General features: G+C 44.4%; 1 protein-coding gene across 3 annotated transcripts; it reads left to right on the top strand.

Annotated features, from left to right (window-relative positions):
* The first annotated feature begins 4,398 nt into the window (after positions 1-4,398).
* Positions 4,399-112,569, top strand: LOC139228723 (DNA-binding protein RFX2-like). 3 transcript variants are annotated; one of them, XM_070860012.1, is made up of 18 exons: positions 4,399-4,485; positions 34,826-34,950; positions 42,267-42,344; positions 42,748-42,836; positions 63,162-63,438; positions 75,055-75,129; positions 78,031-78,212; positions 79,637-79,756; positions 83,923-84,047; positions 84,601-84,719; positions 89,795-89,907; positions 90,806-90,957; positions 93,336-93,433; positions 95,644-95,793; positions 100,826-101,034; positions 104,717-104,870; positions 106,656-106,698; positions 107,147-112,569. In XM_070860012.1, exons 2-18 carry the CDS (start codon positions 34,834-34,836, stop codon positions 107,290-107,292), a joined length of 2,247 nt encoding a protein of 748 aa, XP_070716113.1. In that variant the 5' UTR covers positions 4,399-4,485; positions 34,826-34,833; the 3' UTR covers positions 107,293-112,569. The 3 variants fall into 3 exon arrangements, with proteins under 3 accessions (XP_070716113.1, XP_070716111.1, XP_070716112.1); XM_070860010.1 differs by having other exon boundaries at positions 78,031-78,218; XM_070860011.1 differs by lacking the exon at positions 4,399-4,485 and adding an exon at positions 5,138-5,315 and having other exon boundaries at positions 78,031-78,218.
* Positions 112,570-113,600: the final 1,031 nt, after the last annotated feature.

Below are 113,600 nucleotides of genomic sequence, written 5' to 3'. Positions count from 1 at the left end.
CTTACTCAGATATGATTTACCTTTAACAAATCCATGCTGGCTGTCCTATATTCTTCAAATGAAAATTCATTTTGTCCTTGATAATGATCTCTGGTAGTTTTCTCACCACTTACGTCAGACTGCCTGGCCTGCAGATACCGGGTTTATCCCGCTCCCATTTCTTGAATATGGTTGTACATTTGCAATCCTCTGGGACCACTCCCATATCCAAGGAGGATTGATAGATTGAAAGATTATCTCCACCCTTGCTTCCCTCAGCAACCTAGGATGCATTCCATCTGGGCCGGGTGACTTGTTAACTTTGCGAGATGCCAACCTGCTTAGCACCTCCTTTCTATCTAAGTTTATCCGATCCAATATCTCTACTCACTTCTGTAACATTAACATCATCCACTTTTTTTGTGAAGACAGATGCAAAGTACTCATTCAGTACCTCATTCATCCCCTCTGCCTCCACAAAAAAATTCCTTCTTTGTCCCCAATCAGTCCTACTATTCCTTGAACTATTTATTACTTTTTATATGTTTATAAAATATTCTTGGGTGCGCTTTTATGTACCGCTAATATTTTCTCATATTCTCTCTTTGCCTTTATATTTTCCCGTGGACTCTCTATCTGTATTCTGCACCTGACATTTGTCATCAACCTCCTTTTTGTTTCATTTTAACCTCTATTTCCTTTGTTATCCAAGGGGCTCCTCTTTATGAGAATCTGCTTGGTTTGTACCAGAATTATATCCGCCTTGATGGCCGGCCATTGCTCATTTTCATCACCAATCTTTGTTTCCAGTCCATCTGTGTTACATTGCTTCTTAAATCACTGAAATTGTCTCTCTTGCAGTTGGGCATTTTCACCGTTGCTTTTCCTTTGACCCTTTCCGTAAATCGAAGAGCAAGTTATTACTTAAATGAAGAAAGATTGCAAAGTGCTGCAGTACAGCGGGACCTGGGGGTCCTTGTGCATGAAACACAAAAGTCTTGCTATAGCTATACAGGTTATTGGTGAGGCCACACCTGGAATACTGCATGCAGTTTTGGTTTCCATATATAAGAAAGGAAATACTTGCTTTGGAGGCAATTCAGAGAAGATTCACTAGGTTGATTCCAGAGATGATGGAATTGACTTAAGTGGAAAGGTTGAATAGGTTGGGCCGCTACTCATTGGAATTCAGAAGAATGAGAGGTGATCTTATTGAAACATATGTGGGGGTTTGACAAGGTGGATGCAGAGAGGATGTTTCCATTGATAGGGAAGACTAGAACTAGAGGACATAATCTTATAATAAGGGGCCGCCCATTTAAAACTGAGATGAGGAGAAATTTCTTCTCCCGGAGGGTTGTAAATCTGTGGAATTTGTTGCTTCAGAGAGCTGTGGAAGTTGGGACATTGAATACATTTAAGACCGAGCATGGATAGTTTCTTAAACGATAAGGGAATAAGGGGTTATGGGGAACGGGCAGGGAAGTGGAGCTGAGTGCACGATCAGATCAGCCAAGATCATATTAAATGGCGGAGCAGGCTCGAGGGGCAGTATTTCTCCTACTCAACATTGAACAAAATGTTGAATCATTGTGGGTGGAGATTAGAGATAGTAAGGGGAAAAAGTCACTGGTCGGCGTAGTTTATAGGCCCCCAAATAATAACTTCATGGTGGGGCGGGCAATAATCAAGGGAATAATGGAGGCATGTGAAAAAGGAACGACAGTAGTCATGGGGGATTTTAACCTACATATCGATTGGTCAAATCAAATCACAGTGGGTAGCCTGGAGGAGGAATTCATAGAATGCATACGGGACTGTTTCTTAGAACAGTATGTAACAGAGCCTACAAGGGAGCAAGCCATCTTAGATCTGGTCCTGTGTAATGAGACAGGAAAAATAAACGATCTCCTCGTAAAAGATCCTCTCGGAATGAGTGATCACAATATGGTTGCATTTGTAATACAGATTGAGGATGAGGTAGTTGTGTCAGAAACGAGGGTACTATGCTTAAACAAAGGGGACTACAGTGGGATGAGGGCAGAGTTGGCTAAAGTAGACTGGAAACAAGGACTAAACGGTGGCACAATTGAGGAACAGTGGAGGACTTTTAAGGAGCTCTTTCATAGTGCGCAAAAAAAATATATTCCAGTGAAAAAGAAGGGCGGCAAGAGAAGTGATAACCAGCCGTGGATAACCAAGGAAATAAAGGAGAGTATCAAATTAAAAACCAATGCGTATAAGGTGGCCAAGGTTAGTGGGAAACTAGAAGATTGGGAAAATTTTAAACGACAGCAAAGAATGACTAAGAAAGCAATAAAGAAAGGAAAGATAGATTACGAAAGTAAACTGGCGCAAAACATAAAAACAGATAGTAAAAGCTTTTACCGATATATAAAACGGAAGAGAGTGACTAAAGTAAATGTTGGTCCCTTAGAAGATGAGAAGGGAGATTTAATAATGGGAAATGTGGAAATGGCTGAGACCTTAAACAATTATTTTGCTTCCGTCTTCACAGTGGAAGACACAAAAACAATGTCAAAATTTGCAGGCCACAGGAGGACCTTGAGACAATCACTATCACTAGGGGAGTAGTGCTGGACAGGCTAATGGGACTGAAGGTAGACAAGTCCCCTGGTCCTGATGAAATTAAAAGAGATGGCTGAAGTTATAGCAGATGCATTCGTTATAATCTACCAAAATTCTCTGGACTCTGGGGAGGTACCAGCGGATTGGAGAGCAGCTAATGTAACGCCTCTGTTTAAAAAAGGGGGCAGGCAAAAGGCAGGTAACTATAGGCCGGTTAGTTTAACATCTGTAGTGAGGAAAATGCTTGAAACTATCATTAAGGAAGAAATAGCGGGACACCTGGATAGGAATAGTGCAATCAAGCAGACGCAGCATGGATTCATGAAAGGGAAATCATGTTTAACTAACTTACTGGAATTCTTTGAGGATATAACGAGCATGGTGGATAGAGGTGTACCGATGGATGTTGTGTATTTAGATTTCCAAAAGGCATTCGATAAGGTGCCACACAAAAGGTTACTACAGAAGATAAAGGTACGCGGAGTCAGAGGAAATGTATTAGCATGGATAGAGAATTGGCTGGCTAACAGAAAGCAGAGAGTCGGGATAAATGGGTCCTTTTCCGGTTGGAAATCAGTGGTTAGTGGTGTGCCACAGGGATCAGTGCTGGGACCACAACTAATTACAATATACATAGATGACCTAGAAGAGGGGACAGAGTGTAGTGCAACAAAATTTGCAGATGACACTAAGATTAGTGGGAAAGCGGGTTGTGTAGAGGACTCAGAGAGACTGCAAGGAGATTTGGATAGGTTAAGCAAATGGGCTAAGGTTTGGCAGATGGAATACAATGTCGGAAAGTGTGAGGTCATCCACCTTGGGAAAAAAAACAGTAAAAGGGAATATTATTTGAATGGAGAGAAATTACAACATGCTGTGGTGCAAAGGGACCTGGGGGTCCTTGTGCATGAACTCTTTTAGGAGCAAACAAAAACATTAAACCGTGCCCCCCGATCTGGAATCTGTGGAATTCTCTGCCCAAGGAAGCAGTTGAGGCTAGCTCATTGAATGTTTTCAAGTCAAAGATAGATAGATTTTTAAACAATAAGGGAATTAAGGGTTACGGGGAGAGGGCGGGTAAGTGGAGCTGAGTCCACGACCAGATCAGCCATGATCTTGTTGAATGGCGGGGCAGGCTCGAGGGGCTAGATGGCCTACTCCTGTTACGAATTCTTATGTTCTTATGTACTCCTGCTCCTATTTCTTATGTTAACTATTTAAAAGCTAATTATATGATCACTATTACCCAGATGTGCTCTTTCACTGAAACACACTCCACTTGAACGTCTTCATTCCCAGCACCAGACCCAACACTGTATCCTTCCTGGCTGGGCTAGAAACACACGGATTCAGATGGACAATACATGCCAGCCTTGCCAGCGACACCCATAACCTGAGAATGAACTCAAAACAGGTAAGGATTTACAATGGGAAAAAGCTGACAGTGAAGGTGTGGTAACAGGAAGGTGCAGGCAGTGTGAGGTGTTTGCTGTGTTGATAAACAGATGTAAACAGTTGCAGTTCTGAAGTTGCCCTCCAACCTCCTCACCAGCCCACACAGGAAAGCCTAATATAGACAAAGCCTGAGTGACAACAATAACGCGCAATCGGAATGCGTTGCTAGGACAGTGACGTTTTCATGCGGCCAATCAACGCGCAGGGCACGGCGTCCCAGTTACAGGAAGCTGTGTGACGTTAGTTTGATTGACGGCTCGTGCAGCCAAAGAGAGGCCGGCAACCGCGCGCGACGCACGGCGCACAGCCAACGGGGGGAGGCGTCGGTGCGCGAGGGGCGGGGTCGCCGGGCAGCCGATGACGCGGGTAGCGATCGGTAGCAACAGTTGCCTTGAGAATAAACGCCATAGTCACGGTAGCCGTGGAGACTGTTACCCACCAACAGCTCGGGCCCGCAGCAAGGTGAGCACCGCTTCCCAGTGACAGCGAGGCCCAGGCTTCCCTTCCCGCCCGCTGTGTGAGGGGCTCGGGTCGCGGCGGGCTGTCCGTCTCCCTGTCCCCCACCCCCAGGGGGGCCATGTGCGGCCCGGCGCTCTGTTTACCGCGACCGCCGCAAAATGGCGGCCTGAGCTGGGGAGGGTTGGTCGGGCGGGCCCGCTGGGGCCTCGGTGCTGGGCCTCAGGCCCCGGGCCCTCTCCACAGCTCTCCCTGTCCGCCCGCTGCTCGTATATCGTTGCCCGGCCGGAGGGCGGCTTGTGGTGTAACCGAGCGAAGCCGGGCCCGCAGACCCTGCGAGCGTCTCCCCGGGGCTCCATGAGAGAGAGAGCGGCCGGCTGCTGCAGCCAGAGCCCGAGCACACCGAGCCCGGCCCGGCCTGATCAGGGAGAGCAGGCGGCTGGCGTGCAATGGGTCCTCCGTGTGTGTGTGGTTTCCAGGCGGGTCTCCCTCTCCCAATGCTCCACCTGCCCTCGGTGTATTGTATCCCTCACACCGGATAATAGAAGATGTGTGTGAGCAAGGTGGGCTGGTGTCTGCTGTCTGTGCAAGTGGCATTTGCAGCCATTGAAGTTCCTGGGGATGTCCAGACCGACTGATTGTGGGCTAACGCCATATCTCTGCTCGGTAATTCTGCAATATGATTCCAACCTTAGGCTGCTTGCCCCATCAAGTGCAATATGAGGAAGTGGTTTAAATAAGCCCCGAGGTAATCTACAGACTGACTAATTGTTCTGAGGTTTCTCCTAGATTGGCTTTGTTACCTCAACAGCCTGACCAAGTTACCTCAGATAATGGTGTGTTCCTCGCTTTGTTTTTATTTGGGTAATTGTTTAGTCGTGATTTGTTTATGCTTTATACAAAATCCAACAGGTGCTGCAAAAACTTTTATATAAAACTAGTGGATCTGCTGGGGCATTCTCAAGTTATGTCACAGGGTGCAGTGTTTTATGAGGAGAGGAATATTATGCAATTGTAAACAGAAAATCAGCTGCTATATTTAGAGATTTTGGGAATAAACGGCATGCTTGACAATGATTGCTTAAAAATGGTATATTGAAAGGTATTTATTTAGAGCAGTGACATTCCTTGGTTACCAGGCAATGTTTCTCCCTCTTGATGCTGCGTGCCCGTGCTGCACTGGACCTTGTTCTGTCGGTAGGCTCAGTGCTGCTGTGGGCTGTTGGAGTGAGAGAGAATATGTGGGTATGCAGCTGCTAATGGTGTTGAGGTGAGTGTTAGGGGGATGAGGAGGGAAGAATGAAGTTTAAGGATAGTTTGTGATTTTTAAATGTGAAACATTTATTATGGTCTTTAGTGGGATGGCTGAGGGTCAAGTGGCTCTGAAATGGTTTACAGTTGAATAGAATTGGATACTTTTCAGAGGTGGTCTGAAATTTGTGATGTGGATCTGGAATCCGCTTGGTTGAATGGACAGGCAGAAGGGATGGTGGATTTGAGGATCACATTTGTTGGAATTCATGAATGGGATTGGTTGTGGCAAGGCCGCTCATTTTTGTGGAGTTATGGGATCGTGTCATGCAAAGCCCAAAATGCCAGTAAAAATCCTATTATGCCATGTAATAACAATGGAGTTGGCTTGGTCAGTTTCAGAACGGTTGCTATGGTTAAAAGGACGATAGTCTCTGGTTCTGTAATCTGATTGGTGAAAGGTTTCTATGATGCAATATTTTCAAATGGAAGATCTCTATCCTCGTGCAAATGAGAAAACACAAAAGCTCAATGCCAGATGAAAGAGTAGGAAGAATAATAGTTTTTGGCTGTGACATTTTATCATCAGTTACTTGATGAGCTTGCTTGCATTTCATTGCGAAACAACATACCTAAAGCCGTTCATTATCTAGTTAAATTGAACTCTGGCATTCCTCAGTACCAGCTCTGAAATTTTGTGAATTATTTTGTTTTGTATCAATGTTTATCAGGTTCTGGTATAATCAAGCAGGGCTGGTGACAATGAACTCAGTCTCTCAGCTGCTGTTAACTCTGGTACCTGGTTAGTACACGTCTAGTGTCCTAATACTTCAATATCGTTACCTGAGGAGCTCTTTCTGCATTACATGCACCAGAAAATGTTGTACCAAAAATACCTGGATACTTAAAAACCTGCTTTTTTTCGAGTGTTTTTTCGAATGCTCAGAGCAGTGAGTGAAGCCACTGGCTGTATCCAGTGGTAGCCTTTGGTGGGGCTTACCTGACTGAGAACTGCAGTAGTGGGAACAGCCTGCATTCTCTTCTGCTTAGCCTAAAAGTCAAAAGATGGGATTAATACAGGTGTTCAATGTGAAAATCTGTGCATGAAGCATCTTGTCTGTCAAAGTCTAAACTTTGGTGCTTAATAGTGATGAGAAAATGTGTAGATCTTTTCAAATTGCAAGAAAGAAATGATAGCTGAATGTCATGAGTGAATGCATGTGCCTGCTGCTGAACAGCCAACATTGGTATTAAAGGAAGTTAAGAGCCCATAAACCCTCTAATGTGGAAGCATGCTGGTGCACTGGGCGACCAGTCACTCAAGTCTCCCTGGGGTCTGAGTACAATCGTCTGTTCAATGCTGATGACTGGGTTCACACAAAGAGTCCTGGCACATGTGAGCAGCCAGTTTTTTTTAACCTTTTGATTTAATCATTTCAAGCTGAAACGATTCATATGCATCCCAAACATACATTCATATTCCATTAATGTACCTTAGTTGTCGACTCCCGGGTACAGAGAGGCATTTCCAATTGCCACCCAGGATATCAACTCAGAATGCCAGAAATAATTATAATCTGAACTCCCAATTGTCAAAATATGCAACAATTTGAAATTCCACCCAAATTTTCAAATGTAAAATTTAAGTTTGAGATTGACTAGTTGTGTACAAAATTTTCTTTTGAAGTATTCTTGGATATCGAGTCTTGCCAGCTATTAAAATGATTCTAAACTTAACCTGAGGTAACCGGGGAACTTGAGGCTTGATTGTTGGAAGCGAGTGTGCCTCCTGAATCTTGTCCTTTTATTGGGGTAAATGTTTAAATCATGTAAATGTTGTTTTAAACGGTTATCTCAATTAGATGTTTGCTTTTATTCTTGGCTTGTTTGGAAACCTCCCCAAGTTTCTACAATGTTCTTTTTCACTTTACCTCACATTTCTGTGGTATGGACGGTGGGCAGAGATGGAATCACAGAGTAAGGGGTGGGAGGCATTGGGGCTTTGGAGCAGTGGGGAGGTAAGGACATGTCAACAAAATCTGGGCACAAGGGTGCGTCCTCTTTTTCCTCCCCCCAATGGCTGTGCCCATGATTACTGGAGGTTTGTGCCCTGACCACCTTGGGCGTGACTCTTGTTCCCCCTCACCCCTTCCCCAGCTGGGACACTGCAGGCCTTGTCCTCACTGGTTGCAGCTCCGATTGGGACACTGGAACCTATACCGTTGGCACAGTACAGGAATAAATAAGTCTGCTTGTTTGTTTTAATTTACATTGATCGCCATCATTGGGATTCCATCAATGACAATCTGTCAGCTAAAAATGAGATGGTGACAGTGTGGGTTTGACACTGGCCTCTCCTGAATGGGGAATTAGAGTTGAATTCAACCCAGACTGGTGAGATAATAGTCTCTTCACTTTGCTGGTTGGGTCTCACGTGAAATCAATTTAGCACCAACCTGGTGAATCTACGCTGTATGCTCTCTCCGGCTTTAATGTCCAATCTGGACCAAATACTACAGACAATACTCCAACTGTGGCCTTAATATTGTTTGTACAGATTACTTTAGTCTTGGGCTCTAAGCCCCTTTTTATAAAATTTAAAATGTAATTTATTTTTTATGTCTTCACCTAGCTGCACTCATATTTGAAGGAATGATGTCTTTGAAACCCTAGGTATTCCAATTTCTCAGTATCTGTTGACTGAGTATATATTCCCATTCCATAGTTTTTCCTCCCAAGAACAAAAGTGGACCGGCCCTTGGGGTCCACCACTTTCAACCCCCCCCCCCCCCCTCTCTCATCCAAGCAACCATCCCTTTACTGTAACTTTCTGTCTGCCATGCCGCTGCACTCTTCCACCATATGGCTGAACCTTTCTCACAAGCCACTTGTACAACACCTTTTTTGAATGCCTTCTAAAAATTCTCATACACTGCATCGACTGAATTCCATTTATTTATCCAAAAATAAATAGAAATGTTATACAACTTGTGTGTCTCTCAAATTTGTTTGAACTGGACAAGTGTATTCTCAGGTCAGGTTCTGGTGATTATTCCTCTGTGCACATCCAGTCCTGTGACGTTTCATTTTAACACCCATTAATTTTTTATTTTTGTAATTTAAATGATTTTTCGTGGAGCGAGGTTGGCATTCCTCTGTGTAATTTTGTCCCAAGGAAGAGTTGGGGTCAAGCAATGCCCCTCCATATTGTTTTGTGTTGCAAGTTCTGCATGGACTCATTTGCTGTTAGAGTTTGCATTTACACTAATCTGATTGTAGAAGATGTTATAACTACTGTTATGTTGCGTGGTTAAATTGGGATCAATGTACTGCTATTTTAATTCATTATTAAACTCCTGTGGTTATTGTTTGAAGCTAGCCTTGACTGTCTTGGCTAAGTCCAAATCTATCCTCTTGAGTCTGTTCCATGTGCTATGTCCATGCATACACTGATTTGCGTAAGCAGTCATTTTTGGGTTTAGTATAGACTGAATGAGGCTTGCACAGACAGTCGAGCAATAACAAGTGCTGACAACTCTGCACAGGCTCTAAATGTAAGCGTGAGCCGAACAAATCTTTGCCTTGCAAACAATGTGGAGACACCGGTATTGTTAGTAATTTTTTTACATATGTAATCTCTGGCACGGTGTGTCAACGTGGCACATAAAAATGTGAATAACTTAGGGCAAATTTTGTGCGGTATTGTTTTTAGGGGTTTGCGACTTGCAAGCCAAAAAATTTCAGAATACAACTGGTCCCAGTATATGAACTGTAAGCAAGGCAGCTGTAATGTTTGTCAGGATAGCTTGTTGCTATGGATAATTGTATTATCATAATGGCTCGCCCTTAAAGCTAAGGACCACTGTGCTTGATCAGAATGTACTTTTATATATCGCCTGGCTTTAAAAGTTACTGTTTTCAAGGTAGATAAATAGCCTGTGGGGAGGAGAAAGAATTAAAAGACCCCAGCTGCCTAATTATATTTTCATTTGAATTGGAATATATTTTCTAACACAATGGAAACCACTTGTTGGGGGAGGGGAGGAGGTACTATTTCAGTGTACAGTTGCGTTCACCTTTTAATATTACAGTGCAAAGCCGTATTTTTTAGGACCTGACTTCTGCTAATGAACTGGAAGTAGTTCCGCATGCACAGTCTGTTTTTTTTTGGTTGTTAGCTTTGGTACTCACGGGGCCTCGGGAAAACTGAGCGGGGCTGAAATGTCGGGAACACTGAGCGGGGCCTGGGGGAACATGTCAGTAACACGGAGTGAGGCGTGGGGGAACATGTCGGGAACACTGAGCGGGGCCCAGGGAAACATGTCGGGAACACTGAGCGGGTCATCGGGTCTCATGGGCACTGTGGGGGGAAAAAAAAGCAGAAACATAATTGAAATTTCCAGATTAATGCGCAGAACGCTTCTGCGCAGCTTCCGGCCATTGGAATCGGCTTCTGGTTCGTTGGCAGCAGTCACTCTACTTTTTAGTTATGGACCCAATTCACGTCCGGACCATGGGTCAAGCAGGACTGCATCATTGCCCCAACCCTCTTCTCAATCTTCCTCGCTGCTGTGCTGCACCTCAGTCAACAAGCTCCCCGCTGGAGTGGAACTAAACTACAGAACCAGTGGGAACCTGTTCAGCTTTCGCTGTCTCCAGGCCAGGCCCAAGACCATTCCAATCTCTGTCGTTGAGCTACAGTGCGCGGACGACGCCTGCACCTGCGCACAGAGTGACTGAACTCCAGGACATAGTCGACATATTTACTGAGGCGTATGAAAGCATAGGCCTTACGCTAAACATCCGTAAGACAAAGATCCTCCACCAACCTGTCCTCGCTGCACAACACTGACCCACAGTTATCAAAATCCACGCACGGCCCTGGACAACGAGGACCATTTCCCATACCTCGGGAGTCTCTTATCAACAAGAGCAGGTCATTGACGACGAGATTCAACACCGCTTCCAGTGCAGCCTTCGGCCGCCTGAGGAAAAGTGTTTGAAGACCAGGCCCTCAAAACTGCCGCCAAGCTCATGATCTACAGGGCTATAGTAATACCCGCCCTTCTATATGACTCAGAGACATGGACCATGTACAGTAGATACCAAGTCGCTGGAGAAATACCACCAACGATGTCTCCGCAAGATCCTACAAATCCCCTGAGAGGACAGATGCACCAACATTAGTGTCCTCAATCAGGCAACATCCCCAGTATCGAAGCACTGACCACACCTGATCAGCTCTGCTGGGCAGGCCACATTGTCTGCATGCCAGACACGAGATTCCCAAAGCAAGCGCTCTATTCGGAACTCCTTCATGGTAACCGAGCCAAAGGTGGGCAGAGGAAATGTTCCAAGGACACCCTCAAAGCCTCCCTGATAAAGTGCAAAATCCCCACCGACATCTGGCCAAAGACCATCCTAAGTGGAGGAAGCGCATCCAGGAGGGTGCTGAGCACCTCGAGTCTCATCGTCGAGAGCATGCAGAAATCTTCAAGCGCAGGCAGCGGAAGGAACGTGCGGCAAACCAGCCCCACTCGCCCTTTCCCTCAACGACTGTCTGTCCCACCTGTGATGGGGACTGTGGTTCTCGTATTGGTATGCTCAGCCACCTGAGAACTCATGTTAAGAGTGCAGGCAAGTCTTCCTCGATTCCGAGGGACTGCCTATGATGATAATGCTGGGGAGCGGAGTAAGTTCAGGTCGATGAGGACAAAGGGTTGTGGATGTGCAGAACTTATTGTAGCATAAGATACAGGCCGTTAAACAGGCATCTGGGATCCTTGGGTTTATAAAGAGGCGTAGAGTACAAAAGCAAGGAAGTTATGATGAGCCTTAAAATAACACTAGTTTGGTCTCAACTGGAGTATTGTGTCCAATTCTGGGCCCCACAATTTAGGAAGGATGTGAAGGGCTTGGAAAGGGTGCATAAAAGATTTACAAGAATTGGTTCCAGTGATGAGGGACTTCAGTTACTTGGAGAGACTGGAGAAGCTGGGGTTGTTCTCCATAGAGCAGAGAAGGTTAAGAAGAGATTTGATAGAGGCGTTCAAAATGATGAGGGGTCTAGACAGAGTAGATGGAGAGAAATTATTCCCATTGGCGGAAGGGTCGAGAGCCAGCAGAGATGAGTTTAAGGTGATTGGCAGAAGAACCAAAGGCGACATGAGGAAAAACTTTTTCACACACCCTTTTTTGGAAATCTTGTCTAAAGGGTGGCGGAAGCAGATTCAGTAGTAATTTTCAAAAGTGAATTGGATAACGACTGAAGGGGAAAATTTTGCAGGGCTATAGTGAATTAGCAGTGTAGTGGCAAAAGAGCTGGCTGCGGCATGATGAGCCAAATGGCGGCCTCCTGTGCTGTATCATTCAACGATTCTATAAAGTTGTAGAAATTGAGCCTTGAAGTGAAGAAGACATGGATGAGGGTTCCAGCAGTGATGTGTCATAGAGGAGTGTAGCAGGCCCTGTTCCATAGGTGGCATTGCAGATGTACCAGATAGGAGGTCTGCGGTTCCTCTGTGTCAAATAGAACATCGGTTGCTCACTTGCGATTTCAGACTGAGCAAGTAGCTGGGGAAGAAATGTGGTTCGTGAGGGTTTCCGGGGGAAGGAAATTTAGTGCCCGAGGAAAGGATAAGGTGGTTGCGTTGATCAAGGAGAGTAACTGGTGAGGGGATCAAGGAACCAGGTAGCAGATCGTGCGGCCTATGAATTTGGTGAGGCCATTATGTATCGTGACTTCTTTGTGGGGGGGGCTAAATGATAGATTTTGTCATCTCCGAAACTGGGGCCATGACCAGGGCTTATCGAGGTTAGGATAGAAGGCAGGGGGAGATAGCTTGTGGTTGAGAGAAGTTTGGGATTTTATTTTTGACAGTTTCTCTGGATGTGATTCTGGTAAGGCTGCATTTATTTACCAACCCTGCGATGGTTATGGTGGGTCTTCTCCTTGAACTGTTGCAGCCCTGGTTGTGATGGCATTCCCACAGTTGTATTGGGTAGGGTGTTTCAGGATTCTGACCCAGAGGCGATGAAGGAATAGGATACGTTCCAGCTAGGATGGTATGTGACTTGAAGGTGATGTTATTCCAGTGATGATACTGCTCTTGTCCTCCTTGATGGGAGGCCGTGAGGCTGGGAGATGCTGTCAGTGGGGGAGAGGGTGAATTTTGAAATCGGGCAATGACTATTTGTCCTGAATGGTGTTGTGGATAGACTCATCCAGGTGATTATTTGAGCCTTGTAGATTGCAAAGAGGCTTTGAAGTCTCTTGGGCTGACACCCATTGCATTGCGTAACCCCACTCTTGTAGCTATTGGTCCAACTAAGCTCCTGGTTAGTGTTGACCCCCACGATTTTAGATGGCAGAGGGGCTCTGGTATGGCAGTGCTATTAAAGATCAAAGGCCTCGTCTGGTTTGAGATGGTTATTACCTAACACTTGTGCAGCAAGAATGTTACCTGCCAATCAACCCAACTCTGGGTGTTGCCCAGGTCCTGCTGTAGGCTGGCATTGAGTGCTTCATCATTGGAGGGGTTGTGACCAGAGCTGATCCCTGTGGAATCATCAAACAGCCCCACGCTTGATCTTTATGATGGCGGAAAGGTCATTGATGAAGCAACTGATGATTGGAGGATGCTGCCTTGAGGAACTCCTGTAGCATGCCCTATGGATGCATTGATTGGCCTTTGATAACCATGTTGGGTATGACTCCAGATTTTCCCAGTGACCCTGATTGACTTTAGATTTGTTGGCCTCCTTGGCACTCGTACTCTCTCCATTGTTGCCATGATGCTGAAAGCAGCTGCTCATGCATTCAGCTTTACCTGGATCAAAGTTGAGATGAGGTTCAATTTGAATCTCAACTGAGTATCTGCGAGCAGGGAATTGGTGAAGTCGCTTGATGGCATTATTGATTACTGCCTTAACGCTGCTGCTGATTGGGAGGAGACTGACAGGGCAGTAATTGGCTTGGTTAGATTTGTCCTGCATTAGGATGGGACATACCTGGACAATTTTCAACCACATCTGGTAGATGCCAGTGTTGTAGTGGAATAATCTGGCTAGGAGCCAGCTCATTCTGGTCTAAGTCTTCAGCACAGCATTGGACCCATAGCCTTCACTCTATCCAGTGTACTCAACCCCTTGGGCCATATAGATATGTGAAAAGAAAAAGATTAGTGAAGACAAACGTAGGTACCTTGCACTCAGATTCAGGTGAATTTATAATGGGGAACAAAGAAATGGCAGACCAGTTGAACAAATACTTTTGTTCTGTCTTCACGAAGGAAGACACAAATAACCTTCCGGAAGTACGAGGGGACCGAGAGTCTAGTGAAAAGGAGGAACTGAAGGCTATCCTTATTAGGTGGGAAATTGATGGGATTGAAGGCCGATAAATCCCTGGGGCCTGATAGTCTGCATCCCAGAGTACTTAAGGAAGTGGCCCTAGAAATAGTGGATGCATTGGTGATCATTTTCCAACAGTCTATCGACTCTGGATCAATTCCTATGGACTGGAGGGTAGCTAATATAACACCACTTTTTTAAGAAAGGAGGGAGAGAAGAAATGGGTAATTATAGACCGGTTAGCCTGACATCAGTAGTGGGGAAAATGTTGGAATCAATTATTAAAGATGAAATAACAGCGCATTTGGAAAGTAGTGACAGGATCGGTCCAAGTCAGCATGGATTTATGAAAGGGATATCATGCTTGACAAATCTTCTGGAATTTTTTGAGGCTGTAACTAGTAGAGTGGACAAGGGAGAACCAGTGGATGTGGTGTATTTGGACTTTCAAAAGGCTTTTGACAAGGTCCCACATAAAAGATTGGTGTGCAAAATCAAAACACATGGTATTGGGGGGTAATGTACTGACGTGGATAGAGAACTGGTTGGCAGACAGGAAGCAGAGCGTCTGGATAAACTGGTCCTTTTCAGAATGGCAGGCAGTGACTAGTGGGGTGCATCAGGGCTCAGTGCTGGGACCCCAGCTATTTACAATATACATTAATGATTTGGATGAAGGAATTGAGTGTAATGTCTCCAAGTTTGCAGATGACACTAAACTGGGTGGTGGTGTGAGCTGTGAGGAGGATGCTAAGAGGCTGCAGGATGACTTGGACAGGTTAGCTGAGTGGACAAATGCATGGCAGATGCAGTATAATGTGGATAAATGTGAGATTATCCACTTTGGGGGCAAAAACACAAAGGGAGAATATTATCTGAATGGCGGCAGATTAGGAAAAGGGGAGGTGCAACGAGATCTGGGTGTCATGGTACATCAGTCATTGAAAGTTGACATGGTACAACAGGTGGTGAAGAAAGCAAATGGTATGTTGGTCTTCGTAGCTAGGGGTTTTGAGTATAGGAGCAGGGAGGTCTTACTGCAGTTGTACAGGGCCTTAGTGAGGCCCCACCTGGAATATTGTGTTCAGTTTTGGTCTCCTAATCTGAGAGAGGACGTTCTTGCTATTGAGGGAGTGCAGCGAAGGTTCACCAGACTGATTCCAGGGATGGCTGGACTGTCATATGAGAGACTGGATCAACTGGGCCTTTATTCACTGGAGTTCAGAAGGATGAGAGGGGATCTCATAGAAACGTATAAGATTCTGGCGGTACTGGACAGGTTAGATGCGGGAAGAATGTTCCTGATGTTGGGGAAGTCCAGAACCAGGGGACATAGTCTAAGGATAAGGGGTAAGCCATTTCGGACTGAGATGAGGAGGAACTTCTTCACTGAGTTGTTAACCTGTGGAATTCCCAACCGCAGAGAGTTGTTGATGCCAGTTCATTGGATATATTCAAGAGGGAGTTAGATATGGCCCTTACAAAAGGGATCAAGGGGTATGGAGAGAAAGCAGGAAAGAGGTACTGAGGTGAATGATCAGCCATGATCTTATTGAATGGTGGTGCAGACTCGAAGAGCCGAATGGCCTACTCCTGCACCTATTTTCTATGTTTCTTAATGTCATGTGAAGTCCACCAAATTGGTGAGACATTGGTATCGTGATCTTAGGAATGTTGGAAGTCGTGTTCAAGCCTACAGCCCTCTATGGTTGCAACGGTAGCACTTGTGTCCTGGGAACAATGAAGGGTATCGGGCTGTCTGGGGTGGAGGTGGGGTGGGGATCAGGGCCATCAGAGATGGAGGCAATGCCATCCTGATATAGGACTTTGCAGGGCATCCTTAGTTATGGCTTTAGATCTCTTGGTCTCAATTTGACAAATCAGTGTGTTCAACCTGCAGCCTTGGGGTCACATGCAGCCCCCAAAACTTAGCAATCGGGTCCTAGAAGCCCAGGCAACGCCATTCCTTTTGCACTTGTATTTGTTGCCTTATTCTATTCGAATCAAGTAGGGAAGGGTTGTTCTTGGCACCGTTGCGTCTTTGGTGGATAAATTCGAGGTCAGAGCGGCGAGAGCAAGTTACTGTCAGCAGTATGAGATACATGCCAGTTAATGGGAACCTTGATTTAAACTTTATATAGGTGGTTCCTGAGGCTCCATGGTGCACAGCTCACGGACAGAAGCTTGGATATTTCTGGTGCAAATCACTGATATATAATGCCTTGTGCTGCACAGGAGAGTGATCACGCATGATTTGATACCAAGCCAAAGAAGGAGAATTTGGATAGGTGATTTGCTTGGTTGAAGAAGTAGGTTGAAGGAGCATCTTGATGCATGGAAGAGAATTGAACGGGAGAAAGGTTTAGGGTGGGAATTCCAGAGTTTAGGGTCCTGATGCTTAAAAGGCATGGCCGCCAATGATTGGGTGAAGGAAGTGGGGGTGGGTGTGAGAAGGAAGGTATCTGCTTTGGCACAGTGGGTAGCACCCTTGCCTCCGAGTCAGAAGTTTGTGGGTTCAAGCCCCCCTCCAGTATTTGAACCCATAATCTAGACTGAGGGAATTAACCAAGATCCATCTACCCGTGTGCTTATTGCTTGTGATGATTCCCACAAAACAGCAGTGACCATACTTCAGAACATGTCATTGACTGTGATGTGCTTTGGGAGGTCCTGAAGATGTGAAAGGTGCTACATAAATGCAAACAGTTGTCGAAAATATCAGTGCTTCACACACTGAGTCATTTTTTGGAGTGTTATGAATATAATTTCCTCACAACTAAGGCTCCCAATGCTGCCTGAATAATGTAAAAATACCACAAGCTAACAAGTATATGAAAATGAATGCAGCAGTGCCTACACTCCACACTATCAATCATGTGAGTGGGGGGTGGGGGGGAAGAAAGAGAACTATAACGTGCAAATGTTTGCAAAAAACATAATTGTTTAACATTTGGTTTATGTCAAATGGGCGACACGGCAGCCAATGTGCATTCAGGCCTAAATTGCAGTACCCCGTACTGCAAACGAAATCACGGTAAACCTTATTTGTGCCCCCAAATCCTGCTCTACTGAAGCTGGATCTCCTCTCCCTGGCTGACTTCCAGCTTACTCAGAATGGCTGCGCACGCGGAACTTCAGTGTACTATCTGGTCTGTGCTTGAGCCCCTATGAAAGACTTGTAAGGTCCCTCACGAGTGACAGTCCTGCTGTGTTGCCATCTTGACTAATAATAAAGTTGTATTTATGTACTTTGATCTAAATCGATGATGGAATGATGTATGATTTTCAGTGTGTGCTTTACTTGCCTGCTGTGGTTCTGTACACTTGCTGCCCACCACTGTTGTGTTAGAAAACCACCATTGTGTAGAAAGACCAGGTTCCCAAAATCCTTGCCCTGCTTTTGTTTTTGTGCGATGGTAGTCTGGAGTAACATGGGAAGCCATCATAACTCGCTGAGACCTGCACTGCTGGTGAATGCTGTATTTGGTATTGTGGTATGAGCTCTGCAGCTGGTGAGGGATCCTTTGTTGTGTCTTCTCAATGGGGGCAAGAGTATAGACTGACCCATTTGCATTTTAAATGCCAGAAAATTGTGCAAAAGAACTGCTGATTCAAATAACTAAATTGTCATTGATAACTTCAAGGCAATAAATACTGCCAACCAGACCAACAAGAGAGATTCTTTTGGGTTTTAAGTGTGAGCTTGGTCATTCACTGATATACACGGGCTATAATGCATCTCCACAGAACAAAAATGAGGTCATTTAGAAACCATATGCATAAGATATCCTTGTGCTGTGATCCACAGCAGATGTAGATGACTATATTGTGTGTAAGCTTTTTGCTGTGGGTCTGACTGGGCGTTTGCTGGTTATTTTGCCGGCTAATATATCTGTTACCGTATAAATTCTGACTGGAGGATACCACTGACTTCTTTGTACCTAAACATGATTCCAAGCTATATCCTGCAGCAAGCTTTCCCCACTCTGGTCCCACTGGTTACTGCATGTAATGAACAGAGAAACAAAGAACAGTTTCTCCTTCGATAAATGTCTTGCTGGTCCTCGAAGGCTTTGAATGTAGAGTAATCTGGTGATTGGAATCAATACCTTTTATGCCAAGGTCAATATATAAATGTGACGTTTCTTTTTAGTTGTACTGAAGTGATTTGTCTCTCTCTACATGCCTCCCCTGCCTCATTTAATGACAGTCCCAAGCAGTGTAAAAAGTTGCTCTACTGCAGAATATGCGTTGCATGTTCCGACTTGTTTCTGAAGAGCTTCTGTGGGTTACCGCCCAGATCATTCCCGATAATTTAACATGCAGCTTAATGCGACTAGCTTTTGTGATGCAAGAGTGAAATGAAATTTCTGCTCCTTCACAACTCTGCATGGGGCCTGCAACCTGCCCCATAACATTCCACCCATTCAATGTTCGTCTCTGAACGGGAAGGTGATTATCACTTTCTCTTTCTTTGCCCTCCTGTTTAGCAGTTTTTCTCTTTTTTTAAAATCTTAATCTGATTAATCCTCGCCATGAGCTGGCCAAGTTGACCACTTAATCTTTCAGTTATTGACAGTAAGGACAATAACATATTTTAAAATGTAGTTACTAACACAAACACCATTTGTCACTCCAGCCCAGCGTTCAGCGGCCGTGTGCTCAGTTACACACGTGGGCCGTACTTCCTGGGCTCTGTCTCTCTTGTATGGAGACTGATGCCACGCACCAAGATGCCGAAATTTCAAATAAACCAATCTCATTGTAGCACGCAGGTGACGTGAACATTTTTGATCCCGACACTACGCTGTTTTCTTTGAGCAGTATGGATCACACTGCATTTTTTTATGGTTAATTTTATTTCAAGCTATCAAAGGTTCTCACTGGTTGAGAATATGCAGCAAACCTATCCCTCCATGTTAGTATCGCATGCAAGCCTTTTTATTTAGCTAATTATCCAGATCCATTATGGTTGCTTAAATTGTTCCCTTCTGCATGCGTAACTGCTAGTGGAAATCTGCAAAGAGGCTTCTTGTAAAATTTGCTCTAAAAAATTAATTTTACATTGGTGTCTTTTTTGTGTTCATCTGTGTGTGTGTTTTTTTACTCCCTGGCATAGATCTGCAGTTTAATGCTGTAGTCTGGTGTTCAGCGCAGGCTCAGTTTATTTAAAGTTGAACTGCTCTGAGTGGAAGCCTTTCAGGGTCCTGACCTTGCAGTTTATTTACACCCTGGAGCAGGCTGCCTATCCCCAGTAGCTGCCCCTGATTGCTGCAAGAAATGATGCTGTGAAATAAGAACCCCAATGGCAGGGATTCATAATCTGTTGAATTCTAACTCTTCTTTCTCTGAAGGTCCAATAAAATGGAGGGTGATATTTCTTTTGAAGAAGCGCTGTAAATGTATTCATGACACATTGCTTGATCTTGTTCCTAATTTCCATCTCTTCCACTCCAGCTATCATCAGGGGGATTCAACCATGGGGTCATCACTATTCTGTCCCCCCACAATAACTGCAGACACCTATGCACGCGAGCACGTACTTTCCAGCAGGGATGATTGGATAGTGATCGGGAACTGGAAAGCAGTTTGGCCCTCTCTAACTCAGGAACACCGATTTACATACGATATGTATAGGATCAGTTATATTTGCAGAGAAATGCAGTAATTTCAAGTTGTGTTTAGGGTTTACCCTATTTATAACCCTCCAGGGTAGCCGCAGCCATTAATCTGACCATCGAGGTACCAGCGCACTAGGCCAACACGCATGGATGTTGTAGCTTTCTTGCTGCCACTACTCTGCCTAATAATCCCTCTGTTAAAGTATCAGACTCGCACGTTGATATTTTAACATGTCGCACATTCATGCGATAACTGGCTATTGTGTTTTTTAAATTACCATATTTAAGTATCTGTCCAAATAATACTGTATAAAATAGCATTCATCACCATTTTCAGCATGAATGCTTGTAAGCTGCTTTGAAAATATTTTATGGCTGCCCTTGCCAAATTTTCCCAAGCTTCAAGCTGTTGGCACTTCTGTAGTGTGGGGATTGACATTGCAGTCAGGACATTGTTCTAACAAAGTGGATTTCAAAATCATTAACTCCCCCACCACCCCACACACCACTACCCTACTGGAGCACTGAAACAGTTCGTGGTTGCCAGGTTATACAATATGTTCGCACTTTAAACAAATCTGTTGGTAAAGTACAAGTTCTAAGCAAGTCTCAACAAATGGGTCATTGTTAAGTTGCCTGCCCCCTCATGGGTTTTTTTGTCTACTATCTTTTAAATTTCACTGCAAGAAATATAAAGAAAACACATGGGTCAAACTGATTGGAGCCCAGCTTTCTTATATTGACCAGTGTGCTGCATGAGACTTTCACATCTGAATTATGGGGATGAGTTTTAAAGTTCTATGCTTAAATTTTTTTGTAGGTAAATTGGAAGCTTTTTGCTGTTCCATTAAATGGTGCAGGTAAAGAATGAAGAAATCCCATGTATATTTGGCATAACCGGCGAAATACTAATGGGTATTTAGTTAATGAGTAGAGGCAGGATTTGGGTGATAGCATTGTTTGGTTTTCAGAGTATTCAGTGAGTTGCCTGGCAACTTGCTCCTAGAAACGGGAGTGGACTAGGTCTCCCATAGCAACTGCTGTGAATTAGCAAACAATGTGAGCCAGCACAAACATAGCCAGCCACTTTGGCTTGATTTTAATTGAACATCTGTATGTGTTTTTCTCTGATTAAATAGTGTTTGTTACACATGTCAGTGGATATGTGAAGGTAACCCCATTAGAATATGTGGCAAGGTACAGGTTTATAACCGTTCATCAACCAATAAAGATGCCCCCCGCCCCCCCCCGCAAGCCAAACCTTAGCTCTTAGTAAAGCAAAATTGCATATTCTACAGGGTCAAGGCTGGTTCTTGCTGGATCAAAATCAAAGTATTAAACATCTAAAGTACCAGCTATATTATAAAACTGACATTGCTTTGTCCCAGATAACGAGAGGACATTTCCTTCTATCTTATACTTTATTCCAAATCTGGCAGTGATCCCCAACAAAGCCAGCTTTGCACATCTCTCTCTCTCCCCTCATTATAATAACCACTCTGCTCACTGGATTTAACCGCATAATGCAATGCAAAGGAGAAATTGGGCTTGGACAGGAATGGGTATGTTGTAGCTGGAGGTGGGGGCATATTATTGTTGCAACCCCGTTGTACAATTGGGGACCACCGCTGTTTTTTTTAAAAAGCTATTTTTCACTCTTGGCTGATGTCAAAATATTGCTCGTTTCTAACATCGTGGATGTGACCATACACTAAAGACTGACCATGCTTCACCTGCCGGCTTAGTCGGTAATAGTGCTTCCCAGTTTTGTCTAGATCAGGAAGTCCCAGGTTTAATGGCCAGGCTGTGCTGAGTGAGCGGAGGGTAATAGTGGAGGTGCTCCGATTGCTCTCTGCGCTCCCTGACACAGCAGGAAATGGGAATGGACAGATTGGTTGACGTTTAGCGCTCTTGGGTCACTACCCAGTGACTTGTCCTGGAAGTGTACGCGTGCAACCATTGGGTGAGGACAGAATTGGGCTCCGCTATGGTGGCCTTCACAGCTGAATACCCAACTGAAACTCACTGTCTCGGTACATGTGAAGAATTGCCACTCTGGAAGGTGAAGGACACCAATGGATTCCGACCCGTTGACAGTAAACCCCTCTACAAGCCGAGGCAAGGAAACTGGCTGGCAAAAACAATTCAATAACTGATGGGATGTTAAACTGGTGACCTGACAACTGATCTTTGAACTCTGACTTAATCCATGAAAATACCTAATGTAAAGATGAAGACCATGGGATTTTGTCAGCGATCGCTGGCCAGTCCTTGCTGGCTGTTGAGTGGAAGGTACCTGCAGACAGCAGGGAGTAACAGTTACTAATATGTAATTTGCTAGTAAAGTAACTCTGCAAACTTCAAATGTGGCAGTTCCTGCTAGATCATTGCTGATTACTGAGGAATAAACTGGAGTTGTCCCTTGATCTTGTGGTATACCATCAAGGGTGCTACCCAGCGCCGAGCCTGCAGCCAACATCTCACCGTAGGTAACTAGGCCCATACAGCAGTGCCTGGTCTCCAGTTGCCTTGGACCCGCTTGCCACTGGATCAAGATCTTGCTCAGCTAAGCCCGTGTGGTAGCCGGTGTGCAACGACCACCCCACATTAAAAGAACTCACACACAGGCATCTTCCACTCCTCTAACATGAAGTTCGGGACCTGGAACGTCAGGACTGTGATTCTCATATTGGACTGTACAGCCACCTAAGAACTCCTGTTAAGAGTGGAAGCAAGGCTTCCTCGATTCCGAGGGATTGCCTATGATGATGATGACATCCCTCCCTTCCCCCCACTCCACCCATCATTCCCAGAGCAAGCTGTTAAAACTCCAAATGTATTCAGCAGATCTTATAAAAATGACTGTCCATTTTGTAAATGTTCATTAATCGATTAATTCTCCTCCTGTCTGTCACAAGATCACTTCACTGGATTTCGACTGATGAGTTTGGTGACTGACCAGATTTCAAACTCTGCCTCCGCATTGAGCAGGTATTCATCTTTACAGCTTGAATTTATTTCAGGCTGTCCCCTCTCAGCCCTATTGTGGGGAGGCTCCCACAGAACCCATATAACTGGTCCTGAAACTGGCAGGTCTTGTTTTCAGTGCTTTCGGTATGCTTCATAGCCCAACCTTCTGGGCAACTTGTGTCTCTGACTATTTCTGCATGTCCCAATAAAGTAGTTAGCCAATGAAAAGAAAGGGAAAGAGACTCTTTCTGGCTGGAGGGGGCAGAGGGCTGTGATGCTGGCAGATTTCTGCACAGCAGACCATCCATAGCAGTTAGCCAGGGCATCGACAGCTGCTTGTATATTTACATTGCAGTCTGTATTACTGTTGCAAGGATGCAGATCAATTTACGTGGCACAAGTTTAAAAAAAAAAAAATTTGTTCTGGGATGTGGGCGTCGCTGGCAATGTTAGCATTTATTACCCATCCCTAATTGCCCTTGAGAAGGTGGTGGTGAGCTGCTGTCTTGAACCGCTGCAGTCCATGTGGTGAAGGTGCTCCCACAGTGCTGTTAGGGAGGGAATTCCAGGATGTTGACCCAGCGACAATGAAGGAACGGCGATATATTTCCAAGTCAGGATGGTGTGTGATGTGGAGGGGAACATGGAGGTGGTGGTGTTCCCATGCACCAGCTGCCCTTGTCCTTCTAGGTGGTGGAGGTTGCGGCTTTGGGAGGTGCTACCGAAGAAACTTTGGCGAGTTGCTGCAGTGCATCTTGTAGATGGTACACACTGCAGCCACGGTGCGCCGGTGGTGGAGGGAGTGAATGTTGAAGGTGGTGGATGGGGTGCCAATTAAGCAGGCTGCTTTGTCCTGGATGGTGTCGAGCTTCTTGAGTGTTGTTGGAGCTGCACTCGTCCAAGCAAGTGGAGAGTATTCCATCGCACTCCTGACTTGTGCCTTGTAGATAGTGGAAAGACTTTGGGAAATCAGGAGGTGAGACACTCGTCGCATAATACCAGCCCCTGACCTGCCACAATATAATACGTTTCTGGTCAATGGTGACCCCCAGGATGTTGATGGTGGGGGATTTGCCGATGGTAATGCCATTGAATGTCAAGGAGAGGTGGTTGGACCCTTGCTTGTTGGAGATGGTCATTGCCTGGCACTTGTGTGGCATGAATGTTACTTGCTACTTATCAGCCCAATGTCATGCTGCTTGTGGGCATAGACTGTTCATTTTCTGAGGAGTTGCGAATGGAACTGAACACTGCAATCATCAGCGAACATCCCCACTTCTGACCTTGTGATGGAGGGATGGTCAGTGATGAAGCAGCTGAAGATGGTTGGGCCTAGGGCACTGCCCTGAGGAACTCTTGCAGCGATATCCTGGGGCTGTGATGATTGACGTCCACCAACCACAACCATCTTGCTTTGTGCTAGGTATGATTCCAGTCAGTGTAGAGTTTACCCCCTGATTTCCATTGACTTCAATTTAGCTCGGGCTCCTTGATGTCAAGGGCAGTCACACTCTCCTCTGCTCTGGAATTCAGCTCTTTTGTCCATGTTTGGACCAAGGCTGTAATGAGGTCTGGAGCCGAGTGGTCCTGGCGGAATCCAAATTGAACATCAGGTCATCGTCATAGGCAGTCCCTCGGAATTGAGCAAGATATAAAAGGGGTCAGAGGGTCTAGTAAGAAGTCGGGAAATTGATGGGATTGAAGGCCGATAAATCCCCAGGGCCTGATGGACTGCATCCCAGAGTACTTAAGGAGGTGGCCTTGGAAATAGCGAATGCATTGACAATCATTTTCCAACAGTCCATAGACTCTGGATCAGTTCCTATCGAGTGGAGGGTAGCCAATGTAACCCCACTTTTTAAAAAAGGAGGGAGAGAAAACAGGGAATTTATAGACCGGTCAGCCTGACATCAGTAGTGGGTAAAATGATGGAATCAATTATTAAGGATGTCATAGCAGCGCATTTGGAAAGAGGTGACATGATAGGCCCAAGTCAGCATGGATTTGTGAAAGGGAAATCATGCTTGACAAATTTTCTGGAATTTTTTGAGGATGTTTCCAGTAGAGTGGACAAGGGAGAACCAGTTGATGTGGTATATTTGGACTTTCAGAAGGCTTTCGACAAGGTCCCACAAGAGATTAATGTGCAAAGTTAAAGCACATGGGATTGGGGGTAGTGTGCTGACGTGGATTGAGAACTGGTTGTCAGACAGGAAGCAAAGAGTAGGAGTAAATGGGTACTTTTCAGAATGGCAGGCAGTGACTAGTGGGGTACCGCAAGGTTCTGTGCTGGGGTCCCAGCTGTTTACATTGTACATTAATGATTTGGACGAGGGGATTAAATGTAGTATCTCCAAATTTGCGGATGACACTAAGTTGGGTGGCAGTGTGAGCTGCGAGGAGGATGCAATGAGGCTGCAGAGTGACTTGGTTCGGTGAGTGGGCAAATGCATGGCAGATGAAGTATAATGTGGATAAATGTGAGGTTATCCACTTTAGTGGTAAAAACAGAGAGACAGACTATTATCTGAATGGTGACAGATTAGGAAAAGGGAAGGTGCAACGAGACCTGGGTGTCATGGTACATCAGTCATTGAAGGTTGGCATGCAGGTACAGCAGGCGGTTAAGGAAGCAAATGGCATGTTGGCCTTCATAGCGAGGGGATTTGAGTACAGGGGCAGGGAGGTGTTGCTACAGTTGTACAGGGCCTTGGTGAGGCCACACCTGGAGTATTGTGTACAATTTTGGTCTCCTAACTTGAGGAAGGACATTCTTGCTATTGAGGGAGTGCAGCGAAGGTTCACCAGACTGATTTCCGGGATGGCGGGACTGACATATCAAGAAAGACTGGATCAACTGGGCTTGTATTCACTGGAGTTCAGAAGAATGAGAGGGGACCTCATCGAAACGTTTAAAATTCTGACGGGTTTAGACAGGTTAGATGCAGGAAGAATGTTCCCAATGTTGGGGAAGTCCAGAACCAGGGGTCACAGTCTAAGGATAAGGGGTAAGCCATTTAGGACTGAGATGAGGAGAAACTTCTTCACCCAGAGAGTGGTGAACCTGTGGAATTCTCTGCCACAGAAAGTTGTTGAGGCCAATTCACTAAATATATTCAAAAAGGAGTTAGATGTAGTCCTTATTACCAGGGGGATCAAGGGGTATGGTGAGAAAGCAGGAATGGGGTACTGAGGTTGCATGTTCAGCCATGAACTCATTGAATGGCGGTGCAGGCTCGAAGGGCCGAATGGCCGACTCCTGCACCTATTTTCTATGTTTCTAAGACTTGCTTCCACTCCTAAAGTGAGTCCTTTGATGGCTGAACAGTCCAATACAAGAGCCACAGACCCTGTCACAGGTGGGACAGACATTCGTCGTGGGAAGGGTGGGTGGGACTGATTTGTTGCACGCTCCTTCTGCCTGCGCCTGACCCTCTTCGCTCGCGCCGTTGAGATTCGAAGAGCTCATCGCCCTCCCGGATGCACTTTCTCCACCTCGGGCGGTCTTCGGCCAGGGACTCCCAGGTGTCAGTGGTGATGTCGCACTTCACCAGCGAAGGCTTTGAGGGTGTCCTTGTAATGCTTCCGCTGCCCACCTTTGGCTCGTTTGCCGTGAAGGAGCTCCACATAAAGCAATTGCTTAAGGAGTCTCGTGTCTGGCATGCGAACAATGTTGCCTGCCCAGCGAAGTTGATAGTGTGGTCAATGCTTCAATGCTGGGGATGTTAGCCTGGTCGAGGACACTGATGTTGGTGCGACTGTCCTCCCAGGGGATTTGCAAGATCTTGCGGAGACATTGTTGGTGATATATCCAGCGACTTGAGGTGTCTTCTGTACATCGTCCATGCCTCTGATCCATACAGGAGGGCGGATATTACTACAGCCCTGTAGACCATGAGCTTGGTGGTAGGTTTGAGGACCTGGTCTTCGAACACTCTTCCTCAGGCAGCCAAAGGCTGCACTGGTGCACAGGAGGCATCAATGTCTGCCTTTATTGATAAGAGGCTCCCGAGGTATGGGAAGTGGTCCACTTCGAGGGCTGCGCTGTGAATCTTGATGTTGGGGGGGCAGTGCTGTGTGGCGAGGACAGACTGGTGGAGGACCTTTGCATTACGGATGTTAAGCGTAAGGCCCATGCTTTCATATGCCTCAGTGAATACATTGACTACATTCTGGAGTACAGCCTCAGAAGTGAGCAGACGCAGGCGTCATCCGCGTATTGCAGCTCAACGACAGAGGTTTGGGTGATCTTGGAGCTGACGACTGCTGGACGGACCATTGCCTAATCTGATCCATCATCGATATAAACATAGCCCCAAAGCAGAGGGGACAGCAGAAGCAGTGCCACAAAAAAGTTAATGCTGGGGCACTTAAAGACCCAGCTAAGAGAGCCCTATACAGCCAGCGCCTCACAGCTAATCTGGCGTGCTTGATGACCCCGAGGTGCTGAATGCCCACAGCGCTTGGTCTGCCATCCAGATCTCCATAACCAGTGCCTGTGAAGAGGCACTTGGTTATTCGATCAGAAAACACCAGGACTGGTTTGATGAAAATGATCAGGAGATCCAAGAACGAATAGATCATAAGCGCAGAGCATTTCTGAGCCTCAAGCAACAACCCAACTCGAGCTGCAAAGCAGCGTTACAGACTGCTCAAGGCTGAGGTCCAACAAAAAACCCGGGACCTAAAGAACAGGTGGTGGATGGAGAAAGCACAGGAGATACAACAACTGGCTTACAGCCACGATAAGCGAGGATTCTTCACTGCAGTCAAGGTCACCTAAGGTCCAAACTCCCAAGGCCCCACCCCACTACTGGCCAAGAACGGGAAACACTCATCAAGGACACAGAGGCTGTCGGGGCCCACTGGAAGGAGCACTTTGAAGATCTCCTCAATCGAGACTCTACCTTTGAACATCGGCTAAGTGCCTCTTGATAGCACTGTCGACGGCACCTTCCATCACTGCTGTTGATTGAGAGTAGACGATGGGGCGGTAATTGGCCGGATTAGATTTGTTCTGTTTGTGGACAGGACATACCTGGGCAATTTTCCACATTGTCGTGTCGATGCCAGTCTTGTAGCTGTACTGGAACAGCTTGGCTAGAGGCGCGGTTAGTTCTGAAGAAAAAGTCTTCAGCACTACAGCCGGGATGTTGTCGGGGCCCATAATCCCTGCTGTATCCAGTGCGCTCAGCTGTTTCTTGATATCACATGGAGTGAATCGAATTAGCTGAATTCTGACATGTGATGGTGGGGACCTCAGGAGGAGGCATTTCTGATTGAAGATGGTTGCAAACGCTTCAGCCTTGTCTTTTGCACTTGCATGTTGGGCTTGGCCATCATTGAAGATTCATGGAACCTCCTCCCGTTAGTTGTATAATTGTCCACCACCATTCATGACTGGATGTGGCAGAACTACAGAGCTTTGAACTGATCCGTTGGTTTTGGGATCGCTTAGCTCTGTTACTAGCGTGCTGCTTCTGCTGTTTAGCATACATGTAGTGCTGCGTTCCAGCTTCCCCAGGTTGGCACCTCAATTTTAAGTACGCCTGGTGCTGCTCCTGGCATGCTCTTCTGCACCACTCATTGAACCAGGCTTGAAATTCCTCCTGTAGTGCCAAAAGGGACCAGTCATATTCTCCAGAGGTGATTAGATAGGAAATGTAAGTTTCCATCGGGCTTCCTTTTGATCCTATGGCTCTGTTCAACAGTTCTGTCAGCAGCAACCTGGGCTACTTCCATTGCATTGCAAGGTAAGCAAGGCAGCTCTGCTATCTTCCATACTGACCAAAAGAGGTGGGGTTGCTGTCAGTGACTTTGGTTGTGTTATATACTCTTGCTTGTTTTGCAGAATAAACATGAACAGGTGATCTTTTCCCAGATCTCCCCACAGAAAGACCCATGAGGCCTGTACAAGCAGCCAGAGTTAACTAGCCGTCTTTTGGCATCACCTGCAATGCTCCTTAGGTCGTACAGTCCTTGCCAAGCTACAGAAAAAAAGACTTGCATTTATATAGCGCATTTCGCAACCATCGGTTGTCCTAAGTGCTTTACAGCCAATGAAGTACTTTTGCAGTGTAGTCACTGTTGAATTGTGAGAAACAAGGCAGCCAATTTGTGCACAGCAAGCTCCCACAAACAGCAATGCGATAATGACCAGATCATCTGTTTTAGTGATGTTGATTGAGGGATAAATATTGGCCAGGACACCGGGGAGAACTCCCCTTGCTCTCCTTCAAAATAGTGCCATGAAATCTTTTACGTCCACCTGAGAGGGCAAACAGTGGCTTGGTTTAACATCTCATCTGAAAGACAGTGCAGCACTCTGCCAGGACTGCACTGGGAGTGTCAGCCTAGATTTTTGTGCTCAAGTTTCTGGAGTGGGATTTGAACCCACAATCTTCTGACACATTGGTAAATATATTGTACCTAAAACACTCAACTGCATCCGAAAGCAGCACAGTGCAGAAGCTTGTGTTTGTGTTTTCCTATTCTGCTGCTGTGGGGAGAATATGGGTTCAAGCCTTCATGCTTATTAATTGCCCTCCAAGTGTCAGCTCATAATCCATGCCAAGCTGACTGAGCAATATTTCAACGCATGTTTCAGCACTAGTGTTGCGCAAGAAAAACCTGCTTGTTTCACTGGGATTGAAAGTTGTCAATATGACCCAGATATTTGGAAGACACAGCTGGAGGCCTTTGGAACCGAAGGAATTAGTTGGAAAGAGAACGGAAGGCCAATAGAAACCGCTTTCTCTCTTGTTGGTTGTACACAGACTTGAGGCAGGGCATTTTTAGAAGATGAGCCGATAGTTTCTGAAGGGGGAGTTACATTCAATTTCTGTGAAGTACAAAATATGTAACACAAGCTGTTAAATGCAACTTTCAGAAACTGATTTTTTTCTCAAAGGAGCTTTCTGGAGAATTCTATCTCTTTCCTGCATGAAGGTGAATTTTCTTCAGGACTAGTAATCATTTGTTTTTGAGACGAGAATACTTTCCAGTGTGAGAGCATTTAACTGAATTTATTGAGCATTGCTGTCACTGCAATAGTGGGATTGGGAGAGTTTGGAACTCGTTTAATTTGTATACAAATAGAAGTTCATCGCTTCTACCCCACTGAGATACCCCTATATAGATTTTACTGCTGTGGTGTGTGATGCAGATGATAGTTTGTGAGAGTCACCGTGCCTGGTTATGTTCTGCAATTTGTCTGTTTACTCACACACACGGTTGAGTTCCCTTTGTTACTGTGGAATGACTGGCAAGGACCCACCCCACTTGCGAGTGCAGTCAACATCCGTGGCGAAATTTGAGGAGTGACATTGATAATATGAATATAATCGGTTTCTGTCTCCTGACTGGAATCAATCTGTTGTGTGCATGTAGGAACACTGATCTCTCTTTTTAATTCTGGAAATCAGGTTTTTAAGGACTCCATACCTTGTATTGGACTGGAGCACACAAATATCTGTTGACACTATTGTAGTGCTGAGAGAAAAGACTGAGGGGTGACCCATTCGAGGTGTCTTCTTTCGGATGAGACATTAAACCAAGTCTCTGCGCTCATGTGAAAGTAAAAGATCCCATGGCAGTATTTGAAGACGAACAGGGGAGTTAGCCCCGGTGTCCAGGGCAATATTTATCCCTCAATCAACATAACATAAACAGATTATCTGGTCATTATCCCATTGCTGTTTGTGGGAGCTTGCTGTGTGCAAATTGGCTGTCGTGTTTCCCACATTACAACAGTGACTATACGTCAAAGGTATTTTATTGGCTGTAAAGTGCTTTGGGATATCCTGAGGTGAAAGGCGCTATAGAAATGCAAATCTTTATATTCTGCAATCACTTACATTTTTTTACATTTCTAGTTGAAAAAATTAAACCTGATGACCGGCTCAAAGCTCAACATAGGCTGGACAAGACTGGTGATCACTTGACTCATTTGTTTGACGTTTTTCTACTATCTTAACGGATGGTACTGATTGAAGTCACCGGTTAGCAAGGCCATAAAAAAAAGCAAACCAAGCACACAACTGATTGATTCCAGTCTGGAGGCAGCAACCTATTGCAAAGTAGGGAAGTTATGGTAAACCTGTATCGAACCTTGGTTAGACCACACTGCGTACAATTCTGGTCGCCATATTATAAAAAGGGTATAGAGGCACTGGAGAGAGAGGGTGCAGAGAAGATTTACAAGGATGATACCAGAAATGCGTGGGTATATATATATCGGGGAAGGATGAACAGGCTGGGTCTCTTTTCTTTTTGGGGGGGCGGGGGGAGGGAGGGGAAAGAAGGCTGAGGGGTGACCTAATAGAGGTTTTTAAAATGATGAAAGGTTTTGATAGAGTGGATACAGAGAGAATGTGTCCACTTGTGGGGAAGAGCATAACTAGAGGCCATCAATATAAGATAGTCACCAAGAAATCCAATCGGGAATTCAGAAGAAACTTCTTTACCCAGAGAGTAGTGAGAATGTGGAACTCGCTGCCACAGGGAGTGGTTGAAGCGAATAGTATCGATGCAATTAAGGGGAGGCTAGACAATTGTACGAGGGAGAAGGGAATAGAGGGTTATGCTGATAGATTTAGATGAGGAAAGACGGAAGGAGGCTCGAGTGGAGCATAGACGCCGGCATGGACTGGTTGGGCCGAATGGCCTGTTTCTGTGCCGTATATCCTATGCAAGTCCATTTCGGGTTGGAAATTGGTGGTTAGTGGTGTGCCACAGGGATCGGTGCTGGGACCACAACTGTTTACAATATACATAGATGACCTGGAAGAGGGGACAGAGTGTAGGGTAACAAAATTTGCAGATGACACAAAGATTAGTGGGAAAGCGGGTTGTGTAGAGGACAGAGAGAGGCTGCAAAGAGATTTGGATAGGTTAAGCGAATGGGCTAAGGTTTGGCAGATGGAATACAATGTCGGAAAGTGTGAGGTCGTCCACTTTGGGGAGAAAAAAAAACAGTAAAAGGGAATATTATTTGAATGGGGAGAAATTACAACATGCTGAGGTGCAGAGGGACCTGGGGGTCCTTGTGCATGAAACTCTTTTAGGAGTAAACCAAAAAACATTAAACCGTGCCCCCCGATCTGGGGGAAACACCAACATTTACAAGGCCCTTTTTAAAAAAAAATTTTGTTTTTTTTGTGGGCACAGAATCAAATTTTTTTCCAAGTGCCCCCTATAAAAGGGGAGGGGGACACTAAAAGCACCGGCAATTAAAGCAAATTAACTTAAAAAAACATAAAATCAAATTAAAATTTGGTTGCCGGGCGTGATGATGCACTCCAGTCCCTCCGGTGCCCACCTCTCGCGGAAGGCCGCGAGCGTACCGGTGGACACTGACGTGTGCATGAAACTCTTTTAGGAGTAAACAAAAAAACATTAAACCGTGCCCCCCGATCTGGGGGAAACACTAACATTTACAATGCCCTTTTTAAAAAAATTTTTGTGGTATTTTTTGGGGGGTTTTTTTGGGCACAAAAAACATATTTTTCTCCAAGTGCCCCCTATAAAAGGGGAGGGGGGGGGGAATGGGGTCCTTGTGCATGAATCCCAAAAAGTTAGTTTGCAGGTGCAGCAGGTAATCAGGAAGGCGAATGGAATGTTGGCCTTCATTGCGAGAGGGATGGAGTACAAAAGCAGGGAGGTCCTGCTGCAACTGTACAGGGTATTGGTGAGGCCACACCTGAAGTACTGCGTGCAGTTTTGGTCACCTTACTTAAGGAAGGATATACTGGCTTTGGAGGGGGTACAGAGACGATTCACTAGGCTGATTCCGGAGATGAGGGGGTTACCTTATGATAGATTGAGTAGACTGGGTCTTTACGCGTTGGAGTTCAGAAGGATGAGAGGTGATCTTGTAGAAACATTTAAAATCATGAAAGGGATAGACAAGATAGAGGCAGAGAGGTTGTTTCCACTGTTCGGGGAGACTAGAACTAGGGGGCACAGCCTCAAAATACGGGGGAGCCAATTTAAAACCGAGTTGAGAAGGAATTTCTTCTCCCAGAGGGTTGTGAATCTGTGGAATTCTCTGCCCAAGGAAGCAGTTGAGGCTAGCTCATTGAATGTATTCAAGTCACATATAGATAGATTTTTAACCAATAAGGGAATTAAGGGTTACGGGGAGAGGGCGGGTAAGTGGAGCTGAGTCCACGGCCAGATCAGCCATGATCTTATTGAATGGCGGGGCAGGCTCGAGGAGCTAGATGGCCTACTCCTGTTCCTAATTCTTGTGTTATGTTATACAAGTAGTTTTGTTTTAATATTTTGAATGTCTGTAACCCTTCCAGGCCAAGTTATTTTTCACTTTGAAAGTAGAATTACAACAGGCACCAAAATGAAGTGTTGAAAGTCCAAACTTTGTGGGGAAAACCCCATGATCCTCCCAGGATATCAATCTCCTCCCTTCAGAACTCTCCCCTTTCAGTTATTGCACAGCTCACTATAGCCTCACTGTACTTTTATGTACTTGCCACTTTTATATACTTCGGATTTTTCCACTGCAATAAAACTGAATAATCTGACGAAGAGTCATCAACCTGAAACGTTAACTCTGTTTCTCTCCATTGATGCTGCCTGGCCCGCTGAGATTTGTAGCATTTTCTGTATTTATTTCCGATTCCAGCATCCGCAGTATTTTGCTTTTGAACAAACTAGTAGCCCTGCTGCTTGTCATCTTTTAGTGCTGGGCCATTGTCATGAGGCCTATATTTCAGGCTGTCTGGTTCTAGTATTAAGACGATAATTGAAGGCCCAGCCTGCACTTGAAGGGAGGTAAATTTAAAACTAATCTGGGGAAACAATATTTCAGTGCACGAATGGTCAATCTATAGAGATGGTGGAAACAGTTATTATTAATGCATTCAAATGTAAATGAGAGATTTCTGACGGAAAATAACATTTTGGGATCCAGTATCTGAGCAACGTGAGACATGCCGTGTGGTGAGTGCAGCGAGCTCGGGGGGGGAACTGAGGACCTGTGGTTCCCAAAGCGCTCCCCCACCGGGGGTCTCCTCACCGTGTCTGGGTCTGCTGTAGATTCATCGATAGAGATTGATCGCTGTGATTGGTCAACAGCTCCTATATCGTATCATGTGACTACTGGGGTGGGAGAAGGCGAACTACATGAACCGTGGTCTTTTTCTCATCTAGCAATTCCTGTGTTTCTGGGGCCATCTTAGCTGATTTTCTAGTTTGGAGTGTACAGCTAATGGATGGAATGGCTTATAGCTTTTACAGTGCTGGAAAGAGTTGCAGAATGTCATACTCTGTACAAAAGTCACCTCAAACATGGCGTTAGATATGCAGGCATTTCAAAGATGAGTTGGTGAATCTGGCGTGGCTCCAGAATCAAAGGGAAAATAGAATATGACTGACCTTGGAATTTTGTGGATCTTTTAAATGCAATCCAAGTGAAGATGAATGTTTAGCGTTCCATAATGTAAACATCCACATCTATTCATTGGATTTTTAATAAGATGTTTCTTTCTTGCAGTTTTGACACAGGCTGCTAGCCTTGGCTTAGTGAGTAGCACTTGCTTCTAAGTCAGGAGGTTGACTGTTCAAGCCCTTCTCCAAAGAATTGAGCACAAAATCTAGGCTGATACTCTAGTGCAGTACTGAGGGAGTGTTTTTCAGATCCTGTGGCACTGTTTCGAGTAAGAGCAGGGGAGTTTTCCCCGGTGTCCTGGCCAAAATTTATCCTTCAACCAACATCACTGAAACCGATTATCTGGTCATTATCTCATTGCTGTTTGTGGAACCTTGCTGTGTGCAAATCGGCTGTTACAAGTCACATTACAACAGTGATTACACTTCAAAATGTCTTCCCTGGCTGTGAAGCACTTTAGGACATCCTGAGGTCATGAAAGACACTGTATAAATGCAATTCCTTTTATTTTGAAGCTTTGCAACTTTGCTGGTATTACCTGAATCATAGAAATCAAAGTTGAAATCATGATGAGCTGCAATCTCTGATCTGTATTTAATATTATTGTGTAGTATTAGTCCCTGATGTCCTGTAGCTGGCCACAGATCTTACCAGTTGTCTGTGTCACTGCTGCATGTCTAGTCTGTTTCAACATCTCCAGGATTTCTCTGGTTAATGACTCGTTTGTCTTTTTCTGTTTTGATAGAAACTAGCATGCAGAGTTCAGAGGGTGTGCCCGACTCGGCATCGACCGTGACCCTGCGGACATCCGCTGCTGGTCCACCATCCGTGCAGGCTGCAGTGGTACAGCAAGTGCCAGCGCCACAACAGGTGTGTATCCAGAGCACTGACATCCGATGGGCCAATATCTGTTTCATTGTCTTTCAACTCTTTCTACGCTATCTGCCTTCCTGCAGAGTCCTGCAATGTGGTTAAATCTAAACTGTTTATGCCTCTTCTAAGCCAGAGCCTGTGCACCCTGTTTCTAGTGTTTGAAGCAATGTTGCACATTTTATTGGCTTCAATTTATCTACTGTTTTAAGAATCTTGACTACTTCAGTACAATCTTCCCTGAACTTTCTTCACTCAAACAATCTGAGTCTGTTCAATCTCTTCACAGAGCTTAGGCATCCAAGCCATCAGTGTGGTTGTACTTTCCCATACTGGTTCCAATGGCAGTAAGGCAATCTGAATTATACGCCGTACTCATGACCTTGCATTTGTCCACCTTCAATGCCATTTACCACCATCCGACCAACTTCCCAAACTGTTCCTATTCCTTTTCTATTTGGCTTGCCTGTTCCCTATTGTTTGAAACTGCCCTCTAATTTAGTGTTATCTGCTAATACACAGCTTTGTTTCTCACCCAACTCAAACAGCAATGACCCCAGTAATAATCCTTGTGGCACCTCAATAGTGATCACTAGTTGATGCAACTCCAGTCACAGTTGATCTTTGCTTTCTCTGGTCAACTAGTGTTCAGTCCCCTCTGAGGCTTGCCTCTATCCCATGTCTTTCTAACTTGTGGACTCGTTGCTTGTGTGGCATGGCAACAGAAGCGTGGCTGAAACTTAAATACACCACATCCATAGGATTCGCTTGCAGGAAGTTTGTTGCCGAAAGCATCCTTCCCATAAATCAATGCTGACCCTCTCTCGCCATTCCATACATGTCTGGAGTGTTTCATTGTCCTCGCTTTCAGGACGCTTTCTAATACTTGACTCCGGTCTGAGGTTAGGCTCATTACTTGCCTATAACTGTTTGCTCAGACTCTATACTCATTATTTTTGTAGATTGGTTTTATGCTAGTCACTGTCCAATCCTTGAGCAATCCTTCAGTTTCTAGCAATTCCCTGTAGATTGAGGCAAGGGAATGCCAGATTTCACAGGCCATTTCTTTGAGTACCCCTGTACGAAGTCTGTCTAGGATTGGTGCCTTGTCTTACTCCAACTTCCTCAGCCTATCCATGGAGGCCTTGTCTGAAACTTCCTTTTTTTTTTTCTTCACTGTGCTTCCTGGGATTTCAACTTCATGATGGGAAGACTGCCCATGGTCTCCTTCAACACAGAAAAGAAGAAATCATTTAGTATATTTGCTATCTCTTGGTCATTTGATGTCAGATTTAGGATTTTTCAATGGCCTTGCTATGTCTCTCCCCACCTGTTTGCTGTGAATTGCTATTAGAAATAAACTCCTATATCTATGCACTTGTCACTTTCTCCCCCACACATTTTAACTTTTTTTTTCATTTTTAATTTTTATGTCTGCATTTATAATGGTAATGCCTGTGGAAACTCATCACTCTACAATCTGGCCACTGGGTTCTCTCAAATCTTTCAGCATGCTTTCTGAAATTTTGAATGTGCCATTTTTTTCTCAATAATTGAAATTTCTAATAACTAAAATAAGAGTTTAACCAAAAATAATACATTTTTAAAATTACATATTTAACAAAGCCATGATGGTTTAGTTTTGTCTCCATGCCTTCATTTAAAGCTTTCACTTGAAGGGTCTTGGTGTTTCCCCCGAACCTGGGCTTGGGTTGAGTGTTTGCCCAGAGCTGTGACACTGAGCTGCATTTGGATTGTGCAGCCCGAGCACGAGCTTAATGCCACAGCTTCCAGCAGCATCATTGTCGGCTGTACTTGAGTATTCTTGAGCAATGAACTGTTAAATTAAAAAGCCATTCAAAATGATTTGATAAACTAGAAGACAAACTTCAAAAGCTTGACTGAGGGAAAATTCATTTGATTTTTTTTTCTAAAATATGAACTGTGTCAGTCGTTTTTTCTCTGTTTTGATTGCATGCCTGTTATAGCCTCTGTTTAATGTTGCTTTGTGTATATTTTGTCTACGCACTACTCTGCATTAAATTTCATCTGCCATGTGTCTTCCCATTTCACCAGTCTATGTCCTCCTGAAGTCTGCTACTATCCTCACTGTTTACTGTGTTTCCAAGTTTTGTCATCACAAAACTTTAAAACTTTTCCCCCCCATACCTAAATCCAGGTTATTAATATATATATAAAAAAGAGCAGTGGTCCCAGTACTGATCCCTGGGGGACACCACTGTATCCAGTCTAAAAAAACAACTGTTCACCACGACTCTTGGCCCATGTTGTATCCATGCTGCCACTGCCCTTTCAAATTTTGCTAACCAGTCTATTGTGTGGTATTTTATCCAAAGTCCAATTAATGGTGCAGTTGGGGGTTGTGGTTATTTTCCAGTGCTAGCTCATGAATTATGAGATTTGTTTAATGACCTCTGGGTTTCTGCTACTATGCTACAGTACTCATTTCTCCTGGTTATTGCTTAATATTGCATTCAATATCACTGCCCTGGGTGGATTCCTTGACTAATTGTTCCTGTAACACTCTAATTGTGTGTTCACTCCAATTGTATCTGTTACAGATTTTCCAATCTATCCCTGGTAAATTGAAGTTCCTCAAGTGGTGGTACTACACTGCTGCTCTTGTCTCGTTTCTGTGCCCGATTCCTGCCTCTCTCGTTGCCCTCTGCCTCCACTTTTACTTCCATAACAGCCTCTTGTGTTGGCCCCTGACCTCGGCTCTTTGTGTTACCCAGTAAAAGCCATTCATCTGTGAATTCTTCACGCTCATCAAGTTCACTCTTCACACTCAAGTTCACTCTTCTCTTCAGCTCCGTGGCTAACAATAGTCTTGACTGAAGTGCTCGTCTCTGGTTTACTATATAACTACATATAATATACTTGAGGCACTAGTTTCATTTATCTTCTATGTCCTTGTGTCGTTTAGGCACCAATCTCAACTGTATTTACAGACGTTGCACAAATATAAAATATCTTTGCTTTAAAATGTTCTGCTTCTGTCTGAACTATTAAAGGAAAGAGTTTTAGTCAAGCTGCTTAATGCAGATTATAGTGTATGACTTTTCAGAGGACCCCGCTTGGTGGAAGGTACGAAGGGTGACTTATATTCAAATGTGACTTACAGATTCCCATCACAAAGCTTCACCAAAAGTGGGCAAAATATACAGCAGTCCATGTTTGTTCGACATATATTTGCTGGTCTTTTTACGCGGGGGGGGGGCAGGCCAAGTCTGTTTTTACAGCAGGTTCTACATTGCAGTTGATATGCCAGATGACATTTACAAAGATTAATACAGATTACTTTATTACTGTAGGCGGTTATTAAGGAGGAATCTGTTGTGAATTACCCAGGAAACGCTGTTCGATATAGGTTAGAAAGGAATGAGTTAAGAGCTGATTAGAAGGCTTCAGTATTAAAAAATGAAAGGTATTTATTTGTTTACTGTAGTGTTCTATACAGTGGGATATCAACAACTGAACTGTACAGCATGCATTCTGCTTGATGCATTATTGCTCACTATTTGCAAATAGAAATTTCTGTTTCACAAAAATAAAATGATTGGGCGACCTTCATATGATGGTGACTGAGAATTCATTGTGGCGCATTAACATAGCAATAAAACTCGAGTTTTAACTAATTTCTGAATGTTCTCATGGAACGTTGTACAACAACACATTCTCAGGCCTGTGAAATTCATAAGAATCCCCTTATCTTGGAATGAGTCTGTGTTGTGTCCCAGAGACTAAGTGAAGCCATTTCCACTGGTGTATCAATAACGCTACTGATTAGATGACTTGTAGGGCTGAATGTGTATGGTCATTTAGTACACTCCAAGAGGTGGACGGAATCTGTATGCTTTATACTCTATGGGCTAGAAATTCATTTTTGGCAATATTGTTTTTTTTCCTGTTAATTTATGGAAAAAATACCACTAAAACCATTGCCATTTTTTAAGGAGGTAAAATTGGCCAAAAATGCACCCAACTGTAAAACTCGGCGTTGCATGAGGATTTGTGGTGAAAACCACGGTCCTCGCCAACTTTAGTGAGGCTGATTACCGCCAAAAAGCCAGGCCCTGGGAAGGGAGAAAACACACACAAAAAATTTGCAAAAATACAAAAAAATAACATCAGAAACTATTCACTATACACTTAACTAATGAATCGCTGAAAAAGAATTTAAAAAATAAATAAATAAAAACTTCAACTTGCCTTTTTTTTTGTAGGTCTTCATACCTACTGCTGTTTCTGGGGCTTCAACGCAGGCTTTTCTCTAGCGATATTTTTACACCCTGATTATGGGTTCGTCGAACGGCCAATTTTAAGCGGTCGCATTTTTTTTGGCGTTGCACATCGTCGATCCGCTTTTCGGCGATATTTCAAAACCGCCATTTGTTAACTTTGGCCAATTTAGGCAAGTACCTTTTACCAGCCAAAAGGACGAAATATCGCTGAAAAAAAAACATGCGCAAGGCTGGTCAATTTTTCCCCCTGTATCTTTTTTTGTCTGTTGGGTTTCGGGTAATGTGAATCTGAAAAGGGTGTATCCTCCAGTGTCATCTAACCTTTTTAAAAAATGGAATCTCATTTCTGATCATCCAGTAATAACTTCAGCACTCTTGTGTTAAATGCATGTTGAAGTTTCATTGTATAAATTACTGTGAGACTGCGTTTACAATATTGCGTACAATTTGGGAACGCTTTCTCTTACTTGAGTAGATGTAGAAAATAGTGCCGAGGATAATTCTAGGACATGGGACTCTGAATTTTGCAGAAAAACTTGCTGAGAGGGAGAGGAGGCGAAGGAGAAATGATTGAGGTGGGACATGATTTGAATCTTTGAAATGTTGAGTGTGAGGAATAATATAGATGCAAGCAGGCTTTCTGACTTGGACAGTGAGTGCAGAACCAGTGTGTCTCCTTGATGAGTCAGTGGGTAAATGCACCGTGTGGTGTAGCACTGAGCCATTCGGCCAGGTTTGGTCCTCGGTCGGATTAAGTCAGAGCAACAGTGGGAGGACACTATAGTTGGCCTCTGAGTCCTCCTTGACCTCCATCCAGTGAACCTTGTTTGAACCTGCGAGTGCCATGAGGACAGGATTGGGCTTTACTGTGTTGCCCTCTCTGGAATAGCCTGCTGACAAAACACTGTCCGGATTCACATGTGAGAAACAGCCACTTGTGGAAGGTATGAGGAGGCTGCTAATGCTCATGGAACAGTTTCCCAGTATGAGACACTGTCTAGAGGGGAGGAACAGAGAATTGTTGAGCTTTTTTCAAAGAAATAAACTGGATGGTGTAAGGTCATAAGGGTACAGTAGTGTAGTGATACTGGACTAGTGATCCAGCTGGCTGTTTGAGAATTTGAATTCTGGTATTTAAAAAGCTGGTATCAGTAAAAGTGACCATAAAGCTGTTGGATTGTTGTGAAACCTCAACTGGTTCACTGATTTCCTTTAGTGAAGGAAACCTATCAATCTTACCTGGTGTGATCTCTCTGACTCCAGTTCTGCACAAACATGGTTGGCTCTTAACTACCCTCGGAAGTGGCCTAGCAAGCCACCCAAGGCACCTCTGAATGGGCAATAAATGCTGGCCCTGCCAGCAATGTTCACATCCTGGATTTTTAAAAACTGAGCATCAGTTGAGATTAGAAGAATTTTTCTCTATACAGTATATGGAACAGTGTGCCAGTAGAAATAGTTGTTTTAACTTCTTTTGAAATGGTGGATAAATATCTGGGCATGGGATTGAATGTTGTTTGGATAAGTGAAGACTGGTAACGATGCTCCATGGCACATGGCACATGGTATTTGTATGTTGCTGTGGGGGAAAGTGTGGTTGGCTTTGAGATGTGGGGGCAGGTTGTATGTTGGGAGTTTCACTTGGCTACCTTTGGCAGTGAGGGAATCCACGATCGACTACATTGTGCATGATATGTGAAAAGAGCAGGTACGCTGGACCAATTGGTCTTGTGTAATGTAGGTCAGATACAGCAGAGTATGGAAGCATAGTGGGTATGTTACTGGACTAATGATCTGGAGTCATGAGTTCAAATCCCACCATAGCAGCTCGGGTATTTAAATTCAGTTAATTAAATAAACCTGGAATAAAAAGCTGGTATTGGTAATGGTGACCATAAAACGACAGGATTGTCTTTTTGAAAAAAAACATCCAGTGATGTCCTTTAGGGAAGGAAATCTGAAATAAAAATAAAGACATACCTTTTATGAGCACCGGTCTTCTCAAAGCGCTTTACAGCCAATGAAGTACTTGGAGTCTAGTCACTGTTGGAATGTGGGATGTCTGCCTTTCTTACCCGGTTTGGCCTGTGACTCCAGACCCACAGCAACGTGGTTGGCTCTTAACTGCCTTATGAAATGGTCTGGCAAGCCACTCTATTGTATTCAAGGCGGCAGCTCACCACCACCTTCTCGAGAGCAATTTGGGATGGGCAATAAATGCCGGTGGCGACCATGTGAATGGATAAAAACACCCATTGTTGTGCCGAGATGCAATTCCCACTGTAACAGGGTAACGTTTCCATATCCCAAACTGCTGGTCCTTCAATTCTCAACTGCAGTTCTTGATTTGGTGGCAGTTGTGCTGAATTTGAGCCGGCTTATCCCATAGGCCCATGTCCGGTGGTAACACATGGCTCCCAATCTCATAACTGTCCCAGGCCAGCATCTGAGCGAGACTGGACAAATGGACTCTGCATTCACCAATTAAATTCAGACACCAGCGCTGATACTATGCAATGGGATCTTGCAGTATAAGGGCTTAATGCATTGATCTGAAATTCCCCCAGTGGAGGCATTAATTCAGTTAAATAAACCTCAACTGCAACATCAGAGAGAGAACGTTCAGGTGGGTTCATGAAGCCTTTCCATGCCACTATCCCAAGGCATGGTTTCAGAACTGGGTTCATTGTTTAAAATACATCTGTGAAGGTGGCAGATTATACAGCCAATTAATCAAAAGCACTATTCTGTAGTGAACATGAGTTTGTACCCTTGATTCCTTGTATGTTAGCGCTAAGGGATTGCCAAGTTAAGCTAGGCCTGTTCCTGGAAGCAATGGGGAAATCGGGGGTGAGGTGACCCATTATCAAAGGCCTAGAATGAGGTGGTTGTCCCACCCTCTGGACTGAGAATCATGATTGGTACAGGGCAGATTGGGGGAAAAACAGCCTTTAAACTTGCACCAATGAATAAAATGAAAAGTTTAGCCTTGCATCCTCCACACATTATTTAAGGAGACAGTAGCTTACCTTTACTCTTTGTTGCCCACAGCGGCTGGTGGTCCAGGCAACGGGCTCTGCTCAGAAAGGAGGCCAGGTACAGCAGCTTCAGGTTCAGAGAGTACAGCAGGTAAGAAAGGGCAATCATCCTGAAGGAGGCAGCAGTGTGACCAACCCACAACCTTCATACTACTTTCATTTAATGGTTCCTTTCCATGACTTACTTAGAGGTGTAAGACTGTGTCTACGGTTTAATGATTTCCACCTCCACTTTGCTCCCCTCTCCCAGTGCCATGACTCATGGAGGGAAGGGATGGTTTCATGGTTATCAGATGCCCTCTGGCACTTTGTCCAAGATACCCATTTTCAGGTGTGCCCTGGATGGCTCCTTGGGAATTATATGAAAAGGATGGAAAAAGGGCTGGAAAGCAGCTTGACTTGAAGATGGCCTTGGGATCATGTAAAATACTGAGCACTGCAAGGTTCTAGTCAAGGCATGATTAATATGTTCTGTATTTCTGTATTTGTTTTAGGTTCAACAGGTGCAGTCGGTCCAACATGTTTATCCATCACAAGTTCAGTATGTGGAGGGAGGGGATGCAGTCTATGCCAATGGGACTATGTAAGTGACCAAAGTTTAATCAACCCTTTTCTGCTGTCATTTCTGTTCATCTTGGCGGCTTTATCTTTTTAATCTCAGTTCTCTGCCATTTCTCCATATCCCTTAATACCCTAACTTCCCAAAGAAGTTTCTAACTCTGTTTTAAACATCTGTTGCATCTGGAGTAGTGTGTTTGACGATATCTCAACTCTTGAGATATTTCTCCAGGATTTGATCTCAACTGTCTTCAGGTCAAATTCGAAGACTGTCTCCTGTATTTGGAGAGTACAGAACAAGGAAAGAGTTGTTCCTGTTGGTTTCCTTCAGTAGTTTAAGTGTTGCAATCAGATCATCTCCAGGGAATAGAGCCCACATTTGATCATAACTTAGTTCCTTTATCCTCTATCATCTAAGCAGGAGCACCACCGCCCCCACATTCCCCTCCAAATCTCTCACCATCCTGACTTGGAAAAATATCGCTGATCCTTCATGGTAGCTGGGTCAAAATCCTGGAACTCTCTCCCTAACAGCACTGTGGGAGCACCTTCACCTCATGGACTGCAGCAGGTCAAGAAGACAGCTTGCTGCCACCTTCTCAAGGGCAATTAGGGATGGACAATAAATGCTGGCCTTGCTAGTGACACCCACATCCCAGGAATGAGTGAAAAATGTTTTTTTTTTAAATCCTGGTGAATTGTCACTGGACTTGTCGAAGGGCAGCTTATTTTTCCTAAGTGGGATGCCCAAAACTGAACACTGTATTCAAGGTGAGGTTTAACCTGGGCTCTGTATAATTGTAGTGGTGGTGAACCTTTTAATGTCACCTGAACCACAGGAATAGTCAGACTGGACTGGTGGTGGGTTGATGAACAGAAGGTGGAACCATCAGCCTGATGGGTCATGGCTGGGGTTAAAAATTGACTTATTAGAACGGAATCTTAAAATGAAAATGATCGAGGTAATCGAGAACAACCAGTAAAACTTATCGAGCTTATTGATTCATCAGATTCCAGAATCAATCTCGTTCCAAAGCCATGTAACTAAAAGACAATTTGATTCAAGAACCATTTCTGTATTGTGGCTTCTGATTAGTCCCTGCATTGATTTTCTGTCACCACCTACCCGAATGCGGTGCAGCCTCCGATTTCTCACCCACAATAGTTTGTGCTGCTCAATATAAAGATGTGGATTGTCCACTTCTGTGCTAGCCAGCCTGCCATTTGCTGCCTTTCATTCATTTTAATATGGTCAAAATCACAGGCGAGTGAGAGCAGAAGTGGAAAATCCTAGTCCAATGTTATCACCGAATAAGTACACACTTTGAACAATTCAGGAGAAAAAATCGCTCATTGCAATACCTGTTTAACTTTTTAGGTCCTTTTAACCACTTTTTCACTTGCATGTTGCAGACTACCCAGGTAGATGAACCCAATATCCACGTGCCGTAATGTACAAGCAAAATATCATAGCGTGTTCAGAACAATGAATCGATAACTTTATTTCTGCTGTAAGCTAGTGACTCTATCCTGTGCTTCTATAGGAGCTTCCTAGTCTTCGAAAGGCAGCAGAATAACACTACACTAGATATTGTTACACATTTTGGGCCTGCAAGTCTAATTATTCTTTTGGATTTAGCGTTACCAGGCACTCCCATAAGTGGACCCCATGTCCCTTAAAATCAGGACTTTACCTTTACTGTCGAATATCTAATCCAACAATACTGTTCTATATTACCCAGTCCAATATCGATCAACAGTTACACAAACCAACCCAACCACCTAGGGGACACAGTACGCTGAGTGAGCTAGTCAGGTTTTTCCTGCTAAAGTGATCAAGTCAGAGTCCGACACAGTAATCTGTACATTTATACTGCTTTAATAAGGCATCCATAAGATTAAGCATTGGAGACTAAAATAAGTACTTTGATACATATATTAATTGAGTCAGTCATCATCGACAGAATAGAAATTTAAGTGCATCACCATATCTCAACATTAGCTGGGCTCTGCTTTAAATAATTACTCGGTGTGTCCAAGATTGGCAAGATTGTTTTATGGTTACATTAATTTTTTGAAGAGTTAAGCGAGAATAGACAAGAACAATGTAACATCTAGATTTCCAACTGACCTTCGATAAGGTACTCCTTAATAGACTAATGAATAAGGTCAGAGAATGCGGAGTCATGACAAGTAGCAGAATGGATAACTAGCCTGCTGCAAGACTGGTAAAGGGTAGCTATTCAGAGTGGCAGAAGGTAGAAAGTGAGGTCCTACAAGGATCAGTCTTGGGACCACTATTGTTCACAATTTAGACTTTGGAATCAAAAACACAATTTTTAAATTTGCAGACGACATCAAATTGTGGGGATAATCAATACTGAGGAGGGCTGCAACAAATTACAAAAAGACATTAATGCGCTTGCAGAATGGCCATTATAATTGGCAAATGAATTTCAATACCAATAAGTGTGAGGCATTACATTTTGTTAAGAAAAATGAGGAGGTCTTGTATTATTTGGAAAATAAGAATCTAAATGGGTGAGAGGAACAAAAGATCTGAGTATAAATACTCAAATCATTAAAAGTTGAGGTGCAAATCAATAAGGCCATAACGAGAGCAAACTAAGCACTAGGTTTTATTTCTAAAGGGATAGAATCGAAAAGTAGAGAAGTTATGCTAAACTTGTATTAAACCTTGATTAGATAATACTTGGAGTACTGTGTGCAGTTCTGGTCACCATATTATAAAAAGGATATAGAGGCACTGGAGAGTTGGCAAAAATGATTTACAAGATTGATACCAGAACTGTAAAGTTATATCCATCAGAAAAGGATGAGTAGGCTGGGTTTCTTGAAGGCTGAGCTGTGACCTAATAGAGGTCTTTACAATTATGAGAGGTTTTGATAGAGTGGATATAGAGAGAATGTTTCCACTTGTGGGGAAGAGCACCACTAGAGGCCATCGATATAAGATAGTCACCAAGAAATCAAATGGAACTTAGAAGAAACTTCTTTACCCAGATGATGGTGAGAATGTGTAGCTCACTACCACGGAGTGCTTGGTTGAGGTGAATAGTATCGATGCATTTAAGGGGAAGCTAGATAAACATCTGCTGGGGTGGGGGTGGTGGAGGGAGGGAATAGACGGTTATGCTGAGTTAGATGAGGAGGCTTGAGTGGGGGGCACAAACGCAAGCATGGCATGGTTGGGTTGAATGGCCTGTTTCTGTGCCGTATATACTATTCCACCATGTCTGTCCAGGACCATTTGTGGTAAAATTAGGCAGTTATGCTTCTTGCTGGAACACTTGGATTCACCAGGGTTAATCTCTGTCTGTAGACCGAGTCATCCTTCCCTGTTAGTTTGTCTGCACCTCGCCCTGGTTTATCCAACCTTTGCATGTACATTAGCTCTTCTATTGTACTATCACTTTCTAGCTTTCTGTTCTCAGAGTCTTAACCTACACAAGAGTGTGATACATTTCAAAATGTTTGCTGCTGTCTTTCTTAAACTTTCTTAACCTTATAACTTCTTTCTACTTTTGACTTATTTTCAACACTCTAACCTTTTTTGGTTTATTCCCAAAACATTCTTGCCAAAAGCACAATTCTTTAAAACCCTTTCTCCCACCTGCTTGTTAACCTTCAGGGCTGCTGACCGAGGGCCGTGCGGCTCTTTGTCGGCCGGCACGGACACGATGGGCCAAAATGGCCTCCTTCTGCGCTGTAAATTTCTGTTTCTATGTGACCAACTAAGGTTTTTCATTTTACCACGAGAATTCCCTTTTAGGTGTCAGTCACGATAAATATGCCAGGCTATTGTGGGATGATGCTCAACTCCCTTCCAACCAGCATGAGTCTGGTCTTCCAGGAACAACAACAAAGATTTCTGATCTATCACGGCAATAGCACATTATTCTGTGGCAGTCACTTACTGGAAATAGCTGCCAATTATTAGCTTTTTGTGTGTTTGTGCCTTTTGCTGTGAGTGTTCTGAAATTCTCAGAATTCTACTTTTGAAATGGAATCAGCACAATGAGACAGTTAACGTACACATTAGCATGTGGCTTCCAGCAAGCAGCAATCCTATTCGAGAGGAGTCATTAGCTGGCCAGTGACCAAAATTGTATAAAGAAATAATTTTATTTGCAACAAGATCGCCAACCCATCCTTGTAAGAGATGTAACCCTCGGTACACATGCTCCATTGGCTGATTTCACCAAACCTGACAATCCCCTAAGGCTAAGTAGAGGGGTTTGAGAGTATGGAGAGGGGAGTTGCGGGATCTACGTGTGGCGAGGTTGGAAGTCTGAGGGCGAACTTGACATTCAGCAAGGTTTGGCAGGAGTCTTGGAGCATTGGGGGTTGGTGGGATTAGACGGTATTGAAAGCGGCAGTGTCTCCTTCCCTCTGGGGGAAGGACGGTCGGGAGAATGGGACTGAACTAGCATTGGCCTCTTTTGGACCACAAGGCCCCAACCCTTCCAGATGCCAGTTGCCACCAGTTTTCCCCATTGTTAGCTGGTTCTTATCCTTGTGTTCTTGCCTTCTGCCACTTGAGTGTAAAGTTTCTGCTAGTTAAATTTAATGGACCGAACGTTAAGGGATGAGGATGTGTGATATCTTGTGACCATCAGGAGTGAGTGGAAAATTTAATGTTTTCTGTTTTATATATTCTTTAATAAACACATTTCCATAAATATACACATTAACTCAAACACTCAAGTTAATTGTTTATGTAGGTTTTTATATTAAAATAGCTTAACCTTATAGTTTAGGTGAATTTTTAACTGAATATTGTCAACCAATGAGTGATTTAAATATCCATTCCTGAGATACAGCCTCTTGTGAACCATGGATAGATCTTCATTTGGCAAGACATGGATTAATCAAGGACCGTCAGCATGAATTGTTAAAGAAACGTCGTGTCTAACTAACTTGATTGCATTTTTTGAGGAGGTAACCAGGAGGGTCGATGAAGGCAGTGTGTATGATGTAATTTATATGGATTTTAGCAAAGCTTTTGATAAGGTCCCACATGGCAGACTGGTCACGAAAGTAAAAGCCCATGGGATCCAGGGCAAAGTGGCAAGTTGGATCCAAAATTGGCTCTGGCAGAAAGCAAAGGGTAATGGTTGATGGTTGTTTTTGTGACTGGAAGGCTGTTTCCAGTGGGGTTCTGCAGGGCTCAGTGCTGGGTCCCTTGCTTTTTGTGGTATATATCAATGACTTGGACTTGAATGGTGGGGGTATGATTAAGAAGTTTGCAGATAACACTAAAATCAGCCGTGTGATTGATAATGAAGAAGAAAGCTGTAGACTGCAGGAAGATATCAATGTACTGGTCAGGTGGGCAGAACAGTGGAAAATGAAATTCAATCCGGAGAAGTGTGAGGTAAGGCATTTGGGGAGGGCTTACAAGGCAAGGGAATACACATTAAATGGTATGACACTGAAAAGTGTCGAGGAACAAAGGGACCTTGGCGTGCATGTCCACAGATCCCTGAAGGTAGCAGGCCAGGTAGATAAGGTGGTTAAGTAGGCATATGGAATACTTGCCTTTATTAGTCGAGGCATAGAATACAAGAGCAGGGATGTTATGCTTGAACTGTATAAAACACTGGTTAGGCTACAGTTGGAGTACTGTGTGCAGTTCTGGTCACTACATTACAGGAAAGGTGTGATTGCACTAGAAAGGGTGCAGAGGAGATTTACAAGAACGTTGCCTGGACTGGAGAATTTTGACTCAGGAAGGATTGGAGATGCTGGGTCTGTTTTCTTTGAAACAGAGGAGGCTGAGGGGAGACCTGATTAAGGTGTATAAAGTTATGAAGGGCCTGGATAGGAAGGACCTGTTTCCCTTGAGAGGGGTCAACAACCAGGGGGCATTGATTTAAAGTAACTGGGGGGAGATATGAGAGAAATTTCTTCACCCAGAGGGTGGTGGGGGTCTGGAGCTCACTGCCTGAAAGGAGGTAGAGGCAGAAACCCTCACCACATTTAAAAAATACTTGGATGTGCACTTAAAGTGCCGTAACCTACAGGGCTACGGACCAAGGGCTGAAAAGTAGGATTAGGCCGGATAGCACTTGGTCGGCCAGCGTGGACACGATGGGCTGAAATGGCCTCCTTCCATGCTGTAAATTTCTGATTCTATGGCTCATTGAGTAGCACCTCCTGCGTCAACAGCTTTCTTTCCTTCCTTTTCTTTCTTTCCTTTTCATTTGTTGTTTTTTGGAAAAACTTTAATCCTCACAGAATGATGAGATGCAACCTTCTACCTTTTAACTGCTATGGATATCCAGATTGTATGTTGAGAAATTCTGGAAAAGCATGCATTCAAAATACATGTGATTTAAAGTGCTCTCACCTGTTGGCTAAAAACATCTAGGCTGTTGAGACAAGCTAGAACTTCAAGAACAACATTTTAATGAAGACACTAAAAGACACACAAGACAATTTAATGGATGTTTAATTGTGGTAGTATTATAAAATAGGCCATTTTAAATTGTTAAACATTTTATTAGAACACATTTTGAAATGAGAAATTTCAGTGAAGGAGGGTGAAAATTGTGGATCAAAAATATTCAGATGAACGTTGACAAATCTATACTACAACTCCCCTTGGTGGCTGGAGCATGCAACTAACACGTGAGTGGGGAAATCCTACTAAACATTATAGTGTCAGGTATCATCAGATTTGTATACAATCAGTATTAAAGAGCGTTTGACATTGTTGATGGGAGTTTTGAATGAAAAGATGATGTGGCATGCTGTGTTTAATATAGACAGAGTTGAACCGTCACACAGGCTGGGGCAAAAAAGGTGGTTAGCAAAACCATGCCTGGTGCAATTGATGTGGCAGGGACAAAATTGATTCAGTGGGCAAGCACTCCAAACCCCTGGTTGATGCTGAAATTGAGGCATTGCTGCAGGAGTTGTGTTGTGTGAGGAATGCACAGGAGGCTTCCCAGAGGAAAGAATTGCTGGCTCATCATTATAGGTGGTCCCTCGAAGCGAGGATGACGTCAAAAAGGGATGAGTTCACAGGTGTTTCAATGAAGGACCTAATATTCCAGATCTGGAACTACATCCTGAAGGGTGGAAGATGCCTGTGTGTGGATTTCTTTTTTAAATGGGGGGTGGCTGTTGCACACCAGCCACCACACGGGCTCGACAGAGCTAGGTCTTGGTCCAGTGGCAAGGGTTAACTAAGATGACTCGAGACCAGCTCTGCTGCACAGACCGAGCACGCACACCTATAGCCGTGTGGGCTAGCCTGTGCTGCCCCTGGGCCCTCGCCTCTTCTGGGCCCCAGATTCTCAACACTGCGCTTTCATTAACGGCAAGAGCTGGGGAACAGATGTGGGAAAAGATGGTGCACAGCTCGATGAAGCTGCCAAAGCAAGTGTCACATTTCGAGATCTTTCAGTTACGTATGTTTAAAAATAAAGTGGGTTTACACGGGTTGAAAATTCTTTTGACACATGCGGAGACTAAGGGGAACTTACTTGTTCGTGACATGGAGAGAGTCAAATGACTGTTCCAGATTCATGAAGTCATGATAGTTCCATTAATTGTGAGAATTGTAGGAGGTGGTAACTAGGGAGCCGCACCTGAGGGAGGGAGTGGGTGGGGGGTGCACAGGAGATGATTTTCTTGACTGGCCAACTTGACGGAAAACCAGTCAGTCCATTTAGGCCGAGAAGCACAATGCATTCATCTTAACCTCAGAACTGCTCAGAGCACAGCTGCCGAGGGGGGAAAAACTGTGGGGTATTGTGGTATGGTTTGTTGTATTTCTTGTGTGTGAAAGAAAATTAAGTGAAGTAAGATTGATTTAATTGTGTCTGCTCAATCCGTCCACTCGATCTCTGAATAATAAAGCAGCTTAATGTTTCGTATCTGGCCTCGTCTAACTGAAGTGTTTTCAGCCCTCTACTGAAAGATTGGAGAACCACATGTGAGAAAGACACTATATCCAGTTCAAAAGGGAATCTTCCTGTTCCATCTCTGGGTAACGCTATCCTATAATTAGCGGGCAGCACAAGGGCTGCAAAAACCAGAGTGATCAGTGCTGAACCCGAGAATATCGACAGCAGACCTGAGTTTTGTAACGGCAAACCTCAGTAGCTGTTCCAGTTACTAGATAAATGGCCCATGTATCCATGTCACAAAATAGGCTGGCAGGCATTGTACACTTACTGCTGGTCCATATCAAGCCCTCTTGCATCTTTCTAGCTCCTGCATTACTGATTATGCATACCCTTAGGGCACACATTACAGCAGCAACTTGCAATTGAAAAGCCTTCACACATGAAAGGAGTTTAATACATCTAGCCTCAGGAAGCATGGCTATTTAATATTCAGCATCTCAGTCACTGCAGGTGCTTCTTCAATCTCCAGCACGACTAGCCTACTACTTTGCTTGCATAACAAGATGGCACCTAATACAAGGTAACGGATCCGAACTGGGGGAGGGCTTAGAAATGACCAGCCTTTGACTGTCTTGGAGGAGGTCACTCTGGATATTGTTGCCTAAGAGCATTGAGAAGGTAAAAGAAAGTAAAGCCATGGACTTTCTCCCATCTTTGGACTAGTACCATCTGTTTCTCGTATTGTGGCCGCCTTGCTCATTCCCTTATGGGCAACTAAACAACTCCCGTTGAACCCTTTGCATCTTGCAATAAGCACTCTGTTGTAGGGTACTGCTTGGGAACAATACATCAGTCACTTTTCTATCATTGTTAACATGAAATAGCAGCCTGCTGGCATTGCTCGTGGGCCAGGACAAGACCGCACCTATCCTCCTCTCGGCAACCTGTGAAAGTACCAGCACTGTGGCTCACATCCCAAGAATGCTGCGAGTGAGCTTGAAGTTCCAGCACCAGGTGACCACGGTGCACAGACGAGGAAAGGCAAGAACCAGATGGCCAATGGCTTCCCATAGATTCTTCAGTGCAGCGAGATGGTGGTGTAAAGGAGCAGCTATGCCATGTCCCTGTTGCTCTTCAGTGGGGAAATAAATGGAACTGCTACTCTTCACATGCTGCTCACCCTGGGTCCCTGCACCTTACACCCAGGTGCCTTGTGCTACCAGGAAAGTTGTTTTTGAGAGAACTTCTATTCATGTATGGAATGGTTGAAGAGCACTGGGAGATATTTCATAACTCAACAAAAATATATCCCAATGAGAAGGGAAGACTGTAAGAGAAGGGATAACCATCTGTGGCTATGTAAGGAAATAAGGGAGGGTATCTAATTGAAAACATAGACATACAATGTGGCCAAGACTAGTGGGAGGACAGAGGATTGGGAAATTTTTAAAAGCCAGCAGAGAACGACTAAAAAAATGATAGAGAGGGAAGCTAGATTATGAAAGTAAACTCGCACAAAATAGAAAAACAGATAGTAAGAGTTTCTACAGGTACATAAAAAGGAAAAGAGTGGCTAAAGTAAATGTTGGTCCCCTGGAGGATGAGGCTGGGGAATTAATAATGGAGAACAGGGAAATGGCAGAGATGTTTCATAGTAGAAGACACTAAAAACATCCCAATAGTGGATAATTAAGGGGCTATAGATAGGGAGGAACTTAATATAATCACTATCACCAATGAAGTAGTACGAGATAAAATAATGGGAATAAAAGCAGACAGGTCCCCTGGACCTGATACCTTACATCCTAGGGTCTTAAGAGAAGTGGCTGCAGAGATAGTGGATGTATTGGTTGTAATCTACCAAAATTCCCTGGATTCTGGGGCAGTCCCAGCAGATTGGAAAACTGCAAATGTAATGCCCCTGTTTTTTTTTTAAATGAGGCAGACAAAAAGCAGGAAACTATAGACCAGTTAGCCTAACATCTGTCATTGGGAAAATGCTGGAGTCCATTATTAAGGAAGCAGTAGCGGGACATTTGGTAAAGCATGATTCAATGAAGCAGAGTCACCATGGTTTTATGAAAGGGAAATCGGGTTTGGCAAATTTGCTGGAGTTCTTTGAGGCTGTAACGAGCAGGGTGAATAAAGGGGAATCAGTAGATGTGGTGTATTTGGATTTCCAGAAGGCACAAAAGGTTACTGCACAAGATGAAAGCTCAAGGTTGGGGGTAATATATTAGCTTGGATTGGCTAACTAACAGAAAACAGAGAGTCGGGATAAATGGGTCATTTTCCGGTTGGCAAACAGTGACTAGTGGGGTGCCGCAGGGATTGGTGCTGGGTGCTCAACTATTTACAATCTGTATTAATGACTTGGATGAAGGGACTGAGTGTAATGTAGCCAAGTTTTCTGAAGATACAAAGATGGGAGGAAAAGCAATGTGTGAGGAGGACACAAAAAACCTGCAAAAGGACATAGACAGGCTAAGTGAATGGGCAAAAATTTGGCAGATGGAGTATAATGTGGGAAAATGTGAGGTTATCCACTTTGGCAGAAATAATAGAGAAGCAAATTATAATTTAAATGGACACAAATTGCAAAGTACTGCAGTACAGAGGAACCCGGGGGTCCTTGTGCATGAAACACAAAAAGTTAGTATGCAGGTACAGCAAGAAATCAGGAAGGCAAATGGAATGTTGGCCTTTATTGCCAGGGGGATAGAGTATAAAAGCAGAGAAGTCCTGCTACAACTGTACAGGGTATTGGTGAGGCCACACCTGGAGTACTGTGTACAGTATTGATCTCCATATATAAGGATGGATATACTTGCATTTGTGGCTGTTCAGAGAAGGTTCACTAGGTTGATTCTAGAGATGAGGAGGTTGACTTATGAGGATAGGTTGAGTAGGTTGGGTCTATACTCATTGGAGTTCAGAAGAATGAGAGGTGAAATTATTGAAACATATAATGAGGGGGCTTGACAAGGTGGATGCAGAGGATATTTCCACTTATAGGGGAAACTAAAACTAGGGGACATAGTCTTAGAATAAGGGGCTGCCCATTTAAAACTGAGATGAGGAGGAATTTCTTCTCAGAGTTGTAAATCTATGGAATTCTCTGCCCCAGAGAGCTGTGGAGGCTGGGTCATTGATTATATTTAAGGCGGAGATAGACAGATTTTTGAGCGATAAGGGAGTAAAGGGTTATGGGGAGTGGACAGGGAAGTGGAGCTGAGTCCTTGATCAGATCAGCCATGATCTTATTGAATGGCGGAGCAGGCTCGAGAGGCCAAATGGCCTACTCCTGTTCCTATTTCTTATGTTTCCCCCCTCTCTTTTTTAACCTGGTCCTTTTCTGACGTCCTGTAAGTCGATTACAGTGTACTTTCTGTTGACTTCCAGGAAGTAATGGACTATATTTTTCCTAGACATTTGAAACACAAAAATGCAGCCGGATGGGAAACTGCAGACACAAGTAATCTGCTGTGAACTACATCCAAGGCCGGCTCCCTTCATTCTCCAATTTCTCGCTGCACTGGTGACCGATCCAGCTGATTACTTCCCCTGTGGTGTGTGAAAAGCAAGGCCATTTGTATCTTGCCTGCCTATAATGCAGGTTTTCCTGGGCTCGGCTTGGCCTTGCTGCAGGTTGCACAGCAGGCACCTCGCTGATCAGCACCAGCCTTGCAGACAGCGTGCTCGGGAAACTATTCACAATGGAGTTCTTCGTCAGGCAATGATTGGTTTGAAGAAATATTATGTGGCAACTGTGGAGTGTAAATTAAATTAACCCTCTTTGCTTCAATATACCATCTGTAATGTAATAAAATGAGTAAAATTGAAAAATGGTATGTGAACATTTTTATGGCCATTGTCATGGGGAAGTGTCTGCAGGTAGTTGTGTTCCTGGTATCACGGCTGTAATGTGGTTTCCAGTGTTCTGCTTGAACTGTAACAGCAGAAGTTGGAGATTTCCACATGCAGTTGCAGGCTCCTGCCACTAAGTGGTGCTGCACTAACTATTCCCCAACAAAACTTCCAAATGCTTTCTGAAAAAAGGTTTAATTATTTTTTCCCTCAGTAACTAAAATTTCTCATGTCCAAAATAAGGATTTAAATGGGGAAAAAGCAGCGGGGGTGAGACTAATAATAATGCTCTTTCAAAGAGCCGACAGAGGCACGATGGGATGAATGGCCTCCTTCTGTGCTCTTACGAAACCGAATAAAAAGACATGTTTCACAGTAATGTGATTAAGTTTATTCATTAAGTTGTCTTGTGTCTTTTTATGCTTTTTATTTTTAACTTACTACTTCAAAGCCTCTGCCTCTCCCAAAAGCGTAGACTTGGATATTTTGCTGAGTGCTGGAATGCTGTTAGCTGAAGTTCGATCACGTAATGTGAGCATGTACAGTGTACTCCATTTGCTCGCATGTGTCAGTATCATTCAGTAACTGAACCGAAGGGATTTTTTCCTTCGCCCCAAACAGTTTCTGTTCAGTAGTTTATCAACTAGTTGAAGGAAAGCTAGAGTCTAATTTCAAACTTTTTTCTGATTATATTCTATTAAAGCTGTGATGGAACAACAAGAAAACACAGACTACTCTTGTATCAACTTCAGAAAGTGCATTAAGCGGAGAAAGACTGTTTTTTCCTCCTCATTTGTTAAATTAAAAAATAGTTGAATATTTTTGAGGCAAATGGCCTTTATGGAAAATATAATTCTAATTACTAATAATTACCAGAGAGACACACGGGGCTCGACTTCCTTTTGTTTTAGAGATAACTAACAAACTTCCAACTATGTTCTATGTACTCGCCATCCTTTTAGTAAGCGAGATTTCCTGCATTTCCCATTTTGTTTTCTTGTCCTAAATTTGTAAATATGACCCCCCCTGTGCTAAGTTTAAACTCTGCTCATATACCCCCTCAATCTTTTCAAGAGAGATGTCGCCCAGTGTAGTCGCTCTTTGCTCACGTCATTCCCCCTAATTCTAGATCAACTGTGTAGCCCTTCTCTGTACTCTCTCCAATAACTGTGTGTCCTTTTAAAATCAGGGAGGCCAAAACTGCGCACACAACTCTGTCTCGCCAGGGCCAAATATAGAATCCAAATTATCTCTTTTTGGATTTTATGTTATACTCTTGCTAAATATCCCACATTCTGTTTGTTTTGCTAGCAGTCGAGGACCATTGCGTGACGGGTTTAGCCGCCTGGGACCATTGAGTGACGGGTTTAGCCGCCTGGGACCATTGCGTGACGGGTTTAGCAGCCTGGGACCATTGCGTGACGGGTTTAGCAGCCTGGGACCATTGCGTGACGGGTTTAGCAGCCTGGGACCATTGCGTGACGGGTTTCGCAGCCTGGGACCATTGCGTGACGGGTTTAGCTGCCTGGGACCATTGCGTGACGGGTTTAGCCGCCTGGGACCATTGCGTGACGGGTTTCGCAGCCTGGGACCATTGCGTGACGGGTTTAGCTGCCTGGGACCATTGCGTGACAGGTTTAGCCGCCTGGGACCATTGCGTGACGGGTTTAGCCGCCTGGGACCATTGCGTGACGGGTTTAGCAGCCTGGCTCCATTGCGTGACGGGTTTCGCAGCCTGGGACCATTGCGAAGGCAGGCGTTTAGCAACCTAGGAGCATCATGCTGATAGTTTTAGCCGCCTCGGACCATTGCATGATGGTTTTACTATGTGGGCAGTGGTCCTTCCAGTTATGTGTGTATCCTGTTCATGACATTATGGCTTTTCAAAAAAAATCTAGAGAGAAAAGTTAAGGCCATAGAGTAGTGTAGCGATTTGGGTAAAGATGAGCCTATTGTGACAGGAAGGGTCAGAGTGTTTAATGGTATCGCAACTTTAATCCTGCAGACTTCTAGATTTTATAAAATTACTTTTTCAGGTATTCACATTTTGGCTGCTGCTTTTCTCAGTTTTTTTAAAAAGGGAAACGCCTGTGCATAGCCAGCACAGCATCATCTTCTGACAGGGGACATAAGAACATAAGAAATTGGAGCAGAAGTAGGCCATACAACCCTTCGAGCCTACTGTCTTGAATAAGATCATGGCTGTCCCTTGACCTCAACTTCATCTTCTCCCATATCCCTTGATTCCCTTAATGCCCAAAAATCTATTACCTTGAATATACTCAATGACTGAGCATCCACAGCCTCTGGGATAGAGAATTCCAAAGATTCACAACCCTCTACGTGAAGAAATTTCTCCTCATCTCAGTCCTAAGTGGCCAACCCTTTATCCTATGACTATGATCCCTAGTTCTAGACTCTTCATCCAATGGAAACAGCCTCTCGGCATCTACACTGTCAAGTCCTCTCTGTATCTTTTATGTTTCAATGAGATTACCTCTCTAAACTCCAGACAGTATAGGCCTATTCTACTTAATCTCTCCTCATAGAACAACCCTTTCGTCACAGGAATTGATCTCGTGAACCTTTGTTGTACGCCCTTCTCCGCCCCCCCCCCCCCCCCCCCCTCCCGCTAAGGAAAGTATATCCTTTCTCAGATAAGGAGACCAAAACTGTACACAGTATTCCAGGTGTGGTTTTACCATAGCCCTGTACAATTGCAGCAAGGCTTCCTTACTCATGTACTCCAATCCCCTTGGAATAAAGGCTAACATACCATTTGCCTTCCAAATCTACCTTCACCAACTCCTCCTTCATTCCTATTTAATTGGCTTATTTAAGTTTAATACTCTAGTTTTGTGTTTAAGTGCGTCACTGTCGAAGTCAATGTGAAATTCTATCATATAATCACTCTTCTCCAGAGGATCTTTTGCTATGAGATTACTAATTAACCCTGTCTCATTACGCAAGGCAAGATCTAAAATGGCCTCTTCCCTGGTTGGTTCATCAATGTATTGTTCTAGAAAACTCTCTCTAATGCATGCCATGTACTCGTCCTCTATACTATCTTTGTCAATTTGATTTGTCCAGTGTATATGAAGATTAAAGTTGCCTATAATTATTGCATTACATTTGTTACAAGCTCCTCTTATTTCTTCATTAATTCTCTTGTCGAACAGTGTAACTATTGTTTGGGAGGCCTATAAATTATTCCCACCAGTGTTTCTCCCCTCCCCCCGTTATTTCTTGTGGCTACCCATATTGATTCTACCTCCTGTTCTTCTTCTGAGCCAAGATCTTTCCTCACTTCTGTCCTTATGCGCCACTTTTTCAATTTCATCTGTCTTTTCAAAACATCAAGTGCTCTGGAAAATTTAGATCCAGCCTTGGTCACCTTGCAACCACATCTCTGTAATGGCTATTGAATCAAATCCCTTTATCTCTATTTGTGCCATTCATTTGTGTCTCTTAAGAATGCTTCGTGCATTCAGATATGGTGCATTCAATTTTACTATTTTCCCTGCTTTCACTTTATTCATTGCACTATTACCATTAAACACTCTGACCCTTCCTGTCACACTCCGCTTAATCTTTACCCAAATTGCTACACTGCTATGGCCTTGACTTTGCTCTTTAGGGTTATAAGTTTCCCCTCACCTGAACCCATCCCTCACCTCTGCTTTTTTTAAAGTTTAAAGCCCACCCTACAGTCCTTAATTCCCCAGTACTGGTGCCAGTGCCACATGAAACCCCTATTTCTCACACCACTCCGAGCCACACATTCAACTCTCTAATCTGTTTGACCCTATGCCAGTTTGCGCGATTGGCTCAAATAGTAATCCAGAGATTATTACCTTTTGAGGTTCTGTATATTAATTTGGACCTAGCTGCTCAAACTCCCTCAGCAGAACCTCCTTCCAACTTCTACCTATATCATTGGTTCCTACGTGGACCACGACAACAGGATCCTTCCCCTCCCACTCCAAGTTCTTCTCCAGCCATGAGGCGATGTCCTTAAACCTGGCACCTGGCAGGCAACACAGCCTTTGGAACTCCTGGTCGCGGCTGCAGAGAACAGTATCTAGCCCTCTCACTATACTGTGCCTTACCATTCAATGTTCCCTATAATTTTTTTTTTGGGGGGGGGGGGCGCGGCGGTTGGTGGTGTGCGGCCCCTTTAATGTGCTGCATGGCCCATTCTAAATATCGCGCATGTGTGTTTTTCTATTTACAAGCCGGCTGTGCGGGACTCCTGGAGTGCTGTGTGGCCACGGAACCTAAAGGGAACATTGCTACCACTGCTACATTCCTTTTCACCCCCCCACACTTTAATGGCCTCTTCCACCACGGTGCAGTGGTCAGTTTGTTCATCCAGACAGGCAGCAAGAACTTCATAACTGTGCAACATCCACTGCTTTCTCACCAGTAATACATGCTCCTCCCACCCCTGAGCTCGCCTAACCCAAAGCAATAACCCAAAGCACTCTGCTGAGAAGGATCCCTTTCATTTAATCAATCTCAGGGTCTGATTTGGTGTGAGCCCCCAGTCCATTATTGAATATGAATTGATAGTAAATTGGAACACGCTACAGGGAGCCTGGGTGTGGGGGGTTGAGAAAAGATGGACAGATGGAATTTGTGGGGGAAGAGGGAGAAAGAAAGGTGAAGCAACGAACATAAGAAATAGGAGCAGGAGTCGGCCATACAGCCCCTCGAGCCTGCTCCGCCATTTAATACGATCATGGCTGATCTGATCATGGACTCTGGTCCACTTCCCTGCCCGCTCCCCATAACCACTTATTCCCTTATCGGTTAAGAAACTATCTTTCTCTGTTTTAAATTTATTCAATGACCCAGCTTTCACAGCTCTCTGAGGCAGCGAATTCCATAGATTTACAACCCTCAGAGAAGAAATTCCTCCTCATCTCAGTTTTAAATGGGTGGCCTCTTAGTCTAAGATTATGCCCCCTAGTTCTAGTCTCCCCCATCAGTGGAAACATCCTCTCTGCATCCACCTTGTCAAGCCCCCTCATAACCTTATACGTTTCAATAAGATCACCTCTCATTCTTCTGAATTCCAATGAGTAGAGGCCCAACCTTCTCAACCTTTCCTCATAAGTCAACCCCCTCATCTCCGGAATCAATCTAGTGAACCTTCTCTGAATTGCCTCCAAAGCAAGTATATCCTTTCTTAAATATGGAAACCAAAATGTGTGCAGTATTCCAGGTGTGGCCTCACCAATATCCTGCAAAACTATAGCAAGACTTCCCTGCTTTTATACTCCATCCCCTTTGCAATAAAGGCCAAGATTCCATTGACCTTCCTGATCACTTGCTGTACTGCATACCAACCTTTTGTGCACCAGGACCCCCAGGTCCCGCTGTACTGCAGCACTTTGCAATTTTTCTCCATTTAAATAATAACTTGCTCTTTGATTTTTTTTTTTTGCCAAACTTTCCAACCTCACACTTTCCAACATTATACTCCATCTACCAAATTTTTGCCCACTCACTTAGCCTGTCTATGTTCTTTTGCAGGTTTTTTGTGTCCTCCCATCTTTGTATCGTCAGCAAACTTGGTTACGTTAAACTCGGTCCCTTCATCCAAGTCGTTAATATAGATTGTAAATAGTTGGGTCCAGCACTGATCCCTGTGGCACCCCACTAGTTACTGATTGCCAACCTGAGAATGAACCATTTATCCCTACGCACTGTTTTCTGTTAGTTAGCCAATCCTCTATCTGCTAATATATTACCCCCAACCCCATGAACTTTTATCTTGTGCAGTAACCTTTTATGTGGCACCTTGTCAAATGCCTTCTGGAAGTCCAAATACACCACATCTACTGGTTCCCCTTTATCCACCCTGTTCGTTACATCCTCAAAGAATTCTAGCAAATTTGTCAAACATGACTTGCCCTTCATAAATCCATGCTGACTCTGCCTGACTGAATTATGCTTTTCCAAATGTCCTGCTACTGCTTCTTTAATAATGGACTCCAGCATTTTTCCAACCACAGATGTTAGGCTAACTGGTCTATAGTTTCCTGCTTTTTGTCTGCCTCCTTTTTTAAATTTGCAGTTTTCCAATCTGCTGGGACCTCCCCAGAATCCAGGGAATTTTGGTAAATTACAACCAATGCATCCACTATCCCTGCCACTACTTTTCTTGACCCTAGGATGAAAGCCATCAGGTCCAGGGGATGTATCTGCTTTTAGTCTCATTATCTTACTGAATACCACCTCTTTAGTGATTGTGATTGTGTTAAGTTCCTCCCCCACCCATATAGCCCCTTGACTATCCACTGTTGGGATATTTTTAGTGTCCTCTACCATAAAGACTGATACAAAATATTTGTTCAGAGTTTCTGCCATCTCCATGTTCCCCATCACTAATTCCCCGGTCTCATCCTCTAAGGGACCAACATTTACTTTATCCACTCTTTTCTCCTTTTTTATATACCTGTATAAACTCTTGCTATTTGTTTTTATATTTCATGCTCGTTTACTTTCATAATCTATCTTCCCTTTCTTAATAATTTTTTTAGTCATTCTTTGCTGTCTTTTAAAAGCTTCCCAATCTTCTGTCCTCCCACTAGTTTTGGCCACTTTGTATGCCCTTGTTTTTAATTGGATACCATCCTTTATTTCTTCAGTTAGCCACGGATGGCTGTTTTCTCTTACACCCTTTCCTCCTCAGTGGAATATATTTTTCTTGAGAGTTGTGAAAAATCTCCTTCAATGTACGCCTCTGTTCATCAACCGTCCTACACTTTAATCTATTTTCCTTGTCCACTTTAGCCAACTCTACTCTCATACCTTTGTAGTCTCCTTTATTTAAGGTTCGTATGCTGGTTTGGGATCCAACTTTCTCACCCCCCATCTGAATTTGAAATTCAACCATGCTATGATCATTCATTCCAAGGAGATCCTTTACTAGGTGATTGTTTGTTTATTAATCTAGTCTCATTACACAGGACCAGATCTAAGATAGCCTGCTCCCTGATTGGTTCTAGGTGGGAGGCAGGGCCTATGGTAATGTGGACCATCGACTTTAACATCGACGGTAGATTCTTTTGGGTGGGTCGATGGGAGAGGGGTTTGAGATTCACTTGCATGTTTCTATCAAGTGAATGTGAAACAAAACTATTTAATCTATAAAATACAGCAGCATTTTAGAAAATAAAATAAAAAATGGAACTTTGCAGTGCTGTACCTTCCATATCAAAAATTTGGAGAAAGTTACTGTGATCTCAGTTTAGAAAAAAGGCATCTAGTCAATAGGTGGTTATTATGTTAAAAGAAAGTTGTTTTCCTCAAAGACTGTAAACAACAAGCGATTTGTTAGCTTGTCTTGTTAATGAATAAATGCCTCACACCATTATGTTGGGAAGTTGCTAGTCCCATACAGTTGTTGGGCTTTTCCTTTCCATCTATAAGCAGAGGGAAATAAAGAAACAGAAACACAGAGAGCCAGGTCCAGCTAAGACTGGAAAGGTTAGTCAGATTTATTTTTGAAACGGGAAGTGGCGAGGGAAAGCTTCTGCCAGGTTAGGAGGGAGAAATTGAAGAAGTAGATGTGCAAACGATATTATCCACTTCGTATGTAGAGGTGGGTTCATTGCTTCCCCCTGGGTTATTGAATATACCTGGAATATTGTGTACAGTTTTGGTCTCCGAATCTGAGGAAGGACATTCTTGCTATTGAGGGAGTGCAGCGAAGGTTCACCAGACTGATGCCTGGGATGACAGGACTGACATATAAAGAAAGACTGGATCGACTGGGCTTATATTCAATGGAATTTAGAAGAATGAAAGGGGATCTCATAGAAACATATAAAATTCTGACAGGATTGGACAGGTTAGATGCAGGAAGAATGTTCCCGATGTTTGGGAAGTCCAGAACCGGGGACACAGTCTAAGGATAAGGGGTAAGCCATTTAGGACCAAGATGAGGAGAAACTTCTTCACTCAGAATTGTGAGCATTGTGTGGAATTCTCTGCCACAGAAAGTTGTTGAGGCCAGTTCGTTAGATATATTCAAAAGGGAGTTAGATTTAGCCCTTACAGCTAAAGGGATCAAGGGGTATGGAGAGAAAGCAGGAATGGGGTACTGAAGTACATGATCAGCCATGATCATGAATGGTGGTGCAGGCTCTAAGGGCTGAATGGCCTACTCCTGCACCTATTTTCTATGTTACACTATTGTACAGATAGAGATTGGGCAGTACAGGCACACCCTAAACACAAGATGCTCAGACTGTATGGGGAGTGACCGCACCACTGTACATGAGAATGTCGAAGCCAAGACCCTATAACTTGTATTGCCACCCAATAAAGTATCCATATCAGTGTTTTAAACATCACTACATGCAGTACATGTTTGAAAGGTTAGAAAAGACATATCCTTTCCTCTCCTCAAAGAATGTGATGTATTCTTGTGGACTGTTTTGTATAGCTCCTAACAGGTATCTACTGTAAAATATCATTCATTGCTTTCCAGTAATACTGATTAAGTACATATCCCAGGGCCGTTACTCCTCTTTTCCCTGCTTCTCTCACGATAGATTTTTTAATTGCATTTGTTTTCTGTTGTTTTCTAGACGTGCAGCATACTCTTACCCAGAAACACAACTCTATGCACAGAATCCTGGAGCCTCGTACTTCGAGTCACCGGGAAATGCAGTCCAAGTGACCACAGTCGTGTCCTCACCCACTGTGGTGCCATCTCACAGTATGGTGGGAACTGTTGGCATTGCAATGGAGGTGGGAGGCGGTCAGATCATCTCTAGCAGCGGTGGAACGTATCTCATCCATGGAGGGACGATGGACAATTCGAGACATCCACTCTCTCACGCCACACGCCCGTCACCTGGAACCGTGAGGAAATTAGTTTTGTTCAAGTGATGTAACTCCCTGTTTCATTCGCTGCCCTCGTCCCAGTTTAGCCAGGAGAGTGGGACAAGGAGATGGTTGAGCCTCCCACCACAGTGCTGATTGAGGCCACACACTCCATTAGAATTGTGGGTGGCCAGATGGCTGTCCAATGTTGCGGGCAAGTTGCATGTTGCTCAGTTCTGTGAATTAGTGACCCATTCACTGAGCTGCTGCTAGCTCACTTGCAGTAGATCTGCACACGGAGGTGATTGCTAATTAATCTGTACTTTCCTTTCGAAGCCTTTGTCCAGAGGACAACAAACCAAAGCAGGGATGTCTGAGCCCACAGGGCAACACCTCTCTGGTGTTTTGCTCTGAGCTCGTGTTTTCTTCCACTAAATATCTAAGCAATACTACAAAATAACAAGAAATAAAAACAGCAAATGCTGGAAACACTCAGCATGTCAAGCAGCATCTGTGGAGAGAGAAACTGAAACCGAGTTAATGTTTCAGGTCAATCACCCTTCGTTGTTACTGAAAAAAGTTAGAGATATAACAGGTTTTAAGTAAGTGTGAGGGGAGGGAAGAACAAAAGGGAAGGTCTGTGATGGGGTGGAAGGCAGGAGAGAATAAATGACAAAAGGGATGATCTTTTCTGTCTCAATCTTTTCTGCCTTCCACCCTATCACAGACCTTCCCTTTTGTTCTTCCCTCCCCTACCCCATTTCCCTGCCCCCACACTTGCTTAAAACCTGTTACATCTCTAACTTTTTCCAGTTCTAACAAAGAGTCATCAACCTGAAACATTATCTTTGTTTCTCTCTCCACAGATGCTGCCTGACAAGTATTTCCAGCATTATCTGTTTTTGTCATGGAATCTTAGTGTTAGCTAGAATGAATTTGAAATCTATTAAATACATAGGTAGTAACTGGGGCAATCTACTAACCACAGCTTCTGATTGTAAATCTCAGGTAGCCGAATTTAGTAACCGAAAGGTGTGCTATTCAGGAATAAATCAGTCAAGGATAACTGGACAGCCTTCAAAATGATTATGCAGGACGAGTAAATTTCTAGGTGCAGCAAAGGCAAAGTAAATAAAATTTCTGAGCTGTCCCCCTTAGTCCTGTTCCTCATTGAGTCTGTGCGCCTGTGGACACAGCGATTTCCCCCTAGTCCTGTTCCCCATTGGGTCTATGCACCGGTGGACACAGCGATTTTCCCCCCCCCCCAGTCCCGTTCCCCATTGGGTCTATGTGCCAGTGGACACAGCGATTTCCCCCTAGTCCCGTTCCCCACTGGGTCTATGTGCTGGTGGACACAGCGATTTCCCCCTTAGTCCCGTTCCCCATTGGGTCTATGTGCTGGTGGACACAGCGATTTCCCCCTTAGTCCCGTTCCCCATTGGGTCTATGTGCTGGTGGACACAGCGATTTTCCCCTCCCCTAGTCCCTTTTCCCATTGGGTCGGTGTGCCGGTGGACAGCGATTTCCCCCTTAGTCCCATTCCCCATTGGGTCAGTGCGCCGCTGGACACAGCGATCTCCTTAGTCCCATTCCCCTGCTGTTTTCCTGTGCCCCTTTTAATTTTCTGATTTTCAAACAGACCTCATCGACTTCTTTTGAGAAGGTGGCAATCCAAGTGGACAGTAGAAAGCCCTATGACACTGTACCTCGGCATCCAAAAGTAATTGGATAAAATTCCACACTAAAGGCTCTTCGTAAAACTGTGGGGATTCCAGGAAACCCTGGGAATGGAAAGGAAAATGGCTGAAGGATAGAAAACAATAGCGGGGGGTGGAGGTGGTGTCAGAGGGTGAATGGGGCCGCACAAAGCTCCCACTACTGTTGAACCCACTACTGTTTCTGATTAACATCAATAACTTGGTACTCAAAAACTCAGTGCAAAGTGATCAAACGTCCTGTGATGCAAATTTGGAGGGACAGTGAGTGGAATTGGAGGAGGTAGCGGAGAAAGTATCGACGAGTTGGATAAAACATGCATTGGGCTAAACAATGGCAGATGGAATTTAATCCAGGCAAGTGTGAAGTATTTCACACAGGAAGGGAAACTGAACCGATCCACGTATTGTATCCAGTTCTGGTCAGTGAGAAAGAAAGGAGACTTTCGAGTGTTGGAGGCATTGCTGAGAAAAGGAATGATGCTGAACTCTAGTGTCAGAAGATTAAAGGAAATACTGGAGTCTAAAAACAAAACATCTGAGAGTTTTATAAGATAGTTAATGGGAACAGAAAAGTCAAGTACTGAAAATTACTTCAAATTAAATTGTGACGAGGACAGGTTCAAAATGGCAAAAGGTAAATTTAGGATTGATATGAGCAAGATCTTATCACAGTGATCAAAACATGGAATAGACTCCCAGATAGAGAAATGGAGGCAAAAACCCTGAATACTTTAAACAATGAGATGCTGAAATGGAATTATAGGGTCTTTCTGGATGGCTCGAATAGTCTTCCTTATCCATAATTATATTGTGAACATTTAATCCAACTCCCTTATAAAGGTTATTATGGATTCTACTTCCGCTACTGCTTTTCCGTTTGAATATACTATTTCCTAACAACCCTCTGTAAAAATACACATTTCTGATAATCTTTCATTTTGTTCTTTTGGTGATGATCTTAAATGGGGGTCCTTTAATTACCAATTCACCCACCACAGGAAAGGATTGTTTCCCGATGGACTTTATGTTCAACCGCTCAGAATTTTGAACACCTATTAGATTTCCCCTTAACCTTCTCCTGTTCTAAAGAAAAAAAGTCCTGGTATCTCCAGTCTCTCCTAATAATTGAAGCCCCTCATCCCTGTCATCATCTTAGTCAATCTGCTCTGTATCCTCTCCATGACCTCGACATCTGTCCTAAAGTAAAGTGCCCAAAACCTTGGCCCAGAATTTCCTAGAACTTGTACTGTAGCATGCGCCATTTAGTGCCCAATCTTCCCATTATCAACTTACTCCAAACTTTCCTGGAAAAGTGCCTACGTTACAGTGAGCATGATGGCAAATCGGGGACATCTGAAGTGGCGCAGCCAATGACTTACCCCATCTGAATCAATTAGGATCAGTGTTGGCATGACCTGAGACAAAGGACTTTGAATTTCAAAACCTTGCACTCCCCTGAACTTGATCCCTTGCACAATGTTGAGTTATGGACTCAGCTGCTGTGTTCCGTTTATAGGAACATTCACCAATACAGATTATTTTTTTACCCATTTAAAAATGGTTAAACTCAACACTAATGCCAGGGACAACACTTTATATCCTTCCAGTCTGAAAACCATGCGTTGGCCACCCATTGGTTTTCCTACTCTTTCACTCATTTCTCATTCATGCTGCCACATTCCCTTAGTACCATGTCCCAGAATTTTACCAACAAGCTTCCTATACACCACCATATCAAATTCCTTTTGCAAATCCCTATGTACAACATCTTTCTACCTGCCCTACCGGCAACCGATTCCGATAGTCAGAGTCCAAGGAACAGATAAGCCAAAAGGTGACGACGATGGAGCGGTTGATGAAGAAGGGCCCCGCTTATCCAACTCTCCAATTTAGGGAGAAAGAAATCTGGGAAAATTCCTCTCCGACCCACCCAGGCGATTGAAACTAATTCAGGAGATCACCCTGGCTGTATTCGATTCCCTGCGATACTTACCATTATAGCTGCACCGGCCAACAAGAGGTTATCGACTCTAATCCCAATTACCAGCTCTAGGTCCGCAACCCTGCAGGTTACTGCACTTTAAGTGTCCACCCAATTAACCAGAAGGCATATTCTCCTGCATGGAATGTGAGACCAAGTTTTCTACTCTGAGGCCTCAGCCAGCACGAGCGGCATGAATATCCTGCCCTGAGGAAGAATGAGAGCACTCATTCCCCAGAAGAAACTCGGAGGATGAGACAACCTCCTTATGGAACTGGAAATTCAGTTCCATGGCTACCGCGATATTAACAAGTGACTCGGTAGCATTCTGAAATCTTAAACAAATAAACAGATTTCAGTTAAACGTCGTGCCCTACTGAAAGCGGCCGCCAAAGCGGCAACAACGGCCCCGAGTAAACCAACAACGGTAGGTAACGATCCCGGGCCCTCGGCCATGGAGGCTATTGCCGACACCGATCAATCTGTTGTACAACCTGTCTGGCAGAAACGGGTACTGCGCCCACTGGGGAGCATCCCAAGGCACAGGTAACTTGATGCCCAGCTTATAAAAGCTGAGGAAATGCTTCGTGAAAGGAAAGCCCCAGAAAGTAAGGCCCCGTGCCTTGGTTTAATCGAAAGAATCACTGAGTCGGTGCTTGAAAAATCTACGCCCCGGAAGACCACAAGGACAAAAACGTGTAATGTGAAAAAGCACGGAGGGGGGGAACAGCCTATAACTCTAGCGCCAAAAATAGACGTGCTGCCAAGAAGGCTGTGTATAAGAGGGTGCAGACACTGTACTAGATAGGCCGGAAAAGACTGCGTGACAAATCATGGGGGCACCAGCCAGTACAATTGTCCTCTGTGCAACGAGGAGCTTGAAAAATGCTTCGTTGAGAAGCCTTAGCCTAACAACAAGGCGAACATCAACAAATTCACAGTATACACTGGCCGTAAAAATTACGGTGGTCTCATGAGCACCATCGAGATAAAGGTGATCGAAGACTCATTCATGGGCATCAACGAGACAACCGCAGCTGGGCCAGACGGCATGAAAATCAATAACATCACCGATATACTGAGACCCGTTCTCCCGCGACACTATAGCTCAGGACAGCAGCTTTACCGGTAACACTGAAGAAAAGCTGTCCAGTGCTCATTCCAAATGCCGAACTCCAAGAACATAGACCACTGGCGGCCAATTACTATTGGGCCAATATTAGTCCGACTACCCCGGCAGAAGGGCTTTATAGCCGTCTCCCCTGGATGCAATGAAAATATTGCCAAACATTATTGAGAGAAAAGAACAACAAGAAGGAACTGCCCGTTGCCTTTGCTGATCTGGCAAAAGCATTCGATTCAGTCGGGCACAAAATGATCATTGGGGAGACAAAATCTAGAAGTCAAGACACTGTCACTATGCACTTCATACCCAATAAACCTATTAACAATCAGTGACCCCCACACACTGCCTCACCTATGGGGCGGTGGAGGCGGAAAGAGTAAAGTCAGGAACTTGTTGGGGGAGAAGGTAATGAATCCGTCAGGAACTTAGGGTGGGGGGGGGCAAAAACTTGGGCTGGGATGGGGCATGAACATGGGCTGCGATGGGGCAGGAACTTATGGCGGGTGGGGGGGTCTTGACCTGTGAGAGTGAGCTCTCTCCTGTCTCGAGTCGGCAGTCAGAATGGCTCGAATTACACTTTGCAAAGTCACTGATTGCATAGGCAGGGTGGATCTAATTGCACATTCCAAAGAAACTGCTGGGTGTGACTTATCCTCCAAGGGGACCAATCAGCAATCAGGTCATGTGATCAAGGGGACCCAATCTCAGCATTTTGCTGTTGCAAATAAGTGTGTCCATATATTACTGTCTTATCCTTACCGAGGCATCTCAAAACACCCTAACCAAGCTAGATCAACTGATCAAAAAGGCGACGAAGGAGATATTACACCTTCCTGCAGATGTCACTGACGGAATCCTGTACTCTGCTAATACAGATGGTGGCCTGGGCCTTCCCAAGTTGGAAGTCCAAACTCCATCTGTGGTCATCAGGAAACTCGGCTCTCGAGATGTCCGATGAGGTAATTAAGTCATCTTTCCAATTCTATGTAGAAAGCACCGTCGGTACTGTGTCAAAACTTTGGAACTGAAAAGCCCTTAAGGAGGTGAAGGAGTTCTTGAGAGCAAAGCAATGTAGCATCACAGAAGGTAGTGACTTACACCTCGTACCTGAAAAAACAACGGCCACACGCGATGCATGCGTCCATCCTCCTAGTGCGAGAATAAAGCCTAGGAACTGGTACACGAGCTGGAGAAAATGGGAGTTCGTGAGGTGGACAAACCTCCATTGCCAGGGTTTCGGTATAAGGTATTACCAGAGTGACATGACGTCTAATTTATGGACTAACTCCTTTCATGGGATGTAACAGTCAGGGTTCATCAAAGGTCGGTTATTAAGGTGCAACCTTGATCCAACCAGGCGCACCCTATCCTACGGCCGAGCCAATATGATTAAAACCTGCAGAAGATGTAATGGAGCAAATGAGACCGTGGCACACATCTCTGGAAGGTGCCTCACTGTTAACACCAGAATTAAGCGCCTCAATAAGATATTAGAAAATCTGAAAGATCTAGTTTCCAAATGGGAATGGACGACATACACGGAACCCAGAATCATTCCATTGGATGGAACATTATGGAAACCGGACATAATATTCAAGAAGGAGTCTGAGGTTGCAGTTGTAGCCGTCACGGTGAGATGGGAGGATAGCAGCATGGTGCTCGAGCAAGCGTGGGAGAAGGAGTGTGAAGTATGGCCACCTAACTCTGCAAATCATCGACATAATCAAAGGCACCTTGGTCAAATGCTTCGGCTTCATTGTCAGAGGCAAGTGGCTTGAAAGAAACAACTCATTCATGAAGTTTTGAAAATTGAGAGGTTCAAGACATCCAGGCTTACAATAGCACTCACATTGGAAAAACTCCCAATTGTTAGTGATACGTAATCGGGTACAATGCCTACACCTGCACTTACTGAGTCATCAGATTTCAAGCATTGACAGCATGGGTAATAACGCCTTACCGACAGAGCGGCTCCCCAATTCGAATCCTGGGAAGAGCCGAACGCCAAACTATAAAATCCGCTCCTCTGAAACCATTCCCCTGCATGCAGCAGGCCCTGCCCAACCAACTCCCCCTACCCATGCCCTGGCACTAGCTGGATTTACAATGTGGTCGAGCCTCGTAAATACTCGCTTAATGGACCAATGGTCCAGAGTATTCTTGTATCTAGTTGCAATTTGCTCTCTCCAGTAAATTATCTCTTACTTTTTATCTTCAGTTTTATACTGAATCCAGTGACAATGTTTCAGTTTCCTAGATGTTGCCGTGTCCTTCCATTACTTACTGGCCCCATGTCACTTCCTGAAACTCAATCTAGCACTACCCCCTTCCTTGTTGGACTAAAAATATACTGATCTCGGAAGCAGTTCTGGACATATTGTAGAGACCCCCATCCCTTCTGTACCTGACATTACTTTTACCCCAACTAATTTAAAAGGGGGACAAAAGAATCACCAAGCTTGTAGGGAGAAACACGAGTGGCCATTGGGCCAATTACACGCTGAGAAAGAAGCATCCCAAATATTTTAAGATGCTATTAGCAAAGTGTAAAGTACCACAGCCAATCAATATTCAAAGGTTCGAGTGCTGTAATTGCAAGAGGGTTGTGAGGGAGCTGAACACAAGATAAGTTGATATTCTGAATGACTTCTTGGACTATTTTTATAATAGGGAGGGCACTGGCAATACACAGCAAAATTGGCATAAGCCTAATAAATTTCCTGGAACAGATGACATACCCCAGCAACAGAGACTAGATAGGAGATTTGAAGACCACTGACAGGCATTTGAGGGAGTAAATAAACACTGCGGATATCCTGACTGGAAAGAGGCCAATGGAGCTCCCATATTCAAGAGGGGCAGAGGAGCTATACCTGACAACTACAGGCCCATTAAGCTGACTTCAATAATAGGTAAATTAATGAATAGCAGAGCAGCTTTGAAAACCATCTAATAAAGGACAGCCAACATGGCTTTTAACATAGAAACATAGAAAATAGGTGCAGGAGCAGGCCATTCAGCCCTTCTAGCCTGCACCGCCATTCAATGAGTTCATGGCTGAACATGAAACTTCAGTACCCCCTTCCTGCTTTCACGCCATACCCCTTGATCCCCCGAGTAGTAAGGACTTCATCTAACTCCCTTTTGAATATATTTAGTGAATTGGCCTCAACTACTTCCTGTGGTAGAGAATTCCACAGGTTCACCACTCTCTGGGTGAAGAAGTTTCTCCTTATCTCGGTCCTAAATGGCTTACCCCTTATCCTTAGACTGTGACCCCTGGTTCTGGACTTCCCCAACATTGGGAACATTCTTCCTGCATCCAACCTGTCCAAACCCATCAGAATTTAAAACGTTTCTATGAGGTCCCCTCTCACTCTTCTGAACTCCAGTAAATACAAGCCCAGTTGATCCAGTCTTTCTTGATAGGTCAGTCCCACCATCCCGGGAATCAGTCTGGTGAATCTTCGCTGCACTCCCTCAATAGCAAGTATGTCCTTCCTCAGGTTAGGAGACCAAAACTGTACACAATACTCCAGGTGTGGCCTCACCAAGGCCCTGTACAACTGTAGCAACACCTCCCTGCCCCTGTACTCAAATCCCCTCGCTATGAAGGCCAACATGCCATTTGCTTTCTTAACCGCCTGCTGTACCTGCATGCCAACCTTCAATGACTGATGTACCATGACACCCAGGTCTCGTTGCACCTCCCCTTTTCCTAATCTGTCACCATTCAGATAATAGTCTGTCTCTCTGTTTTTACCACCAAAGTGGATAACCTCACATTTATCCACATTATACTTCATCTGCCACGCATTTGCCCACTCACCTAACCTATCCAAGTCACTCTGCAGCCTCATAGCATCCTCCTCGCAGCTCACACTGCCACCCAACTTAGTGTCATCCGCAAATTTGGAGATACTACATTTAATCCCCTCGTCTAAATCATTAATGTACAATGTAAACAGCGGGAACCCCAGCACAGAACCCTGCGGTACCCCACTAGTCACTGCCTGCCATTCCGAAAAGTACCCATTTACTCCTACTCTTTGCTTCCTGTCTGACAACCAGTTCTCAATCCACGTCAGCACACTACCCCCAATCCCATGTGCTTTAACTTTGCACATTAATCTCCTGTGTGGGACCTTGTCGAAAGCCTTCTGAAAGTCCAAATATACCACATCAACTGGTACTCCTTTGTCCACTTTATTGGAAACATCCTCAAAAAATTCCAGAAGATTTGTCAAGCATGATCTCCCTTTCACAAATCCATGCTGACTTGGACCTATCATGTCACCATTTTCCAAATGCGCTGCTATGACATCCCTAATAATTGATTCCATCATTTTACCCACTACTGAGGTCAGGCTGACCGGTCTATAATTCCCTGCTTTCTCTCTCCCTCCTTTTTTAAAAAGTGGGGTTACATTGGCTACCCTCCACTCGATAGGAACTGATCCAGAGTCAATGGAATGTTGGAAAATGACTGTCAATGCATCCGCTATTTCCAAGGCCACCTCCTTAAGTACTCTGGGATGCAGTCCATCAGGCCCTGGGGATTTATCGGCCTTCAATCCCATCAATTTCCCCAACACAATTTCCCGACTAATAAAGATTTCCCTCAGTTCCTCCTCCTTACTAGACCTTCTGACCCCTTTTATATCTGGAAGGTTGTTGGTGTCCTCCTTAGTGAATACCGAACCAAAATACTTGTTCAATTGGTCTGCCATTTCTTTGTTCCCCGTTATGACTTCCCCTGATTCTGACTGCAGGGGACCTACGTTTGTCTTTACTAACCTTTTTCTCTTTACATACCTATAGAAACTTTTGCAATCCGCCTTAATGTTCCCTGCAAGCTTCTTCTCGTACTCCATTTTCCCTGCCCTAATCAAACCCTTTGTCCTCCTCTGCTGAGTTCTAAATTTCTCCCAGTCCCCAGGTTCGCTGCTATTTCTGGCCAATTTGTATGCCATTTCCTTGGCTTTAATACTATCCCTGATTTCCCTAGATAGCCACGGTTGAGCCACCTTCCCTTTTTTATTTTTACGCCAGACAGGAATGTACAATTGTTGTAATTCATCCATGCGGTCTCTAAATGTCTGCCATTGCCCATCCACAGTCAACCCCTTAAGTATCATTAGCCAATCTATCTTAGCCAATTCATGCCTCATACCTTCAAAGTTACCCTTCTTTAAGTTCTGGACCATGGTCTCTGAATTAACTGTTTCATTCTCCATCCTAATGCAGAATTCCACCATATTATGGTCACTCTTCCCCAAGAGACCTCGCACAATGAGATTGCTAATTAATCCTCTCTCATTACACAACACCCAGTCTAAGATGGCCTCCCCCCTAGTTGGTTCCTCGACATATTGGTCTAGAAAACCATCCCTTATGCATTCCAGGAAATCCTCCTCCACCGTATTGCTTCCAGCCTGACTAACCTCATAGATAATCTCATAGATGACATCCTAGATTGATGATGTGAAGCCAAATAAAGTATCGACATCCTAAAGGCCTTTGATAGAGTAACGTACAAGAAACTCTCTCTAAACAAAGTGAGTAATGCAGGTAACACACGGATGCAGATTAGGATTTGGCCAAGTGGAAGGAAGCAGAAGGTCGTTGTCAAAGGAGCTAAACCATAGAGGAGACAGATTGCGAGGTGCTGGCCTCCTGGGACCCCTCCTCTTTCTGGTCTACATTACTGATGTATAATCCATCTCATTGAAAGGTTGATAAATACAGAGATGACAACAGTCTAGAGTGCACTGTTGCCTTGAAGTTGTTATACAGAATGTACAGCACAGAAACAGGCCATTTGGCCCAACTGATCCAAGGCCAAAACCATAGAAAATAAAAGAGAGAGCGCTCCATTGAGGTTACACCTGGGATTTTAATGGCAACTGAAGTTAAATATGGGCAATGTTAAGGTGCTGTATGTTTGGAAGTAAAAATAAGAGACACATGTACTTCATGGATGAAATAGAATTTGCTAAGGGGGAAATTGGAGGAGACCCGTGGTGTTAACAAACTCATCACTTATCACTCGCTATGTCATGACACTTAAGAGATGACAATAAACAAAGAAACCAGATGCTGCCGGTGTCTTCAACATTTATGGATTAGCGATCTTGTGCTAAAATCTGTATAAATTTGGTCTAAACCTCTTGTGCACGTGCCAATGTTACCATTCACTATTTGCATTTCCTAGTGTTAGTTTGGCTTAGTTAATCACGGTTTGTGAGAGTGCAAAAATTGTTGGCTCAAGCCCCAAAGGAGGATGTGACCACATAAAGGAGGCTGACACTGATGGTGCTGTCCTTTAACATCCACCTGCACCAGCCAACAGTGCCTCAGTTTAAAGATCCTGTGCTACTACTCAGATCAGGGAGTTATCCCGATGTGTTATTTGGTTGTGATCACATCCTTCCGTGGAGAGTGCAGCATGTGGAGAGTGCAAGGTAGTGTCCCCTCCATACAGTGTCAGTTTGGTTATAGAGCTACATGTTCAGAAACCTGTATATAGGTTACCTGCTTCACACACAAGTAGGAATGCTGCAGGAAACCGCCGGTTAGACAGTGCGGGTAAATCTCAAGAAAAACAAATTGGCAATCCATTTAATTCCTGTTTAATTTTAATACACCTTTATACAATGTCAATATTTTGTTTTATATTTTGATTTTGCAACATAAAAGTTATGCTAATTCTGACTTTTGGATAGTTGAGTAAGTGTAATTGATCTGTCAGCCATGATGATAACTAAAACGGCTGCTTTCCTTGTTAATCTGGTGCAGTTTAATCTCTGATGTGTGATTTGCTCCAATAGATTGAAATGGCAATCGAAAACCTGCAGAAATCTGAAGGGATCACGGCTCATAAAAGTACTCTGTTAAACAGCCATGTGAGTATCTGTACTTACTGAAGTTTTACTGTATCCCATCCAGTGAATCTTCAGAATTATGCTCCTCTTAGAAATTTCTACATTGAAATATTACACTGAGAATGATTGCAGTGAAATGCAGGGAAAAGTCTGTCGACCAAACGGGATCAGTTATAATAATAGTCTTCACTTCTAAATACAGATCATGTCCTCCTGCTCAGTTCATTTAGTGTGACTTTCCCCTGGTTTCCTTACTGGTCCATAATTGTTATTGGCCATCCAATGTTCAAACTGAAGAGCAGAATGGCCAGTATTTGTTGCTCACAAAAGCATTGTCACCTACTCAGCAACAGGTCAGGCTGGAGGTCCTAGAAATGACTAACTCCCTGCACTTGCAATGGTGATATTGGCCAGGGATTCGGCGTCTCCCGTTACAAGTTGTGTTTATGTAGGTAGCAAGTTGGACTCTGCTGCAATGCCCCTCATTCCTGCCTTGTTATCCCCAGCACGAAATCAACACCTTCAGAAGAGGGGTGGAAACATTTGGAAGGGTGAGGGGTGATAATTTAAAATGCATATATTTTTGATTCCCAGATACTCTGTGTCGGTGATTAGAGCGTGGGCAGATACAACAGGAGCGGCGAGGGACTGTGGAGGGATGTGATCGGGGCCCAGGAGAGGCGTGAGTTCGGGGCCAGGGGCAGCACGGGCCAGCCCACACTGCGATATATGTGCGCACTAGGTCCGTGCAGCAGAGCAGGTCTCCAGACGTCTTAGGTAATCCTTGCCACTCGACCAAGACCTCGCTCTGTCAAGCCCGCGTGGTGGCTGGTGTGCAACGGCCAGCACACGTTTTTAAAAAAAAAAAATCCACGCACAGGCATCTTCCACCCTTCAGGATGTAGTTTGGGTCCTTCATTCAAACTCCTGTGAACTCATCCTTTTTTGGCGTGGAAGCAAGTCATCCTCGTTTCGAGGGACTGCCTATGACCTGACTGAGTGTGGGTTGGGTTAATGTGCCTTAAACCCTTTTCTGGGTTGTCCCCTTTTTCTCTGAATTGATCTCTTCGCCTTAGGGTACTAGGGAACATCCTGGCACTGTTCAATGCTAAAGCAATCACTTAAGCAAAAAGCTCCTCACTTAAGCATGGCCCACACTGAAAAGTCAGCACTAAAGAAGCCAGGTCCCCATAGCATGTTGGTGTATGTGACCAGACAGCGATCAGTGTTGGGCGGAATACTGCCTCAGGACATTGGTGTGATTCTGTTTGGAGCAGCACCTTCAGAGACTTCTGGTTCTTGCTTGGGTACTACATATTTCAATGGGAATACGCATTGCAGGCTGGTAAGCGATTCTCTCTTGGTTTTGCAAGGCTACTTTGTCACCAGGAAACTCTGTGCTCCTTTCTGCATTGCCTTCAACTCAAACAGGGTACCCACCCAGCATGGAAGGCATGGGCATGACCACCCCTCCTGGTGAGGAGCAAATGGTTCTCCCTTGGAGCTTTGATGCCCTCCAACCTATATAAGATTTGATTGCTCTCTTAGATGCCATTGGCCCAGGTATTCAACTCACTCAACTCTCCCCGTGGAAGCCATAACTTGGATGAATCATCGTGTAGTGAGCACTTGGGAATCGGATGCTCTCTGCACATTTTTAATTCCACACTGATCGACAGAAGTACCGACTTCTAAAGGCACTGAACCAGATTGCTCAGAATCTCCCACAGCTCCTAGCTTTTTGACCTTTTGGGATTTATCCTGCACACCTATCTAACCCCCAGTAGGCCGCAGGCCAGAGGGTTTGGAAGGAGCTGCAAAAGCAGGTCACAGTTATATTAATGAGACACCTCTGTTCTGGCATGTCATCATTCCTCTGTTCCATGCTCACGTTTGAAGTGTTGAATCAATATGGGAGGCAGCCCAGTCAGGATAAAGATCCCCATGCTGCCTAATCATGAGTGCAGGCAGATGGTCTCCTGCAGTAGATGAATGTTAATGCCAGGTGTGGCACAGGTAAGGATAGTGAAACACTGCACTGGGTTTTCACTGGCTGTCCCAGCTTTACACTCTGTTGATGATCTAGCCAAACACGAGCATCATCTACTCCCTTGTCCAAATGTTTATTATTTAATGTTTAGCAGAGTCAAGGGTTGTTACAGAAGTTGCAATCTGTAGAAGAAAGAGTGCCTGTCTTGCAGGGTGGTCTTCATTCTTTAAAGAGCATCCTTCAAATACAGTTCCCATGCAACGAACCCCTCAGTTGATAGAGAGGCACATATCAATGTTGTGATTAAAGATAACAACGCAGAAGATACATTTAAGGGGAGGCTAGACAAACATATGAGGGAAAAGGGAATAGAGGGTTATGCTGATAGATTTAGATAAGGAAATAGGGGAGGAGGCTCGAGTGGAGCATAAACGTCGGCATGGACTGGTTGGGCCGAATAGCCTGTTTCTGTGCCATAAATCCTATGTAATCCCTTTAAAGGGAGGCTGTCCCTAGATCCAAATTTTTCCCGGAATGTTATAGACATTGGATTACTCCAACAGTGTCTGGTGGATGCTCCTTAAAGGGCTGAAGACTGCAAAAGGTAGGTAATCTTTATTTTCTCATGCAACACTCGAGAAAATATCTGAATATAATAGTGTGTACTTTACTTCACTTGTTCCCACATGGTTTGGACTAGGAACAGCTTGGTGAAGGTGGCCATTGGGGACAATGCTTGTGAACGCCCTTCCACTCACACTTGTTTTCAGTGTTTATTATTTAATTCTTAGCATAATCGCCGTAATGATTCTGTACTTTGTGGTCTTGCATGTTAACTTAATGAGCTGATAAGTAACCCAAGTGTGTTGGAGTTGGTTTAGTCTAACTGTATACAGTATGGATGGGTGATGTACTGTCTCTATTCAACGCAGCTTCAGTGGCTCCTCGATAACTACGAGACTGCCGAGGGGGTCAGTCTACCCCGGAGCTCCCTCTACAACCATTACCTGCGGCACTGCCAAGAACAGAAGCTCGACCCCGTCAATGCAGCTTCTTTCGGCAAACTGATTCGTTCTGTCTTCATGGGGCTGAGGACTAGAAGACTGGGAACAAGGTCAGGGTAAAAAAAAAATTAAACAATTAAACAATTGCACATCCACATAAATGCATGTCAGAAATACAGTCTTGTTTTAACTTGGCCTCCAGTGAACCTTTGCCCAAGGCGGCATGGTTCCGATCAAGGTTGTTTTAACTATTCTCCTGGAGCTAATAAATAGCCAGTTGCTACAATGATTGTGAATTATACAGATGATTTTATTTCCCATTGAACTCTTGCATTATGAACATCAGCCTTGAAAGCTGAAACAATGCAGTGCTCTGGTACTTCACTGAACTTAAAGACCTAGGGGACAAAATTGCCCTCCTCCTTAAGACTTGTTACCACCGCAAATCGGCGGCCACGCTGCGGAGTGGAGTGGCCCCCAACTTTTCGTGGAATGGACGCTGCTAGCCCAATTGCCCTTCCGAGGTTTCCCGGCGGTGCCCCGATTTCCCCCCCCCCCCCCCCCCCCCCACCGCTCCGCTGCTGCCGATCCGACATAAGTGCGCCATCACCGTGCGCACTGCCAATCTACCCCCCACGGTGACATTCCCCTCTGAAAATCCGCCGGTGCCAAAACCCGTTTTTCCCCGGTGGTCCAGTGAGGCTGTAGCCTTCTGCAACGGCGGTGCGGCTTCCCTGCCATGTTTTTTTCTTTGGCGGCCGACTGCCATGTCAGCCCGACAGTTATGCCCCCAGGTTCGGCCGGGCCGCCAACAGGCAGTCTGGCACCTTACTCTTGGCTGGCCCGGCTGAAACCCTCCCTGCTGGCCCAGTGGGCTGAAGTTTTTAAATCGCGGAGGCTCTCCCCTTTAAGTGAAGGGGAGAGCTGTGGTGACGCAGTGCGGTGATGACGTCATCGTGGTGGTCACTCCGCTCCGCACCGCCCCCAGCTTCCGAACCCTCGGGTGTTGCCACCACCGTGTATCCGCCCCTCAAGGGTCGTCATCGCCCCCATTAAGAGTGACTTCCGGATCAAAGTAAAAAAAAAAACAACAGAGCAGAATTTCGCTCAAGAGGCGACCTCAACCACAGCTGCAGGAAAAACCATTGGAACGGGGTGCATGCGCCCCGTTTCGGGTGGGGGGGCAATTTCTACCCCCTAAAGTTACCAATTATACCACTGCAGGGCAAGCCTAGTAATGTGTCTGGCTGAAATTCTGGGCATGAAGATCAAACAGCTGTTTAATTGGGAGTGTTGCAGTACTTGTTTCCCGTGAACCTATTCCATCTCTTTTCTATCTCCTTGATATAAACCAAGTATTTTGATTGTGATGACCTATTTGAAAAGTATTTCTAAGATGAAATTTTTTTTAAAATATGTGCATTTTTCACTTGTTTCACAAACAATCAGTAGAATTATTTTAGTTGCTCTTGGTGGTAGTCACTGTTTATTCCTTCAGCTATCTTTAGGTTCATATCATTTTCCTGTGTTGCAGGGGAAATTCCAAGTATCACTATTACGGGATTCGTCTAAAGCCAGATTCACCTCTGAACCGTTTACAGGAGGACATGCAGTACATGGCAATGCGGCAACAACCAGTACATCAGAAACAAAGGTACAATCCCAGTGCCCATCCTACCTAACTCGCACCCAGGGGTCACAGTGACCCCGACTCCCAGCGAAGGCACAATCCCAGTGCCCCTCTACCCAACCCTCACCCAGGGGCCACAGTGACCCAGGGACCCTGACCGCCAGCCAAGATACAATCCCAGAGTTCAACTACTGTCACCCACTACCCAACCCTCACCCAGGAACCCTAGCCCTCAGCTGCATGGACTACATGTAAGCAGCTCGACTATTAACATCATGCTGCGGGATGGAGTCAAGGACACTCGTGTCGAAGGCAGAGTCTCGGTTAAGGAGATATTCGAAGTGTTCCTTCCAGCAGGCCCTGCCTGCCTCGGTGTCCTTAATGAATTGTACATTCCTGTCTGGCGTAAAAATAAAAAAGGGAAGGTGGCTCAACCGTGGCTATCAAGGGAAATCAGGGATAGTATTAAAGCCAAGGAAGTGGCATACAAATTGGCCAGAAATAGCAGCGAACCCGGGGACTGGGAGAAATTTAGAACTCAGCAGAGGAGGACAAAGGGTTTGATTAGGGCAGGGAAAATGGAGTACGAGAAGAAGCTTGCAGGGAACATTAAGACGGATTGCAAAAGTTTCTATAGATATGTAAAGAGAAAAAGGTTAGTAAAGACTAACGTAGGTCCCCTGCAGTCAGAATCAGGGGAAGTCATAACGGGGAACAAAGAAATGGCGGACCAATTGAACAAGTACTTTGGTTCGGTATTCACTAAGGAGGACACAAACAACCTTCCGGATATAAAAGGGGTCAGAGGGTCTAGTAAGGAGGAGGAACTGAGGGAAATCCTTATTAGTCGGGAAATTGTGTTGGAGAAATTGATGGGATTGAAGGCCGATAAATCCCCAGGGCCTGATGGACTGCAGCCCAGAGTACTTAAGGAGGTGGCTTTGGAAATAGCGGATGCATTGACAATCATTTTCCAACATTCCATTGACTCTGGATCAGTTCCTATGGAGTGGTGGGTAGCCAATGTAACCCCATTTTTTAAAAAAGGAGGGAGAGAGAAAACATGGAATTATAGACCGGTCAGCCTGACATCGGTAGTGGGTAAAATGATGGAATCAATTATTAAGGATGTCATAGCAGTGCATTTGGAAAGAGGTGACATGATAGGTCCAAGTCAACATGGATTTGTGAAAGGGAAATCATGCTTGACAAATCTTCTGGAATTTTTTGAGGATGTTTCCAGTAGAGTGGACAAGGGAGAACCAGTTGATATGGTATATTTAACTTTCAGAAGGCTTTCGACAAGGTCCCACACGAGATTAATGTGCAAAGTTAAAGCACATGGGATTGGGGGTAGTGTGCTGACATGGATTGAGAACTGGTTGTCAGACAGGTAGCAAAGAGTAGGAGTAAATGGGGACTTTTCAGAATGGCAGGCAGTGACTAGTGGGGTACTGCAAGGTTCTGTGCTGGGGCCCCAGCTGTTTACACTGTACATTAATGATTTAGATGAGGGGATTAAATGTAGTATCTCCAAATTTGCGGATGACACTAAGTTGGGTGGCAGTGTGAGCTGCGAGGAGGATGCTATGAGGCTGCAGAGTGACTTGGATAGGTTAGGTGAGTGGGCAAATGCATGGCAGATAAAGTATAATGTGGATAAATGTGAGGTTATCCACTTTGGTGGTAAAAACAGAGAGATATTATCTGAATGGTGACAGATTAGGAAAAGGGGAGGTGCAACGAGACCTGGGTGTCATGGTACATCAGTCATTGAAGGTTGGCATGCAGGTACAGCAGGCGGTTAAGAAAGCAAATGGCATGTTGGCCTTCATAGCGAGGGGATTTGAGTACAGGGGCAGGGAGGTGTTGCTACAGTTGTACAGGGCCTTGGTGAGGCCACACCTGGAGTATTGTGTACAGTTTTGGTCTCCTAACCTGAGGAAGGACATTCTTGCTATTGAGGGAGTGCAGCGAAGGTTCACCAGACTGATTCCCGGGATGGCGGGACTGACCTATCAAGAAAGACTGGATCAACTGGGCTTGTATTCACTGGAGTTCAGAAGAATGAGAGGGGACCTCATAGAAACGTTTAAAATTCTGATGGGTTTAGACAGGTTAGATGCAGAAAGAATGTTCCCAATGTTGGGGAAGTCCAGAACCAGGGGACACCGTCTAAGGATAAGGGGTAAGCCATTTAGGACCGAGATGAGGAGAAACCTCTTCACCCAGAGAGTGGTGAACCTGTGGAATTCTCTACCACAGAAAGTAGGTGAGGCCAATTCACTAAATATATTCAAAAAGGAGTTAGATGAAGTCCTTACTACTAGGGGGATCAAGGGGTATGGTGAGAAAGCAGGAATGGGATACTGAAGTTGCATGTTCAGCCATGAACTCATTGAATGGCGGTGCAGGCTAGAAGGGCCGAATGGCCTACTCCTGCACCTATTTTCTATGTTTATGTTTCTATAAGTGTCTCCCTGTTCTTAGCTAGCAGTGGGATGGGGCTTTGGGTGCTTGGGCCATAGATGAACTTAACTGCGGTGAAGAATCCTCGCACATCATTGCTGTCGGCCAGCTGCTGGATCTCCTGTGCTTTCTCCACCCACCATCTATTCTTTAGGTCGCGTGTTTTTTGTTGGACCTCGGCCTTCAGCCACCTGCAGAGCTGCTTTGCTGCTCCCGAATTGGGTTGCTGCATTAAGTTCAGAAATGCCCTGCGTGTGCGGCTTATTATCTCCTGGTCGTTCTTGTCAAACCAGTCTTGGTGTTTCCTGGTTGATTGACCGAGCGTCTCTTCGCAGGCACTGGTTATGGTGGCCTTGAGGGCAGACCCGGCGCTGTGGGCACTCTGTGTCTCAGGGTCATCGAGGGTCACCAGTTTGGCAGTGAGGCGCTGGCTGTATAGGGCTTTCTTAACTGGGTCTTTGAGTGCCCCGGCATTGATTTTTCTGCGGAATTGTTTACCGTTGCTGCTTTGGGGCTATATTGATAATGATGGAGCGGATTAGGCGGTGATCCGTCCAGCAGTCGTCGGCTCCTGCCATGGTGCGGGTGATTCACACGTCCTTGCCTCTAGTGTGCCAGCGCAGCCTTCGGTCGCCTGAGGAAGAGGATGTTTGAAGACCAGGACCTCAAATCTGGCACCAAGCTTATGGTCTACAAGGCAGTAGTGATACCAGCCCTGCTATATGGCTCAGAAATGTGGACTATATACAGTAGACACCTCAAAGCGCTGGAGAAATACCACCAGCGTTCCCCTGGGAGGATAGATGCACCAACGTCGGTATTCTCACTCAGGCCAACATCCCTGGCATCGAAGCACTGACCACACTCGACCAACTCCATTGGGCGGGCCGCATCGTCCGCATGCCTGACACAAGACTCCCAAAGCAAGCACTCTACTTGGAACTCCTACATGTTAAGTGAGCCCCAGGTGGGCAGAGGAAACCCTCAAAGCCTCCCTGATAAAGTGCAACATCCCCACCGGCACCTGGAAGTCCCTGGCCCAAGACCGCCCAAAGTGGAGGAAGAGCATCCGGGAGGGCGCTGAGCACCTCGAGTCTCATCGCCGAGAGCATGCAGAAATCAAGCGCAGGCAGCGGAAAGAGTGTGCGGCAAACCAGGCTCCCCACCCACCCTTTCCTTCAACCACTGTCTATCTCACCTGTTACAGAGACTGTAATTCCTGTATTGGACTGTACAGTAAACTGAAAACTCACTTTGAGTGGAAGTAAGTCTTCCTCGATATCGAGGGACTGCCTCTGATGATAGTAACATCAACCGTGGTTTCCAGACTAAGGATGGGTTATGGATGCTGTTACATGATCTGCTGATGGTACAGTACAGCCTGTGCTGAGGTTGACAATTGCTGATTGTAATAATACTGGTCAGTACTGATTCACTGAACCTGTATCTTTTGTACTTGCAATGGTGTTAACCGCTTGCCGTATTGATTGAAAAGAAAAGGAAACCGGTCAAGCTTTGTATCAAAGAGCACGTTATAGACTTCATAATGTATGAAAAACAGTCAGGCGTGGCAATTCGTGAGTATACTTTGTAAATAGCTTTTTCCAGAACTTAATTGTTCAACTTTTTTTAATCCAGAAAAGAAAATAATTAGGACAAGTAAGATAAATTCACTATTTCTGTACAGTTTCCTATTTTAAGTTTTATGCTTTTGTCTTTAGGTTTAAACCTATGCAGAAATTGGATGGTGTAGGAGACAATATGCCTGGAAATGGACAGCACGTGGCTCCAACAACCCCAGAGCAATCTGTCGCTGCTCAGAGCCAACACCACCAGCAGTTTCTGGGTCAGTCCATTATTCTCAGACCCTTGGTTCCCAGAGGAGCTAATCCTCTCCAGGTTATCTGGGGCCTCATTTTAAATGTGTCTCTTGAAATGAGTGTATCGGGTTTCCAACGTCCTGTCGAGCTGCTCCGGCTACAACACTGTCAGTGCTCCATCATTGACATGCTGGTCCTCTCGTCCTCGGCACTTCAGTTCTTTCCTCTTGGTAATGTCTTCCAGCAGATATTTTTCCAATTCTTTCTACTCTCCTTTATTGGTTGGCATGCATTAGCATTGTTTTTTTTTAAGAAGTACTCAAGATAACACCGGAACAGAAATGTGTTGCAAGGTTTGAAATATCATGGAGGGACGATGACATGCTGAACAAGAGTGTCACGTGATATTTTGTATCTTGTAGCAGTGGCTTACATCGGAGGCCTGTGACTGAGTACAGCACCTGGCAGTACCAATGCTGGGACCATAAGCTGACAACTTCTATATTCCGCTAAAGTAATTATGCATTTGTAAAACATACTAATAATATATTAACGGCCTTTAATTATTGCTCCCACTAGATATGTCTCGTGCACTGCCAGAGTTTATTGAAGCGGAGATTGGTGACTCTCCTTTGCCGGAGGATATCACTCTAAATGAAGTGAAGACATTACAGATTTTGTACAGGGAGCACTGTGAGGTGAGGCGTGCTGAGAGATTGTTTGTGGTGGGGTGGGGAGGGGGAGGGTGCTTGGAATCAAGCCCCACAGCACGTGGCCATTTCAGGACCAGTGTGGAGACTGATTGCTGTGATCTTGTGCTGTGCGATGTCCTGCCTTGCTGTGGACACGTTGCAGTTGCGCTGAACCTTGTATTTGTTTATGCATGGGTCATGTCACGTGGAGAATCCTTTCCCCGACATGATTCTTTATTGCAAATGTTTGTCTTTCTCAATGTTGCCTAGCCTGAAACAAAACTGCACTTTGAAATTCAACGTTTGTCTATCCCTTTTACGAAAGGGAAATTTTACTCAATTGTTTTGTAATCATGAGGGAAGAAATTGGAATAGTCTGGGCACCACAAAGCATCTGGCCTGCTGTCGATCCCGCAGCAAGGTTCCACTTCCCATTCTAACACTAGTGTCCCTTAGCATTTGAGAATTTCTGCTTTTTGATGCTGTTGATGTGGATTGAGAGCTATATCTTCGACAGATGTTGTGGGAAATGGGTCTGGTGATAGTAAAAGGGCAGTTTCTAGTTAGGTGTTGTGAAACAGTATCGGTTGCATATTGTTCAAGCCAGTAGTGCAGACTATCACATACAGTGTAGGAAGTCATGAAGGAGGGTAAAACACTTGAGGGGAGGCAAGAGGGAAATGGGAGTTCCCCCTCTGATCTTTCCTCCCTTCCTTTGTAGAAGCATTTGGCCTCCACATTGGTACTGCTGAGATCAGTAACTAGACTTGTGGGTGCGATCATTCTCTGTCTTTGTAAGTTAAATGTTGCCAGGTTCTTCCAAACAGACTGGCATTACTAACTTAATAATGACTGTTCACAAAAAGAATCCTACTTACCTGGATGTCCACACTTTAAAAAAACTCATTTGTACAGACACAAAGAAACACTTAACCTAACTTTACTTTACTAACGTGTTTCTTATCCAGTGTACAAATTGGCTTTTTAATTCTGGCATTGTGCATGTAAAAGGAATCCATGACTCTGGTCTTTGTGTTTCTGACAATCTATTCCAGTCCAACTTCAGTGTCTGCCTTCCTAAAATGGAGTCTTTGTTGTACAAAACTTAGCCTTGCTGAGTCTGATACTAAACTCCAATAGGCCAGTGCTTGTACAAGAACTGGAGACTGTCCTCAATATGACCGTTAACATGCTCTTTTGAAGACGCTGCTTCATATGAGCTCTTGTTTCTTGGTAGCAAACTACCCAACCTTGAATTGTATCATAGAACCATAGAAGTTTACAGCACGGAAGGAGGCCATTTCGGCCCATCGTGTCCGCGCCGGCCAATAAGAGGCTATCCAGCCTAATCACACTTTCCAGCTCTAGATCCGTAACCCTGCAGGTTACGACACTTCAGGTGCACATCCAAGTACTTTTTAAATGTGGTGAGGGTTTTTGCCTCTACCACCCTTTCAGGCAGCGAGTTCCAGACCCCCACCACCTTCTGGGTGAAGCAATTTCCCCTCAAATCCCCTCTAAACCTTCTACCAATTACTTTAAATTTATGCCCCCTGGTTGTTGACCCCTCTGCTAAGGGAAATAGGCCCTTTCTATCCACTGTATCTAGGCCCCTCATAATTTTATACACCCCAATAAGGTCTCCCCTCAGCCTCCTCAGTTCCAAGAAAAACAAACCCAGCCTATCCAATCTGTCCTCATAGCTAAGATTCTCCACTCCCGGCAGCATCCTCGTAAATCTCCTCTGTACCCTCTCCAGTGCAAACATAACCTTCCTGTAATGCGGTGACCAGAACTGCACGCAGTGCTCCAGTTATGGCCTAACCGATGTTTTATACAGTTCAAGCATAACCCACCTGCTCTCTTATTCTATGCCTCGGCTAATAAAGGCAAGAATTCCATATGCATTCTTAACCACCTGGCCTGCTGCCTTCAGGAATCTGTGGACATGCACTCCCAGGTCCCCTTGTTCCTCTACACTTCTCAGTGTCCTACCATTTAATGTGTATTCCCTTTCCTTGTTGGCCCTCCCCACAATTGCATTACCTCACACTTCTCTGGATTAAATTCCATTTGTCACTGTTCTGCCCACCTGACCAGTTGATTGATATCTTCTTGCAGACTGCAGCTTTCTTCTTCATTATCAACCACACAGCCTATTTTTGTATCATCTTCAAACTTCTTAATCATACCCTCTATATTCAAGTCTAGATCACTGATGTATACCACGAAAAGCAAGGGACCTAGCACTGAGCCCTGCGGAACCCCACTGGAAACATCCTTCCAGTCACAAAAACACCCATCGACCATTGCCCTTTGCTTCCTACCTCTGAGCCAATTTTGGATCCAACTTGCCACTTTGCCCTGGTTCCCATGGGCTTTTACTTTCGTGACCAGTCTGCCATGTGGGACCTTATCAAAAGCTTTGCTAAAATCCATATACACTACATCATACACACTGCCCTCATCGACCCTCCTTGTTACCTCCTCGAAAAATTCAATCAAGTTAGTCAGACACGACCTTCCCTTAACAAATCTGTGCTAACTGTCCCTGATTAACCCTTTTCTTTATAAATGTAGATTTATCCTGTCCTTCAGGTTTTTTTCCAATAATGTTCTCACTACTGAGGTTAGGCTGACTGGTCTGTAATTACTCGGTCTATCCCTTTCTCCCTTCTTAAACAAAGGTACCACATTCGCAATCCCCCAGTCCTCTGGCACCACACCTGAAGCCAGAGAGGATTGGAAAATGATGGTGAAAATCTCTGCTATTTCATCTTTTGCTTCACTTAATAGCCTGGGATACATTTCATCCAGGCCTGGAGACTTAGTCACTTTCAAAGCTGCTAAGCCCCTTAATACCTCCCCTCTCAGTATGTTTATTTCATCTAATATTTCACACTTCTCTTCCTCGATAGCAATGTCTGCATTGCCCCTCTCTTTTGTGAAAACAGACGCAAAGTATTCATTAAGAACCCACTTCTTCCGCCTCCACACATAGATGACCCCTGTGATCTCTAATAGGCCCTACCCTTTCTTTAGTTATGCTCTTGCTCTTAATATATTTATAAAACATCTTTGGGTTCTCCTTGATTTTACTTGCCAAGAATTTTTAATGCTCTCTGTGCTTTCCTAATATCCCTTTTGATCTCACCCCTTGCACTTTCTATACTCGAGAGATTCTGCAGTATTTATCCCTCGGTATCTGACGAGCTTTTTTTCTTTATCCTACCCTGTATATCCCTAGACATCCAGGAGGCTCTAGATTTGTTAGTTCTACCCTTTTTCTTTAAGGGCTCATATTTAGCCTGAACCCTGCAGATCTCCTTGAATGCCTCCCACTGCTCTGACACTGATTTACCTTCAAGTAGCTGTTTCCAGTCCACTGTGGCTAAATCACCTCTTAACTTAGTAAAGTTGGCTTTTCCCCAATTTAGAACTTTTATTCCTGGTCTAACCTTGTCCTTTTCCATAACTACCTTAAATCTAACTGAATTATGGAGATTTGCACCTAAATGCTCTCCCACTGATACCCCTTCCACCTGCCCAGCTTCATTCCCTAAAATTAAATCTAGAACCGCCCCTTCCCATGTTGGGCTTGCTACATGTTGGCTAAAAAAAAGTTCTCTTGAATGCATTTTAGGAATTCTGCACCCGCTATACTCTTCACACTAATGTTGTCCCAGTTAATATTAGGATAGTTGAAATCCCCTACTATTACTGCCCTATAGTTTTTGCACTTCTCAGAAATTTGCCTACATAGTTGCTCTTCTATCTCCTTCTGACTGTTTGGGGGTCTATAGTACACGCACCCGGCAGTGTTTTTCAGTTTGACCCATACGGCCTCATTTGATGATCTCGCTAACATATCATCCCTCCTCATAGCTGCAATAGTTTCTTTAATCAATATCATGACCCCTATACCTTTTTATCCCCCTCTCTATCCCATCTAAAAATCCAGTAATCAGGAATGTTAAGCTGCCATACCTGCCCCTCTTTTAACCATGTCTCTGTAATAGCTATAATATCATATTCCCAAGTGTCTACCCAAGTATTTCTTGGAATGATATGTTACATGTGGAATAATGAATCCAATGTGTCTTTGCCAGAACTAAAGACCAGCAGCCAGAGATAGGCATGTATCCCTGATCTTTTTAAGTAAAGTAATATTTTTGAAGAACCCAAGCAAACAAACTGTTCAGTCTTTACAATGTGATGGGTAGATGATGAGTAATGGCCTGTGATATTTTAGACTATCTTCCCACAATTGGAAATAACATATTACAGTTGTGACCAGAATTATGAAAGATCGCAGAATGCTCAGATGGGCAGATAAGTAGCAGATGCAGTTCAATGTAAGCTAATGTGAAATAATACATTTTGAAAGTAAGAACAGGAAAAGAGAATCCATCTGAAGTGGTAAGATGTTTTGCAGCTGCAGGGAAAGGGGCTTTGCAGATACACAGATCATCAAAACTGGCCGTATAAACGTTTAATGCCATAAGGTGAATGGAATCCTTGGTTTTATGTCTAGAGGCAGAATATAAAAACAAGGAGGTAATTTCAACTTGCACAAGACTAGACTCAAGTTGCTGCCTCCATTTTAATAGATTTGTAGTCACATTGCTGTCCCACTCATAATCTTTCATCATCTAATTTATAATCACTCTATTTACGATCTATCTTTTCTGATTCTCAGACAGAATGTCTCTTGTCCACCATTTTGTGCTTTGCCTCCATTTTCAGCCCAAGCTTTTTAACATACAAAACCATAGAGAAATGTTTATTTCCGTTACAACTTGGGTAAAGGGTAGTTTGTATGTATATTGTGATAGAGCAATGAACTGATGATCAGAATCAGAATGTCCATATTTACAATCGTGGTTGCATTTGGTAGAGCAACTTAGTTTTATCATCATGAGTAAATGTTCATTTTTATTTCTTTGCATTGTTAGCAATCTAGATAAGAAGCTGCTCCTGTTTTCTAAAAACCCACTGCCATAGTTTGCTGTGCATTTTCCTGAATGTAGTTTTAATTACCTATCCCACCTTCGATAACTCCTGAATGGTTTCCCTTACAGGCAATGCTGGATGTTGTAATAAACCTTCAGTTTCACTATATTGAAAAACTTTGGCAGACATTTTGGCATTCGACTCCCTCGCCTGGTGATGGTGCTTCTGTCACTTCAGTGAGGTAAGAATATTACAAAACTTTGCAACAATCCATTGATTATTTGACCAAACTGGGAGGGCTGGTCTTCCAAACGTGAGCTCCTGACATAGCCTCCCCTCCGGGAGCGTATATTGGCAAAACCTGGTGTGCTGCTGACGATTATCCACAAATTTTAATAATAGGAAATTCATGGAATGCAGTTTGACAGCATGCATTCCTGGGACGAGGGGTGGATGGGCTGGGTTGTACATGGAGTGGTATGGGGGGAGGAATAGGGTCTGAGGCTGAGCCTTGCTTTCTTCTGGAGGTGAGAGCTGTGTGCTGGCTCTTGCCATACTGCTGTGTATTCAGACAGTGTTGAATGGTTTATGATTGATTGATGTCCAGGAGTGCTAAGGATGTCACCCCCAATTATAGCAGGGTTGCAGGTTGCTCACAGAATCCAGTGGTGCTGTCAGGAATTACTACTTCTCGTGGGAGAGTACTTACATAAATGACTAGGCTGAGACACAAAGGGTTGATTTGAAACTTTAATTTAAAAAAAAGTTCAGGTTGCACTTGCCCTTACTGATTCCCTGCTGTACCTAAGGATACAGTCCTGGCTGGAGGAAGAAAGTGTGTCAGTGATTAAGAAGGGAATCCGAGAAGGAATTAGAAGTTTTTTACCTTTCTGAGGAATGTATTGTATTGCTGCTATTTATAGTGTTAATTTTAACTGCCAGTTGTCTAATGCTCAATGTTTGATTTCAAACTTTGCTACTGCTTCTTACTGGTAAGAAATAGTATCTGCACATAAGTGTTGAACAGATCTGCAGCAGAGTGGGATAAATGGGTCGAGCTCAGCCAGCAACACATGCTGTTGAGTTTTTACTTACTATGTTGGTTGTGAAGTTCCTTTGTGTTTGTCATTGTTGTGCAGTGAGGAGGAAAGTGAGGCCATTTTCCCCAAAGACAAACTCATCAACCTCTGTAAGTTTGAGCCCATCATTAAATGGATGCGGAACTGTGATCACGTGCTGTACCAGGCGCTGGTGGAAATTCTTATCCCAGACGTGCTGCGACCCGTCCCCAGTGAGTAGCTCGTGATTATTGCTCTTGTACTTCTGTATTCACGCCCTCGCCTCAAGCAGCTGGCACGTTATGAGGTATTAAAAAATCATTCTGTGATTATGGGCATTGCTGGCAAGACCGGTATTTATTGCCCATTCCTAGTTGCCCAGAGAAGGTGGTAAAACAACTGAGTGGCTTGCTAGGCCCCTTCAGAAAGCAGTTAAGAGTCAACCATGTTGGTGTAGGCCTGGAGCCCTATATTAGCCAGACCGGGTAAGGATGGCACATTTCCTTCCCTAAAGGACATGAGTGAACCAGTTGGGTTTTTATGAGAATCTGACCGTTTCATAGACTCCTACAGCATTGAAGGAGGCCATTTGGCCCTTTGTAGCATGTGACGGCTCTTTATTAGAGCTATACGATTAGTCCCACTCCCCTACTCTTTCTCCATAGCCCTGCAAATTTCTCCTTTTCATGTATATAGCCAATTCCCTTTTGAAAATTATTATTAAATCTGCTTCCACCGCCCTTTCAAGCAGTGCATTCCAGATCATAACAAATTGCTGCACTTAAAATAAAAGTCTCCTCATCTCCCCTCCCTCACCCCCTTGTTCTTTTGTCAATTATTTAAAATCTGTGACCTCTGATCATGACCCACCTACCACTGGAACTGATTTTGTTTTCTCCATCAAAATCCCTCCTGATTTTGAACACCACTATTAAATCTCCCCTTAACCTTCTCCGCTTTAAGGAGAACAAGCCCAGTTTCTCCAGTCTATCCACATAACTGAAGTCCCTCAACCCTGGTACCATTCTAGTAAATCTCCCCATGACTCTCTCCAAGGCCTTGACATCTTGGTCATGGTCACTTACATTTTTTTAAAATCTGTTAATCAATGAAATTCAAATTCTCAAACTGCCATGGTGGAATTTGAACTCGAGCTCTCTGGATTATTGGTCCTTTGCTTTGATTACTAGTCCAGTGACATGTATACTCTGGCCTTAGAGATGTGTCCCTATGGGTGAACAATTACCTGACTTGCAGTAATCTGCTTACTAGATTAAATCAGTTTTGCACCATGCTACCAAAATCTGATCCAAATATTCCCACATCATTATCATGATGATGATGACCACACTGACCAGAACTTCACAGACAAACCACTCATAACTTTATTTCACAGCCATACCCATGATTTCTTGTCCACATAAGTTTGCTTTCTGTGTCGCAATTTGAACTTTGCCAACACATTTTGACGCCAAAACCCTAGCCCAACATTTTAAAATGGAAAAATCATACGGCAACATCTTGACGACACACTCGGCCTCTCATGGTGCAGTTACAGGCCTCCCTCCACTAGTGGTGCTATAGTGCAAGTTCCGCTTCGTCACTCGCTGTCTCTCCCCTACCCCCGGTCTGCCTGCCTTTTTTTTTTAAACTGGATTTGCTACATTTTAGAGAATGTAAATGTGTTTAATGCTGTATTCCACAGTCTGTGGAGTACCACATGCCCCCACCTTCCCTGTAGTGTCCCAATCTTTAGATTTGATACAATAGCTGACCCTGGGTGCAGATCTTCGATTAAATAGCTCATTGTGATTTAGGGCCTCCTCATACAACAATTGTGTTGGTTGACCCAAAGCTGGCTACATGATTGTAGTACAGAGAACTGGAAATGCTTAATTATACAATATCTGAAACAGCAAATGCACACACAATCCTCATAACAAACACTAGCTAATGGCAAATAATCAGAGACTTGAGCACAAAATGTAGACTGACACTCCAGTGTAGCACTGAGGGAGTGCTGCACTATCCAAGGTGCTACATTTCGGATGAGATATTAAACAGGTGGATGTGAAAGATCTTGTGACGCAATTTTGAAGGAGAGCAGGAGTGTTCTCCCCAGTGTCCTGGTCAATATTTATCCCTCAATCAATATCTACGAACAGATGATTCCTTCAATATCCCATTGCTGTTTGAGAGAGCTTGCTGTGTGTAGGTTGGCTGTCGCATTTCCTACATTACAACAGTGACTACACTTCTAAAGTACATCATTAGCTGTGAAGCGCTTTGGGACATCCTGAGGTCATAAAAAGCGCTGCATGAACGCAAGTACTTTCTTCCTATCCACATTCTTCTCTTTATTTCCCTTCACCTGCGCTCCCAGCACTCCCTGTGCCCAACACTGTTCCCTATTGCCATGTTCCCAGACTCGGTCATTGCCTCTATAGAGCTCACTGCTGGGGAGGAGGGAGCCGCCTTCCCTGTTCCCAAGCCCCTGCTCACGTACCTGTCGAGCTGAGTGACGAGGGCTGGAGGGGGAAAGCTTGAGGTAGCACAGCATCTTCTCGCCCAGCCCCATCAGGTATGCCATTCATTCTTGGTATTTCTTCAGGTGCCTTGACCCAAGCTATTCGGAATTTTGCCAAAAGTCTGGAGGCGTGGCTGATGAGTGCGATGAACGGCTTCCCTCAACAGATGGTTCGGACCAAGGTGAGACTTCGTTTGATCTTTAATCCAGCAAACTCGCCATTCAAACAGTTCTCGCCAAGTTCACCCAGTCAGATTGATTTTCATGGAATGAAACTGAATACAATTTTTTAATTGATTTCAAGGGTTTGAGTTAATATTCAAAACCAAATGGGTCCTTGTATTTTTCCTTTCTAATTCTGCTTTACTGTAATCAACGTGGACCCTGTTGCTGTGGGAAAATAAGGTGAACGGCCAAGGTTATAGACAACACTGGGAACATAAATGAGAAGGTAGGTTGGGAAGGAATGGTTGGGTGATACTGAGATTGCGTTGTGGAAAGACTGAGGAAAGTTTAGAAGAATGAGAGGGGATCTCATTGAAATGTATAAAATTCTGACGGGGTTGGACAGACTGGATGCAGGGAGGATGTTTCTCCTGGCTGGGAAGTCTAGAACAAGGGGTCACAGTCTCAGGATATGGGGTAGGAAATTTAGGACCGAGATGAGAATTTTTTTCACTGAGGGTGGTGAACCTGTGGTATTCTCTATCACAGAAGGCTGTGGAGGCCAAGTCATTGAATATATTTAAGAGGGAGATAAATAGATTTCCAGAAACAAAAGGCATCAAGGGGTATGGAGATAAAGCAGGAATATGGTGTTGAGATAGAGGATCAGCCATGATCATATTGAATGGTGATGCAGGCTCGACGGGCCGAATGGCCTACTATTTCTCCTATTTTCTATGTTTCTATATTTCTATGAAAGGAAGGCTGAACTTTCACACTTTATATAAAAAAAAATACAAGAAAATTAAAAGGTTCCTTGTGGGCTCCTTGAACTTTGACATTGTTGTCCAGGGCTGTTCAGGTCTTTGTATTCTTCAGAGCTGTACTCTTAAATAAAATAAAATGTTAACGTTTGTCCTTTTGTCACGTTTCAAGATTTGTAGCTGCTTGTCCATGGAAGGATTTAGGTGTATTTTTATTGAACTAAACTTATCTTGCAATGGATTAAATCTACAGAACAGCCATTGCTGGGGATGTGGTTTAGAATTCAGACACAGCATCAATTCAGATTACTTGTAACGAAGGCGGTTTACTAAAAACATTGCAATATACGTTCACACGAGGTGTTGCAACGGCCCTGCTCACTTGAGCTCAGCAGGAGGGTGGATATTTGATTTGATTGGCAGTTCAGCTAGCCAAGCCCTGGACACCGACCTGGGGAGGAGGGTCGGTCGTCAGTCTGTTGGCATTTTGCCGAACACAGAAAGGACATGGGAAAATGCATAGGCAGCCTGTTTTGGGCTGTCAGAAACCAGCCCTAGAGAGAGTGAGGGTACTCTAATTTCAGGCCCCACCCATTTGAGAGTTTTCCAATTTAAAGAGTGCGTTTAGGCCACTAACAGACAGAGTTGGGAACTTTGTTATTTGCCATGTTACAAGGACTGCCATGAAAATAAGGTGAGATTTATTTTAACTTTTACTCTTTCACTGCTTATGACATACATCATCAGCCTGTTGATTTATATTTGGTTCTGTCCCACTAAAATGTATATCAGACGGGTTTTAGAAGATTGGAAAAGTGCAAGTGGTGGAACATGTGAGTTTATATTATCCAAAGTCATTGTTGCGGTCCTTGGGCACAGTATCGTATGGGCAGTAAAGATAAACCCCTGATCGTAGGGGACACTGGGTCCACTTACAGGAGAGGCCAACGATTCTGAACCCAATAGACTAGTTGGAGAAAACCCCACATTTGTAACACTAGTTATATGAACTAAAGTTTCTCTATTAGCCATTTAAATGGTGAGAATAAAATTATTTGCCCATTTAATTATTGATTTTGGGAGGAGGTACTGACCAAGTCTTTTTTTTAAATAGCAGTGCAGAAAGTGTAACTACCTTCGATGCAATTGGCCTGTAATTAAAGCTGTTTAATCCATCAGCATTATTGAGGAACAAAGCCATCAACTCCTTTTATCTGGAAAGTACACATTGAACATCCATAATATTATCTTGTTGATAGCTCATTCTCATGGAACTAAATTACTTGCATGGACTTCACTCACTGTGCCTTTATTGGCCATTAACTGAGTTTATTTGAAACTTGTTTTGTCCAGCTGAGGATATGGTATGAGGATTGTGATATGTGGGTGTTGGGGAGTGTGGATGTGATGCACTGTGAGCAGTAATTTGCTGACTGACTGATTGCTTTATTGTGTTTTTGAAGGTGGGAGTAGTTAGTGCCTTTGCCCAAACATTGCGCAGGTACACGTCCCTGAACCACCTCGCCCAGGCTGCCAGAGCTGTGCTACAGAACACATCACAAATCAACCAGATGCTCAGTGACCTCAACCGTGTGGACTTTGCTAATGTACAGGTGAGATCTCCCAGCGAGGCTGTTACTTTACATAGAAACATAGAAAATAGGTGCAGGAGCAGGCCATTCGGCCCTTCGAGCCTGCACCACCATTCAATAAGATCATGGCTGATCATTCCCTCAGTACCCCTTTCCTGCTTTCTCTCCATACCCCTTGATCCCCTTAGCTGTAAGGGCCATATCTAACTCCCTCTTGAATATATCCAATGAACTGGCATCAACAACTCTCTGCGGCAGGGAATTCCACAGGTTAACAACTCTCTGAGTGAAGAAGTTTCTCCTCATCTCAGTCCTAAATGGCCTACCCCTTATCCTAAGACTATGTCCCCTTGTTCTGGACTTCCCCAACATCGGGAACATTCTTCCCGCATCTAACCTGTCCAGTCCCGTCAGAATCTTATACGTTTCTATGAGATCCCCTCTCATCCTTCTAAACTCCAGTGAATAAAGGCCCAGTTGATCCAGTCTCTCCTCATATGACAGTCCAGCCATCCCTGTAATTAGACTGGTGAACCTTCGCTGCACTCCCTCAATAGCAAGAACGTCCTTCCTCAGATTAGGAGACCAAACCTGAGCACCATATTCCAGGTGAGGCCTCACTAAGGCCCTGTACAACTGCAGCAAGACCTCACTGCTCCTATACTCAAATCCCCTAGCTATGAAGGCCAACATACCATTTGCCGTCTTCACCTGTTGTACCTGCATGCCAACCTTCAATGACTGATGGACCATGGCACCCAGGTCTTGTTGCACCTCCCCTTTTTCTAATCTGCCGCCATTCAGATAATATTCTACCTTCGTGTTTTTGCCCCCAAAATGGATAACCTCATATTTATCCACATTATACTGCATCTGCCATGCATTTGCCCACTCTCCTAACCTGTCCAAGTCACCTTGCGGCCTCTTGGCGTCCTCCTCACAGCTCACACCGCCACCCAGTTTAGTGTCATTTGCAAACTTGGAGATATTGCACTCAATTCCTTCATCCAAATTGTTAATGTATATTGTAAAGAGCTGGGGTCCCAGTACTGAGCCCTGCGGCACTCCACTAGTCACTGCCTGCCATTCTGAAAAGGACCTGTTTATCCCGACTCTCTGCTTCCTGTCTGCCAACCAGTTCTCTATCCACGTCAGTACATTACCCCCAATACCATGCGCTTTGACTTTGCACACCAATCTCTTGTGTGGGACCTTGTCAAAAGCCCTTTGAAAGTCCAAATACACCACCTCCACTGGTTCTCTCTTGTCCACTCTGCTCGTTACATCCTCAAAAAATTGTAGATTTGTCAAGCATGATTTCCCTTTCATAAATCCATGCTGACTTGGACCGATCCTGTCCTGCTTTCCAAATGCGCCTCTATTTCATCCTTAATGATTGATTCCAACATTTCCCCCCACTACTGATGTCCGGCTAACCGGTCTATAATTACCTGTCTATAATTACTTTGCATCATCTCTTCGTCAGTCCCTTTCCCCACCTTTCTATCCTCATCTCCAACACCAAATACAAACCTTCATGGATTTCTACAGTTCGAGGCAATCCATCCAGCTACCTCTGCCAGCTACCTGCTGCTGGCTGCACTTGCTCACCCTATTTCTCATACCCTCATTTGTAGATTCTCTACCATCTATCCCTATCTCCTCCAAGGTCAACTCTTCATGGCACCCAGCACCTGCTCCCTCAATCCCCTCCCCACCTAATTCTTTGACTGCCCAATATTCTCTACTGGCATCCATGCTTAATACCGCTCTCCTTCAAAAGCCTACTCTTGACACCACCCCCCCCCCCCCCCAAATGTCTCTTATCTCTAGCCTCCCTTTTCAGTCTAAGGTCCTTGACCATGTCAGCTGCCAGCTGTTTGCCCATCTCTTTCAAAACTCACTGTTTGAATTCTTTCAATCCGGCTTCTGCCCATCTGAGTGCTAAAAACACCCTGGCCAAAATCAGAAACAATATCCTCTGACAGCAACCACTATGCATTATCCCTCCTGGTGCTCTCCAATCTCTGCACAGCTTTCGACACAGGTGACCATGCTGTTCTCCTCCATTGTGCAGCCTGGTTGGACTGCACTTGCATGGTTCCACTCTCACTTGTCCCAAAGTAGCCAGTGGATCTCCAGTAACATTTTTTTTCCCCACCCAGCCCTGCAGTCACCTTCAGAGTTTCCCAAGGATCCTTGGGGCCCCTTCCTCTTCCTCATGCACCTGCTGGCCTCGGTGACATCATTCACACACACATATCTATGCATCTCCTTTCTCTCCCTCCCAGACTATAATTGGCTGCTCCTTCAGTCATCTCAGTCCCATTCTTTTAAATTCCCTGCTTAAACCCCATTGCCTATCTATTTTTCTCCCGGCCTTGAAAAGACGCCTTGAAATCCATTTTCCGACCAGGTTATCTCTCCCACCACATCTCGCCATCTGTTCCATGCTTTCCCCTCTATGAAATGCTTAGCAATGTTTTTCGACATTAAAGACACTTGATAAATGCAACTTATTGTTAAAGGCACTAATTAACTGCTGCTTCTCGGATTACTTTTTCCTAATTTCCCTCTTGTTTTACCCTCCCCTCCTCTCCTGGGATGTTTCCACAGTTTCTCGCCTCCTTCCTGCTGCTTGGCAGAGAATCCAGATTGTCGGTGTCTGCGAGAGGAGAGATGACCCATGACAGATTGGTCATCGGAATTCTTTCAACTCAGAAGAGATTCTATATTTTAATATTTCTTCCCGGGAGTTACTAGCTTGGCTGTATAGTGAGAAGCTTAAAATGTCTCCTTTACTTTCTGCAAGAGCTCCTCCCTTTGCTCAATTTGGATTTCAGAGCAAAGCGGATTATAGTTGGGGCCCCTTATTGAGCTAACTAGCTTGGCCATTGGGTAGCTCTATATACAAGATTCACATCACAGATGTTGGCTCAAACTCAGTGTGACTTCAAGACCCAAGAGAGATTCTAGACACTTTATTGTTTTGTAACAGCTTCTTTAAGCTAAGTGAGGAGCACTGATTTATCTATTGCTGTTTTTGCTTATGCTTCTAATATATTAGATAAAGCTGATTTGCAGTGAACATAAGAACATAAAAAATAGGAGCAGGAGTAGGCCATGCGGCCCCTCGAGCCTGTTCCGCCATTTAATACAATCATGGCCGATCCGATCATGGACTCAGCTCCACTTCCCTGCCCGCTCTCCATAACCCCTTATTCCCACATCGTTTAAGAACTGTCTATTTCTGGCTGAAATTTAGTCAATGTCCCAGCTTCCACAGCTCTCTGAGGCAACGAATTCCATAGATCCACAACGCTCAGAGAGAAGAAATTTCTCCCCATCTCAGTTTTAAATGGGCGGCCCCTTATTCTAAGATTATGCCCCCTAGTTCTAGTCTTCCCCCATCAGTGGAAACATCCTCCCTGCATCCACCTTGTCAAGCCCCCTCATAATCTTATACGTTTCGCTAAGATCACCTCTCATTCTTCTGAACTCCAATGAGTAGAGACCCAACCTACTCAACCTTTCCTCATAAGTCAACCCCCTCAGTGGCCTGAGTGATGGGGGTTTGTCAGATTACTTGTGCATCATTCGTAGAGGTCTGTAGTTGCATGTATATGCGGACAATGACGGACAGGAAAAGACCTAATGGTCCATCCAGCCTTCCCCACACAACTAGGGAAAACAAGCTCTTGTTCACCTGGACACTCCCCCATTCATTTACACACACGGTTACATTTCAGTTTCTACAAATTTTAACAGCAATATCACAGTTGAGCCTGATCTTGCTCTTACCCCACATCTACGCACATATATACTTTCACTTGGCCGTGATCAGTAGCACACTGATTGTTTTCTTCTGGTTCAGCTTTAAGTTCACTCAGGCCAGCGACTGCTGCAGTGGAGATGGGCTAACTCAGGATAATCCGCGATTACACTCGGAACTTTCTGACCTGTATGTAGTGATGTATGTGAGCTGTAGTACCACAACAGCAGCACATTTACTAACAAAGCCCTTGCTGTTTTTTTTTAAATATATTTCTCTGAGAAGCAGAATCTTGCGGTATGGGATTTATTTTGCTGTGAATGAAGAGAAAGATGAAGCCATTTCTGGTCAGAGATTGAGGTAGCGAGAGTTAAAACTACTGTTTCACAAGGAGCAAGTACCTGTATTAGCAAAAACATCTAAATGAGAAAACCTGGAAATAGAATAAGGGTCAAGATTGCAAAACCTGGAATCAGGATTAATCGGGGTGTGGCATGCACAAAACACTCCAAACAGAACTGGAGATTTAGAAACTTAATAACGATGGAGGAATGTGATCTAGTAGTTATAACCAAGGCATAGCTTGTGTTTGGACATATCTGTGAACTTAATACGCCTGGTTGTAATATTTTCAGGAGATTTGGGGAGGGGTGTCAGGGTTGGGGTGGAAATGTTGAAGGGTTCTATCGCAGCACTGGAATGTAAGAGGGTGTTAAGACACAATCCATACAGATAAAAATACTATTCTACAATGGAGGTGGGATAGAGGGGAGATCTTCAGGTAGTTCAGAGAGATATGTAAAAAATGTGGCAATAATGGGTGTTTCTAACTCGCCCAAGATGCACTGGGATAAAGGTAATGCTTGTAAGCACAGTGGAGAACACATTTAGAATCCAGCACTGCTTCCACGATCAGTCTGTGCCTAGCCTGATAAGATAAGGACCATTGTTTGATTTAGTTCTTGGAAATGAAGTGGGAGATCAATTAGGAAATAGTGATCCCAGTATAGTTAGGGTCAGCGTAAGAACAGAGAAGGAAAATGAAGAGTCTAAAGGTCACGGTGCTGGATTGGAAAAGGGCAAAGGGTCATACCCAAATTAACTGGGCAGAAAAGTTAGCAAACTAGTCAACCGACTAGTGGAACCCTTCAAAAATAAGAGAACAAAATAAATATATTCCTATGAGGTGAAAGGGGTTGGTGCCAACACTACTAAAGATATGTAAGTAATATAGCAAATGTAATTCAGGCCGATTATCATTCCCTGGTTTTGTTATAACAGGAGCAAGCATCGTGGGTTTGTCAGTGTGAGGAGGGAATGGTGCAACGACTGGAACAGGATTTTAAGATGACTCTACAGCAGCAGAGCTCCCTCGACGAGTGGGCGTCCTGGCTTGATAACGTAGTGAATCAGGTCCTGAAGCCCCACGAAGGCAGCCCCAGCTTCCCCAAGGCTGCCCGCCAATTCCTGCTAAAATGGTCCTTCTACAGGTTTGTAAGCTGACAGTTGCATCCCTTCTGAGCTCTTTGTGCTAAGCTAGTGGAACAGTGGAGTCCCCTGAGGTAGCTGAAAAATTGCTGAATGACCTGGACAATATTTTCAAGTAGGCAGAACCATGGCAGGTGAAAACCTGCTATACATTGGAAGAAAAAGATGGGAGGACATACTTAATATTGTTGAACTCTAGGGAAGAGACTGAAAAAGGTCTGAGAGCTCAACAGAACATGCTCAGTCACTGCAGTGCAGCAATTAAGAGAGTAAACAATATGCTGAGTCTTATTGCCAGATCAGTGGACTAAGTCAGGCCATCGTACTGAAGCTGCATGGTGCTCTAGTCAGGCTGTATCTTGAATACTGTGTTCAATTCTAATTACCGAGGCATAAGGGAGATATAGAAGCCCTGGAAGTGTAGAGAAGCCATGGAGCGGATTCCCAGTGCCGGAGGACTGAATTATGAGGCGAAGGTCGAACAACTTGGCCTCTCCAGCTTCGAAAGGAGCCGAATGAGAGGAGACCTTGGGATAATAATGCAAATGGAATTGAAATGGTTAATCGTGCACATTATTTCAAATTAAATCATAACTACAGGGCAAGGGAACTTGGTACGAACTGGTAAAAAAAGAGGTTCGGGCTGAAGCCAGGAAGACCACCTTCAGAGTGATTGATACCTGAAATGGTCTACAGGTAGAGTAATGGAGGCAAAACTGGAGTCATTCAAGAGGCAATCAGACACTGTAGGGAGAGGAATCACAGGATTCTATGATAGGGTGAGCTAGATGGACTGAATGGGCCTCTCTTAGGTACTTATCTTTGTGACGTATAGTCACCCAGCTACTCCCAAATGGAATTCATGTTAGTAATTATGATATGGTATGTTGAGTGAGCTCCATGTTCAGATCTGATCATCTAAAAGCAATACTCTGGAACAAAGGCACTTGTGTGTTTGAATGCTGCTCACTGAAAATGTGCCCTTTTCCCACCGTCAACCAAGCATCTTGGTTCTGACAGTTCAAACCCAGAAGTTGCAGAATCCTGCAATTGGATCTTTGTTTGAAAGTAAGATTGTGGCGTCACTAGCTTCAGCACCGGCCTCCGGTTAGAAAGGGCGAGAATATCTTATGTAGCCCGTGAGTCTCTGATACTTATGAATCAGTCCCTGGTATTGGTGCTCAAAGAATTCTAAATCTTTACAATGGTCTCAAAGAATATATATATCTAAAAAACTGTTGTCGTCATCATAGGCAGTCCCTCGAAATCGAGGAAGACTTGCTTCCACTCCAAAAGTGAGTTCTTAGGTGACTGAACAGTCCAATATAGGAATTACAGTCCCTGTCACAGGTGGGACAGACAGTCGTTGAGGGAAGGGGTGGGTGGGACTGGTTTGCCGCACGTTCCTTCCGCTGCCTGCGCTTGATTTCTGCATGCTCTCGGCGACGAGACTCGAGGTGCTCAGCGCCCTCCCGGATGCACTTCCTCCACTTAGGGCGGTCTTTGGCCAGGGACTCCCAGGTGTCAGTGGGGATGTTGCACTTTATCAAGGAGGCTTTGAGGGTGTCCTTGAAACGTTTCCTCTGCCCATCTTTGGCTTGCTTGCAATGTAGGAGTTCGAAATAGAGCACTTGCTTTGGGAGTCTCGTGTCAGTCTCGTGTCAGTCTCTGTGTGCAGACACGTGCATCGTCCGAGTACTGTAGTTCGACGACAGAGGTTGAGATGGTCTTGGACCTGGCCTGGAGATGGCGAAGGTTGAACAGGTTCCCACTGGTTCTGTAGTTTAGTTCCACTTCAGCGGGGAACTTGTTGAATGTGAGATGGAGCATTGCAGCAAGGAAGATTGTGAAATCCCTCGCGGTTCACAGTGTCAAAGGCCTTTGTAAGGTCAAAAAAGGTCATGTACAAGGATTGCTGCTGTTCCCTGCATTTTTCTTGCAGTTGTTGCACCATAAAGATCATGTCGGTTGTACCCCGTAGTGGCGAAATCCGCACTGTGACTCCAGGAGGAGCTCGGTTGAGGAGGACTCTAGCGAAGACTTTCCCAGTGGCTGATAATGGAGATTCCTCTGTAGTTGCCGCAGTCGGACTTGTCGCCTTTTTAAAAGATGGTCACGATTACTGCATCTCTGACATCTCCCGGCATGCTCTCTTCCTTCCAGATGAGCGAGATGAGGTCATGCATTTGTGCCAATAGTGCCTCTCCGCCACACTTTAGTGCCTCCGCAGGGATTCCTTCCGCTCCCGTTGCCTTGTTGTTCTTGAGCTGGTGGATGGCCTTTTCTACCTTGTGCAGGGCTGGGGTTTTTCTGAAATAGTGGCGGGTATATGAATTATAAATATATATGAATTATAAAACCATTGTCCTATTTGTTTCCCATCATTTTAAAACTTATGGGAGATTGTCTATGCTGCTTTGCTTCACTCTAAACTTTTAATCTTTTAAATATTACTGATATGAGAATTTATGTTTAAACAACAGTGTGGGTGGCTCTAAGCCTCACCAGTGAAGAAGGTGCTAAGTTCAGTTCATAGTCTGAGCTGGGCAGCTGATCACAGCTGGGGCAGCAGCAGAGGGACCCTGCAAGAAGCCTCAGCACCCTTGGGCTTCGCAGGGAAGGTCATCTAATGACCCTGAAATGAGCTTACGACCACATATCCACGGCATAACTAAGACCGCCTATTTCCACCTCCATAACATTGCCCGTCTCCGCCCTTGCCTCAGCTCAACCGCTGCTGAAGTCCTCACCCATGTCATTGTTACCTCTAGACTTGACTATTCCAATGCACTTCTGGCTGGCCAACCACATTCTACCCTATGTAAACTAGAGGTGATCCAAAACTCGGCTGCCCGTATCCTAACTCGCACCAAGTCTCGTTCACCCATCACCCCTGTGTTCGTTGACCTACATTGGCTTCCAGTTAAGCAATGCCTCAAGTTCAAAATTCTCATCCTTATTTTCAAAGCTCTTCCCCATCTCTGTAATCTCCTTCAGCCCCTCAACCCCCCGAGATGTCTGCGCTCCTCTAATTCTGCCCTCTTGAGCATCCCAGATTATAATCGCTCAACCATTGCTGGCCGTGTCTTCTGTTGCCTAGGCCCCAAGCTCTGGAACTCCCTGCCTAAACCTCTCCGCCTCTCTACCTCTCTTTCCTCCTTCAAGATGCCCCTTAAAACCTACCTCTTTCACCTGCCCTAGTGCCAAATTGTTTTATCCCATAACACTCCTATGATGCGTTAAAGGCGCTATATAAATACAAGTTGTTGTTGTTGCTGGAAAGCGTGTGGATGGTTGGTGAGGACAGGATTGGCCTCGGATGCAAATCCTTCCCCCCCCCCCCCCCAATAGCCGAATAGCTTGCCAGCACCATTTGGACACATGCACAAAGTATGGCGAGTGTGCAAGAGTATTGAGTGCCCATGGAGCCACACCCCAGCAAGATTCAGTGCCTGAGGAGCTGAAAGAAAAGAAAAACTGCCCTATTGAGTTTACGTTTGAAATGACAGTGGCAGCCAATAAACGTTGACCTCTGTGTGTGTGTGTGTGTGTGTGTGTGTGTGTGTGTGTGTGTGTGTGTGTGTCTCCTGTTCCACCTGAAGGAGGCTGCAGTGACGAGAGCTGGTTCACAGGTGTATTTTATATTGTCTGTGTTAAGTTGTTCCCGTAATGCTTTTGTTTCAGTTCCATGGTGATCCGTGACCTGACCTTGCGGAGTGCTGCCAGCTTCGGTTCCTTCCACCTGATCCGGCTGCTTTACGATGAGTACATGTTTTACCTGGTGGAGCATCGTGTAGCCCTAGCGACAGGCGAGACTCCTATAGCAGTGATGGGAGAGGTATGCAAGTGACCAGTGGTGTGATCTTTAACCAGTGTGGGCATGCGGCTGGCTTTGATGGAGGACAGAAAATCTATACATTTTTCAGTTTATTTGGGGAATATTTAATTTTTAAATATTTAATTTGCATTTACATTATGCATAAAAATGTCTCAAAGTGCTTCCCAGAATCATGAAGGAAACTCGTACCAAGCCAAGAAGGATTAGGAGGGGCTAAGCATTGTGATAGTCAAGTCTGGAGGTGACGAAGCCATGTATGAGTGAGTGTTTTAGTGGCAGGTGGGCTGAGCTTGAGGAATGCAGGAGATGTTGGTGGCCAGGGAGGGTGCAATTGATGACGAAGGGACAGGGTTTGTGCCAGGAACCTAAGGTATTAGCTTCAGTCGTTCCAACATTTAATTGGAGGAAATGAGGCTAGATATTGGACAGCATAGAGGCAGTGGGGTGGGGAGGGATAAGGCCAAGAGGTGGTGGGGAGGTAGAGCTGGGTGTTATCAGTGTAATGTGGAAGCTGGCCCCCATGTCCATGAATGATTTGGACGAAGGAATTGAGTGTAATATCTCCAAGTTTGCAGATGACACTAAGCTGGGTGGCAGTGTGAGCTGTGAGGAGGATGCTAAGCAGCTGCAGGGTGACTTGGACAGGTTAGGTGAGTGGGCAAATACATGGCAGATATGGTATAATGTAGATAAATGAGAGGTTATCCACTTTGGCGGTAAAAACAGGAAGGCAGATTATTATCTGACTGGTGACAGATTAGTAAAAGGGGAGGTCCAACGAACCTGAGTGTCATGGTACATCAGTCGTTGAAAGTTGGCATACAGGTACAGCAGGCAGTGAAGAAGGCAAATGGCATGTTGGCCTTCATAGCGAGAGGATTTTGAGTATAGGAGCAGGGAGGTCTTACTGCAGTTGTACAGGGCCTTGGTGAGGCCACACCTTGAATATTGTGTACAGTTTTGGTCTCCTAATCTGAGGAAGGACGTTCTTGCTATTGAAGGAGTGCAGCGAAGGTTCACCAGACTGATTCCCGGGATGGCAGGACTGACATATGAAGAAAGACTGGATCGATTAGGCTTACTGGAATTTAGAAGAATGAGAGGGGAATCTCATAGAAACATATAAAATTCTGACGGGATTGGACAGGTTAGATGCAGGAAGAATGTTCCCGATGTTGGGGAAGTCCAGAACCAGGGGTCACAGTCTAAGGATAAGGGGTAAGCCATTTAGGACCGAGATGAGAAGAAACTTCTTCACTCAGAGTTGTGAGCCTGTGGAATTCTCTACCACAGAAAGTTGTTGAGTCCAGTTCGTTAGATATATTCAAAAGGGAGTTAGATGTGGCCCTTACGGCTAAAGGGATCGAGGGGTATGGGGAGAAAGCAGGAATGGGGTACTGAAGTGCATGATCAGCCATGATCATATTGAATGGTGGTGCAGGCTCGAAGGGCCGACTGGCCTACTCCTGCACATATTTTCTATGTCTATGGATAATGTCACCAAGGGGCAGTATGCAAGTGAGGTCGAGGAGGGAGCCAGGGATAGATTTGGGGGAAGAGAACTGAATATGACTGAGTAGGTTTCAGCAAAGGCCTGGGTTTTTAACTATCTGTTCTGAGAGATTTTTGGGGGCAGGTGAATATATATCTGGGGAAATGTATATGATTGATTTGTCTGAAATTGTTGGTCAGCTTAATAGCAAAACTGTGATGTATTCTCCAAGCAAAATGAATCGGGATAAGAGTGCCAAAGATTGCTAATGCTGTACATTCTGTTTCTCCTAGTTTGGTGATCTCAGTTCTATATCTCCTCTACAAATGGAGAAAGGTAAGGGCTTTCTGACCGTGTGTTGCCTGGGGTATCTGAGCTTCGGGTCTGGGGATTCCCAGTGCTACAAATCCGATGATAATGACAATAGACCTGTGGCAACTGTTGTAGTTTGAACCTCTTAACTAAAGACAAGTATTAAATATTTATTCAGAAATGTATCTGAACCGTCAGCCTTGCTCCCAGGGATATCAATTACTTTGGATAATGGATGGAAGTTCCATTTAATAGCTTACCTAATGCTGTCTTGGTGGGAAGAGGGTGAAAGGGAGTTTATTATCTTATCACATTGATGGGGGGAGTGCGGGGGAGGGGGCAGGAAATTGGTTTTCTTTCGCGTGGTAGCTTGTTCTCAATCGGCCATGTCCCATGAACGGAGATGTAACTTGCATTCCAAAGTCCAGTTCGTGGCATTTTGTGATTCTGCTTTAAATGAATTTTTGAACAGATGACGGGAGTGGGATGGAGAGTGAGGTGGATACCGATTCTAGAGGAGTAAGTGAGCCTCCTGTCAAGCGGGAGCGTGTGGACCTCAACCATTCCCTTCAGGAGCTGGACGTCTCCGCTCACCAGGAACTGATGAATTCAATATAATCTGATCGGACTGAAACGCTCGAAGCCTCCAGCGAAACACACACATCTGTCCAGGACTCCGGGTCAGGAAGAATGACCCAACCCTCCAGGCTTTGGCTGAGGCCTGCTTAAGACCACAGAAAGTAACTGTACAAGGTGCACGCGTTAGTCCCGTGTATTCCACCTCCAGCCCTCGATGGCTGGGTGCAGTGGTGGTCGACATGGCCTTTGACGTTATCAGGGCAGTGATGATCCAGCGGGAAGAATAGTATCAGCCAAAGGAGTCCTTGTCCACTGGAATTAAATAGCTGTAGCTGCTTAGTGTGCAGAGTCCAAGCAAAGTATTTTGCAATGACCGTTTTACCGCTGAGATGAAAATGGTTTAGGCTTTCACAGTCCTGGTTCAAAGTACTGCTCTATTCATTATTGCAGAACCACTGGTGTTGAAACATGAATCTTCAGAGCAAAGATAGCTGGGAGTTTAACTGGCCACTATTTCACGCATGGCAGGAAACTCACACAATGTTCTATTTTTGTAAATAGAAGAAAACCTTAACTTTTATAATTGTTTTTGTATCTTTCTCCCCTCCCCAGTGTCTCGTCACCCCCACCCCCACCCCCACAATCGGGAGCTGACTGTACCGCTCCAGTCTTTCTGGGAATGTGCTTTGCGAGGTTCGATTCCTTTTGTTAAAAAATGTAATTTATCTCTGCATGTGCAAGGAGCTGCAACTGGCCTGTGGAGCTCCACACCTGGCTAGGCCACTTGGAATAACCTGGTTCCTGAAGTGGGCTCAGCGTCCTGTCACCAGAGCTCCTTGACGAGTTGAGTGGGTGGAGGGAGAGGGTTAGCAGGAGGAGAGTTCATTTCCTGCGGCTGGGAGACTGACGAAATGGAATCATGGACTTGTCAACAGTGACAGCTGCCTCTGGTTGGCAACGAGTGTTGAGTGTGAGTTGCATTGACCTATCAGCTTTGCCCAAACCCTCAAACATTAGACACTTTGGTTCTGTGGGACTTACCGTGCAAGCCAGCATTTCTCAGCATGCTGTTACTGAGGGAAAATTGCCTTATTAGATCATTATTTCACCCATTTTCTGGTTAAAAATGAACCTAGCTGCCCAACACATTAGCTAGCGATGAGGTAATTGCTTGCCTTTAGTGGGGTATGGTACAATTTTGCGCATCAGGGATACCAGTACATGCATTACACTGTGCCTTAGGGAAAATACTGGGATATTCGATGAAATGTGCCTGCACTGGTCAGAGACCCAGAGACTGTGAACTAACTTTTAAAACCTGACATTTATACCTATTTTTGCTACTGATGGTTCAGTAACATTAAACATTGCTTACAATTGCAATCGCTAAATATACAAAGTAACCTAAGAAAAGTATGTTGTCTACTTGTCCCTCTAGTTTTGTGTCGTATATTGCAGTTTTAAAAAAAAAATTGATATAGTACTTTGTTAGTGGAAGGAAAATGACTGAGAGACCAGAGCATGGCTTCTGGTGTCTACAGCCTTATTTGTTCTTAAGCAAGGAATTTTGTTTTGATTTCTAGTCAGTAAAAAGTCTGACTGTGATTGAGACCAGATATGCTGACGTCACTGGGACTCGGGAAGGGGACCAACATTTGTGTGGGTTTAAGCTTTGTGCCAAGTACACTGCTCCTCAGCCACTCTTCATTCTTGGATTGTGATTGGATCAATTCCACAAAACCTAAGCATCTTACCTGGGCAGTGGATCCGATTTACCTATAGCACTGCCTTAGAATGGATGAACAAACACGTTTTGTGATCAAGTAATAAGGGTTTCTTTCTTTTCCCTGTCCCCATTTTCCAGGCAAATTTATTTTTGTATGAGGGTACATTCAGAGATTGTCATCCCTCCAGTGAAAGCTGTGCTTATAGATTAGCACTGCTTGGAGAAGCAGGCTCCAGGGTGTGGAGCTGTGTGTCCACACGCACACACATACTCTGGGAGTGTAGGGTACTGAATTTACCTTATCGTCACAAGTGCACTTTCAGTTTATTTACTATAATTGTAATTGTTAAACATTTTCAGTCATTTCCCTGTCTACCTTCTCGCCCATGAGTTTTCGTGAAGCAGCCAACTAGTAATAAAGGCTTTCTTGCTGCCCAAGGGAATCAGCAGACAGTTAGCGGGAGAGGTGGTGTTGCATCACTGGTTAGTGTCTTAATGTTGTAATCATGACATCACGTGCAAAACTGGCAAGTTTTAATGTTTTGAAATGACCAAGTTTGTGTGAAGATCCAATCTTGTCACTTGATCTTGAAGCATGTGTCCGTCTGCAGACTGCGAGCGATTGTATGTTGGTGCACATTCAGTCGATACTTGCTGCTTGTCTCACACCGACTAGCAGTGTTGCCACATGCACCTGGGAACTTAAACCAGAATCATGAAGCCCAGTCTTGCCATGTGGAACTTCTCAATGGTCCTATAATCTGCCATCCACCGTCAGACATTCACTTACTGCTCTCAACTTACTCATGAGATTTTAACAAATGTGCTGGGAATCCATCAGAGACTTGATGGTGATTCCATTTTGTGAAGTTCATCTGCATGACTAACTGATTGTGTTAAATGCAGTTAATAAACCTTTCACCTTTTCTTAAATCCATAAAATCAGACATAGCGGCAATTGCAAACCCCAAAGGTTGTGCATGAACTCAGTGTGACGGTGTAGGAGAGCTAAATGAATATATTGGAGGTGAATAGTGAGCATGGTCTCGTCCTGTTTGTAGAGAGTAGGGCTCTGGACATGTGCATTGTAGTGGCTTAACTGCAACCTACTGGTCTAACTGGATTTCACGTGAACTTTTAGCCCAGCAGTTTTGTTTTGAACCAAAATTTCTTTTTAAATGTTCAATGTTTCTAACCGATTCTTTACCGCTGAAGCTGAGAAAAGATGCATTTCAATGTCATTTTCCAGGGAATAGTTTTGTCTCATCTCTTTGCTTCGGTTTTTAAAAAAAAAAGTTTGGAAAATATACTGATGTACATTTTTTAGATGTATAATCTTATTTTGTAATACCCAAGTGCTCCCAAAACAGGCTCACATTCTTAGTTTTTTACCTGCCTTTGCTGATGATAAAGTTTTCTGTGTTGTAAATTTTTACTTTGTGTAGTACACAGTTTTACAATAGAGCAAAAATTACCCAAGCCAGTTGGCAAAGGGCTTGCTTTGCCCATGATCAATGTGCAAACAATGAAAAGTGCGCAATACCTTTTAAAACTTAAATTCAATTGATGTAGCAGGTTTCTTGGTGCAGTGTATTGGGCTTTGCGATACTGGCCGCTCCGGTTGTACGAAAGTAGGTCATTCAACCCCTCCAACCAGTTCCGCCATTCAATGAGATCATGGCTAACTATCCCAACTCCATTTACCCGCCTTGGTTCCGTATCCCTTAAGACCTTGCCTAACAAAAATCTATCAATTTAGAGATGCTGTTGTGAGTGACAATGCAGTAAATACCACCCCAGGGTACAGTGGCCCACACGCGGGCCAAGTCTGCATGATCAGAGTTATATCCGGTGTCCTGCACTGTACATGGTCTTGCACATGTGCAGTGATGCTCTGGAGTTTGAGCCTTCTGTGGGCCTTGCCCCTGCTAATCTACACTCTGTCCGTCAGACCTGGAGTGCGGCTGGTGATGGTAGGTCATGCACAGCTTCAGTGTAACATGGTGATGCACTTGTACTTGGGGCAGTTTTGCCTCCAACTGTAAAGTGCAGCTTACTGATTCTCCAGCCAGCTCTTGAGCGTTGCAGCTAATTTGGGGCACGACTCAGTAACTTTCCACAGTGCGGCCACTGTGGGCATGAAGTGATTTAAAGATTATACTGCAGCAGGATTCCTGGCAGGTAGCTTAAAAGGTGGAACTTAATTGCAAGATTCAAACCAAGGCTGCTGTTGAAGCTCAACAGTTGTATAAAGTTTCACGCAGTGTGGTCAATGATGTGTTCCACCACAGACCAAACACACACCTCATCCACTCATGGGGATAGAGCTTCAGTGCCAACTGCACACGGGCTGCAACCTGTTCCCGGTGGATTTAAGCCCGAGAGCCAGAATGTGCACTGCGTCTTACTGAGTAGTCTGAGATTGTTTTTCCTCCATTTGCAGATTGAGTCGAGCAATAGAAGCCTGTATTTCCATAATCGTTTAGTGATGCCGAGAAATCCACTGTTAACCCCATGGCACGACAGGCAAACTCCCTGGGGTGCTGAGTGGCACAGGCGCATAGCTACATCAAATCCACATCATTTTCTCTCCTTCAATGCCCAAGCCCCCACCCCGGGATGGTGCAGCCTTTAACATGATGCTGAACTTTGGGTGAAAGGCTGAATGACCTCTCACTGTAGCACAGTGTGTGAGTGGCGCACCACTCTATACGGTGGGCAGTAATAGTAACCAGTCAGCCCTTCCTATTTCATTCATTCCACTCATGATTTCCTACAGTGTCGGATATTTCCCCCTCAGTGGAATTTGTTTTATTGACATCAAACCATCTGAAATATGACTAAAAATAAGTAAATTTCAATAAGAGACTGGAGCAGAGAACAGTGAACACCTCGGTTTGCCCCAGCAGTGGCCTGGGCCCCTCAGCTTGCCCCAACAGTGGTCTGGGCCCCTCGGTTTGCCCCAACACGCAGTAAGTTCTCGGCCATGCACAGGGCCATTGGTGCCCAGGATAGAGCCTTCACATTGGATAAGAATCTGTCTCATATAAATGCAACCTCCAAAAATTGAAATTTGATTTATTGGAAACAACTCAATTGAATGATTTAAATACTGAAGCATGTACATTGCACACCTGGATAAAGCACTAGGGTAATCTTTACTCACAGTAGCAACCTGTGTCTTTTTGTTATAAACCAAAAGCCTTTACATGAATAGTGTATTTACTCTGTGTTCCTGCCTCTGAGTAAAATGATAATTGCATTACTGAATTATCAAGGCAAGAAAACCTGTGTGTTGTCAACTGGTCAACGAGGTACCTGAATTAGTTTTAACTCCTCCATTCTGCGGTGTCTCACTGGGATAGGGATTGTTTTAAGATGTATAGATTCTCTGCTGTTTGCATATTCTGTGTATTTTTTTAATTGTAAAACTAGGAAGTGATTCCAGTTACCTGTTTTTATTCCTTTCATAAGCTGTAGTTTATCATACCGAGTGACCTTGGTGAGTCCAACTTGCAGGATGGAACTGGTTAGGGTTATCTGTAATATGTGTATAAATTGATGTAAAAAAATGAAATTCTTTAACATTTTGTGCATTGTGATTATTACTGTTGGTTTAAAGCTTTTTTGAGATTTGGTACAAATAGAATCGCCTAAGGAAACTTTCTGGGTTTTTTGTGTCATCATTCATAAACTATCCACTTGAGACACTTTGATTTCCCTTTCCATTTCCAGTGTCAGCACACTCACCTCTTAGTCAGAAGTTTGTGGGTTCAAGTTCCAGTCCAGACAATTCTAGGCTGACACTCCAGTGCAATACTGAGGGAGTGCTGCACTGTCGGAGGTGCCGTCTTTCAGCCCCAGCTCTTTCAGGTGGACGTAAAAGATCCAAACGATATTCCTTTCATCACAGAATCTTACAGCACAGAAGGAGGCCTTTCTGTTCATAGTGCCACAGACTCTCTCATTCTTTCCCTGCAAATCTTTCCTTTCCAACTTCCATCTGAAGGTTACACTTGGGGAAATATGGGTTGGTAAATGACAGCCAGTATGGATTTATTAAAGAAAAATAGTGTTTGACCAAGTTGATTGAATTCTTTGCTGAAGTAACGGAGAAGGTTGATGAGGGTAGTGTGGTGGATGTTGTGTATATGGACTTTCAAAAGGCGTTTGATAAATAATAGACATTAGCAAAATTGAAGCCTGGGGGATTAAAGGGACTGTGGTAGTGTGGAAATGAAATTGGCTACGGTACAGAAAGCAGATAGTAGTGATAGAATAGTTGTTTTTCAGACTGGAGGGATGTGTGCCTTGGTGTTCCTCCCCTGCCTCAAGGGTAGGACCACTCCTTTTTGATATATATTAATGACCTGGACTTGCAGATGATACAAACCTTGGAAATGTAGTAAACAATGAGGAGGATAGTAACAGCCTTCAGGCGGACCGAGACAGACTGGTGAAATGGGCAGACACATGACAGATGGAATTTAATGCAGAGAAGTGTGAAGTGATGCATTTTGGTAGAAATAAGGAGGAGATCCAATATCAACTAAATGATACAATTTTAAAAGGGATGCAGGAACAGAGAGACAACTCTTTGAAGGTGACAGGGTAAGTTGAG

Source organism: Pristiophorus japonicus, chromosome 18 (genome assembly GCF_044704955.1).
Source record: "Pristiophorus japonicus isolate sPriJap1 chromosome 18, sPriJap1.hap1, whole genome shotgun sequence".
In the NCBI taxonomy this organism is placed as follows: Eukaryota; Metazoa; Chordata; class Chondrichthyes; family Pristiophoridae; genus Pristiophorus; species Pristiophorus japonicus.
Note: the sequence above shows the minus strand (reverse complement) of the source record. Positions and strands in the feature narration are given on the sequence as shown.

What these genes read in the sequence shown, in the direction of transcription:
- LOC139228723 (XM_070860010.1), top strand. Translation starts at nt 34,834, where the DNA reads ATGCAGAGTTCAGAGGGTGTGCCCGACTCGGCATCGACCGTGACCCTG. An exon ending in ACACCACCAGCAGTTTCTGG is followed by an intron (nt 84,048 to 84,600) that starts GTCAGTCCATTA and finishes TGCTCCCACTAG; the next exon opens with ATATGTCTCGTGCACTGCCA. An exon ending in CGTGCTGCGACCCGTCCCCA is followed by an intron (nt 90,958 to 93,335) that starts GTGAGTAGCTCG and finishes GTATTTCTTCAG; the next exon opens with GTGCCTTGACCCAAGCTATT.